We start from the raw sequence: 111,386 nt of genomic DNA on the forward strand, positions 1-111,386 counted from the left end.
GAACTGGATGGAGAGGTGTCCTCACAGGAGCCAGGGCCTTTGGTAGAGGAATAAAGCTATTCCTCAGCAAGCTGGTAGACAGGAGACAGAAACGCCTGCCCTCACACTCCTCCTCACCCCCACCTTCCATCCACCCGACCCCACCATCAACAGGAAGTCCCGGTTAGACCAAGGGAGCCTGACCTCCTCCAAATGCGGCAACAGAAAGAATCTGTTTCTGTCAACTTTTTATAGACTATTATATTTTAAATAAATTATTCTTCAGTTCAAAGTGAGTTAATGCTTTCCTCCTCTTCTCCATCTTTAGTCAAGGCCTCAGAGGGAGAGATTTGTACAGGCACTAAATTCTGGGTTGAAAATAACGCATCGTATTGGAGACAATGGAGTACAAATGTAAAGTGCCCCTAACTTAGAACAGATTTTTATTAGTTGTTGCAACTGTATTCAATCAACTGTACCCAAGCAACTGAACTAAACTATTCTAAGCAAAAGCCAAAAAAATGACAGGCCCATGAAAAAGTTATTTTGGAAGCTGGAACATTTGCCTTGGTTATCACACTCTTAAGTTACTTGAAAATTTTGTACACGGAGCAGACACAGGATACACAAACACACACATATACACCCTTATAACCAGCAAGCTAATTGGTACCCAGTAGCTACCCAGTTCATAATTAAGTGAAAAAGAAAGGAAAAAATACCATTGTCAGGCTCAGGAAAACAAATAATTGGGATGTCAGCTCTATGCCAACAACCTACAAGGAATAAAGCACTGAAATGAGATTCCAAGTTAAGTGGAAGGCAGGATGTATTTCTAGAGTTCTGTTTCTTATAACCACTAACAAATAAAGAAATATAATATAGAACCTCAAGGTCCTAAATACTAAAATTTATATCTTGCATAGGAAAGAATCACGGTTTCCAAGTTCCAAGTCTGAGGCTCACAACTTTTCCCATTACAATTCCAACATTTTCTATAAAACAAATGCATAAATTAGTTAACAGTAACCAAGAAATAGTGCTGTTTGGGGCTTGGGAATTTTGTTTATTGGGTTTTGCTGAATTTAGCAAATACTTTTTTCTTAAACCAATGAACTTGTAATAAAAAGAACAAAGTCAAGGCTGTGATAGATGTATGATTCTTTTTTTTTTTTTTTTTTTTTTCTTCAAAAAAAGCTTTGCTTTCATTCCTGGAAGAGAAGAAAGTGACTGTACAGTGAAATCAGCCCTTCAACAGTTCACAGAAATTTACTGCAAGCCCTCTCTTTGAAGCCAGTGCTGAAGGCACCAGAGGCTTTGTATTTACTATGTTTTGAGCACTGGCATTCTAACAATCTAGCATAGTTGATAATGAGTCTCTATCTGTATGTTTGCCTGGGCCTAAAGATAGCAAATCAAAGATAGGAACTTTTTAATCCACCGAATACTTACTATTTCCCCAAAGCCACTGTTCTTACTGAAGAATGACTGGATGTTAACTGAAGGCAAAGAAATCCACTTTTTAAAAAAATCTGATGATTTGGAAATTGCAAATTCCTACCTTTTCCACCGCTGATGATCATTTATAGCCAAGGTAGTATTGCTTCTACATGCACCAGGTGAGCGGAGGAGTTGTTACAACTTGTATCTGATCTGATTGGTATATTCTCATAACACACCAGTTTTGTAGCAAACAAAACCACCTAACATTGTGAATAGAATCTAAATGTAAAGCTTATAGAAGATGAGAAATGTAGCCAGCCCTCCTTTCATATCTCCTCCCACTCCGTACACACATTTTGTGGAAATGATCCAGTTTTTATGATCTTTATGATAACCTTTTTGTATATTATTTTTCTTTCAAGAATCATTTTTTCACATATGCTAGGTTTGATAAGTATGTTAATAATTATTTCGACAGTAAATATGTTTTCTGGTCCTGATATTACCCAGAATGTTTTAAATTCTTATTCTTCTCCTCTTTTAAAGTACCATTTTGTGTCTTCACATTGATTCATTTCTTGATTGGATAGAGAAATACAGGAAGGTTACTTGAGAGGTATACAAGGGAGGTATTTAGGTTTGGGAGGGGACTTGAAACATATAATTTGAGGAGTTCTTTTTTTTTTTTTTAAGGTTTTTATTTATTTATTCATGAGAGACAGAGACATAGGCAGAGGGAGAAGCAGGCTCCCCACAGGGAGCCCAATGAGGGACTCCGATCCTGAAACTCCAGGATCATGCCCTGAGACAAAGGCAGACGTTCAACCACTGAGCCACCTAGGCATCCCTGATTTTAGGAGTTCTATTCGAGAAAAAGAATACAGAGTTGTGATTGCTCATTTTACTGTATGTAAATTGTAGCTTAATAAAAAACTAGGTATGAAAACAAATTTTTATTCAGGATGAGTCTTAAATAACAAAGTACAAAAATCTTAAAATATGAGCAAATACTACAAATGTCACAAAATCCAGAAAATAATATAGCATTTATATTAATTAATAGCCGGTATACTTCTATAATGTACTCAATTTTCTCTCCATTTTTTCATTGCATCTTTTTTATTGACCTCTTCATGACAACTATATAACATTTTTCAAAAAAAAATTAACATTTTTCTATACAGAGAAGCATAAGAGAATCCCAATGGCGTAGTCGATCTAAATTTGTTTCCTATTACTGATAGCTTCAAAAGTACTTTTAATTTCACAACTTGTTATTGGTAAAGTGACATAATTCTTTTGGATCCTTGTTGTATCTGAGAAAATCATTAATTTTTTTCACATAGAGTGGCACAGTTGAAATATTCACAGACTCACTTCAGCTTTATACATTTCAAACTCTGCTTCACCTCCACCAACCACTCCCCTCGGGCATTGGGGTTTTTCCCATGGAGATAAAATCTCTGCCTCTGCATCTTGACATCAGATACCTTTAACTATGTGCTCAACGAATTTCCTTTGTCTTTGAAATTCAAAATTCTATGTTTCTGACTATATGAGAAGTTTGCTAATGTACTTGTACTTTTTTTCAGCCCTTCTATTACAAAAATCAATCCCTTATTGACTGAGGTTTGTGAGTTTCTATCATCAACTCTTGAAAGTCCTCGTGCATATCCTGAACTGCTCAAATCTCCTTTCCAAATCTATTACCTCTTCTCTCTTCATATTTATTTCTTTAATCTTCTTTCAGTAATGGGAGAATTCCTGAGTTGTCTTCCAATTCACTGGTTTTTATGTCCGCCATTTAAATCTGCCATTTACTGCTTCCTTCACCATCACGTCTCACCTCCAGGACATGATTCCTGACCTCATGTCTTGCTATATAAATCAAACGTCCTCAGAATTTCTAGTAAGAAAATTATTCACATATTTTCTAAAATTATCTTTTGTTTCTCGCAGTGTCTATTTTATAGGGGATTTTGTCAGAGGCTCTGGAAATCCCTGCATGAGTCTTTCAGAGTCAGGAGAAGGTACCAGGGTAAAACTTAGATTTTTGCAGTTATTGTTGCTTTATTTAGTTGTTTTAGGGGACTGATCTGAGGGAAATAGAAAGTATGCACAACATTTGAAGGCATCACCCTTGAGCTGGAGTCTCTTCTCATTGGTAGCGGTGGCAGCCGACCATTGCCCCATTGTCTGATTGGCAACACAATCCCTATTTGGGATTAGCTAAGACAGAGTCCTCCTCCCCCTCCTTTGAATGTATGTGGTATAACACAAAATAAATATTTGGTCTTTGTCCCAGTGATAAAAGTATCTTTTATATGCTAATGAGATGACTGGTGGCTGGGGAACCGTAGATGCCCTCATACTACCACAAAGGCCAAGGTGTGATTAAAGGGTTGGAACTTTCAGCCCCATCCTCTAACTTCCAGGAAGGGAAGTGGGTCTCTAGGTTGCATTAAATACCCAATGGCCAATGACTTAATCAATCATACCTATGTAATGAAACCTCCATGAGAACCCCTTAAACAATGGGTTTCTGGGAGCTTCCAGGTTGTCAAACACACTCACATACCTGTAAGGAGTTACATCCCACTGCAGTTCAGTGTTCAGGATTCTTCCAAATTTCATCCTGTGTACCTCTTCATCTAGCATTTATATCTCTTGTCTCTTTATATCCCTGTCCCTGTATAGCACCCCCCGCCACACACACACACCATTAAACTGGTAAACCTAAGTTAAACATTTCCCCATGTTTTATGAACTATTCTAGTAAATTATCAAACCTAAACAGGGCAGGAGGGGGACCTCCAATTTGTAACCACATCAGTCAGAAGTGGGAGCAGCTCTAGACCCAATACTTTTGACTGACATCTAAATTGAGGGCAATCTTGTGAGAGTGAGTCCTTAAGCCCATGGAATCTGATGCTAACTCAGGGTATTTAGTGTCAGAATTGAATCGAATTATAGGCCCCCCAGTGGGTGTCAGAGCTTGTTGATGCCAGAAGGAAAAAAAAAAAAAACCTAACAACATATCATGCCAGAAAAGTGCACAATTGGGACAAAAGCCATTTTCTACTCTATGTGTCACAAGATCATTCTTCTTCAGGGTCTTAGCTTAAACCTCCGCATGCATTTCTTTAAGCACATCAACACTTACCTTGGCTTCCAACTCCTGCCACTGCAGACTTGGGAAGGCCAATTACCTCAGTGTGATTTAGAAACCGAATAGGAAAAAAAGAAAAAGAAAAAGAAAAAGAAACCAAGTAGGAAGAAAGTTACTTGTCTAAGAGGAGTAACAAACAAACAATCATAAAGACTTAAGTATTGAAAATGTGTAAGTGGAGTCAAGTTTCTCTATTCATTCAGGTCCAACCTACTATTCTATCCAATCTTATAGTTTCTTTCTATATATTCTACTTTCTTACCAGCCAACTGCCTAAACCTTACTCGTGTAAATTTTTCAGTTCATATCTTTTGGCTTTTATATATTATCTCTACAAATAATGATAATTTATCTTAACAGGAATGTCTTTGCTATTTCATTGTTTTAAGGAATGTTGGGTATTTATAAGATAGTCTCTATCATGTTTAATAACTGTCCTTCTAGTCCAAGCTAAGAGTTTAGTATTTTTGGTTTTGTTTTTATTTGTCTTTAACGAATTGGACATTAAATGTCATCAGATGCATTTCAAACTCCACTGATATCTCAATGTCAAATAACTTATTTGTTCATTCAAAAATTTTATTAACAAACTTGCTGGTATTAAAACATGTTTGCATCTTTAGAATAAACCCCACTTGGCTATGGCATATTATTCTTCTAGCATACTACTGAAAACAAATTGCAATGATTATTTTAAATTTTTTAGCATTTTTGAAAGTTTGCTTCATATTCATAAGTTAAATTGGCCCACGGTTGATATTTTTCAGCAGTTTGTTCCATTTTGATATACAGGTATATGATAATTGCATAAAATGAATCATACACTTTTTATCTTTTCCTGCATTTGTATCTTTTCCTGTGTTGTAGAGTATTTTAAATAAAATGAATATTATTAATTTCTGTTAAGTGTTAAGAATTCATCTATAAAATTGTCCCAGTCCAACAATTTTTTTGGAAGTATGCTTTCCAAGGAACAGTATTTACTTTTTATAATTACACAGGAAAAATGTGACCATTTATGATTTTATCAAAAATTTAAAACTATCAATCATCAAAAAGAAGATTATAAAATCATCTTAATCACATTATAGCATATGTATTAATTTTTTGCCCATTAATTATTTTGGTTCATAATTTTCCAATATTTATCTGCTTATCATTGATAATGCCCACTCTTGCCTCCCAGCCTCGCACAAGGCTTTGACTGTACTGCCCTCATTAGGAGTCTGCTAAGGGAGCCCTGGCTTTTTGCCTAGAAATGGCCATCTACAGGGATCCCTGGGTGGCGCAGCGGTTTGGCGCCTGCCTTTGGCCCAGGGCGCGATCCTGGAGACCCAGGATCGAATCCCACATCAGGCTCCCGGTGCATGGAGCCTGCTTCTTCCTCTGCCTGTGTCTCTGCCTCTCTCTCTCTCTCTCTGTGACTATCATAAAAAAAAAAAAAAAAAAAAAAAAATTAAAGAAATGGCCATCTACAGCAAGTGTGAATTCAAACTATTTAAAAATTGTGGGGATCCCTGGGTGGCGCAGCGGTTTGGCGCCTGCCTTTGGCCCAGGGCGTGATCCTGGAGACTCAGGATCGAGTCCCACGTCGGGCTCCCGGTGCATGGAGCCTGCTTCTCCCTCTGCCTGTGTCTCTGACTCTCTCTCTCTCTCTGTGTGACTATCATAAATAAATAAAAATTAAAAAAAAATTAAAAATAAAAATAAAAAATAAAAAATAAAAATTGTGGAAGGTGGGTGCCTAGGTGGCTCGGTCTGTTAAGCATCTCCCTTTGGCTCAGGTCATGATTCCAGGATTCTGGGATCAAGCCCTACATCAGGCTCCCTGCTCAGTGGGGTGTCTGCTTCTCCCTCTCCCTGTGCTCCTCCCCCAGCACATGCTCTCTCTTTCTCTCTCTCAAATAAATATATAAAATCCTAAAAAAAAAAAAAAAAAAAAAAAAAGCAGTCATGGTAGGTATCATGCTCTGTGTGGTCTATGATCACTGTCACAGATATTTGTACTTCAAAGACCCCTCAAAGCACACACACCCTCACCTTACTGCCTTTCCTTTAGATCCTATTCCTCTGAGGTGGGAGATACTTCCACCTACTTGTACATCTGCCTTCTTATGCAGTAAACCAACCATTGGTTGTTTGGCCCATCACTCAACCCAATTCAACTGCATAATATCTCTCATAAATTCCATTCAATTTGAACAAGCAATGGTGTCCTTTCCTGGCCTCAGCAACGCTCCAGATTTTCCTCTGCACTTTCATGGGAATTGGGGGGAAAGGAGGATCCAAACATACGTGCTGATTGCCATCTTGAAGCAGATGCATTGTATACTGTTCTGTGAAACAGACCTAAATAATATGCTCAAAAATTATTACCTGAAAAATAAAGATTCCCTAGTAAGCAGTTGTTCTCTTTAGTTTTCTCCTACATTTCTCTCCTTGCCTGTTGGAATTCATTACACACCAACAAGCTCTGACACTTTGGTTCCTTGAAAACAGAGTGGAAGATATTCACTAGACCGAGAATTCAAGATGATCAGAGACTATGGTTTTTGTACTGCTAGCATCTCCCCTAAGAAAGGTGCTTAATAAATATTTTTAAATTGATGGAAGAAATAGCCATGCAGATAACTGCTTCTTTAACACAGGGTGGGTGGCATGCAGAGTCACTGAAAACTCAAGAAACATTGGAGCAGAATGATCACACACAGTGCTACTTATGTCCTTTCCAAAGGTAGAGGAAAAAGTAATTTTCTTCAATCGCAGAGGCAGGAAGTGCAATACCATTGACCCAACCTGAGACTCAGAGTCATAATGATAAAATACATGATGACAGATTTCATAAAAATCAGAACATAACACACTTTGTCATTTTCCTCTACCTGGAATGTATAAAAGCCTATGTAATAGTAAGGAGGGAGGGTGGGTGGGAAGTATTTCTTCTAAGATGACTTGCTTCCCCTAAATCCATGAGAAACATATTTTGGAATTCTCACTAGAAGACTGAGATCCTTAGATTTAAAGCTGTATGAGTTCAGGAAATTGATACTTGGCCAGGAATTTAAAGACTGCTTTCTTTATTAGGTAAGAACATAATTTCTGAATTTACTAATGCTTTTGGAACATGAGTTCCTTTTTAAAAGTCTAAGATGTAGGAAAAAAATTCTATTTCAAAACATTTAAAATGTAGGGGTAAACTTTATAAATGAAACTATTTTTTTTAAGATTTTTTAAAAATTTATTTATGAGAGAGAGCAAGAGAGAGAGAGAGAGAGAGAGAGCGCATAACCCAGGGGGAGGGGCAGAGGGAGTGGGAAAAGCAGACTCCCCACTGAGTGGGGGCCCGATATGGGGCTGGATCCCAGGATCCCAGTATCATGACCTGAGTTGAAGGCAGATGCTTAACCAACTGAGCCACCTAGGAGCCCTTGTAAATGAAACTAATAATATTCACCTAAAGTAACTGTAAAAATTAGTAGCAGAGTATTGCCAATTGTCTTACATTTGAAAGAGCTGAAAATGTGAAAAGGAATTCTTTACTATAAGAAGAAAATACAATTCTTACAAAAAACTTAAAAAAGTCAGAAAGCTGTTTTGAAAAAAAAAAAATAACCTAAGAATGATAAGATGTGATAAGATTTTTGAAGACAACTAATCCTTCCCTTTGGCAAATGATTAATGAGGATCTAGTATATGTCAGGTACTGTTCTAGATGTTGGGAATTAATAACAAATTCCCTACCCTCATGGAATAATATTCCAGTGGATAGAGACAGAAAATAAATAAAATAAGTTAGTATTTCCTGTTATACGGTGATAAGTACAGGTGAGGGAAAGAGTACAGAGGTGGGGGATTGTATAAGCTTTCTGTTGCTGCCATAACAAAGCCACAAAGGTGGCTGAAAATAACATAAATGTATTATCTTACAAGTCTGGAGGTCAGAAGTCCAAAAAGAGTTTCACCAGGCTAAAGTCAAGTTGTTGGCTGGATTGTGCTCCTTCTGAAGGCTCAAGGGGAGAATCTGTTTCCTGGCTTTTTCCAGCATCTGGAGGCCGCCCACATTCCTTAGCTCCTGGCCGTCTTCCAGCAACTGCATCGCTCCCACCTCTGCTTCTATCACTTAACCTTCTCAGACTCTCACCCGCCTGCCTCCCTCTTAGGAGAACCTTCGTGCCTACTTTGGGCTCACCCAGATAATCTAGGATCATCTATCTCTTCAATATAAAATTCTTCTCAGGCTGTGGACTCCAGGTACCCAGTATTGACTGCCTTGCATTTGACAGAGCTAAAACCAAGATTTTCATCTACTCGGTTTTCTTCAGACATCTCTAAGTCTCTGTAATGCTCTCTGGCAACACTAAATAGTTCTGGGTACATCATTTTGCTGGGGATGACTGCTTTAGGGGGTTGTGTATTATCTTGTTTCCTACAAGTGATAAATGTGAAGCCAGTGCTATGGAAATCTTGTGCATTCTATTAACTCTTCGGATTCCTCAGAAAATTAGAGATTTGACCATAAACTAATACAACTTCTGAGGGACCTAAAGAATCATACCCCTGCCTGAAAAAATAGCCCAGGCCTGTACATACATGCACATGTTCAGGGAACCTCACCTCTCCCAGGATACCCAGAGCTCCCCCTCCCCTCCAGAGTAATAAACTGAATAGTAATTTGGAGAGAATAGCTTTTGAGCTTTAATTTTAATGTTAAGAATTTTGAACTTCCTTTTAACTCACAAGGAAAAGGACATTTATTTATAGAATTTAATTTTGCTAGATCTTAGTATCTATGGATTTTAATTCATTTCTTTAAAGATTTATTTATTTATTTTCGAGAGAGAGAGAGAGAATCATGTAGCGAGAAAGGGGCAGAGGGAGAGGGAGAGAGAATCTCAAGCAGACTCCCCACTGAGCGGGAAGCATGTTGAGAAGCTCTATTTCAAGACCCTGAGATCAGGACCTGAGCCAAAATCAAGAGTCAGACACTTAACTGACTGAATCACACAGGCACCCTCTGCTGATTTTAATTTAAAAGGGAGATTGGGCAGCCCGGGTGGCTCAGCAGTTTAGCGCCACCTTCAGCCCAGGGCATGATCCTGGAGTCCCAGGATCAAGTCCCACGTCAGGCTCCCTACATGGAGCCTGCTTCTCCCTCTGCCTGTGTCTCTGCCTCTCTCTGTATGTCTCTCATGAATAAATACATAAAATCTCAAAAAAAAAAAAAAAAGAAGGGAAACTTTGTTTATGGATTTCATAATTTCTTCCTAGGACTGTGAACTTTGAAAGAATGTTATATTTGTGAAATCTCTAAATTGTTGAAACTGTATTAATGCAATTTCTATACATTTCATTATTGGAATGTCTTTATGATAGCATTTGATCTCTGAAGTGACCTGGGACATCATGTGGGCTGGAAAATAGAATAGGAAGTGAACACTAAGCCTTGGATACAAACCGGCTCTGGAGGTAGTTGAATTAATCTATTTCTCTGACCCACTACAAAGCTTTCTGGCATCAAAACTACCCTTGCCCACTGGAGGTCTCTGAGGAATCCTCAACAGAGGGGTGCTTAGTATTAGGAGTGGCCACATAAAGGAGGAAGCAGGACTGTCCCTGGAGGGGGACAGCCATCCTCTGGGCTGCCCGTGGGTTCGATGGTGAATTTACCTGTGCGTTGAGAGAACCAAGAACCAGGAAAGACCAGGAAGGAACATTCTCCATGTCCATGACATTTCCTTCCTGCTAGTGGAGCAGTGCTGGCCTTTCTTCCCCCCTCCCCAAGCCCTATCCAAGTTTTCAGAGAAAAGTTACTTACCTAATTGGTAAGCTTGAGAAGAATAAATTGTGTACCTTCATCAGATGAGCCTGTTTACCAAGGCCCCTTTGGGAGGCGCAGCCCAGTGCAGCACTGTTTGGACCCAGGACTGTGTAGGAACGTGTACCCAAATTTATGGTTCATATTAAGAAGTCCATGGGGCTTTAATGCCACCCGATAGCCTTTGCCAGTAATAAAGGGATATTTGGGTCACTTAGTGTTTGTCTTATTTCTCCATTAAGTCAGAACCTAGGCATGAAAGAACGATGCTATTTACTGAGCCCTCAAAAGATCCCATCAATGGGAAAGAGGCGTTCTTTCTGCTGGAGTTACTAAATTAGCAGATGAGAAAATTGGAGCTGCTAAAAGACAGCTCATCACTGTATTTGGAGATGAGGGAAGTCCTTCCCAAAAATAAGCCTCTTAGAAGAAGGCAGAATCAGGAATATTGGAGAGGGATCCTGATGCCACATATTAACTATCTGTATCCAGCTGGGTCTGATGTCTGTGCACTTTCCCAATACAGGAGCCAACACATTGTCTCTTTTGCTCAGGCTCTTTGGATTTTGGACCATTGCATCGCAAGAGACATGACCAATACTGTTTAAGGATGAGCTGTTTTTCTTGAATCGCAGTCATGAAAACATCTGCTTTTCAATTTGTCTCTGAATTAGATAAAATGTAAATTAAAAAGTTGCAAACCATTAGCACGAGCCTAAGAGGTTAATGGGAACCGGAAGAAATGTGATAGAAAAATTAAATATGCTTCATTCAAGAAGGTGTCAGAAGAAAAGGCACATTAATTAGAAATTAACAGCGCTAAGAGTGTAAAACTGATTTCGTGTTTGTCTCATTAACGTTTTAGGAGCACCACTATGCCTCTCATCAGAGAAAAGGTTCCTAATGACTGCCTTATCAAGACTCCATTGTAAAACTGAGACAGAATTTTGCTCTGAGCAAAAGAAAACCACGTGGAACCGCAGAGGATGGGGATTCTACTAGAAACGTTCTCCGCCAGCATCAGAGCCACTGGGTCATATCTCTGAAATGGCACACCCACCGCGGTACAGAACTGGTGATCCCAAGGGAAGAAGACAATAGGGCTTAAGAGACCAAGAGGAAATCTAAACACAGACAACTCACTTAACTGTGAAATTGGTTACTTAATGGTTGGTGTGTCTAGACTGAATCCACACGTCACCATGCATAGGAACGTCAAGAATAAATAAAAGGTGGGGGTGAGAAATAGGCTACCCTGATGCCCGAAATTGTAAAAAGAAATCATGTGTAAATCAGATAACCCCTAGAGTTCATAAATTTTTATGTGCTTTTGTGGGTTCTCTTGCTTTCCTTTTAAATGCAATGGATTCTTAAGGCTATTTACACATTGTTGATCTTACCTCTGAAAGTCACTGTCAAAATTGAATGACTCCACTTCATTACTTTTAGTCAAATCTCTTCATGAATCTGTGTAGTAAGAGATTTTTCTTAAAGGGGCTGCCATTTCAGTCATGAAGTGGATAAAACAGAAAATTAATCTTCTGAAGTAACACAAGTTGATAAGAAATTGATTTTTTTTTATTCCTCATCACAGAAACTGGAAAAAATTTAGGTAAGACATAAAGAAGCACGATATTGTGCGCCTGAAACTAATATAACATTGTATGTCCACTCTACTCCAATAATAAAAAGGTTTTAGTTAAAAATTGTTAAAAATAAAATCGTGTGGGATGCCTGGGTGGCTCAATGGTTAAGCATCTGCCTTTGGCTCAGGGCTTGATCCTGGGGTCCTGGGATCGAGGCCCACATCGGGCTCCCTGCATGGAAACTGCTTTTCCCTCTGCCTGTGTCTCTGCCTCTCTCTCTCTCTCTCTCTGTGTGTGTGTCTCTCATGAATAAATAAATAAAATCTTTTATAAAAAAATAAAATAAAATCGTGTAAGCCATAAAAGAAAAGAAAAGAAGCACAATAAAATGACATTATTTACCCTGGGAGAAAAATCTAGCTAATTTGGGTTCTATCCATACTTGTCAAATGTTAACTGATGGAGAGCTTTCAATATTGACTTTAAAAATTAGATTCCCAGATACTCAAGAAAAAAAAAAAAAAAAACCTTAATGACTATAAAAATGAGATAGCTTTTTAACTGTATGTCCAATGTATGTGACTTGATATGTCATGATAAATACTTCTTTTTTTTTTTTTTAGATTTTATTTATTTATTTGACAGAGGAAGAGAGAGAAGCAGACTCCCCTCAGAGCAGGGAACCCAATGCAGGGCTCGATCCCAGGATCCCGGGATCATGACCTAAGCTGAAGGCAGACGTTGTAACCAACTGAGCCACCCAGGCTAGATAGTTCTTTAATCAAGTTCATGCACGGTGTTAACACTGTCATTTTTGTTTACATAATCTGTATTTTTTGCAGCTATTATTCTTAATAACAGTGAATATGAATATGATCCATTTTATTTTATTTTTTAAGATTTTATTTATTTATTCCTGAGAGACACAGAGAGAGAGGCAGAGACACAGGCAGAGGGAGAAGCAGGCTCCATGCAGGGAGCCCGATGTGGGACTCGATCCCAGGACTCCGGGATCACATCCTGAGCTGAGCCCTCTCAGGTGTCCCATGAATATGATCCACTTTAAAGAGAATCTTTTATACTTCATTTTCTCCTGAAGAATAGCACATATAATCTTTCAATTGGTCACAAAAGCCTCTCAGGCCCAGGCGGCTCAACACACTTTCAATTGTAAACTTTGACCATTTTGCTGCATTTCTTTATTCAGTAAATAAAGTTGAATAACTATCTTGTGTGACTTGATACCATCTTCATTGTTACTTGTATATGATCACATTAGCTCGGGTTTTTCAATTTCAAGTAACAGAAACCAACTTGGGCTATTGTAAGCAAAAAAGGAATGTATTCACAGAATATCAGGGTTTTCTGGAATCAGCATGAAACTGAAGAACTGGGTTTGGGGTCAGATTCTTCTTTGAGCTCCAAACCTGTACCTCCTACAAGTGGATTTCTTAAAAGACATCTCTGGATAACTTCCTCCCCTTTCCAGACAAATTTCTCTCCTGCTTACAACCCTTCCATGGTTCTCCATTGCCCCCAGTAGAGTTGGATATCCTCCACAAGGCAGGGCTCTCTGACCTTAGTTGACCTTGAATGTGTTGCCTGCACTAACTTTCCCTTCTCACCTCCCATTCGCCACCCAGCCCTCTCCTGCCCGGCCCATCTCTACTTCATCAGCATCCTTTCATGCCAAGTCCTGTGTTGAATGCCCAGCTAAAACTTCCCATCTGATTTGCCAAAGCCCAAAGCACTTCTGCAAATGGATTGCAGATATGCCAAGATGTGAGCTTTTGGGCTGCCAGAGGCACGAACTTGGCCCATTTACACTTGCAATGGTGTAAAAAAATACCGGGGTAGCCCGGGTGGCTCAGCGGTTTAGCGCTGCCTTCAGCCCAGGGTGTGATCCTGGAGACCCAGGATCGAGTCCCACATCGGGCTCCCTGCATGGAGCCTGCTTCTCCCTCTGCCTGCCTCTCTCTCTCTCTCTCTCTCTCATGAATAAATAAATAAAATCTTAAAAAAAAAAAATACCGTCAACACTGCTGTACTCCAGCTATGCAGATCTTTCAATTCCACAAATGCACCAGCCTCTCCTCCACCTCAGGGCTTTTCCTATTCCCCAACTCTTCACTCAGCTTTTGCATCAGTTCTTCTAGGAGGCCTCGCCTGACTGCCCACATTTGGTTAGCACACCCTATCATTCAGTCCCGCAGAGCCTTTCCTCTGCCTTTTGAAATATTTGTGGCACTGAAAACAAGAAATTTCTTTCCTCGGTGTCTGACTTCCCCCTCTCTACCCAGTACAGCAGAGAGGCAATCCAGTTCACTACTAAATCCCCAGCAGCAAGAACGATTTATTGAATGGACAGCCAATAAATTTTGTGGCTGAATGATTGTTGGCAATCTTGATTTCCCAGATTTAGGTAAATTAAAAGAACAGCAATTCCCATCTACTGTGTGTGTGTGTGTGTGTGTGTGTGTGTGTGTGTGTGTGCTCTTTTAAAATTGTTTTTAGGATCAAAGTCCTAGCTTATTTGAAAAAAAAAAAAAAAAAAGACGAAGCATTGAAAACAAAAAAGGAGTGACTTGCCCAAGTGTAACCCACCAGGGGGTGATCAGGAGTGAGAATTTGGGTTTCCTGCCTTTCTTGGGCATTAATTAGAAGTTTGGGAACGTTTTGGGCACAGCTCTGACTTTTTAAGCCTGAAATCCTGAACAGCAACTAGAATTCCTTTTTCAGAAAACAAGCATGACTCCCACAGTCAAAGACAGACTTTTGGTAGCATGATATATTTATTGGCCTGCAAATTATACCAGTCACCACATGCTCATATCACTTCCTGCTGGTCTGTCTGAAATTTCAAGAGTTTAGGAGAGATTTGGTTATGAAAATTCTTGATTATCTGTCATCTATAAATCTTGGGTTTTGATTTAAAAATGCATCTAAAAAATGTGTTCCTTAACTAGATGGGGGAATCTTTTTGCCATGAATATGCATATCAAATTGCTATGATGTACACTTAAATATCTTATAATTTTATTTGCCACTTGTCCTTCAATAAAGCTGAAATTAAAAAATAAATGAATGTGATAGTCAAAATTCTTTTAAAATAATTAACTGATTGATTAAAAATGGGAAAAATATATTGAAAAAGATAAGAGTTTCAAAAATAAGCTGTGTGATAGTTAGAAAAAAAAATTTTTTTTTACACTTTTATGAAATTACTGGCTGTCCACCAGAGCCTTCCTCTAATGATTCCTCACAATTTATACAAGCAACCAGTACAGGAAAGCTTCCAGTAAGAAATATTGGGAGGTAAAGGTAGCAATCATGTGTAATTCTGATGTCTTTTCAATGGATCATGTGACATTTCTGATTATAAATATATGGCAGACGAGCACTGGTATGAAAAATGTGCTGTTATGTAATGCGTAACAATATGTCACATGGAAAATGTAAGCACTTTAACTGGAAAGTGAGTTATTTGGTCTTTCCATTTGTGTTTATCTTCAAAGGATAAATTAAAAGCAGAAGATGTACTGTATGGATTTAGGATCTAAGAGCCTCTACTGTACTCTGGAAATCATTCAGCAATTTGAAAGGACAGCTTACCCAGCTGGCCAGACAGACACTCTTATCTATTCTCTACTATTGTTGTTACATGTTGAGATGATGGGGTTAAAGAAAAATGTACCCTGAAATGAGAATTTCCAACTTCTAAATATTCAACACAAACCCTAGGGCCAGACAGTGTTTATTTTAGTTTCTGTTCACAATGACCTGTGAGGTGCTTCATGCTGAAAGTTTTCTCATTCAGAAAATATTTCAATCTTTCATGGTTTGGCAGTGTCTATATGAAAGAGGACTCAATACACAGAGAAATGATCTCTTATATGGCCATTTGAAATGTATTTATTTTATTTTCATATCACCTGAATAATTTATGTGATATATTTTGCTACTTATAGAGATGAGGAACTCAAAGGCAATTTTTTAGAGCTAAGAAAGCTTTTTTCTCCCATAAACATCAAGCCTGTACTCAGAATGTCCTTATGAGCAATATAATAAAATAAAAGATGAATATTTAATATATAAGTAGAAATAGAAAAATTCATCCTTACGTTATTGCTCTACACCTCAATGAATAAAAGAATTACAAACCATGAAACTGAAATGTCAAGATGACAAAACCTCCAAAAGGGAAATAGCTCCATTGGCCAAGAATGTATAAATTATTTCTACTTTCAATACCAGCATAGAAAACCATACCGCATATTTTAAGTTTGGAAAATAGGAACTAATTTTAAAGTAGCATGTGAAGATAGCAACAGGGAATATGAAGTGCTTACCATGCCCTGCTCCTTCCTAGCCCGCCCAATACATAAATTGCCAGAAGAACCTTTCTAAAAAGCACAGTTCTGAACATGTTGCTTCCCGGTTACAAATACTCAAGGGCTTCCTCCTACCTATAGAATAGCTAAAAACCTTTCTTTCGTTTGGAAATATATACTGAAATATTTATAGATAAATTGATGCTCTGGCTGAGATTTGCTTCAAAACAATCTGGGTTATTGGAAGAAGGGAGGAGGTGGAGACACAGATGAGTAAAATTAGTTAAGAGTTGATCATTATGGAAGATGTGTCATAACTACACAGGGTCTATTATTGGATTTTATTCACTTTTGCATGTTTTATAAAGTTTTTTATAGGGTAGCCTGGGTGGTTCAGCAGTTTAGCACTGCCTTCAGCCCAGGGTGTGATCCTGGAGACCCGGAATCGAATCCCATGTTGGGCTCCCAGCATGGAGCTCGCTTCTCCCTCTGCCTGTATATCTGCCACACTCTCTCTCTCTCTCTCTGTGTCTCTCATGATTAAATAAAATCTTAAAAAAAAAAAAAAGTTTTTTTTTTTTTTTTAAAGAAAGAAAAGGGCATGCCTGGGTGGCTCCATCAGTTAAGTGTCTGCCTTTGGCTCAGATCATGATTCCAGGGTCCTGGGATTGAGCCCCACATTAGGCTCCCTGCACTGAAGGGAACCTGCTTCGCCCTCTTCCTCTGCTTGCTGCTCCCCCTGCTTGTACTCTCTTGGTCTCTCTCTCTCTCTCTCTCTCTCTCTCTGTCAAGTAAATAAAATCTTAAAAAGGAAAGAAGAGAACGAACAAATGAGAAAGAAGAAAGAAAGAAAAAAGAAAGAAAGAAAGAAAGAAAGAAAGAAAGAAAGAAAGAAAGAAAGAAAGAAAGAAAGATTCTTTAGATTGACTTGCAAATTTCTCTGTGATTTGGACCTAATAATTTTACCTTTCCTCAGTTTACAGTCCACTTCTCACATCCAAATTCATTGTCAAAAGTGTTATCCCTGAGCATAAACTTTTCTCAGCGTGGTGCCTTTGTTCAAGTAATTTTTCCTTCCTGGAATGCTCTTCTCTCTTAGCTTCACTTATTAGACTTCATTTTCTGAGCCTGGGTCCCCTCTTCTGTAAAATGATGGTGTTAGAACAGATTAACTTCAAACAGCTCTTCCACTCTGTGATGAATGAGCTCGGTTGACCATTCACTACTAAAGAAAAAGGATTGACTTAGAAGTAAAGGACTGAGGACACAACCAGCCACAGTCTGCATTGGGACTGATAAGCACTGATAAGGTGGTTGGGGATTTTTGATCAAATTATGTCCCCCCCCTTCTTATATTTCATAATAAGTAACTTCTTAGAAACATAACCCAAATGAAAACTGTTTTAAATAGTCTCTAAAGTCTACTTAGCAGTAGGTCAGGTGATTTCATGGAATGAGTGTGCCTTAGAGAGATAAATAGTTAGAGATAGAATGGATCCTAGGGACTGGCTATAGGAATTTGGCTCAAGAGCATGAGACTATATGAAGCACAGAAAGGAAGAATGCCTCACCTGACTTCAGCTCCCCACGTATCATCTCAGGACTATTCCCCTTGTTTCAAATGACCTAGAGGAAACATTTTTGCTGCATGAATTTCCATCATCAAATGTTAACTACAATTATTTGGAGAATAAAAACTCTTACCAGGCACTGAATTTAGCAAAAGAACAAGATTTTTTTCCCTTTTTTAAATAAATGTTCTTATTCCCTGATTATAAAAGTCACACACATTTTACTTGTTATAGTTTTACAATAATTAGGGGAAAATTCACTTTAATGATTGGTCTTTTTCAAAATGTTCTTAGAAAATGAACCAAAGGACTTTTGGTATATATCTCTGTCCCTCTTTGATGAAAAGTACCTTTCCTTACCCACCCACTGGGGTAAGTACTAACAAAAGGCATATTTGTGCTCTGTGAGCTCGTCTGATACTAAACGCAATTGATTGGACCAGGAGATAGAGATTCTGTCCACCAGGATTCTATAATTGGGACTGAAATTAATCAATCTGGATGGGTAATGTAGCAATATTAAATCTGAATTAGAACATGTTTGGATGATAGTAACAGAAATGAAAATTCAGATGTACTTAAACAACATATAAATAACTTATTGGCTCATAAACTTAGAAATCCAGGGAGATGGGATCCCTGGGTGGCTCAGCGGTTTAGCACCTGCCTTTGGCCCAGGGCGTGATCCTGGACTCCCCAGGATCAAGTCCCACATTGGGCTTTCCACATGGAGCCTGCTTCTCCCTCTGCTTGTATCTCTCTCTCTCTCTCATAAATAAATACATAAGATCTTAAAAAAAAAAAAAAAAAAAAAAAGAAAGAAAGAAATCCAGGGAGATGATGTATACTGCATGGCTGGATGTAGGTGTTCAAATGACATCTTCAGGACTGAGTCTCTCCAGTTCTGAGTTTGTTTTCTTTGGGTTCTCTTCATTCTCAGGCAACCTCTTCCCCTATAAAGAAGTTACCCATCGGTAGCTTTACACCTATACTCTACCATTTTAGCACCCTAAAATAAAGCACAATTGTTAATTCTACAAAGATCCTCAGGGAAGATTTTAATGGCCTAATTTGAATTGTGAATCCATGAACCAAGAGCAAAGGCTAAGGCATTTCAATAAACTGAGAGACAACTCAAAAGCCTACACTTGAGGTCAGCCTACACTTTTTCTTGAGAAAAGTCAAGGTGTTTTATCTCATCATAGGATTATATATTGGAAAAGAGGTGATTATTAATTGGTTGATTGGATATTGGTTAATTGGTCTGTGGACTGGCCATCTAGGGCCAGTCTTGGATTAGCCAGTTCTTGAATAGGAAATGTATAAACAAAAAGGTCTTAGCAGAAGGGACGGACTGGATGGCTGAGCTAAATGGCTGTGATGCTTTCTCAATCTTCTGACAGGAAGTTGAGCCTTACTCATTGGTCATTGTTAATCTTGGCTTGGATTTTGTTGGAAGAGAATGACTAAGGCATTTGGACCAATCAAATGATGAAAAATATACACAGCACTCCTTCCTAGTCTAGATAAATATCAAAACTTGGTTTTCCAATTTCCTGGGTTAAGTCTCACGTATTGGGAACAAGCTGGCTTATCCAATATGACATGGTGGCCTATTGATCCAGTGGGCCTTATTGGTTTGTGTGCTTGTTACTATGGTCTGAATGTTTGTGTCCTTCCAAAATTCATATGCTTAACCCTAACACCCAATGTAATGGTAGTAGGAGATGGGACCTTTGGAAGGTGATTAGGCCCCACCCTCATGAATGAGACTAATTCCTTATAGGAGAACAGAGAGAGATCCTAGTCCTTTCCATCGTGTGAGGACACAGTAAGAAGTTGGCAGTCTGCAATGCAGCAGAGGATTTTCACCAAAATCCAACCACATTGGCACCCTGATCTTAGACTTCCAGCCTCCAAAACTGTGAGAAATAAATTCTTTTGTTTATGAGTCATCCAGTTGGTGGTATTTTATTATAGCCGCCTGAATGGAGTAGACACTTGTTTACTTATCTTTGAAGAAAATGAAGTTATACAGGCTTAGTATTTGCCAACAAGAAGAATGTGTGGGTTTCCTCTAGTATCATTCACTGTCCAAAGAAAAGGATATAATCAGTTTCTTATTTCTACAAAATAAAAACTCTTTTTGGTAAATTTTAAATTATTTAGAATTAATATAGACCCTTGAACAACATAGGAGTTAGGGGTAGCACCCACCACTAAGTTGAAAATCCACATACAATTTTGATTCCCCCAAAATTTTACTAATATCCTACTGTTGACCAGAAGGCTTACTGATAACATAGTCATTTACAAAATATGTTGTATGTCGGGCAGCCCCAGTGGCACAGCAGTTTGGCGCTGCCTGCAGCCCGGGGTATGATCCTGGAGCCCCAGGATCGAGTCCCACGTCGGGCTCCCTGCATGGAGCCTGCTTCTAACCTCTGCCTCTCTCTCTCTCTGTCTATGAATAAATAAATAAAATCTTTAAAAAAAATATGTTGTATGTTACATATATACTGTATTCTTACAATAAAGTAAGCTAGAGAAAAGAAAATCATAAGGAAGAGAAAATATATTTATATATCTTATATCTTATATATTTTATAACATATTATATACTTATATATAATATTTTATATATATTTATATTACATATATTTATATATTAAGATAATCATAAGGCAGAGAAAATATATTTATAGTACTATATTGTACTATATATTTTGGAGAAACAAATCCAAAAATCCACATATAAGTGGACCCACAGAGTTCAAACACATGTCGTTTGTGTTCAATGGTGAACTGTATAAAAATCCAGTTAAATTCCATTCAGGTCAAGCTTAATCTTGGTTATAAATCCTTTCCTGATCATTCTACCTGTATCAATTTCCTTCCATTTTTTTTCCCATCTTCTTTTCCTCCAATAATATTATTAAATATATGCTCATTGAGCTATTGTTATGTGCCAGGCACTGTGTTAAATATTTCTCATTGATAGATTATCTAATTAAATCCACTCAAATGAGTAGGTTATTGGTTATTGAAGATGGTGTTTATGTCCCAGTAACATAGAGGCTAAAAAGCTTTGTCCACCATCATATAATTAGTGATCAAGCATAGCTTTGAACCAAGACAGCCTGATTCCTGAGGCCACACCTTCAGCCAGTTCCCCACACAACCTCCCAAAGCACTTTAGTCTGTGCCACTTAACTATATATTACAGTGCCTGGCACATAGTAAGCACTCAATAAATGTTTTCATTGTTTTTTTAAATTACATTACAACATTAGGCTCTCAAAAAAAATCCTGTATTTTCTTCTCCCCGTAACATAGCCTCCTACAACTTGTGAAGCATGCATAACAGTTAATGTCTTATTGAATTTAATCTATCAAATAGACCAGAAGTGGAAATCTGCTAAAAATATCATTATGTCTACTAGCAGGATTAATGCACACTTTTTTCAAATTTAAAAAGCAAAGATCTCTTGTAATTTCTTCCAGTTTCATAAATGTACTAATTACTTCAACTCTTGGCTATTTTTTTTTTTACTGTAAGAATTGCTGTTATTAATTATTGCATACATATTACCTCCCATGCTCAACTCTTCCAGTTCTTTTTTTTAAAGGTTTTACTTAAATTCCAGTTAGTTAACATAGTGTAATATTAGTTTCACGTGCACAACATAGTGATTCAGCACTTCCATACAATACCTGGTGCTCATCACAAGTGCACTCCTTCATTCCCATCACCTATTTAACCCACGTCCCCACCCACCACCCTTCTGGTAACCATCAGTTTGTTCTTTATAGTTAAGAGTCTGTTTTTCGGTTTGTCTCTCTCACCCTTTCTTTTTTTCCCTTTGCTTGTTTGTTTTGTTTCTTAAATTCCACATATGAATGAAATCATATGGTACTGGTCTTTCTCGGACTTATTTTGCTTAGCATAATACTTTCTAGCTCTGTCCATGTCATTGCAAATGGTAAGATTTCATTCTTTATAGCTTGGTAATATTCTTGGCTATTGTTTTAAGGTGGTGCCAGTTAAAAAATACAGGATGGATTCTCTGGAACACATTCTCAGATTCCCATCAGATTTATTATTAATTAATTTTATTTTATTTCCAACTTTATTGAGGTATAATTGACATACAACAGTGTGTAAGTTTCAGGAGTACAATGTAATGACTTGATACATGTATATATTGCAAAATGAGATTTATTTTATTTTATTGAGCTTAATTTGATTTTTATCATAACATTTTCCAAATACATTTAATACTGATTCATGAAATAATGAGTATTATTTTATAATTTAGAATAGAGCTAAGATTAAAATTGAACTGTGTTAGGAAAATACTGATTACATTTAATGCACTAGAAAAATCCTTCAAAGTTTATCATTTTTGAAAATATACCCTATCCCCTTGTGGACATCTTATACATGGAGAAAGATCTCAGGTCACATATAACACAGTTATGGCAATTGAAGATTTTACCTCCAAGACATTTGGGGTCATGTTTAATATGCATGGTAGGCAAAATTCTAAAATGATCCCTGAAGATTTCCCATTCTATTATGATGAGCTATCAAGCCCCGATTAGTTATGTTACATGGCAAAAGGGATTTTGTGGGTATCGTCAAGATCACTAATCAATTGACTTTGGGTTAATCAAAATGATTATCTGGGTGGGTCTAATCAATCACATGAGTCCTTTAAAAAAGAGTGCTTTCTCAGGCTGGTGGCAGAAGTCAGAGATTCAAAGTACAAGGATTCAACACACCATTGCTGGCATGAAGATGGAGAGGTCCACATCTAGGACCAAACAGCAGCTTCTTGTTTCTGAGACCAGCACCTGGCAATAATCACAAGCACTGGATTCTACCAAAAATCTCACTGAGCTCGGGAGTAGAATCTTCTCTAGAGCCTCCAAAAAAGATCCCTGCCCCACCTTGATTTGGTGCTGGTAAAACCCTAATGGGAGAATCCAATCAAGTACACCCAAACTTCTGATCTACTCAGCTGTGAGATAATGAATGTAATTTTAAGTTGCTAAATTTGTGGCAGTTTGCATATAGCAATATAAAACTAAGGCAGGCTTTTTTATTATTATTATTATTGACTTAAAAATTGCCAATATTCACCTACATAAATAATTATATCATTTGGTTCTAACTAATATTATTTGGATGTGTTCAATCTGATATTATTTGGCTAATGGGTTCTTAGAGCCTTGACATCTTGGGAAGACAGCCCCCCACCCCATGCATATATATATCCATATATATGCACAGACTTTACCAACTCCCTATCCTCTACTCTCCAATATGCACACATCAAAACACATCTATGTTGATCATTTCATCATTCATACACCAGAGAAAATATCATCTACCTCTAATTATGTTGTTTGTAACTACTGCTATTACCAATTTTGAGCCATAGTATAGCTTTTGTCTGTTTTTAAATGTAATCTTCAAGTATTTGAGGTCAGAAACTGTGTTTATTTCCAATATATATATATTTTTACATAATGCTCTCTTAATAAGTGAACATTGCAATATTTAGGCTTCCAATGATGACCCTTTGAAATTCAAAGGGTATATGACTCAGTTACGTAGAGTGATATGGGGGATTTTGTTTTGGCATAACCTTGAGGGGAGGAGACCTTTTACAGTTTATTTATTTTTAAAGATTTTATTTATTTATTCATGAGAGACACATAAAAAGAGAGAGAGAGAAGCAAAGACACAGGCAGCAGGGAGTTGATCTCAGGACTCCAGGATCACAATCTGGGCCCAAGGCAGGTGCTAAACTACTGAGCCACCTAGGGATCCCCTATTTTACAGTTTAGAACATAGATTGAAACTTAAAATTCTTTTCTACAAAGTAAAAGAGGAGTTGAGGAATGTAGTAATTTCCTATGCACAGAAACAGGACTCCAAGAACTGATAATTGAGCTGAGAATTCAACAAGCCATCCTTTCAAAATAGCTCATGAAAGCTTTTAAGAACAGAAAGGGACAGAAGAATCTTCATTGGCAGAAGGAATACCAGCAATTATGTTTTCTTCACAAAACATGTATTTTTCTTTACTCTTTACATATGCAAACCAAAAGACTCAAAAGGTGAACTCAGTGCAAGTAGATAGAATGTCTTGATGCCACAGTGAGGATTTTGAGAAGAGTAAAGACCAAACAGCTCCTCCTAGTTGTCATTGAGGGTGTGGCATTTATTATCAAATCAGGAAATGTGTTTCTGGTGAAGCTTAACTCTGAGATGCAAAAAAGAAATTAGTCATGTGTTCTGACCGTTGTTGCCTCCATGACTCTAAATCAATGTTAGCTCCATCCAACTAGATAAAAAGAAGCTGTGGCTAATTTTAAAACTTATGGCCAATACAGTAGAATCCATCTACTTAGCAAATCCTCAGGACCATACTTCCAAATTAATAGTGTCCATTCTTTGGGCAGCTTTTGTTCATGAGTTTCCTCTTATATATTTTAGAATTTGCCAGGTAATTTTAACAACAAAATTTTCATCATTTGCAATATTATTTAAGGATTATACATAGAAACTATTTTCAGAACAAAGGAAAACTAATAGAATAAGATACTTCATACTCGCAAGAATCTTTTTTAATATCCTTAGAAAATTGATACGGTTCTCAATAGTTTAGTTTGTGAAAATTCATTTCCAGGGGTCCTCTTCTTCCCCTAGCTGATTTAAATGTTCCTGATTATTTTCTGTAAGCAGAGGCATGATGGGTAGTTTTTGTATATTCTATTAACTAATATAAAAGGGGGGGGAAGCTTTGAGTTAACATCATAACATATTCAGTAGCTCTTACAGAATATTAGAAGAGAATTTGAAAGTCACCCAACACAATACAAGCATGAATGTTTCTCCTTCAAGTGCCATCAGTGACTGATTGTACAGCCTTTTTGTGACTACGACAGTCCATTTCAGTCCTGGATAGCTCTTACCATTCAGGGTCATCATTATGTTGAAATAAAATTTCCACCTCCTTATAGTTTCTATCCATTGTCACAGAAGTCAAACTGTACTTAAGATTGTAGCTATTTTGTTCTTAACTTGCTAATTATTATTTCATTATAGGTCTTTATCTAGTCACTGAAAATTCTGGCCAACGTACTCATTCTATCAAACCACATTCTACATTGTACCCTGACACATGTTTCCACAGAAGCAATTCCCACAAGTAGGATTTTAATTTCCAAGTGGCATAGTCTTAAACAGTCTCTCCATAGCCATTTCATTCTTGAAATTCATGCAAAGCCATTTCTCACGTTCCTTCTGAGACACTCATGTGAACTGAGATTGTGAAAATGAGTTACAATGCCTTTAAAGTCAAGGGTGTTTTAATTCCTCCAAATAGAAATAGTAAAACTAAAATGTCAGAGTAAGCAATAGTAATGCTAACACAGTTAATATTGAAGATAAATGTTAAACATGTGCACACATTTCCTTGTAAAGAGCAATATTATTGGCAAATGTAGAACGAAGAGTAGTTTCATTATGGACAAATCTACCTGAAAAGTTCTATTAAATTGCTCTACATGCCATATCTTGAAATTCTCTAAGATTAAAAGAAAATCACAAAGGTTTATTTCTAGAGAAGGTAACTAGTAATGACTATGACTGTAGATTTAGAAAAGAAGCACCTTTACCCTATTCCTGATGATTTTCCATTAGCACAGTCCTGGTAGCTTTGGTTGACCTTTTTCTTGTTTTGTCTCTCCTCTGGAGAAGTGAAATGACTTACTGAAGTAAATTTGGAAAGAATAACCATGTGACACCTGGGTGGCTCAGCGGTTGAGCATCTGCCTTCAGCCCAGGGCCTGATCCTGGGCACCCAGGATCGAGTCCCGCATCAGGCTCCCTGTATGGGGCCTGCTTCTGCCTCTGCCTGTGTCTCTGTGTCTCTCTCTGTGTCTCTCATGAATAAATCAATAAAATCTTAAAAAAAAAAAAAAAAGGAATAATTAGACAAGCCAGCTGAACTCTGCACTCCTTCTACCCCTAGGTATGGAGCCTGGTCATTGAGATCTTTATTGCTTCACTGTTCCTCCATGCATCTGGCCTTGCTGGGACAGTCACATACCCTCGGTGGGTCAGTCCAGTGGGGCCTTCAGTGGGCAGATGAGCCTTCCTAATTCCAGGCACAGTTAGCAGGCCCATGTCACTCCCATTATGAATCATTTCCTCCATCCTAGCCCTCACTGGCCATCTCTGTAGGATGCAGGCAGGGAAGAGATGGCTGTTTTATGAGCTACACTGCCCACCTCCAGGGACCCCAAGAAAAGGAAATCATGAAGTAGAGTGAGAAAGATTTTTCTGATGATTTAAACAGAGGGGAGAAACAAAGTTTTTACTCTAGTTAGAGAGAGAGCTTTATCTCTTCACCTTTTCTCTTAGAAACAAAGCAAGTTGGGAATATAAGCCCATATTCCTTGCTAAAATATAAATTTCAATTTTCTAGGTATATGTAAAGTGTTACCTGAATACTTAGTGACTATAAATGTGTCCTTATTTTATATTCAGCCATCATTGAAAGTGAAGTTAAAAAATTGTAATTGATAAGAGCTGTTTTATAATGATGTAATTGTTTAACCCAGGAGTAAGAAATAATCTAATTCAACAGACTCATTCTACATATAAGGAAACAGGCACAGAAAGATTTTTTTTTCTAAAGTGTAATCAAGGGGACACAGATATATGTACTGATAAATCAAGGACCAGAGTGCCAACTGTATAAAACTAACTGATAAATATGAAACCAAAAGCTACCTTAAATGCCACGCCATAGACCACTCTTACAAATCTTTGCAATATACTAATGATGTAGACAGATATTATTTTATCCAGTTTTTACAAAAGAGGGTGATTAAGTAATAAAAATCAGCACTTCTGGGGCACGTGGGTGGCTCAGTGGTTGAGCATCTGCATTTGGCTCAGGTCGTGATCCCGGGGTCCTGGGATCGAGTCCCACATCAGGCTCCCCACGGGGAGCCTGCTTCTCCTTGTGCCAGTGTCTCTCTGCCTCTCTCTCTCTCTCTCTGCGTCTCTCATGAATAAATAAATAAAATCTTTTTTTAAATCTTTAAAAAGATTTTTAAAATTTATTTATTCATGAGAGAGGCAGAGACACAGGCAGAGGGAGAAGCAGGCTCCATGCAGGGTGCCTGATGTAGGACTCGATCCCGGGTCTCCGGGATCACAATCTGGGCCGAAGGCAGGCACTAAACCGCTGAGCCACCCGGACTGCCTGAATAAATAAAAAATCTTTTTTAAAAATCCGCACTTCTCCTGAACTCATAAGGCAAATGAAGAATAAAATAACTTAATTTTTATCAGTGCTTCCGACGCGAGATTACACATACTTAACATTTGACAGTTAATTATACATTCAGTAATTATAGGTTGAGATATATACCTTGTATATATACAAAGTGTTGGGTTAATTTTCAATAGAAAAGCATTTTCCTCTTAGGGTAATGAGGAGTTTTAGATGAGGCCGCACAACTATAGATTCTTAATCATATTCCCAAGTAAATAAAAATGAAAATATTTAAGGCAAGAATTATGCAAATTTTATATGACAACAGGCCTTCAAGACAGTTTTTTGCTGTTGTTGTCAATATTAATGACATCTTGCAACTTGTGTCTTAGGTAGCGGGCAAGAAGCTTTCCCTTCTCACCAAAACTGAGCAAGCTTTCCATTGCATCCCCATCTTGGTCAGGAACAATAAGTAATGTGCCCATTTTCACTCACATTGTTTTATGCACTATGAAGTCATTTGAACCTTATGGTCTTCTTTCACATCAGCAGTTCTGACAGGAGACTTTTCTTTGAATTTTGCTGCTTAGGCAAGAGTCCAATATTGAAGCGGTAGACGAGAAAGCATAAAAATGAATCAGGAAAGCTGAAGTGTCATTTGGGAGAATGGCAAAAAAGAAATACAGCATCGCAAATCAAAACAGATTGAGGGCTTAAAATCAGTGGTTGAGCAGACCTTTCCACGTGGCTGTGAGAACTGACTTACCCCAGGAATTGCCACCCTGCAGGAGCTTCACCTGTCACCTGCAGGCTTGCAGGAGCTTCATTAAATAACCTCCCATCAGGAGGCTCTGACTGTACCTTGGCCATGTGCTGTGTTCAGCTCTCCACGCTTGGGGAAAGGATACAAAGGAGTGTGAGAATAACCCTCTGCCCTTTGGGGGTTTATACTTTAAGTTGGGGTGAGGAAACTAAACAGCTGAAATAACCAGACCACAATTTCAATGTAAAATGTCTTAAACAACTCAAGCCATGCACCATGTTAACCTGCGCTCTGCTTTCTCTCCTTAGAACATAATGGCGATCCCAGGCATGCTCAAAGCCCATGGTCCTGTCCAACATGCCAATGCCCTTCTGCTCCAATCAGTTGGGTTGTATATTTACAGGGTCAGTTGTCAGGTACCAAACTGTTTATCCCATCTGTACTTGTCTTTACAATCATGCAATTTAATTATTTTTGAACCTTTGAAATAGAAGTGTGAAAAGCGCATTTTCCTTGAAAATTAATTTGAATTACTTTGGAAAGACGTGATCAAGTGGGGAATTTAAAATATTGGTTTTGACTTGGGTGTGGGCAAGACAATTGAGAAGATTAGAAGAAACAGGATAGTAATCTGGAAAGATACTTCACTCAGTTGGTCTACGTCAAGAGTCAGCAAACTTTTTTTCCTAAAGCGACAAATAGTAAATATTTTCAGTTTTGTGGTTCACATGGTCTCTCTTGCTGCATAACTCTGTCACTGTAGCTAGAAAGCAGCCATAGGCAATATGTCTAAAAAATGGGCATGGTGGTATTCCAGCAAAATTTTATTTATGAACACTGAAATTTGAATTTCATGTAATTGTCTTATACAATATTATTCTCTTGGTTTTCCCGACTGTTTGAAAATCTTTTTTTTTTTTGACTGTTTGAAAATCTAAAACCTGTTCTTAGCTCACAGGCTGCACAGAAACAAAAGATGGGCTAGATTTGGCCCCTAGATCTGGTGATCTGTGCATTGTTAGGTATCCTAAAAAAAAAAAAGATATGAATTCGAGATTGCTACATTGAAAGGCATATGCATTTTTATTTTCAGTTATTTAATTTCACTTCATACAGTATAGCTATGGTATAATTTTGACTATTTTTAATAGCTATACATTAGATCATCAGTACACCCTAGAAATAATCACAAGTCCTCCCCTAGGATTTCTGATCTAGTGTCTACTATCCCCTTGTTCTTCAAATGTCCCCTTGGTCAGGACATGTTGAAGTATCTGAGCTCTGGAATAAGACTTTTGATTCATCCCCAAGGAGCTGAAATAAATAAATAAATCTTGTTTGCCAAAGATAGCTTGTGGCTTGGGTAGTGGAAATCTCTCATTTGTCCTGGCCTCTCACTGTCCTTCCAACTTGGAAAGCTATTGAATTAGAGAAAACTGCAATATCTATCTCCAGTGCTAGAACAACTAAGAACATTCAGTTTAAATCAAGTGTCTTGACAGTTCTTTTTCCCTATTATTTTGCTTTTTTTATATAATTTGATTCTATTTTTATCAAGTGATAATTAGTATAAAGTTTTGGGGTTCTTTTTTAAGATTTTATTTATTCAGGAGAGAAACAGAGAGAGAGGCAGAGACATAGGCAGAAGGAGAAGCAGGCTCCCCATGGGAAGCCAGATGTGGGACTCGATCCCAGGACCCCGGGATCACTACCTGAGCCGAAGGTAGACACTCAACCACTGAGCCACCCAGCTGTCCCTAGTACAAAGTTGATAATGAAAAACAGCTGTTTTACCCCATCCCTCCCCATCTTTCCTTCCTCTGCCACCTTACTCACTCCCTGTACACACGTCCCTTTCTTTTATCTTCCCGATTCCGTCATAATTCCTCGTAAAATCAATACTTAGAGTTTCTGCTACCCTAGTTTTTTAATTTGATGGTAATTTCTTCCCTCTGAATGCCCATACATCCATAACTACTTTTTTAAAATTCATACAATAAGTATTTTCTCTCTCTACAGTCATGGAGTTTTGGGTTTCATTTATTTTGTTTTTTGTTTTCTTCCATTTCTTGCATTGTCACTCATCCAAATCTTTTTGTTCTGTCCATTGTGATCTTTTTTTCACATAAGAGGTTTTCTTTAAATGTTTGGTGACCTTTGGCTGTCTATTTAGATTTAGAATTGAGGCACCAAAGATCTGTTTGGAAACTCTGGGCACATGATGGAGCTGGCATCACTGGAGGTGACTGGGTTGGCATCTGGCCATTTCATTGTATCTACCCATCACTCTTTCCAAAGAGACTCAGTCCAGAGAGAAATTCTCTCATCTGCCGCATGAAGAGTAAACATGTAAACTCTTGGTCAACAATCCTCCCTCAGGACTGGGTTTTCAACTGGTGGGAAGAAATACAAGAATCTGAAGGAGGTAGGCTCATTGAATTAAGTCTCAGACTCCACAGTAGGGACACATCACTTCTCACATTCCACTGGTGAGAACTATTTCCATTGCAATTCCTAACTGCAGAGGAGGCTGTAAAATGGAGTCCAGTTGTGCACAAAGGGACTAACTGTGGAAGAAGAGAATATGGCCAGTCTCCATCATATTCCTTACAGAACCTCAACTAACAGAAATAAAAAGTCTTTTAGTAGGAGTGAATTCAATGCCTACCATCAAAGAGTTTACAGTGTTACTGGGGAGAAAAGAATCCATATAAAAAATTGTTCTAAGGAGCCATAACAATACGCCAGTCTATGTGGAAAGGAATATAAGTATAATCAATGCAAGAAGAAAAATATCATATTGGGCCAGAATAACCAGAGAAGGCCTATACTTATTATTATTTTTGCCACTAATAATCATCATTTTCTTATTAGTTTTCTCACTTGCACACAGAGACAACAATCATCAGGAACAACTTCACACAGAGCATAATTTTTATCACCTTATTTATACACTAATTATATTAAATGATAATAGATGCCAGGATTATCTACCAATTAGCTTAATAACCATTTCATTCAGCATCTAGAGTAGCCATGGTTACAGCATTTGTTTCCTGTGTTGTCTTTTCCATGGATTTGAGCTTACACTTTCTTCCAATTTCAGTCTTTGACATCATGTTCCAAGAGAAATAAAATTTGTTTTCAAAAAGCAAACTGGAAGAAAAGGAAATAATGTGTTATAAGCTGAAAGGAAATATTAAGACAGTAGTTAAAGAATCTATGTAATAAAAAATTCCTAAAAGTAATACTTCTATTGGGCACAAAATAAAAGAGACACAAACATATCTAAAAATGTATAATAGAACTCCAAGTTATATTGGAAGGAAGGCATAGCATTTTTTTCAACTTATTAATATATTCAAGATCTCTGAAAACTCAAGAGGACTCCCACTTTCAGCTAAGATAGGATTATAGGAAACAAATTTACAATCTCATTTGAAACAACTTAAAAAAATGTGGGGAGAGAGAGAGCTTGATCTCTCTCAAGAGAGAGGGAGAGAGAAAAAAAGTATATGAAACCATAGTCTTCAAGATGCAAGACATCAGGTAACAAGGGACAATAAACCATAAGAAACCCAAACAAATGAGGTAGGACAACAACTATGAACTGTACTTAATCAAATTAGAAAATTTTGCAATTCAAAACATACCACTGTAGAAAAAAAGACAAGCTATATACCACGAGACAATATTTTCAAAGCATGTATCTGATAACTTGTATCTTAGAATACATAGAAAGTTCTCAAAACTCAACAACAAAAATACAGCTTAAAAATGAGAAAAAATTTGGAGCAGCCATTTTACAAGATATATAAATGGCAGATAAGCACATTGAAAGATGCTTAACATCACTAGTCATTAAGAAAATGCAAGTTAAAATCATAAAGTCACTATATATTTATTAGAATGGTTAAAATGTAAAAGATGACCATTGTTTAGTGTTGACAAGAATGTTAAGAAACTGCAGTCTGCATACATTGCTGGTGGGAATGCAAAATGGTACAACTAGTTTGGAAAACCATTTGGGATTTTCTTAAGATGTTAAAAAATATACCTATGATATGATCCAGCCATTCCACTCTTAAACATTTACCCAAAAGAAGAACATTCACATGCAAATGTTTTTTATGGTTTCTATTTCTAGTGATCAAAAACCACTCAAATGTCCATCAGCAGATGAATAGGCAAATACATCAAAGTTTATTTAATTGAATACTATTTAGTAATAGAAAGAATGAATATATGTGTATATACTCATTTGTATGAATGTCCATACAGTGTGTGGATATATATCTCCACACAGTATGGCTCTGTTTATATAAGACTCTAGAATATGCAAACTCATCCATAGTGACAGAAAACAAATTAGTGGTCACCTGAGGATAGATGAGGCAGGAGGATGGGATTGCCCAAGGGAATAAGGGAACCTTTGAAGGTGATGGATATGTTCACTATCTTAATTGTGGTGATCATTTCTTGAGTGTACACACAGGCCAACATTTATCAAATTGTACTCTTAAGTATGTGCAGTTTATTATGTGTCAATTATACCATTAAACTGTTAAAAATCTTAAAGGAACATTTTAGAGAAAACAGTTTGTCCATGTTTTTTTAAATTTTTAAAAATTCTCTCATTATAGCTCTCTCTAAATAATGTTATTATTTGAGAATAACCAAAATCAGTTTGCTGGAATATTAGAATCAGTTGTCTAGGTCATAACTTCAGGTGATTTTAATTAGCCCACAATTAAAAAACAAATTTAATAACTAACCGAGAATGGGAGCGCCCGGGTGGCTCAGTCGGTTAAGCATCCAGACTCCTGGTTTTGCCCTGATCTCACGGGTTGTAGATGGAACACCACCGCCTGGGGCTCCATCCTCAGCGGCAGTCTGCTCAGATATTCTCTCTCCCTCTGCCTTGCCCCCCTCATTTGCACACTTGAGCTTCTTTCTCTCTCTTTCAAATAAATAAATCAGTCTTAAAAAAAAAAAAAAGAAACATATAATGAAAAAACAAAGATTTTCATAAGTCAAGGAGAATATCTTCTAATTTGATACATCATGTGCCTAAGTTGAAAAACTCACTTCCTCAGAGAGGAAGAGGTTAGAAAGTATCAGAACAAATGTGATGTTCTAACTAGAATTCATGGTTGGTATTGCTCCCTTCCAAACTGAAATGAATTTATAATTTGGGCCTGTATACATTTGGGTTATTCTGCTTCAGAATTGAATTGGACCAAGAAAATGGGAAAATCAATAGAATGTGTGAGTAAGCTATCAGGAATCCTTCAAGAATTTTGTACATATTGACAAAAATGTGACCCCTGTGCTGTAAAAACTAGAGGATAAATGAGCAAGTATCTTTAAGATGAGCTGTAATGAATCACACAGAGCTGACAAAGATACTACAATTGCTTTTAGTTTCCAAATTAACCTAAACGTAAATGGGTTCTTCAGTTTTTAAAAGATGAGTAAACTGAAACATCAGAACACGATATGACGATATGGGATGTTTCAAAACGTTTTATAAAAAATTGTGTTCCTAAATATCATGTTGTCTTTTAAGATGAAAAGTATAACAGACTATTGCGTGTTTTTGATGGAGAGTCTCTGAAAGGCTATGATTACTGATCCATAAGATCTGTCCAAGAAAGTTTTGCTCCTGCGTAAGGAATTAATCTACACTGATTATTGATAAGGCCTTGGAGTTCACTGCTTGCAAAAGTAGAGCAATCGAATAAACTTTCCTTGACTTTACAAGCTCTCAGCTAAATTATTTCAGAATCTAAATGCATTCAAAAGCCAAACTCATCTTTACATATATGGAAAACGTGTAAAAACTCTTAGCTTTTACATATATGACATTTGTAGATTCATGAGGGACTTTTAAAGATCAGTTTCTGTTTCTGGGGTGGTAAAGCTCTTGATCCCAACTTCTTTGTATGAACAAATTACTTGGTAGATAAGTCAAATAATTTCCAAGGGAGTCAAGAAGTTAAAACATACATACCTAAAAATAAAATCTTGTTTTCTTTTCTTTGTAATTGTATAGCCATTAGATCATTTGTTCCAGTCATCAGAGCATTTTGCTCTGGGAAAGATATAGTATTTGAGGGGCACGTATTCACCAGAGAGACAAACAGAGAAAAAAAAAAAAAAAAAGCCAAGACATGGGAAATACAAGGAGAAAGCACTGAGTCATATTATTTGCTAAGTTTGAAAAAGAATTCATGTTCCCTACATCTGTTTGGCTATAATTTACAACTTATATTAAAAAAAAAACCTTTTTTTAAAAAAAGATTTTATTAATTTATTCATGAAAGACACAGAGAGAGAGGCAGGGACACAGGCAGAGGAAGAAGCAGGCTCCCTGTGGGGAGCCCGATGCAGGACTCAATCCCAGGACCCCAGAATCACGCCCTGAGCCGAAGGGAGACGCTCACCACTGAGTAACCCAGGTGCCCCTAAACCATAGCTTATGTGAACTATTCTCGTCATTGTTAGAAACTGTTGGCATCTGTATTGTCAGAGTTCATCAGGAAACAGAATTCAAATAATTTCCCGTGAAACACATTGGTGAAGGCTCTGGTAAAAAGGCAAGGGAATAGCCAAGGGATGAAGGGATGTTTGAGACCCCGAGGGACCAGCAAGGTGTGAAGTCTTGTCACTACGAGGGCTGCCATCATAGGAGGGAGCCAGTGAGGGCTGGAGCTTCAGAGATCAGTCTGGCAGACAATGTGGTTCCAGACCAGTGTTCGCCATTTCTTTATAGTTCTTACATCTACCTCAACCTCCTCCCTCACTCCAAAAATTAAATCTAATCCAAATTCTACCTAATAAATTAGGTAGAAATTACCAATGAAGAAAAAAGATTTTATCAGGTAGGGTTGGGTTGTTTGTTTTTTTTAACCCCTACCCACACCTCAAGAACCAGTTTTCACCCTCCGAGAATGCATGTTCTAGAGAGAGGCAGGGGCCATCAGAACCGTGGCCCTGGAGAGGGAGCACGGAAGGCCTCCAGGAAGCAGAGGAGTCTTTCGTCTAGTCCAAGGGTCAGCCCCCAGGGCAGAACAAGGTCGTGAAGGAGATGGAGGGGGACCAGCATGGAGATCTGAAGCATGGGACCAGAAAAATAAGTAACCATCCAAGAACTTTTCCAGATTTCTTAAAACTTAAATGAGGTGAATGGTGAAGGGCATGGATTTTACATCAGGAAGCTCTTGACTGAAGTCCCAGCTTTGTCCCTCTCCTTACGGCACAAGCTTAAGGACCATCTTCAAAACTCTCTGAGCCTCAGAGAGAAAATTGGGGCTATTTATATCCATTTCTGGCAGTCACTTTGACAATAAATTAAAATAACACATGCAGAGCACTTAGTAATGGGATCAGCTGGATAAATAATCCCCAAATGTGAATAATTTGAGAGCGCTCATCATCTAGCCTGCCTTCCTTTCATTCATCATCCCAAGTGCTTACCCCATAGTGCCTTGTGCCCTGTGCTGGGCACACAGAGTAAACAGGACAGAGACTCTGCTCCAGCATGCTTGTAGGCTGGGGGGCCCGGGGTAATAGTCCTCCTTGTGCGATTCAGAACATCCATAGTTGGACGGTTTGAAGGAAACTGGTTCACAAAAAGAATGGCCCTGGATACCACAGGTGACAAACAGTAACGTATCAGGTTATAGAGTCCTGTGTGACATCTTCTGAATAAATTTGTCCCCTGCTGAAGCAATCAGCCTCTAAATTCTCCAGCCCATTGCTTTGCCCACACCTTCATTCCAGAGGAGGATCATTAGGTGGTATCATAATTCTAACAAGGCTGGTGATTCACAAAACATCATTCCAAGCTTCAGACCTTGTCGGTAAGAGCGACTGAGCAGAGGACAGTATTTATTTCAGATGGTTGTTGATGGTTGAATGAAAAAAAAAAAAAAAAAAAAAAAAGCACTTAGTATAGAGTCTGAGTCTGGCTCAGAGTAAGTACTTAATGAAATCTAAATGTATTTCTCTTCAGGTGCCCGGAATCTCCATGACCTGATGCTGGCACTTGAGCTTGCCTCGTTTTCCATGTTTGACCCAGGAATGATTTTTAAAATTTCTTTCCTTTTTTTTTTTTTTTTTTTTGAGATTTTATTTTTAAGGAATCTCTACACCCAGCATGAGTCTCGAACTCACAAGCCCGAGATCAAGAATCACCTACTCTTCTGACTGAGCCAGCCAGGCACCCCAATTTAGTAGTGATCTTAAGTATCTATCTGTTGCATCTCATGTTCAGAGTTAATAACAGAGTATTTTAAAATTATCTAGAAAATGGTCAGCATAGATTTAGAGATGTATTTACTTTCACTTTTATAATTCAGTTGAATCTCTTTATTATAACTAATTAATCAACTAAAAAGAGTCGATAGAATGATCACCTATTGACCACCTATTATCGCAATACTCTTGTTGGTTTGAAAGTTTATTTAAGAGATAATGGGTACAGTTATTTTTAAGCATCTGACACAACCTTCAGGATTAGCTGCATATGAGATACCAGAAGTACATGAATGTAAAAGGATGGAAAATAATTTAAGGAGTGGAAATCCTTGACGTGTTTTAAAAAATATTTTAAGTTTGTAAAAACAAAACAACAACAACAAAAATTCAGCCTTTCGAAACAAATCTTTAAAGCCACCAATATAAAATAAAAGTAAAACCGGAAAAAGGAGCAATGCACAAAAATAAAAATTCTCCCAGAAACTGTTACCTACCTTGGGAAGCTGAGCGTTCTCTGTCATAGTTTTGGTGAAGTGTTCCAGGATGAATTAGACTCCTTTGCAAAAAAAAAAAAAAAAAAAAAGCCTTTTGGGAGTTACTTTAATGAGAAAAGAGTGCTCCTGGTAAAAAACAAAGGGCACAGATGAAGGCTTTTAAAAGTGCTGATTAAATAATAAAGTAACTTAAAATATAAACAAAATGCTTATTAAGTGGAAACTGGCTAGCTTTCAAGGTATAATTTAAAGCCCTTATCACATATTTTTCCCCCTGGTTGTAGGCGCCCTGACAAACTGCTCAGACAGGCTGCCCATGAGGGCTGCCCATGGGGCAGTTTATTTTTCCTTCTCACACCTGTGTTTAACCAGTAGCAGTTTTGCAAGCTTGGCTGCTTTCAAGGGAAGAAGATGGGAAGGATCTCCTGCGGACAAAAATACAATCAAGATAAAGAAACAAAACTGTTGCAATTTATCTCCATCCAGCCTTCCTTCCTGTAGAAAGCCATGAAATAGAAAAAGACACTATGGGCTCTGAAGGCAGAAAGTTCCAAAGGTCACTAGTCAATGGCCTCCCTTCTAACCAGACCCAGAAAGATGAAGAACAAGATAAAAGCCAAAGGTTTTCAGAAAAAAAACAGCCTACCTTCCTTTAAAGTAAACTTTGGGTCAGAAGTTATTTCTTATCAGGGATAGTTTTTTTTTTTTTTTTTTTCAGTAGGCCAGGGTTTCAACTCGAAAGGGTATTGTCTGCAATGTGTGTATTACTCTTAAAGGAAACTCATTTTCACTTGGAAAAAAAAAAACCTGCCTTTTAAAATGTAGCCCTTAAAAAAATTAAAAAAATAAATAAATAAAAATAAATAAAAAATAAATTTAGCCCTTAAATTGTTTTAATTTCAATCCTCTTGAAATGACTGGATCTGATAAATTCTTTTTGTGCATAACCATGATCTTCAACTAATGAAGTCAATTCAGTTCAGATTTCATAATTGCTCATAATCCCCAATCACCGCCTGCCTAAGGAAACATCCAAATAACAACTTCACCACCTCCCCACACACAGACATGTGCATCTTTTCGTTCTTGACATTTTGAGTTGTTCTAAATTCTGGGAGAGCCCCATCGCCACGGCATTTCCACGGAGAAACAGGGCACTGTTCTAAGTGAGGATTTGTTCTGTCTCGAAACATATATGCCATCCCACAAATCCTGGGTTTCCTAAGGGGTTTCTGGGGTAGAGGGAAGAACCCGCTCCTTATTAAAGGGAGGCTTCCTCTCAGAAAAAAAACGAAGAAAGGAGGCTGCCTTGTGTATGCTGCAGCCTCTTGGGAGTGTGTCCTTGAAACAAAATCAGAAGAGGTGCAAGTAAAAAGACTTTTTGATCAATTTTTTAAAACACAACTTTGTCAAGGTGTAATTTATGTACCATAAAACTTCACCCATGTGAAGTGTACAACTCTATGATTTTTAGTCACTTTACCAATTTGTGCAGTTACCATCACAATCTAGTTTTAGAACATTTCTTTTCATCCCCCCCCCACCCCCCAGTAAGGTTTCTGCCCATTTACAGTCAATTCCTGGGCCCCGCTCCAGCCCCCTATGAATTTACTTTCTATCTCTTGTCACACTTCCCTCTCCAAACCTAGAGGAGAAAAAGAAACCCAAGGATCTAACTACTAAACCCAAGCGTATGGTAGGATGCTACTTACTACTGTGGAACCCACCCTGTCAAGAGTCCCCAGGATTCTTAAGAAATGCAAGGGCGTCTGGGATCCCAGGCATTATCAGTTGAGTTAGAACAGAGTCAGTGAGGTCTTCAATATTTAATGATCTCTCCAGTTGGAGATAATAGACTTACAGAGTTACCAGGGATTTTGATAATAAAAGAATACCAAAGCAAGCCTTGTTATCTTAACTGAGGAAATGTCTCTGTGTGCAAAGTAAAGAAAAATAACCAAAAATTTCAAGTAAAAGGGTAAACTTCCAAACAGTCCCACAAAATTCAGTTAAATGTTTTCATATTTTTGCTTATAATTTATAAGAGATACACGATTTCCTCAAACAAATTATTTTTCAGTAAGATTGAAGTACAAAAGTTTCTTCTAAAATGTAGGGCGGTCCTTTTTCCCCCAAGCTCTCATATGCATGTTATTCTAATGTATTTTGAGTACAGTAAATATATCAAACTATCATGCTTTTTGTTGACAAAATATTTGTCTAACCACTTATTTCCTTCCCCCAGAATCTATGTATTTTAAGAAAGCTTTAGCTTTGGGTTTATCTTGCTTACAGCCTGATTTCCAGGTATCCTTACCTCTGGCTTCCCAGAACTTTACTAGGAATTTTACAAGGGGCCTTTTTATAGTTGAAAGAGAAAACTCCTTTGTCAAATGATGATGAGAAAAATAAAAAAAAAAAAAGAAACCTCTAGCCCAGACAGGACTCTAAATTTGGGGAAATCCATGGCACTCTCTCAACTTGAAATGTTGGTCACCAAGATTACTCATGAAGTTATTTTACACTGTTTGTAAGAACTGATATTTGCTGTGGTTTTTTTTTTTTTTTTTTTTAATCTGTGCGTTAACAAAAACAAATGTTAGTTTTGTGTCTTTGATGTGTTGGGCATTTTATAGACCATAGAGTTCTTTACCCCGTGGCAGTTAGAGGAGGTGGAACTTTTGGAGAAAACAAGTACTTGCAGAAATAAACATTTTGCCAGTAGCTTTCATAGGTTCTCAAAGCAAACAAGAGGTCGGTACCACTAACACGACTGGAGGGCAGAGCTTTGAGTTGGGGTCTCTTGGGGCTTGGGGAAGAAAATTGTAGAGTCCTCTTTTTGAAGATCTTTTAAAGCAAGTGTGACTTGGTCTGAAAACAGTCTGACGTGATGAGTTGCTAAATGCTAGAGTCTTTCAGCTCTGCCTTTAGAGGGAAAGAGGGAGAAACCTTAAATGGGAACCTTCCACATTCTTGGAATACATAACAATTGAAATATAAGGTGGGGGGGGGGGGATTGGCAGCAGGGGCCAGGGGAAGGGCATTCATTCTGTGATGTAACTGATGTCTACCCCCCAAAATGCCAAATCAAAGCGAGTAAGGGACTCCGGGAAGGAAGGCTGTAAATGGCCTTAGCTTTGGGGGAGCCCAACGAGATCTGTCTCCAGGTGTGACGGGCCTGGTGAACGGGGGCAGCGACTGGAAGCCCTTTCTCCCCCGCAGCCCGTCCAACTTGGCAGCGCTGAGCCCGTCCACGACTGACTGCACTTCGAGTGGAAACAGGCGCCCCAGCCGCAGCCAAGACGGGCTTCCCTGCACATTTTGAAAAGCAAAGTGCTCCTTTGTCTTTTTCCAAAAAAAAAAAAAAAAAAAAAGAGCTTCTCCTGAATTTCTCCCAGACCGTCCCGGCCCCCCGGAGAACTTAGTAGAAACTCATGGAAGATGCTTAGTGGAAGCTCCTTGAACGCTGGCTTCTTCCCGCGCTCCCCAGCCGCGTGCAGGGGTGCAGGAGTCCAGGGGGTGCGGGGTGCAGGGGTGCAAGGGCGCAGGGGTGCAGGAGGTGCGGGGATGCAGGGGTGCAAGGGTGCAGGGGTGCAGGAGGTACGGGGATGCAGGGGTGCAGGGGTGCAGGAGGTGCGGGGATGCAGGGGTGCAGGGGTGCTGGGGGTCCTGGACCGGGCGCCGCGGCCGCGAGGAAAGGGAGTCCCAAGTCGCGCACTTTAGACCGAAGCGGGAACCGGAGGAGGGCCAGCCCCGTCCCTCCAGCTGCACGGCGGTGGCCCCTGGACGGCCTTGCGTCCCCGCGAAGTACGCTCCAGCGAGCACACCTTTTCCTTTCCAGAGGTGATGCGATTCCTCCTCATCCCCCCCCCACCCCGCTGCAGCCCCCAGGAAAAGAGGAGGGGAAAGCGGGGCCCCCGCGCGCCCCGGCCCCTCCCCTTCCTCGCCGTCTACCCGGTCCAGCCGCTTCCCATCCCTCCCCCTCCAGCCCCGAGAAAGTTTGACGACCGCAAAGGAAACCGAAAAAAAAGTTGTCCGGCCCGGGTCCTGGCGGGCGATCAGCATCTCTTTTGTTCGCGGCGAACCCACAGCCCCCCTGACGTCACCCGGGGCCCGGGCCAATGGGCGCGCGGTCGGCGGCGGCGGCGGCGGCGGCCGGGGGCGGGGGGGGGAGGGGGAAGGGGGGAAGGAGGGCGGGGGGGAGGGGGGAAGGGGGGCGGGGGCCGGGCGTCCCTCCTCCGCGGCGCCCCGGGCCTCGCGGGGGGCGGGAGGGGACCGTCCCATATAAGCCCGGGCGCCCCGGGCTCGGCCGCCCGCGCCGACTGCGCTCCGCAGGGGAGGAGGGCAGCGCCGCCGCCTCCCGTCCCGCCCTCCGCTCGCCCTCGTCTCGCCCTCCGCCCGCCCGGCCCCCGCGCTCCCCGCGGCCCCGCAGGGAGCCCCCCGCCCCCGCCCCCGCCGCTTGCACGGGAGCCGGCCCGGCGGCCTGTCGCCCGCTGCTGAGCGCGTGTCCGCGCGGCGCTCGAGATGCTCGGGGCTCCGGGGGCCCGGCTGCGGCTGCTGCTGCTGCTCGCCGTGCCCGCCCTGGGGGCCGCGCTGCGCTCGGCGGGGGCCGCCCGGGGCCGGAGGCAGGCGCAGCAGATCGTGCAGCCCCAGGGCCCCGCGGCCGGCGGCCCGAGCAAGCGTGAGTACCGAGAGCTGCCCGCGCCGCCCGCCGACTCGCGCCGAAGTTTGCAGCGCGCGGGGCGAGCGAGCGCCTGGGGGCCAGGGGGCCGCGGGGAGGGCGCCCCTGCAGCCCCGCGCCCCCCGCCCCCCGCGGAGGGAGCCGAGGCCGGCCTAAGCGTGCTCGCTGGGGGACCCCTGGGGGACCCCTGTGGGACCCCTGTGGTCCTTGCGCTCCTGACTCCCTTGGCTACCAGATACCTGAGTATTTTTGAACTGGGAATTGCGGGGAGAGGGGGCTGCTAGATAGCTGCGGGGCTGCTAACCAACTTGAGAGCGCTTTGGGGGCCCTTGAGGCCCCTTCTCCAAGAACACAGATGGGAACTCCTTTCCCAGCTTTTCAGAGACACACCCTCCCCTTGCCCGGGCTAACGGAAACTGCTTAAAGTCCTTCTTGACGTGCTCTCCACCCCACCCCACCCCACCCCACCCCAAAAGCATTGAAGGTCCTTGCAGGTATCTGCTGTCCAAAATGTTTCCATTCCTTTGATGTAGACCCCTGGCCAGATGGAAATGACCTCACTGTAGAACATTTAGCTAAGTTAAAAGATGAGGGAGGGTGCGGTGGGGGGAAGGAATACCTAAATATCTACGTGTGCAGATTGTGTGGTTAACTCTTCCGGGAGCTAATTTCTTATATTTTTGTGGAATATTGTTATCAGAATACTAATTCTGATGTTCTGATGAGTGAGTTATTTTTCTATGTTTGTTGCTCAGTGTCATCCATTTAGCTGTGCAAGAAAATTCCATACTTTGGAAGAAAGGGGGCATGCAGATGGAATAACTTTTTTTCTTCAATCCTTTATAGCTGGCTGTTACGACAATGGGAAACACTATCAGATAAACCAACAATGGGAGCGCACCTACCTGGGAAATGCCTTGGTTTGTACCTGTTACGGAGGGAGCCGAGGCTTTAACTGCGAGAGTAAACCTGAACGTAAGTGGGGGGGGGGGGGGGAGAGCCTGGCAGTTGGAATCCTTTAGTGTATGGGGAACTGGTACCTGTTAATTAAACTTAGCATTGGTAATAAAAATACATACACCTTTTCCCCAGTACAATTTTCTGTCTTTTCCTCTTTAAAAAGTGTTAAGAACCGCTTCCATTTGCCTTTCACGTGTTACTTCTACCTTTAAAACAAAAGAACCGGTGTATCCCAAAGTAGTCCCTAGAGTCTTCTTTTTGTTTTATTCTCCCAAAGTTGTTGATGAGAAAATGGAAGGTTTTGTGTTCCCCGTCCAAGAAAAAAAAAAAATGCTTATAAATTTTTAATTTATTAGAAAGGAATTTCAGATTTTCAACTGTAAGGTTATGGGCCAGGAAACTCTCTGGGCACTATATTATAAAGTGATTTGCCAGCTACCAAAAACCACTAATCACTTGCTTCAAAGTTCTCGTTCTTTTATGACCATTGTCCTGTTTCTTGTTAATCATGGCAACTCCTACAGAGGAGCACTGGTGAGGCTGACATGGAAATAGTAGGATTAAGAAATGACAGTGCCTGGTGGGAGGTGGGGCTCTTCACATTGTTTGCTTTTCCGTGGACCTTGGGTTGGCTGGCTGAGTCAGAGATCGGAATCTGAAGCCTTCCTTCACAATCCAGCAGCTTTTTCCTAAGGGCCTGAGAAGCCTCTACAATAGAAGTTAATTTACGGAAAATTGGGAGAACTGGTCAAAATTCAAACGCTGAGGCTTCATTAAAGCCTGGGGCACAATCTAGATCTCCCATTTAAATGTTTTCACATTCTTCGGTTGTACCATGCTACTCAGAATGGAGGAGTGAGTGTTTCTCTGGATGGGATTAGTGGAATAGAAATGCTTTTACATACGTGAGGCCCACGTGGACTTTCCTTCTCTCCTCAGCTGAAGAGACTTGCTTTGACAAGTACACGGGGAACACCTACCGCGTGGGTGACACTTATGAGCGCCCTAAGGACTCCATGATCTGGGACTGTACGTGCATCGGAGCTGGGCGTGGAAGAATTAGCTGCACCATTGCAAGTAAGAAGGACATTCCGTGAAATGATGCTAAAATATCATTTATGTCAAGTAAGAAAGACATTCCATAAAGACGCTCAAATATCATATATGTGAATTTCTCCAGTACCATCATTGTCGCTTTCTGTTACGCATGACTGGTTTATCACCCCCCTCCCCGTGACCAGTTGCTCTGATGTGGTCACCCGGCTGGTTCCAGGGCTTCTGGAAGGTGGCTCTGTGCCCAGGTGGAAATGGTGTTGAGCCTGTGTGGAGTTACGAGTACCAACGGGATCTCTTGAGTTCCATTTCAGTTAAGACATACTTAGAGGAATTGTCCATTTTATATATTACCTGGGCATCTTCAAGCCAGCCTGATGAAGTGATCATCCTCAGTGATTGGGAGATGGTCACAAAGAGTGAATTAGCCACCGTGGGGTGTGCTCTTCTTGCTTGTGAGGCAGAGACCTCTTGCATCTCACAGATGCAGTCTGGCGTCTTTGTGACCTATAGTTTTTACCCAGGAAGCAAATATCTCTATTCCCAAAGGTAGGATGGAGTGATTAGCCTACTAGTGTTTCCAAAGACCTTTGGGGACTTTGTTGACTCTCATCAATTCTAGTTTAGCCAAGGCAGTCTTTCCACTATGATTCCCCGGGTTACCAACAGGCTCCATTAAAGTATTTTGTTTGTTTAATCCATCCTTTAAGTATAAGTTGCTTGAAAGGCTTCTCTCCAAAAGAACAAAGCAGTCCCTTGTGAACGGACCCAATCAGCTTTTCCCATATTTAACGTTAGGGTTTATTCAAGTTTGTTGGGAGTCTTAAGACTCAGTGGTCCACAGCATTTGTAGTCGAGGGGACATTCAGCCTTTGGATGTGCCACTATGCCTAACAGCTTGGAAGAGTACCCAGATTGCCTTACTTGCGAGGTATATACGTCTATTTGATTTGTGCCAATATGACATATTTGTCTTCAGGTAAAATGGAGGCTCTCCCACTCTTGAAAGCTGGAAAGCTATGCCCAATGTGATGTGGCTTTGTCATTTAATCGGGCTCACCCTGCTGTGTGTGTGTGGAGGTCATGCCTGCCAGCCTTTCTTTTCTGCTCTAGGACCAATTTCCTGTGATCTCTCTGAGGAACCAGGATTTATGACCCCTTTTCTTGCCATTCAGTTTTCTGTGTGATTTCCCATCATGCTTAAATTAAGACATTTAATTGAATGACCCAAAGTGGCCAGATTTGTTAAGTTTTCCCCTACTTCTGATGGGCAAGGTGTTCTCTGTGTCCTTACTTTGGCCAACCTAAATACCTACCCAAATGGAACATGAGATCTCTTCTCTTCTCTTCTCTTCTCTTCTCTTCTCTTCTCTTCTCTTCTCTTCTCTTCTCTTCTCTTCTCTTCTCTTCTCTTCTCTTCTCTTCTCTTCTCTTTTCTCTTCCCCTCCCCTCCCCTCCCCTCCCCTCCCCTTCCCTCTCCTCTTTTTTCTCTCTTTCTTTTAATATTCTCTCTCTCTCTAACATTTGCCTTTTGTCTTGAACAGACCGGTGCCATGAAGGGGGTCAGTCCTACAAGATCGGTGACACCTGGAGGAGACCACATGAGACTGGTGGTTACATGTTAGAGTGTGTCTGTCTCGGTAATGGGAAAGGAGAATGGACCTGCAAGCCCATAGGTGTGTGACTCTGAGAGATGAATGAGAGGTGGGGAGGCAGAGTCAAAATGTTGGGTTAAATGAAAATCCACGGGGACCCGGGATCTGAATGTCAATTCAAAAAAGAATGAAATGGAAATTTCATTTCAAATACTGAAATATTTTATAATCTGTAGTTCTGAAGGAGTCAGATCAGAAAGTGCAAATCATTGATAAAAGTCTTAATTTTGTTTCAAAAGCACAAGATAGAATTGAAAGATTTAGGAAAAAGTCATTTCTTTGGTTTAATATTTGGTCTCAGATTTCTCCTTGGCCAAGATGTAAATTAGTTAAAAGGAAAAAGATGGCACTTTTGACACATTCCTATGTTGGAACATGCTGGGCTGAAACAATATTGTGTGTGCTCTATCACACCTTGGTAGTTTGTTTGTTTGTTTGTTTTTCAAAATAAACATTTTTGAGCTTCTTTTGGCCTCAATCTTTAATTGAACTCTATAAATACAAATCTAAGTTTCTGCCTATAAATTTCACTGTTTACTTCTTATTTATTAATTCAATAGCTTTTATTTTGCTTTGTGTTATAGTTGTTTTTGCAGGAATCAAATTTTAAACAACTTTCTCATCTTTTTTTTTTTAACCTATTCATAATTAAGATTGGAATTATGCATAGTTTCCCACAGATGAACACATATCTAGATCGTTTTCACTGAAATACTGGTGTGAACAGTGGTGCTAGCTGAGTATATGCAGTCCATGTACTTATTAGGACAACAGAATTTCTGTCTGCCAGCTGGGCTTGAGCTTTCTTTCGCTTTGGTTACTTACTATGTGCTTAGTTACAGGGCGTGCCCTTCTTTTTGAACAGAGTGCCACTTAAAAAAAATGTGGCTGGATTTTTGCTTACACAATATACTTTAAATTACAAGGAGACTGCACAATTCAAAATAACCCTTTTTTCCCCCTGTTTTTCATCCAAATTTCCCTACAGCGGAGAAATGTTTTGATCACGCTGCTGGGACTTCCTACGTTGTTGGAGAGACCTGGGAAAAGCCGTATCAAGGCTGGATGATGGTGGATTGTACTTGTCTGGGAGAAGGCAGTGGACGTATCACCTGTACTTCTAGAAGTATGTTTTAACTTTTTATGCTCAAGATGAGGCCAGGTATTGTTTTCTGGATTCCTAGAGAGAATTGTAATATGATGTCACTTGGAGCACACCCAGTATACCAGGATGCTTTGGTAACATTTGGATGTCCCCAGTCAACTTATTCTGCTTCTTCAAAGAAAAGAGTTTAATAAGGTCTTAGGCAATCAGCTACTAAGAAGGAAGGAACCCAAGTAGTCATTCAAATGCCAACTGTGCTATGGACTTGAAGATCAGTTGCAAGTGTTTAAATTATCACTGAGATATTTTCCAAGTATTAAGAGCAAAGAAATCGTTAAAATAACATGCAAACACCTCTTTGGGCATGTAGATACTATTGACCTAGACTGGAGGAAAATTCTAAAGTTTTAGGTTTCGTGCTATGTTTGAAGTTTATTTAAAGATTTTCTTTATTTATTCATGAGAGAAGAGAGAGAGGGAGAGAGGGAGGCAGAGACACGCCCTGGGCCAAAGGCAGGTGCTAAACCGCTGAACCACCCAAGGATCCCCTCTTTCTATGTTTGAAGTTTAAATAGGGCATATTCATCAGCAAAATTGAGGAAAATAAAAAGTACTTATAGGTTAAAATTATGTGTCTACCTGGGGTTAAGGACAGTGTTTCTTTCCCAAAGCTCCTAAATGGGCATCTTAGTGCCATAAAAAAGCTGGCCTCTGGCACACACGACTCCTCCTTCCGAGATTGCCTTGGGGATTCAAGACTCCTTTTTTTTATACCTTTCAAACAAATAGCAACCATAGAATTGATTGAAGCAAAACTGCCATTAACAGTTGGTGTTATTAATAAATCTTAAATCTAAAATATATTGAACCTATTTTCTTTCTTTATCTAGCTTAAAGTATTTAACCGTCTTCACATGCTCATCACCCAAATTTGAATTCTTTGCTAATAAAAAATAAGTCTTTGACGGAAAGTGATAATAATTCTGACAGTCTTTCCCAGAAACTTGCTGGTTCATTAGATCTTTTGCATTTAAAATGGTATTATGATCATCAGACTTTCAAGACCTTGGTGGCGATGACTCAAACCCTCATCTATTATTTAAAGCTCTTCTAATAACAAGTTTGGGATAAGTTCCTCAAAGAAAAGCCATTTATTCCATGAAGTTTTATAAGTCCTCCACTTTGTACAGAATGGTATAGGAACACAAAACTGAATTGGACAGTAGCCCAGCCTCCGAAGAGCACTTAGTAAGTAGGTCAGGGAGATGAGAAAGGCTTATACATATTCATCTTCTACAGAGCACAAAATTAAGGACTTCAAGACAAATACTGAGAATAGTGCTATGGGGGTTTTAGGGAAGACAGTCCTTTTAGCTGGGATTTGGGGAAAGGCTGTATGTAACCAGCCCGTCTTCATCCAGACCTCCATTCTGGTGGTAGATCCACGTGTCTGGGTATTTGTATGGACTTATATCAACCGTCTGATTGTTTTCTCTCACCCAGTGAGATGACTTTCTGATTCTGATGCAAATCAGATCCTCTCTTCTCTCTGGATAGCATATGGGCAAAACTGGATTATTACTGAAACAATCCACTTACCAGATGATTGAACACACAGGCTGATGGCAATTCAGTCACAAATTACAAGATGCCATTTTTTCCATGGAGGGTTAATGCCAAGCAATTCAAAAGAAACCATTTGATTGGTGATTTTAAATCCATGTGTGCTGGGGGAGGAGGGAAAGAGAACATTTTAGTCAAAGTTGGTAGTCCCCTGAATTTTCTTACATAACAAATGAAGAGGCAGATGCTGCTGTCTTTTTAGCTTCTTTGGGGCAAGTGGGGGAGACCTTTTGAACCTTACTCTCCACTCTATTGTTTATTAATCTCTGAAGAAAGTCCCCTCTTGGAAGGCCGGTCGGTCATATACAGTAATTACAGGGAGAAAGCAGAGAGAGCCTGGGAAGGAAAGAGAGGGAAGAACAGAAAGCCAGAGAATGAACTTGATCAGAGGACCAATGTGAAAACAATTTTTTAAAAAAATTAATGAGTGAGAGATTACGAAAAAGTATTTTGGCAAACAGGGAAGCAGAACAAGACTAAATCATGCAAAATCACACATCTCTCTGCTGTAACAAACCAAATCCCATCTTTCAGGAGGTCGATGCCAGTGGTCGCCAGAGCTGGGTATGAACATTTCATCACCAAAGATTGGCTCACTGAACTTTCAGTGACTGCGCTCTTTTTTGGGAGGTTGACTCTGGAGCTTTTTTTCAGGTTGACCTGATTTGCATATTTAAATACTTCCTTTCTGACACAGACAGATGCAATGATCAGGACACCAGGACATCCTACAGAATCGGAGATACCTGGAGCAAGAAGGATAACCGGGGGAACCTGCTTCAGTGCATTTGTACGGGCAATGGCAGAGGGGAGTGGAAGTGTGAAAGGCACGCGTCTCTGCAGACCACCTCCACCGGTGAGCATGGAACCAGCAGGGCCCGAATTGGGAAGGCATTCCAAAAAAATATTTCAGCAACTCTATCTTTCCTTTGACGTGCCATTTGAGGATGAGTTGCAGGGTTTCTGCTAATAATCTGAGTTCGTTTACAGATTGTTAGTCATTAAGACTTTGTCTAATGTCAGGTTTTATTTTTTTATTTTTTATTTTTTTTATTTTTTTTCAGGTTTTAAATATAAATAAAAATGAAATAACAATCTTAGTGGGGGGAGAAAAGCAGTGTTAGCCCCAAGAGATTAAACTGACCTTTAAGGAAATGCTAATATTATAAAAGCTACACAACTGATGTATAGATATATATACACATACGCATCCCCACGCCTGTGCATTTTTAATACCTGAAGTGCATTTTAATGGAAACGGAAGAGTTATGATGAGTTACATGACTATTTGATTCTTCTGCTAGGACAAGGGGAAAAGAAGTACAGTTGTTCTTTTTCAAAATGGAATATATTTCCTTGTCCTGACATTCAGCTTTCTTTGTAACAGAAACAATCCTTTATGTGTGGTTTCCATGCTCCAGCAAAACTTTGTTGCATTCCATAAAATAATGCACAATCATTTTCTTCATGTATTGGCATTCACAATTCCAGAAATTCAAAAGAGGCCTAGAGATGAGAATAAATGACACAATGTCTAAGGATTTAAAAAGAGAGAGAAGTTTTCATTATTTCTAGTATGAGAATGAGATCTGTGCATTGTAGCTTGCTTTGGAAGAGTCTGAAAGACAGAAATATGACGATTGAGGGTGTGTGCTTGTTACATTCTTAATAATTTCTCAAGTTTTCACTGAATAACGTACTAGCCATTGTTGCTTAGCCTTTTATCAATGAGTCATTAGGCTAAAAATATTTATGCTTTGTTTAGATTTTCCTCCTTTTGATGAGTTTTCATCTTGTTCTGAGCACTTCTGAAGGTGAACAAGATTAGATTCGGTGGTATCTTTGAGTTTATTATCAGTGATTATTATCAGTGAAATTACTGTTAACCAAAAAAAGAAAAAAAAAAGAAAAACCAATTACAAAGATCAATCTCCTGAAATAGTTTAAATTAAGCCTGTAGTTGGGATTTAATGGGGGTAAAGATTCAATAAATGTCTATTTCTATTAATATTATGAATATTATAGAGAAAATGTTCTGTTCAAAAAAGTTTGAGAAACATTGGGTTGAACAAAATGGAACCTCTTTCTGTAGGATCTTTACGTCCTTTTGCATTGTGGCTCTTTAGTGGAGTATATAAATACAGATGACGTCTCCCTAGCGTGTGTGACCATGGGACCCACTGTCTGACATGTCTTTGGGTTCTAGTGTTGAGCAGCACTTAGGGAGACGCTGATTTCAGTCTGCAGTTATTCTGGCATCAGTTCTCCCTGACCTTTGGGAGAACAGATTTCTAAAAGTTTTTTTTTTAAAAAAGAACAACATATTCTGTTGTTGTCTTACTCTGAAAGGAAAGCTGTGTTAAGAGGATGGATTGGTTTTAGAAACACACACACACACACACACACAAATCCCCAAATGACCCGGAGGAGAAACAAAATGTGGAAGGAGGGGCAACTTCTAGAGAATCCCAAGGTGTTCTCTGATGAGCTCAGAGGCACACAGATGACCATGGGGGGGACTTCTCAAAAACAACATCAGGAAGAGGAATGCCCAATGGTATTGAACTTACGAAAGCTGCCAAGAGAGCAAGGGTGAGGCAGACCATCTCAGGAGAAGGGAGAGGCATGAAGACAGCACAGGGTACGTGAGGGAATGAGGAGATGAGGCCATGGCAAGGGAGGAAGGGGACCGTGAGCTTCCTGGTGTGAGTAGGAATTGTTGAGGGCATCTGCTCTGTTGAGTGGCGGGATAGTGCCTGCGATGTAGAAATGCAATCCCAGTAGCTGCAGATAAGCTGGAAGATGGAGACCATCTGGAGGACTCTTACAGAGTATTTCCTAGGCTGCATGTAGAAGCTTCTGCAGAAAGGAAGGGGCATTTCCTTCCAGTTGCAGGTCAGTAACGCGGTGGATTTCAGAGCGATCTGTGTGGGACCCTGAAGATCCCTAGTCTGGAAGGTAGTTGTTGTCTCTTATCCAGCATTGTGACTGTCCCTTCTCATGCCCTCAGGATCAGGCCCCTTCACAGATGTCCGGACGGCCATTTACCAGCCCCAGCCTCACCCGCAGCCGGCTCCCTACGGTCACTGCGTCACGGACAGTGGCGTGGTTTACTCTGTGGGGATGCAGTGGCTGAAGACACAAGGAAATAAGCAAATGCTTTGCACTTGCCTGGGCAATGGAGTCAGCTGCCAAGAGACAGGTCTGTATTATCTTTTCAAAAAACAGTGCTGATAACTTTTTATTATTTAATTTTTGGAAGGCAATACATCCATTTACAGGAAAAAAAAAGTAAAACAATAAAACAAGCTTATAATCTATAGAAAAGCTTATAATCTTACCACCCTGTGATAACAACCAGGTTGGCATTTCATATATTTTCTTCCAATCTTTTTAATCTATGTATTTTCTTTCCCCTACTGGGGATTCAACTGCTGTGTATTATCTTTATTTGTCTAAAATGTTGTTACAAGAGAGTTGCTTTCTGAATAGCAAATCAGCCTTAGTTTAGACTCTAAATCTCACGTTTCTGGAGCTTCTCGATGGAAGCTTCTCTCAACAACCTGATGCGTTTTTCTCTGGGCTACCAAGTGGTAATAACGATAGCAGTAACAATCGATGCACTTAACTTTTCCCCTAGAATAACCTCGTGTATTAATGATGAAGGCACCCACAGAGTCGTATACACCCCTCCAGTATACTCTGAGCAGCATTCTTAGTCAACCTGTATTCATATACCTTTACAAATGGGGAAACTGAGGCATGGCAGCATAGATGGCGACAAAAGACATGGGCAGAACTCAAGCATCCCTCCATCTGCAAAAGACCGGTTTCCTGAGTAACACATATTTTTTAAAGATTTTATTTATTCATGAGAGACAGAGAGAGGCAGAGACATAGGCAGAGGGAGAAGCAGGCTCCATGCAGGGAGCCCAATGCGGGACTCGATCCCAGGACCGCGGGATCAACTCAACCACTGAGCCACTCAGGTGCCCCCCAAAGTGACACATTTTGACTGACATTAACTAGGTGATTATCTCTACTGGCAGCTTGAGGGCACAAGCTCAGTATCAAGCTAGAAATAAGCAGCTACTGGTAGGAGATAAGTGCAGCCTTATTTACCGAGATCCTTTTGGTTTTGCTTGTAGCCGTCACCCAAACTTACGGTGGCAATTCAAACGGGGAACCCTGTGTCTTACCATTCACCTACAACGGCAGGACTTTCTACTCCTGCACCACAGAAGGGCGGCAGGATGGACATCTGTGGTGCAGCACAACTTCCAATTACGAGCAAGACCAGAAGTACTCCTTCTGTACAGACCATACTGGTGAGTCTCCCAAGGGCAACACACAGCAGAGAAAAAAAGTCATTTCTCATCCCTACTTTGATTTGCCAGCCTTCTAGCCATTAATCTTGAGGCTGCAGAAGAAGTAGCACTTTGGTTTGACCTGGACCCAAGAGGCACGAAGCCGACTTGGCCGCCCAAGATCCTTCCATGTTCCCCAGGACCCTTGGGAAGTGACACCAAGGGGGAAGCCCTCCAGTTCAATTATTTTAGACGTGTTGGGATCACGATGTGATTAAAGATACGGGTATATTAAAGTCCGTAGGCAATCCCGCAGGGCTAAAGAACACACAGGGTGGATGCCTGAGTGCTTTTGCTTCTCTTCTGGTTAAAACTATGTTTTATTCAAAGCAACCATTTGATCTTTTCTTTCCTGGCTGGGAAAATGAGAGTGAGATTGGATTTAAATCTCTTTTGAAGGTGAAGGTGAATACGCCAAGGAAGCTTGCAACTCTATTATCAGGTCTCCTTTATTCTGAGGTAGACTCCCTGTGAATTAGCTTCAGAAACCTGGCTCACTTGGAACCTTCCTGTAGATATGCCCCGCTGTACACTGAGAGGCTCAGTTGTGTAATATTTTCCTTCCTATTTGTGTACTACCCTGGGCAGTTTTGGTTCAGACTCGAGGTGGAAATTCCAATGGTGCCTTGTGCCACTTCCCCTTCCTGTACAACAACCACAACTACACGGACTGTACTTCTGAGGGCAGGAGAGACAACATGAAGTGGTGCGGAACCACGCCGAACTACGATGCTGACCAGAAGTTTGGATTTTGCCCCATGGCCGGTAAGATGAAACCCCGTGGGCCATCCAATTATGGAGTTAGACAAAAGAATAGTGTCTAATTTACTCCCATTTCACCCATTAAGTGTTTAATTTTCAGACAGCACAAAACTTCATAAGATATATGCATAGAATTATATGTTGCATACAATTAATATATACTATACAATTATTTATATGATTGTAAAATCCTTTTGGTATAATTTAACACCCAAAAATATGTAAATACATTAAGAATACTTTTTAAAACATCTGGAAAGGCACACTTTTTGCAGGTTTGTCATTTGTAAGGAGCACACAACTGAGTAGCTTAAAATATTCCATGTGCAACTGCTGCAGACACGGACCTGCAATATTCACACACAACTGTGGTTCACTCAGAATCAGCTCTATCACTTAAGGAAATACCAAAATGGCCAAAACTATGTTTTCTGACAAGTATGGGATCTTTTCTCATTTAGAGAGATCAAGTTGGTACAAATGGGGTAAGGGGAGTCCATACCTTTTGTTTTCAAGTTTCAAGAACCCCGTAGATTACATTTGATCTTCGACCTGTAGAACCAAGAACCACGAACTATGCATCATCAGGTGTACGTATAAGGCAGTGAAACCCAAGAATACTACTTACACTCACTTTCATTTCTTTCAACATTTCATTCTCAAGAGAGAAGGTTGGATTTAGAAGAAAACCATGCTTTAGCTATGTGTTCTGTACCCGAACACAAAATTTCCCTCTGGGGTAGAATAACCTGGAACTAGAAAAAGTTATGGGGCAGTAGTCAACATCGGTCTTCTAGAACAATGCAGACCCGTTGTGTGAACCTGTAGGTATTATTGTGCTTTAACATCCCCCAACCTTTCCTGCAACAATTCCCTACCACGTACTTCCCCTTTGGATTGAGTTTGCTCTCTGGGACTCAAAGCTCTACACAGGCCCAGAATAGCACTGAGACTTCTTTGAGGCTCACCAGACTGCTTTCACAGTGAGAGTTCTTAGGATAATCACGCTGGACCGATGATACCGCGTATGTTTTTAGACCCTGTATCATTTTCCCATCCATTTCTATCCAGCCCATGAGGAAATCTGCACAACCAATGAAGGGGTCATGTATCGCATTGGAGATCAGTGGGACAAACAGCACGATATGGGCCACATGATGAGGTGCACATGCGTTGGGAATGGTCGTGGAGAATGGACTTGTGTTGCCTACTCCCAGCTCCGAGGTATGCTTGCTTATTAATGAGAACATTTGATAGAAACAGGAGCACAGAGAGGACCAAGTTTGTATGTGGAAACTTGTAGTTTACCAAGAGCAGGAGAGGAACTATGCGGGGCCACACCATCGGCCTCCTGTGCAGGATAAGCCTCTCATGTTAGGCAGCCAGTGGAGAAAAGCTGGCAGAGCAATTCTAAAATTCTGAAGCATCCCAGTATGTGAGTACTTACACTGAGCTGAGAAGATGACTCCAAAGACACAAGGATCTGATCCTTTTAGCTTCTAGATATGCCATTGGAGTCACGTCGAGGAAAGATTGGATAGTTTCTGTAAAGAAAAGAGACTTTGCTGGGTTTTTAAAAATATTTTATTTGAGAAAGTGAGAGAAGACTAGTAGGGGGAAGGGCAGAGGGAGAGGAAGAAACAGGCTCCCCGCTGAGCTGGATCCCAGGACCCTGAGATCATGATCTGAGCTGAAGGCAGACACTTAACCCATTGAGCCACCCAGGTGCCCTGACACTTTGCTGTTCTAAAATCAGATCCTTGCAGATCCAAACTGAAGGTGACAGAGAGACCTATTTCTTTTGCTCAACTCAAATGTTTTCCTTTGGATCCTGGTATATGATAGAGGGATGGCGATTTATTAAAACCATTTTAGTACTTCTGTTTCTTTGATTTGAAAACTAAGATTTAGGCAGAACTCTGAGCCAATAAATATTTCGTGTAACTGGTATGTTGACATGGGCCTGAACTCGTTCTCCTTTTGTGGGTAACACACTCCAGGAGTAATCATAATTCCGCATGATCTTGCAGAAGTGAAAGGAACCCTAGAAAGACATACAGACCAACTCTTCACTTTCCAGATGAAGGAACTGAGACCCAAACGGGGAAAGTAATTTCTCAGGATCTCTCAGAGAGTTAGGAGCAGAGTTGGCCTATTTTTCTTTTTAATTTCACAAATGCCATAGATGTTAAATTATTTCCCAAATCCACCCCACCTGTTACAGAGATCAGACCATGACACCGTGCTGGGTGCTTCCTAAGTATATTTGATCTTTCTCCCTATTTCTCAGAGCAAGCAGAGATCTGAAGGACGTTATCATCTATGCAAGAACTTTTCCAAAAGTAAAATGCGCATTTATTAAAAAATTACCTTTCCACGGGAAGGTATATCTTACCACATTCTGGTAGTTGTATATACCTTGGCCTCTGATATTTAAGTTTGTAAGAAAGAGCTTTTGTGATAAAGAATTATTTTTTCCAAAAATTGTATTCCTGACCAAACTTTGAAAAAGTGTTCATTCTATGCTGGTAGAAAAGTTATTCTAGTGGGAAGTGTTGATAATTTGGTGAAAAAAACTGTACACTTTGAGAAACTTGGTATTTTGGGGGTGCCTGGGTGGCTCAGTTGGTTAAGTGTCCACTCGGGTCATAATCTCAGGGTCCTGAGATCGAGCCCAGTTCCGCACTCAGTGTGGAGTCCACTTGAGATTCTCTCTCTCCCTCTGTCCCTCCCCCAGCTTGCACAAGCTCTCGCCCTCTCTCTCTCTAATAAATAAATAAATCTTTATTTGAGAAAGAGAGTACACACACCAGGTGGAGGAAGGTACGGAGGGAGAGGGAAGAGCAGACTCCATGCTAGGCAGGGAGCCCAATGTGAGGCTCAATCCCAGGTCTCCAAGATCATAACCTGAGCCAAAGGCAGATGCTTAATGGACTGAGCCACTCAGGCACCCTAAATAAATCTTAAAAAAAAAAAAAAAAAAAAAAAAAAAAAAAGCATGGCATTTTTAAATTTCATTGCAAAACTTAAGAAAGTTCTCCACCATCCCACTGTTTCCTAAACAGATCAGTGCATTGTTGATGACATCACTTACAATGTGAACGACACATTCCACAAGCGTCATGAAGAGGGACACATGCTGAATTGTACCTGCTTTGGTCAGGGCCGGGGCAGATGGAAGTGCGATCCCATTGGTAATTAACTCTCGTGTCTAGATGGTTTTGGTTGCTGGGACTCGTTAACAAGTTTCAGATAAGGAGAGCGATTTCATATCACATCACTGAAGTTGGCTTTGATCAGTGGCTTGCAGAGAGCTTGGTAAAATCTTTTCCCTAATCATGACCCAGTATATCAACTTGATGTTGTCACTGAGTTTGGTAACCCACGCAGGTTTATTTTAATGGAATAGAATTAGTTCTTTGGTTCTGAATCATAAAGAGAATCCGTGTTATGAAAGAGAACTTTCCTTTGCTGACTGTGCAGATGCTCATGCCAGTAAATACCTCCTTCCAAATACTTTATTTTTCTTGGCTGCCCTTTATAATAGGTCTAAGCAAATAGCGAAGGTTGAGCCTTGACAGAGCTGCATGGCCAGCTTTAAGGTAACCCATTAATATTCCTTTACCAAAGGAGGCCTGTTGCTCACTAAGAAAACAAACCCATCAGATGAGTTTGTTTGACCTGAGATGATCAAAGCTGATACAGAAGCCAGAGAGCTCTTTTCAGAAACTGCTCAGCAAGTATTCATAGTCAAAATCTAGTTCATCCATTTACATGTAAACTGGAGTCCTTCAAAATTTAAAGAGGTGTTTAAAGTGATATTTTGTTCTTACTATTCAAGCGGCGAGTTGCATTAATGTAGGCAAAATAATATCTAATTTAGTTTTCTCAAACTGCCATTCAGAATGTCAGTATGTACTGAAATCTAAATCATACAATTTTTATTTAGAAATAACTGTCTTTTTAGAAAACAGTATTTCTTCCACTGGGTGCTTTTTTTTTCTTTTGTATATTTTTTTATTGGAGTTCGATTTGCCAACGTATTTTTTTCTTCTTTACTAATTGTCTCGTAAGGTAAAAGATATGAACAAAATATTTAGTAACCACATATATTTGTAAGGACAAATAAGTCGTAAGTTTCCAATAAACTAAGAATATGCTAGCTCCGGCACACTGAAATTCAGTTTGTAGCTCTGAGTCTTCAATGCTGCTTCTTTTACTTTGTGTATATTTTAGACCAATGCCAGGATTCAGAAACTCGAACATTTTATCAAATTGGAGACTCATGGGAAAAGTATGTGCATGGTGTCCGGTACCAGTGCTACTGCTATGGCCGTGGCATTGGGGAGTGGCATTGCCAGCCTTTGCAGACCTATCCAGGTAAGTAGCTGTGTTGGTGCAAACTGAGAACTTCCAACTGAGTTGTGAAAACAGGGCAGCATCAGTGTTTTTAACACTCTGACACCTGTATCGGCTTCCTCTCTTTTTCCCATCTTTTGCTCTTATCACAATCTAAGAATCCGATATTTGACTAAAATGATTTTCCTTTCAAGTACAATATCTATAAGGTGGTGAAAATGTGCTGGTGTGTCAGTTTGTTTCTGAACACTGTAGAGCATTCCGTTAAGTTAAAACGCTCCAACTAATTTGATCTCCTGTCTGCACATGGAAATAGAAACCATGCTGGGAGCTACGCTGGGAGTGAAGGGTTGGGGTTTTATGTTATGACTCTCAATAGAAAGATTGCATAGGGGGATGATATGGAATACAGTATAGAGTATGTGGGTTCACTGTGTGTTCGCTCAACATTTCATCCAGGGCCTCTTTGTGTCAAAATTTTCATTTGTTTGATCAATTGGAGTCTAGAACAAAGTATTCTGGGTCAAGAGTTGAGTAATTTAGTCAATTTTCTGCCCACGCAGTTCAAATACGCCCAACTGTTTATTGCTGGGGATTTTTTAGGTCACAGGACATAATGAATGCCTAGCTGTAGGTGTGATTAACTCATTTTAGAAAAAGAAAACAAGTTTTTAAATTTAATTATAATAAGACATGGTGAATTGGGAAGCTCTCATCTTTAGTACCGGTTATTTGAGCAGCTACCGAGGTGCGGAGCCTCCTAGATTTCTGTTAACCTTAGGCTTGAAATAGGGCCCACATTCAGAAACCAAAAGAAGTTTTCAGAATATCAGAATCTGCCTATGACATAAATTAAGATTAAGTAAACTAAACCCCTCCATAGTGTAGTCAGAGATTCACTATCGTAGAGAATCAGATACGGAACAATTTAGCCAAAGGTAGAGTTTGCCAAGACGTGGGTCCGGGCTGTCCGTGTGCTGTGAAAGAGATCCACGTCAAGCTCCACTCATCGTGTTCCCATTTGTAAAATGAGGAGATGAAAGCCCATTGCCTTTAAAGGTCTTTCTAGCACTAACAATCTAACGATCTCTGATCCTAAATACTAACCACCCAGATATACCCTTTCAACAAACTTGGAAGAAACCTGGTTGTCCCCAACCCTCAGGTACTGTTAGGGCTGTCAGAGGTGACTTTGCCTTAACAGGCTCACAGCACAAATTCACCTGGCTCTTAAGTTGTATTTCATGGCAGATTTGGGTGGAGAAATCACTTAATATAATTTTTTTTGTTTAATAATTTTTTAAAAATCTGATTGCAGAAATACCTTCAGTTCAGAAATTACATCATTGTTATTTTTCTTTAGTGAGGCAACTACATGATAGAAACATCTAAAGAAATGCTCCCTAGTTTCTATGTTAATGATTGTTACTGGTGTGGCAACTTGTTGAAAATCATCCTCCATAACTTAGAGGGAAATTTTTTTTCTCACTCTTAACACGAGCCTGTTCACAAAGCGGCTCTCTGGAAGTGTTTAGGTGGACATGATGGGGTGAAATCTGGATGGGAAGGAAGCCTTCTGCTTTGGGGTTTTACAAGTCGACTTTGTTCCTACTATTTAAAAAGGGTAAGCGGAATGCCCAGTGAATCTAGAGGAGGAGATTTGGAGAGGGGGACGGTGTTTGCCCTCAGGACGCGGTTGGGTGCTTATCTCCATGCCTGGTTTGCTTAATGGTTCATGCCTAGCACATGGGGCTTTATGGGTGTGGAAAGAATGAAGGCGCCACAGATTACCGGTAGACTGCCTCTGAGCCTTGCCCTGTTTGCTCCTCCTGCAGAGGATTTGGTGGAGTTGTTCAAACTGAGAGTAGATAAGAGGCATTTGGTTTGTCAATAAACAGCTAGGAAAGCACAGATCTCAGCAAATAAAATAGAGAAAAAAAGGACTGAGTCGCAAACTCATAAATATTTAACTTCCCCAGGGTCATCGGTACTGGAAATGATTCATTTCAGCCTTATTTTAAACTGATTTTAAAAGTATACACATTGTGTCATGTTTCTACTTAGCTGTTTTATGGTTAGTCTGACCATACTGAATACGAGAGGGAGTCCGGTTTTTACAATGGTAATTGCTAGCGTAGACCAGTTGGGTTCATTTTCGTTTTATCACATCTAATTGATGTCAATGATGTCAGAATTTTCAGATTTCCTGTCTTCAGATCATATGTAGATGAAGGTAGAGTGGTAATCAGAATTTAGTTGACCTTACAAATGATGGACGCGGTCGCTTTACTTTCTGAACAAAAATATACTAAATGCATGAAATCCACACTACTGTTCTGTGCAGTTCCCTTAAGGAACTGGGCTATGGTTCAAGCGTGACTTTCAAAACCTACAATTTTGAACCAGTGCTTAACGTTTAAGAAAGAAAAGAAACTTCTGTAGTTTTGCTCCATCGTGGAGGTAAAAACCAATGAGTCGCCTTTTCCTGTTGCCACCCTCCTCTTCGTGGACCAAGGGAACATGATTATGGCTAAAGATGGGCAGTAGAGGACATTTGTATTGCCTTCCTGAAACTTGATAGATATTTTACCATCATAACCTTTTGCTTTTAATTACACGCTGGTTTTTTGTTTTTGGGGGGGGGGGGTTTAGAGCAGTTTTAGGTTCCCAGCAAAATTGAAAGGAAGGTACAGAGCTTTCCCATAGAGCTCCTGCTCCCACACATGCACAACCTCCCCGTTACCCACATTCCCCACCACACTGGTGCATGTGTCACCATTGATAAACCTGCATCGACACCGTCTTCACCCAATGTCTGTGGTTGACATTAAGGATCTCTCTCGTTGTTGTACATTCTATAGCATTGTAAACTTTTCCTTCCCTCAAAATTATGATTGCCAAACCAAGTAAAATACATATCAGGTGTCTCTTTCCTTAAGGAAAAAAAAATGAATTGGATTTCAATTTGCCAACATATGTCATATCACCCAGTGCTCATCCAGTCAAGTGCCCCCCTCAGTGCCCATCCCCCAGTCACCCCAACCCCCAGTCCACCTCCCTTTCCACCACCCCTTGTTCATTTTCCCAGAGTTAGGAGTCTCTCGTGTTCTGTCTCCCTCACTGATATTTCCCACTCATCTTCTCTCCTTTCCCCTTTATTCCCTTTCACTATTTTTTGTATTCCCTGAATGAATGAAACCATATATTTGTCCTTCTCTGATTGACTTACTTCACTCAGCATAATACCCTCCAGTTCCATCCATGTTGAAGCAAATGGTGGATATTTGTCGTTTCTAATGGCTGAGGAATATTCCATTGTATACACAGACCACAGCTTCTTTATCCATTCATCTTTCAATGGACACCGAGACTCCTTCCTTAAGGAAATTATAGTAGGACTTCTCTAGAGGATCAATATTTAAACAACTTTATGCCAGTAATCATAAATAATTTATTGATGTTCACAGAAGTCACATCTCCAACATTTTACTCCATTATTTGTCTTATTTATTTAAATTTATTAAAAAACTTATTTATCTTTGTAAGGATCTTCATGAACAAGAAGACTAAGTTAAAAAGTCACATGCAATTAACTTATGCCAATTGATTAAAACAAACATCCGAACATGTCCTGTGAAATGTACACTGCTTTAGAATGGAAAACTGAGAATTTTATTTGTGGATTTTGGTATTCACGTGGCTTTGAAATATGTACATTAAATGGAATTAAGATCCAGAGAATATTTGTTAGTCTTCAACCACTTTGAATTATTCCCAGTGTGGAAGCGAGTTTATTATTTTAAAACTTCTGAGTCTACAGAGACATGCAAGTTATGTATTTGTTCTACTATAGAAAGCCTTGTTTTTAAAGAGAATTTAACAGCAAAGATAATAGTTTGAAAATCCCCTTTTTTTTTCCTATGAGCTTTTAGAAAACTTAAATCTGTTAACAGTCTGGTGAAATGCCTTATGAAACTTGCAAAATGTGGCTTTTTTTGATAGAGTAGCAGTTAGAAATTCTTTGAAAGGTTATGACAGGGAACTTTATTTTATTTCTAATAAGTAGACCATTGATTGACATTGTAAAAAAGACAGTGTTTACGAAAAAGACGCTGTTCTATTCTGCAAGCTTAAATGCTATTTCATTATTATCTCTTTTTTCATTATTATCTTAAATGGCATCTACACTATTAAGAAATTAATTCTGCTTCCGTTATATGTTTTTTTTTAAAGAAGAACCGAAACCATATTTTAAATTTTGTTGGAAATAGTCATACGTATTGAGTTGTGGAAATACTGAATTTAGTATATACTTCAAAATGCCATTTCAGTTGGTAACTGCTTTTGAAAAGAAAAAAGTTGATCTCTTAATAATTTGAGCACTTGGTAGTAGGATTTTGGAATACAGTTATTTAGTAAAACTGGAACTAAAACTCTTCCTCTAATAGGATGCATAGGCTGATAAATAAAACTGAGTCTTGCGGCGTCTGGCTGGCTCAGTCAGAAGAGTGTGCAGCTCTTGATCTTGGCCAAGGTCATGAGTTCAAGCCCTATGTTGGGTGTAGAGAGCCCCACGTTGGTTAAATTTGAAAAAGGAAAGAAAGAAAAATGAGCCTATAATTATTCACCTAGGATTCCATCCCATTTAGAAATTGCGTTTTACATCATGTCGTATGGCCTTTGGAATGTTCCCTTTTTAGTGGGTAGATTTGTTCATGATGAAGACGTTCACAAATGAGAATTTGCTTTAAAGAAGCTTAGTATGCTAAATAAATAGAGTTTGGATTCTGTGTCCCTTTATTTGGGTTAGGGTAGTTTCACAATTTTCTCAAAATTCTTACTTTGAAAATGGAGAGTAAAAGCAAACTCAGAGGCATTTTTCAAATTTTATTTGCTATAAACAAGTTCTATTTGCATTTCTCATGTGAAGGACAACGATCTATTGACCAAGAAAGAATTTTGTTGCATTGATTTCCAAGGTCAGGATGTAGAAAAGTGATCCCAGAATTTTTTTTTTTTTTTTTTTTTTTACTCTACTCACATTTACTGATCAGCAAAACTGTCTTTTAATGATGGCCATCCATGTGCACTAACTTTTTAAGCCAAAGTAAGTGAATATCCAAGATCACCAAATCTCACATTTTCATTTTCAGGCACAACTGGCCCCGTCCAAGTAATCATCACTGAGACCCCCAGTCAACCCAATTCTCACCCCATCCAGTGGAATGCCCCAGAACCATCTCACATTTCCAAGTACATTCTCAGATGGAAGCCTGTGAGTATCCCACTCAGAAACTGGTCACACTGAGGCTGCCGAAATTAACACATTCTAAACATTTTTTTTTTTCCAGCTTTTGAGCCAGCAGGTCTGATTAACTGTCTGTGACTGGACATACAGATTTAGCTTTTTTGATATTTAGAAGGATTTAGAAAGATCTTCTTAACAAGGACTTAGAAATGATAATCCCTGAAACAATTCTTCCCCAATATGGGAAGAGAATCTAAAGGTGTTGTATGTCTTGCAACTCTATCAGAGGAAAACAATTACTGGCATCATTTCCATGATTTGAAAAATTAACATTTAGTGATTTGTGTTCACTTTTATAAGGGAGCACTTCTTAAAACATTACTTTTGATCCTCTGAAGTTATTTAGATTGAAGGGAAAAAGAGATGGTGCAAGGGAAGAACACATGAGGGATGATAGTTGGTTTAAAAAGTAAACCTTGTGATTTTTCTAATAAGGAGCATCTGGAAATTGAAAAAAAACATGCTGAGGAAGATACAGCTCCAGTAAGCTTTAGTTTTTCTTATCCTTTAAACTTGTCTGCTTTACCTCCGAAAGTTGTAATCACAACTTGAGAGACACTATTTTAAATACAGGCAGAAAATGCCCACTTTTAGTCACAGCTATTACATTCTAGCAATTAGCAACAAATCGAGGGGCACTTGGGTGGCTCAGTTGGTTGAGTGTCTGCCTTTGGTTGGAGTCCCGATCCCAGGTTCCTGTTCAGCGTCAGCTCCATGGTCATTGAGGAGCCTACTTTTCCCCTCTGTCCCTTCCTTTTTTTTTTTTTTTTTTTTAAGATTTTATTTATTTATTCATGAGAGACATAGAGAGAGAGAGAGGCAGAGAGAGAAGCAGGCTCCATGCAGGGAGCCCGACATGGGACTTGATCCGGAGTCTCCAGGATCATGCCCTGGGCTGAAGGCAGTGCTAAACCGCTGAGCCACCCGGGCTGCCCTGTCCCTTCCTTTCTGCTCCTGCTCTCTCTCTCGCTCTCTCTCACTCTGTCTTAAATAAATAAATAAATAAATAAATAAATAAATAAACAAATAAACAAATAAATAATTTGACTCATGCAGCTGTATTTAAACTCTCAAGGGAAAATTCAAGCTATGAAGTCATTTATTTTTTTGTAGTATACTCAGTGCTCTTGTCCACAGTGTGTGGAGCAGTCATTTCCAGAACTTTGTATCTAGTAGATGTTAGTCAATGGGATCACCATATTTTTCCCTCCAGCACTTCCTTGTCTTTCATCGTTTCATCTCATCACCAATTTTATTTACTTTAAATCTAACTCTGAAGTGTTATGTGAGATCTCTGTAATAAGGAACATTTACAGGTAGGTCTAAAATGTACATTGAATTGGAAAAATCTTCATTGAAACAGCAGTGATAAATTTCTTTGAGATTTTTAACAACTAAGAATTTTCAGGTTTTTCCTCAATGGATGTTACCTGAGAGTTTGTTCTTCAGTGTTTTTTTTGTTTTTTTTTTTTTTTTAAAGATTTTTTATTTATTTATTCATGATAGTCACAGAGAGAGAGAGAGAGGCAGAGACACAGGCAGAGGGAGAAGCAGGCTCCATGCACCGGGAGCCCGACGTGGGATTCGATCCCGGGTCTCCAGGATCGCGCCCTGGGCCAAAGGCAGGCGCCAAACCGCTGCGCCACCCAGGGATCCCTCTTCAGTGTTTTCTTCTGATTAGCTAACTGCCTAGAAAAGTTCACATTGAATGAAAGATTAATCATTAAATCTGAGCTAATTGTAATGACTAATTTCAGATTTTTTTTTCAGGGTATTTGAGTTAAATTTTAGATTTAAAATATACTAGGATCCATCTCATTGATTTCAAAAATATAAATGGACACTGGAGTATTTGAATTATTGAGGAGCTGGTTGATTGGATAATTTAAAAAACTCATTGGGCATTAAAAATGTATTTTGACTTAGTTTAGAATATTTACACTTAAAAGGATCTCATCTTGTTTGAAGTAAGGCTGTTTCTTTTCCACACATTTTATTGCAATGAGTTTTGTGATCCATGACATGTTAATGAAGTTGGACAGGATGTGAAAATGTAAACTGGAAGCAAAGATTAAATAAACCGAAATCACATTCTTCTGCAGTCTTGCCCAAAGTTGGGAACTGCTTTTGATGGGGTAATTCATATCCAAGAATGAGTCATACAGCCAGACCAGTCGAACCTTATATGCGATCGTCCCAGGAACTGAGTCACAAAGCAATATTTTACTTTTGACTATTTCTGCAGGGCAAGAAATTTCCATCCTACAAAGTAAAAGATAGAATATGTGGCCTTTTCCCACTTCAGAGAAGAATGTCTCTTTGTTCATTGTAGAAATTTTAAAAAATGGGAGAGGCAAAACTTGGATTCATCATATTTTCTTGCTGATCTGAAATAAATTATTCTGACAAAAAAGGAAGGTGCCCAGCACCTGCAACTGTGTGACCTTGGGCGTGTCACATAACTATGTTTCTTTACCATAAAATGAGGGCAATTATACTATTAAGTAAAACAACACAGAGCATGGCACACAGTGAGCTACCGGTAAATACTAGCTAAAATAATAATAAGTATTAAACTGCTGCAGGTCCCTGTTCTGATTCCAGTTTTCCGTGATTTTCCTCCACAATGGAGCTGCAGAGGTCTCCGTTTCTTTGACGATTCCTCAGTATCATCTATGAATGTTCATCCTTGTGAATACTTGGGTGATTTTTTTTTTTTTTTCCTTTGAAATCTTTAGAAAAACTCTCCAGGCCGTTGGAAGGAAGCCACCATTCCTGGCCACCTGAATTCGTACACCATCAAAGGCCTGACGCCGGGCGTGGTCTATGAGGGCCAGCTCATCAGCGTCCAGCACTACGGCCACAGAGAGGTGACACGCTTTGACTTCACCACCACCAGCACCAGCCCGCCGGTGACCAGTACGTACCCCACCCCCCCAGCCCCTACCCCCCTACCCGCCCCTCACCCCCGGTCCTCACGTCTGTACCTGTGTTCCTCAGAGAAGCGCTTCGCTTCCACAGCGGGCACCCACTTTTAAACGCTGTTCCGACAGCGGCGAGTGTTCCCCACGGCTGAAGCTCCCTCTCCCCTTTCTGTGACTCTCTCTAGGTAACACCGTGACGGGAGAGACGACGCCCCTTTCTCCCGTCGTGGCCACTTCTGAATCTGTGACTGAAATCACGGCCAGCAGCTTCGTGGTCTCGTGGGTCTCGGCTTCGGACACCGTGTCAGGGTTCCGTGTGGAATACGAGCTGAGTGAGGAGGGAGATGAACCACAGTATCTCGGTAAGCTCCGTGCGCCGTCATGACAGCCTTGGGACTGCTTCACGCCTCAGACTGAACACGCTTCCGGTGTGAGGAAGGGAAAGGGCTGACCTCTCTAGAACTGAGCGCGCTCTTTCCCGAGCCATATGCTCACATTTTTCCTGGTCCCCAGTATGAGCTGCATTACCCATTTGCCTCAGCACAAGTCTGTACAACCATAGTATTTTCTTTCTTATATGACTTTTTAAAAGGTTTTATATATTTATTTGGGGGTGGGGTAAGGGAGGAGCAGAGGAGACTCTGCACTGAGCGTGGAGCCCTACGTGGGGCTTGATCTCAGGACCCTGAGATTGTGACCTGAGCTGAAATCCAGTCAGATGCTCAACCGACTAAGCCACCTAGAAGCTCCTGGTGTTTTCTTTGGGGAAGGGGTTGCGGGTTTGAGGACCACGGCAGAAAATGTTAGCCTTTGTGGGTGCACGGTACCCTCATTCGTGCTTTTCGAATTCTCATGGTTAGGGCCCCTTAAAAAACTGCATTGTAGCATAATATATTCATGGGCACAGAGCTTGACGAATTTTTATAAAATGAACACACCCATGTGACCAGCACCCAGATTAAGAAAAAGAACATCTGTCCTATCCCATCATCCCTTGCCCATGACCACTACCCTGACTTCTAACTACAGAGAGCTATTTTTACAACATGGGGGTGGATTATAAAAATTATGTATCTATAGAGAAGAAATTTAGAAAAATGGCAAACAAAAGAAAAATGAGGCCATAATGGATTGATAATAATGGATTGATAATTATTGATTATCCATTAGTACATTTCCTTCTAGACTTGCCCCCTTCCCTTATGAACGTATAGTTTTAAAAATACCCCTCTTATGGGCTGTGGAGTGATTTGAGGGATTGATTTGCTCTGACTGGTAACCTTTCCTTTTTATCTTAAAGATCTTCCAAGCACGGCCACTTCTGTGAACATCCCTGACCTGCTTCCTGGCCGAAAGTACATTGTAAATGTCTATCAGATATCTGAAGAGGGAGAGCAGAGTCTGATCCTGTCTACTTCGCAGACAACAGGTACATGTGTACTACGCGCTGTGAAAAGAGTCTTTTTTCTGTAGAACAGGCCTCGAGCAATATTTCCTGTTTTTCTCATTTGCTCCTTTCTTTTTTTTTTTTTTTTTTTTAGCACCTGATGCTCCTCCTGACCCTGCTGTGGACAGAGTTGATGACACCTCGATTGTTGTTCGCTGGAGCAGACCCCAGGCGCCCATCACAGGTGAGGCTAGCCTCCTTCTCTTGGCTACCATGTTAATCCTGATGGCACTGGTGGTGAGGGAGCCAGTTCTGAGCTGTGGTCAGGGATCGTAATTCAGAATGTGATTTTTTTCAAGTCTGACAACTGGACTTTCTTACAGATCATTTCTAGTCATGTCCATTTTATTGACTGCCTACACACACACACCATGCACAACCTCTAAAGCCAGCCCACTGACTTTTTAAACCAGGCATTTCTGAGGTCGAAGAGGGGTAATTTTTCTGAAAACCTCACTCTAAGACGACTTCTTAAAGAGGTGGCTCAGTTGCCTTCTTAGCTCATTAAGTTACTCAGTTGCCTCTGAAGTTTCTAAAAGACACAGCGCTAGACAACCTGCACTCAAGGTGATTCATTAATTGCTTTCATTGCCCAGAGCTCAAAGACAAGAAATCGTTTTAACGTGAATATTTTCACCTCCTGGTGTCTCTAATAGACATTTATTAAGGATATCAGGTCTTCAAGGATGATATTTATTATTAAAAAGGTTTGCATGGCTGCTCTTACTCTATCTTTGTACCGAATAGCCCTTATAAGAAGTGGCAACATCTAAAGAGTCGGAAAGAATCACAAGTTCTTAACTAATCAAGCAAGACGCTAAGGGATTTTCTGAGAAGAGGGATTTATGACTCATCAAACCTCTGTTTCATGAAACAGCGTGGCTGACTTTTTCCCCTTGAATCTGCAGGATACAGAATAGTGTATTCGCCATCAGTAGAAGGGAGCAGCACAGAACTCAACCTTCCTGAAACTGCCAACTCCGTCACCCTCAGTGACTTGCAACCTGGCGTTCAGTATAACATCACTATCTATGCGGTGGAAGAAAACCAAGAAAGTACCCCTGTTTTCATCCAACAAGAAACCACTGGCGTCCCGCGTTCAGGTAACTTAAAGTCACTTCCTATGGTATCTATGTCTTAGAGCTTACCAGGGTAACACGTTTGACCTCACTTTTGTTGGAGGAATAAAACCGCCCTTGGACTGTGCTCATTTCACGGGCCTGCTGGGGAGAACCAGAAGTGTAAGATGAGAGAATAATTATTCCCATGGGAGGGTTGTTTGTGTCTGTCAACAGTTCCCATATGCAAGTAATCTTACAGATTAGTTTATCCCTAAACTTAAGAAAATTGGCTGAGATGTCCATACTATAAAGTAACTTATCAAAGCTGGCCGCTGCCCCTCCTGATTAAAAATTGTCACCATAAAGTCTTCATAGTCTTCCCCAGAAACTTGCGTGTCAGTTCATCTGTGACTCTCAAGTTCTACAAAATAGTTCAGTAAAATGCAAACCACATTTTTTCAGTGGTCGCAATTAGGGTTGTTTTTGTATTTTTTAAAAATTTTATTTTGTGTATGTTTATTTTAAATTCCTTGATGGGACACTTAACACATTGGAAACTCATCTGCTTTCCTACATATTTTAGGTAAAATAAAATAAAAAGCCTTATATGTCATATGTAAGCAGTACGACTGAACCATAGAAATATAAGCCAAAAATGCATATTTTCTGGTTAAGAGACAAAACTTAGCGTTGCTTTGGGATGAGAGGCACCATGAATTTCTCTACATGCCTCTGGGAAATTGGCTTTTAAAAAATCACCTTCAGCAGGAATTGTGAATGACCAGTTGGCTCTTGTCCATTAGATAAAGTTCCCCCTCCCCGGGACCTGCAGTTTGTAGAAGTGACAGACGTGAAGATCACCATCATGTGGACCCCCCCTGAGAGCACAGTGACTGGTTACCGCGTAGACGTGATCCCCGTCAACCTGCCCGGAGAACACGGGCAGAGGCTGCCCATCAACAGGAACACCTTCGCGGAAGTCACCGGACTGTCCCCTGGGGTCACCTATCACTTCAAAGTCTTCGCCGTGAACCAAGGGAGGGAGAGCAGGCCTCTGACGGCGGAACAAACGACCAGTACGTCCTGCTCCTGACCATCTTCACCCCCCAATTCTCCACCCTCACTTCCAGTCTATGGTGAATGTGCAGCAAACCAGGAACTCCTAGGTGTACAGTTAGAAATAGGAAAATGCCCAGTGGCTAAGGGGGAGGGGGAGGCAGAAATCACATTACACTTTGAAACCAAACGGAGACCAGCTCCATGGATGCTAAACAGTGACCATTTCCCAAATACACGTAGCCCTGTAATGAATGGCACCAAGAGAGGAGGGCTGGAAAAAACCTAATTTTCTTTGCTAACAGAGATGTGGATTGTAAATTTGAGTCTATTTTTTTGTAACTAAAAATATATAGATGAAACTGCAGATGTACACTCTTAACCCTTTCATAGCAGAATTATTTACGAATAGTAGTTGCTAGAACAGTAATTGCATGTGAAGAACCAGGGCCTCTGCTCCATTCCTTACAAGTATTGTCCTGACATTTAATACTCTTTTGACCTAATGAGAGAGGTCTTCTTATCCGCATTGGATTCATGAAGAAGTTGAAGCTCACAAAAATCTGCAACTTGTGAAATCCCAAAGCTAGGAAGCAATTGAGCGGAATCCATATAGATTTCTGCCATTTTGACTCCCAAGTCCTATTCTTTCAGCTTCTGTACTCGATTACCTCTTCAGCATTTCCTTCATCGGATAAAGGTTTTAAATTACTGCAGAGAAAGTGCTAGTTATCACACTCAAGGAAACTCACAATTTGTGTCATTTTTCTGATAGTGTGCACTTACCAGTGTCCTACCATGATTCTGACAGATGTTATAATTATTATCTAATAATTCGTATTATCTAATACGGACCATGGGAAAATTACTTTTATTTCTCTAGCAAAGGACTATCCATTCAATAAATGCAGACAATATTCTTTATGTTCCTTCTAGTGGAACATAAGGGGCAAGGATGATGCCCTTTCATCTTGCCCTCCCTTTATTGGGCTTATCTCTCCTTTCTTAACCTGTTTGATTCAGAGCACATTGTGGCATTCATGAGTGGGGTCTTTTTGTTATTGTTTTTGTTTTTATAGCACTATCTCTATAATGTTAGTATAATTTTAGAGGGTGATGGGAAAGTCATGCTGGAACATTCCACTTTCTCAGGATCAAAGTCAAAGCAAAAAAAAAAAAAAAAGTCTGCAGTTTCTCATGATTGACACAATTTTGCAAAGTTTCCAGTAGCACTCCATTTCATAATGGCTCAACATTTCCAAGGTTTTGAGTTTTACTTAGCTTCAACCTTAAGAAAACTTTAGAAAATGCAGTCAAGCTTTTTGAGTTTCAGTATGATCATTACTGAGGGTCAAATATTTCTTGATGTGTTTCCTCTTTTTTTCTAGAATTGGATGCTCCCACTAACCTCCGGTTTGCCAACGAAACTGACTCAACTGTCTTAGTGATCTGGACTCCACCTCGGGCCCGGATAGCTGGGTACCGACTGACCGTGGGCCCAACCCGGGGAGGCCACCCCAAGCAGTACAACGTGGGACCCTCTGCCTCGCAGTACCCCTTGAGGAATCTGCAGCCTGCAACTGAGTACACTGTCTCCCTTGTGGCTGTCAAAGGCAACCAGCAGAGCCCCAAAGCCACTGGAGTCTTCACCACTCGTAAGCCAAAGTTTGCATGTCTTTTATTAGTGATGTCTAGATTCTTACCTATATTTTCACTCTCCCTGCTTCATCCGATTTTTAAAAAGTTAACTAAGGAAGGCACTTGATGGGATGATCACTGGGTGTTATACTATATGTTGGAAAATTGAATATAAATTTTTAAAAAGCTAACTTAAAAGACCTTAATACAAGGTTAAAATAAAAAGGAAGATTTAAAATAGTGCTACTCAAAATGTGGTCACGGACCAGCCCCTTGATCCATTTATTATTGGACAGTAAGGAGCTTGTGGCTGCATATAAATCATGAAACACAGTATTCAGTTCAGTTGGTCGTTTTTTGAAGCAAGATTTTCTTGATGAAGGTAGCAGTGTGTTAAATTTCAAATGTTGCCAAGCTTCTTATCTCCTCCAGGACCACTTTGAGTAACACGGTTTAAAGCACCCAGTTATTTGAAAGTCGAATGCTATTGTATTAAATGAATATACCAAATACCAGTTGAGGTGAGGAAAAAAAAATCAGCACCTATGTCTACATCCTGCTACTATGGGTTTTGAGTGGTAGCAGTAAGTGTAGAATGAAAACATTGACCAACTGAATGGAAACCAATAGAACAAGAAGCTAAGGAAATGATTTCTTTATGAGACAGCAGCAGATTAAAGTATTTCTGCAGAACAGAATAGGTTTTTTTCTTTTCTTTTCATCTTTCTTAAATTACTCTTGAAGTTCCACAGAGGGAAGAATGCTGACAGTTTTTGGTCACGACACTTTATGGGAAGTGGCCTTAAATCTGCACATCTACATCACAATAAAGACCTATATTCATAAACTGATTTCTATTAAAAATATTCTCATTTACATTACAATGAATTATGAGACCCCTAATTTCTAGCTGAGCACCAGTTATTATTTTTAACTTGACATTTTGAATTGTAGAAGTGCCCAGTACTTTTCAACATATATTACAACTATGAACTAGTTTGCATTTTTCCAAAAGCCTTTAAAAATATGGAGGTTTAAGAAGCCTTCAAAAAGTGAATATAAATTTTGCTGTAAATAACTATGGGATTTACCTCCCAAAGAAAATTCTTTACAAACCTGTCCTGGTAAGAATTCATAATTTACCAGAAATGTATTTCTACTTAAATTTGGTGTATGATTTTGGGCTAGGGAAGTCTTTTTCTTAAGTAGTTGCTAACTATCAGCAAGGAAAATCTGCTTTTCATTTGTAAGTTAACCTTTGAATTTTGCTATATTATGTTATGTGTTACTCTAAAATCTATTAATATTAAATCAGTGTCTTTGTATTTCTTATAAATACCTATTTCTTAGAGATACGCTTCATGAGTTAGATTTAAATCGGTAGGTTTATCCTTCTACTGATCACATATAATTCTACGAATGAGCATTTTTACTTTTTCACTCATTAACATGAGACCTGTTTTATGTAGTTTCTGTTGTTGGATAAAAGCATTTTGGGGATCCCTGGGTAGCTCAGCGGTTTGGCGCCTGCCTTTGGCCCAGGGCGCGATCCTGGAGCCCCGGGATCGAGTCCCGTGTCAGGCTCCCGGCATGGAGCCTGCTTCTCCCTCCTCCTGTGTCTCTGCCTCTCTCTCTCTCTAGGTCTATCATAAATAAATAAATAAATCTTTTTTTTAAAAAAGCATTTTTAGTGATACTAACAATAATCTAATTTTTGAAAATTAAAAGCATTTTAATGATACTTAATAATTAAGTATTGTTAAGTAAATAATAAGTATGGTGGCTCAATTTCGACTATTTCAATTACTTTCGGAAACTGATATATTGGACATGTTATCTTTATGCTCTGCACAGTGTATTTATATAAAATATGATTAAATATGAGTTAAGGCACTGATTGTCAAAACTAATTTTATTGGCTAAAGGTTAACCTAGTGCCTTGCACACAGCATACCTTCCAAAAATATTCACTGACTAGGCGATTGAGGGAAGAATGAGAATGAAAGCAGTTCAACCAAGCTTCAATTTAAATAAACCTACTTAAGTAGGCAGTTCCACAACTTCATTTAAACTTGAAGTACTCTCCGAGGCTGTAAACATCAGTAGAGCTTGCATATTTTTGCAATTGCTGTTAAGTTTCTGTAGCTTTTTACTGTCTTAACCATGCTTAATTCTGGGAATAACTTTTCTGGATTTTATAACTTGTGCTAAATTCTTAAAAGCAAAAGTGAGGGTGGAATGGTGGTGGGGGCTGCTGTTTCTGGGGAAAATACAGCTTACTCTTTTATAAATAGGGCAAATTTTATTTCTTTAACAGCCAGGCTGTTCTTCACCTACCAAGACCTTCCAGAACTCATAACTCATACTTACAGTCACATCCTTTGTTTGACATCAGTTTGTGGGTTTGTGGTTTGGAGATTTTCCTGTAATGGTCTTCCCAGGCAGAGAGCATCATCAGAAACTTGGGAAGATTCTAGCTGGCTGGCTCGAGCAATAGAAAACACCCAGTCTTAAAGCCCAAGAGAGTTGGAGAGAATGTAATTGGTGAAAAGGTTGTGGCTTTTACAGACGTTCCACGCAAGAAGCTGCTCGTTCTCCGAATTGTTTCTTGTGGCCATTGACATGGTCCCATAGGGCAAAGCCATGGCATTTCGGCAAAGTCAGCAGCAGCCAAGTGGTGTGTGATTTCAGAAACTCTGGCAAGGCACCATGGGTCACCCATCCTGGTTCACCCTGAAGACACCATTGAAATAATAACGTAGTTAGGAAACAGCTCACTAAACCAGTAGAACTCTAGGTCAGTCGTTAGAGCAGTTATTACAGAGCAGCCCACACACATACTTGATTTTTCTCCACACAGTATTTTCAAATCAATTTTTTAAAAGCACACAGTAAAGTCTAGCCGGGAGACAAATAGGAGAATTGCAGTGGTGCCCAAATCCCCACATGGTCGAAGGGAAAACAAGTGACTGCAGCTGAGGCGTGAGCAGGGTCTCAAGACTTTTCATCTCCATGGGGTACCTCTGGAGGATAACTATCTCCCCAGTCATTCATAATTTAGCATGAGTGCATTTAATAGTTTCCACCCCCCAGCCCCAGTAGGCACAGAATTTGGTTGGGGCATAAAAAGGGAGGAATTTTGAAGGCACCAAACATGTGACCTGGGCTGGCAACACAACTCGAAACCCTTGAATTTGACTCACTCTGTTCAAATGTCTTGGCTTCTGAGACCTCATTTTTCCCATAGCAGCCAGTTATTGGAATGCTTATTCCCCTTTATTACAAGATAGAGTTGTTCAGCCGATTACATTTTAGAGACTCTAAGTCTGTAATAAGGTTTGTAGAACTGCTGCAAATGTCTGTCTTCACTTTGTGTACACATGCTCATTTTTCTTATTTTCTTGTTTTTTTTTTTAAAGTGATACTTTCACTGAAATAACAGCGAGGTCAGGATGCTAGGAGATGCAAAATTAACTTGTTATAATTCTTAATTCCAGTGGCAGAGTACTAAATTTTTGCAATGTGGTCTAGGATAGTCACATGTTTAAGGAATCTTTAGAAATTAGAAGTATGTCCACGTGGCAGGTTTTGTTTAAAATTTGTATGGTATTTCTCATTGCAGCCAAAAATAATTGACTATTGTTATGGAATAATTCAGCATAGAGTTCTTTAAAGATCACATCTATAATTTAACAATTGTTTATAAATTAATGATTGAAAAAGCAGAATGATAGTCCATTTGTGGTGACCAGTTTTACATTTCAAATGGGATTTTATACTGACTGCATAGGGAAATCTATCATCATTAAACTTAAATCCCAAACTTGATGAAAAGACACAAATCAAAGAATCCAAGGACTTGAAAGTGTCCTCTGAGGTCCTACTGAGACCTTGTTACTCAAGTTATTCATGGACTTGCATCACTGGCATCAGCATCACAGAAATGCAAACTTCTAGCCCCACGTCGGTCCTGCAGAATCAGAACCTACGTGTTAGCCAGGTGTCAGATACTTTGTGTGGCGCATCAAAGACTGGGAACCACGGACCTACTCCAGATTCCTACCCAGTGAGGGCTATTACATTCAGGAGCCCCTAGCTGGGTAAAAAGAGGCTCTCCATGAAAATACTTGCTCTGAATGTTCGGTAGCATCATCTGTGATTCCAAGGTTTGACCATGTGTATCGATTCTGGTTCACAGTGCAGCCTCTCAGCTCCATTCCACCTTACAACACGGAGGTCACCGAGACCACCATTGTGATCACATGGACCCCTGCTCCAAGGATTGGTTTTAAGGTAAGTTGCAGATGTTCCTCATCTCCTGTGATAACAGCCCCAAAGTACCCTCGTGTTTCTGGATGTGGTGGAAATAGGATGTTTGGGAGTCAGCAGACCTGGGTTTTGTTAGCTGCCTCCATCTGCGCCTCTCGGCCTGCACCGTCCAGGTATATAACGTGCCCGTTGCTTCAGTGAATGGCTGGAGGGCTGGACTGAGGCTGTGGAAGTGCTTTGCAAAGGATAGAACATTAGTATGGAACCGTTGCTGTGATGTGATTTTCTCCAGCCTTTCCCCCAGGGGACTGCATTTTAAAATACATAGGGAAATGCCATTTGTGGTGTTGTTCTAAATGGATGTCAACAAGTTCACGAAAACCAATTTAGGGAGACCAATTAAACTCAGAGTCACTTAAAAATCACATTTTAGTCCAATCGGTTTCATCTCCACTTGTTCAAAGCCCCTTGGGTGAATCTCTTAATAGAAGTTAAGATTAAGGTCTTCCCTGTAGATATCTGGATTCATGTTCTTTAAAGTCATGATATTAGGGAAGTGATGAATACAAATGAATATGCTTAAAAGAATTCCTTTCTTTGGCATTTAGAGTATGGGGAGAGAAATATTTATTATAATTGAAAATCAAGACTAAATCCCCATGATTGCATGTTTAAAAAAATACACCAAAGGTCACTTCTTTTTTGAAATATGCAAATAGCCATATTGATGATTATGCTACTTAAATATAGAGAGAGCCCTTTTGAAGATTGCCGTTTTAAATTTCCCTTAATCGTGTCATTCTGACTTTCAGAGAAGCCTTATAACCTACAAAGGACATCTCTACAGTTGAATACTGTTTGATGAGACAATATTACCTAGGTTTTGAAATAAAATACCAAAAAATTGAAAATTATGGGCACATTCATTTTAATTCTTCTTTTGTAATATATTGTCCTACAGTGTAAGCTGTGAACATACTTCTTCAAAAGGCATGTTTCTGAAGTACAAAATGTTAAAGGGGCTGCTACCTTTAAATTGAATGTTCATAACTCATTAAAGAGAGTGCTGGAGGATTTCTTCCAGCAGCAAAGAAAATAGAAGTGAACTGCCCTGTGGCCCAACGCCCCTATGTACTTCTGGTTTATATTGGGAGATTATTTATCAAGCAAAACAGCATGTAATGACATTTTTCTGGAACCTTCCATGACAAGCCAATGAAATGCGGTTTTGGAAGACACCTCTTCCACCTTGCCCCCCAGTCCGAGGAATTTCCAGCTAAAATCTCCAAAAGAGCTAAAGGCAGGCCCCAACTCATCCCCTACTAAAGTCGCAGTGTGCACAGGAGTTCACATTATACAAAGCATAACCACAACCTCTCAGCAGTAATCCAGCTATGGAAATACTTGTCCTTGGTGTTTATTTTGCTTTCCTTCTTCTAGCTGGGTGTACGACCAAGCCAGGGAGGGGAAGCACCACGAGAAGTGACTTCAGACTCGGGAAGCATTGTTGTGTCTGGCCTGACTCCCGGTGTGGAATACGTTTACACCATCTCAGTCCTGAGGGACGGACAAGAGAGAGATACTCCAATTGTAAAGAAAGTGGTGACACGTAAGAGGAGTTGTCTCTTTTAGTTTCTAAAACTGTTCTGATTTTTAACATAGCTAGATATTAATATCACTTTTTGCTTCTGATAATGGCACGAGGGAAAGATCCCATCCCTACTTAACTTATTGGCTATTTCTAAATTTGGAGTGGCAAGTTCAACTCATGTCGTATACTCATTGCCACCAGAACTGTTCTTTCCACGTCAGGAATATTTATGAACTGGCAAGGCGAAAGAATTTTGATAGTATTGCAAAATCATTAACTGTAAAAGGAAATGCTCTTGGAGGATTGCTGTTCACTATGGTTTCATAGTATAGCTTCTCTATTTTTACTGATTCTTGAAAAGAAGAAAGGGAGGGAGGAGAGAAGGAAGAAGAGAAAGAAAGAAAAAGGAAGGAGGGAGAGAAGATGGGAGGAAGAAAGAGAGAGAGAGAGAGAGAAAGGAAGGAAAAGAAGAAAGAAAAAAAAAAAAAAACCTTTCCATAGGTCAAGTGCTTGACTATGGAAGTTAGCTTTAACTTTTTTTTTTTTTTTTTTTTTCTGCATAGCATTGTCTCCACCAACAAACTTGCACCTGGAGGCAAACCCTGACACTGGAGTGCTCACCGTCTCCTGGGAGAGGAGCACTACTCCAGGTAAGCCTGGGATGTATCAGAGGGCAAGCCCTGGGTAATCACTCCCCTGTCCCAAGATTTTCTTTAAACTGAGGATATTACTATTTGCCTCAAAGGGCTGTTGTAGGACACCTGGGTGGCTCAGTGGTTGAGCGTTTGCCTTTGGCTCAGGTTGTGATCCCGGAATCCTGGGATCCAGTCCCACATCAGGCTCCCTGCAGAGAGCCTGCTTCTCCCTCTGCCTATGTCTCTGCCTCTCTTTCTCTGTGTCTCTCATGAATAAACAAATAAATCTTAAAAAAAAAAAAAAAAAAGGGCTGTCATAGCACTGAACAACAGGAGAACCCTCAATAAATGCCGAGTCTTCCTTCTTTCCCCCTTGTGGGTCCATCATTGGAGTCCAGCTTAATATGCCCTGAGTCACAAATGCTTGATGCAGTAACTTCCTCCTTTCTGTTTTCTCTAGACATTACTGGTTATAGAATTACCACCACCCCTACAAATGGCCAACAGGGATATTCTTTGGAAGAAGTGGTCCATGCAGATCAGAGCTCTTGCACTTTTGAAAACCTGAGTCCTGGCCTGGAGTACAATGTCAGTGTTTACACTGTTAAAGATGACAAGGAAAGTGTCCCTATCTCTGATACCATCATCCCAGGTAATGGAAAAATAAACTGTTATCCTACGAGTGGCAGTTTCGATGAGAGTGGGGATTAATGTCTTAATCCCCAGGTGGTTGAGTGTGTCAAGTACATTTGGGATTAGTTCTGACCTCCCAACCACACTCTCCAAAACCATGAAGTCAAAGCAACTGTTTGGACAAATGCTTGCTGTTAACACTGCTTTACTGTCTGTGCCTCACCAGGATGCTGTTTGTTGCGATGGGTATGTAATGGAGTGGCAACCATGGCATTAACTCTGTACTGTCCGCTCACGTGGAAATATTACTAAAATGATGTCATGTGTCGTCCTCGGTACTGACAGGCTAAAAGTAATATGGTAAATGCATCCCATCGGTACATTTGTCCCTGATTTTACAGTCTATATCAATCTTCAACAGCTGTCTATAAAATCGTACCTGTCTCCATATGTGAGCATTGAAAAATAGCACTTGGTTGACACGTCCAGTTCTTCGTCTTGCAGTTTCAAATCCTTTCTCTTTATAAAACTGAAAAAGACCAAGAAAGGCTACGCCTTCAGCTGTTCTTTCTTGTGGACTGAAAGGCAACCCTGAAAAGACCTATAGGGATAGGTTTGTTATTTGTCCAAAATTGGATTGTGACAGAATGAAAGCATTGGACAGATTGTGTTCACCTCTGCACTGTTTGCTAGAATGCTTTTATTAATGCTGATGAAATAACTTTGATTATGAGTGCAGCAAAATATTGGCAGTGGTCTTGGACTCAAGTCTATCTGTCTTGCTCCTGAATGTGCTTTTGAACAGCACATTTCACACGATGCATTCATAATGCGTATGGCCATAATGTTGTCATGAGTTTTTCTATGGGAAAACAAAGACAACTCACCGGCCGATTTTTTTTTTTTTTTTTTTTTTTTTTTTTTTTTTTTTTTAGCCTTCTTCATGCAAGCTCTGTTTTCTTACTAAAAAAGTTTTGGCTTTTTTTAAAAAAAAAAATTGCAGATGCTTATTACAGATATCATGTCTAGGTTCTAAGAATGGTTTTGACATCGTAAACAGGCCTGTAATTTTTAAGAACCTGAGAGGTTCACACTCTACTGTTTAGAGACACTTTTCAAATGTAAGAAAATCCCTTAAGAATACTGTAACCTGTTTTATCCTCCCAGGGAAGCAAACTATATTCATGATGCTTAGAACGTCTTTTCAGAAAATTTGGCAAAGATCGCATATTACCATCATTGCTTTAACATTCTGTCAAGTTTGCCACTAGTAACCTGATGTACACTGCTTTATTTTTTCCTTTTTTGCCTCTATCTTCCTTTTGCCCCCCCCCTTTACTTTGTAACTCAATAGAGGTGCCCCAACTCACTGACCTAAGCTTTGTTGATATAACCGATTCAAGCATCGGCCTGAGGTGGACCCCGCTAAACTCTTCCACCATTATTGGGTACCGCATCACAGTAGTTGCGGCAGGAGAAGGTATCCCTATTTTTGAAGATTTTGTGGACTCCTCGGTAGGATACTACACAGTTACAGGGCTGGAACCGGGCATTGACTATGACATCAGCGTTATCACTCTCATTAATGGCGGAGAGAGTGCCCCTACTACACTGACACAGCAAACGGGTGAATTTTGAAAACTTCTGTGTTTGAGACATGGATGGGGTGTTGCATGCTGCCACCAGTCACTCTGGTTAAATATGGATGTTTCACTGGAAAAGCCAGCAATTTGCCAGCGATCAAGAGAGGAGGGTGGGTTGGGGTTGGGGGTAAGGAATTGGATGTATCTGCTCAACTCAGTGGTCAGAGGCATGTGCAAGATACACTTTCATTTAAACCACAAGTGTGCAGAAAGCTAGAGAGATTGAATCTGCTCAATCCAAAATGGCAAAGGTTAAATGAATTTGCAGACCTGGAGCTTTTTCTAAACATATCTTACACGAATACCAAATTGGGTCATGAGCACCAGTTCATAAGAAATGTAGTTCCAAATTGTACCATTATGCTCTTACTTCTCCTCTTTGGTAAACCCTCCCATGTTCCTGCTTCGTAGTTGACTAAAAACCCGATCAAATTTAGGGTGGATTGGAAGGGGGTTGGTTTGACATAGGAGAAACAGAAACTTTGGAGCACAGTGGACTGCCTTGCCACGGCCAGGTAAAGAAACTCCTGTTTAACCAGTCTGGGGCCGAGCATGCAACATCACCAAGGTTCTCTGCCCTGCATGGTAAGAAACATGCTGAGAACCAATTTGCATGAAACTTTTCACTTGTAGGTAGAATTCACGGAGTGGGATTGTAGCGATGCCAGTAGCTGTAGTCACCTCGTGTCAGGGGAAATTTAGGACCCTCTTGTCTTTTTGTCTGTGTGCATGTTTCTTTGGAAAGTACTGCTGTGTTTCTGCTGTGTGGCAACTTAAGCCTCTTCAGCCTGGGATAAAATAACTGTCGGTGGTATTAATAATGTACTTAAAATTCCACATATTTGAACGTAGATTAAAATTATTCTTTGATATGTACTGATGGCAGAAAGGTTAAAGGGGCCTAACAGTACTGTGAGTAGTGTTTTATTTTTAACAGTAGTTCACTGTGATTTAGATTAGACTTAGACTATTTGCATGATAATGACTCATTTCCTTTATGCATGAAATATTGTGTTTACCTTTCCAGCTATTTTTATTAGCTTTAGTTTTAAAATTACTTTAACCCGGTCTTCCTTCTTATTTGAAACCAGCTGTCCCGCCTCCTACTGACCTGCGATTCACCAATATTGGTCCAGACACTATGCGTGTCACCTGGGCCCCACCTCCATCCATTGAATTGACCAACTTCCTGGTGCGCTATTCACCTGTGAAAAACGAGGAAGATGTTGCGGAGTTGTCAATCTCTCCTTCAGACAACGTAGTGGTCTTAACAAGTAAGCAGTCACCTGTATCTGTTCAATAAATGCTAAGTGAGAGCCTGAGAAAAGAATTCCGAGTTCTCAGGTATGAGCAGCTAAAAAAATCAAGACAGCTACAAGATGGTGAGCTAAACTCCCAATCTGCTGTGCAGCTCTGTACGTTTTGAAAGATGTCATGTTTATTGCTATTTTCACGTATGTATTTTTGAGATCTATAACTTTTTAAAGATCATAGTAGAAAAACACCAGCAGTGAATTTCGAAGCCTTCAAACAAGTTTTGCTTCCAGATGAGCACATAAAAATAAACGAATGTCAAGAGAAAAATGTCTGACTAAATCTAAATGTTTGGAGAGAGAAACAATGAGGATTGAAAATAGTGTCACCATATCTGTTTAATTCTCTTTTTTTAAAAAAGCATCAAGCAGGTAATCTCTAGCGTTTGAAAGCCTGGAAACAGTGGCTTGTTACTCAGGATAGATCAGGACACTTTTTTGAAGAAGGAACCAGAAGTGTAACTGGTACTTCAGAAAGAATCTGTAGGCAGGATTTCTCTGAAGGCTGAGGACCTAGGAAAACAGCAACCATTTATGGAAGCTGTGTCTTTCTAGATCCTACCTTTTTGAAATAGACATCGTTGATTAAAGAAAAGAGGAGGCTGAGACACGATGCTGTGTTGCCTGTCAATGTCCCTTCTCGTTCTTCTCACTGAAACAGTAAAATAAACACATGAGAGCAGCATAGGTTTCTCCATGAGGAAAGAAGGAGCTCACAGTTAGGTACATTAGCAAAGGATGGTCTGGAAACATCCTCTATGTTGCAGACATTTTAGAGCAGAAAAGGCAGCTCAATATGACCATAGTCTTATAGTCTTGGCTTCTCATTTCATGACTTAGGATGAGGACATCCTTATATCCGCATATCATCGGGGCTATTGTTTCTGTTCTGGAGCACTCTGGAGTCAGTAGTCAAAGCATCACTCAGTACACAGCCCCTGCTGCAGGACCACTGTCCGCCTCAGCTGACTGGTCACATGTTCGTCATGTGTTCTAAGATTTTATTCTAGATCCTGCTCTAGATTGCAAAGTAGCCATTTCCTGCCGCCCCCCTCCCCTCCCTGAGAAGCCATTATTACCCAGTTTTATAGATGAAGCAACTAAGGTCTCTAGTGGTTCCAGTAAATCACCCCTGGGCAAGCAGGAGAATAAGGAAAGTAGAGTCCAAGCATCCAAACCTTGAGGGGCGACCTCTACAGAAATGGTATGGAGGGGAACGGGGTCTATGGAGGAAGAATTCAAAGGTTAAAAACCTTACTCTGTACTTTTTGGGGAACTTGAAAACAAGAGAAAAGGATACTCAGGAAAGCATAGGTAATGTTTTAAAGTATCCTGTTCTTCAGTGTGGCAGAAGCAAACGTGGACTATGACTCTTTTTCAGTCAAGGTTAATTATTGAGACCGCTCGTCTTGGCCTGGGTCAAATCCTTTATGATCTCAGGCAAGTATGTCAAAGAAGATAACTTCTCTGTGCCTCTGTCCTCTCGTATGTAAAACGAGACTTTTGGAGGTGAGGACACATTCATTGTCGTGCATGTGGCGATAGTTTCACAATTCACACATATGCCAAAACCTGTCAAAACTGTACACTTTAAATATTTGCAGTTTCTTGTATGGCCACAAGTCTGCTTCAAATAGTAGCAAACTGCTTCCTATGGCTGTTGGTGCCGGGTCAATGATAATCCACAGAGCCTGGGTCACTATCATCACGTGCCCTCAACAGATGTACTATTAAGTGGATGACAGAGCTAATACTGTGTGGCAGCAACCATCTTATTGCAGACCAGCTGAATCGTCCTCTCAGGGGTGCATCTGAGGGCAGGGCTCAGAGATGTCAGAGGGCAAGGTGACCTTTCCATATCACCTCATTGCAGCCCACCTCCAGGGAGCAACATTCACATCAGTATAAGTAGGTTACAGGACCAAACGGTGGTGTATTTTATTTTATCAGTTGAAATAGTCCTAAAGGTGCTTTGGTTTTTCATGCTTTTGAGCACGATTTAAAAATAAGTCCCCTTTGCCTCTTCAGATCTCCTGCCTGGCACGGAATATTTGGTCAGTGTCTCCAGTGTGTACGAACAGCACGAGAGCACACCCCTTAGAGGAAGACAGAAAACAGGTGGGTCATGTTAGCAGGATGCTGATCAAACAGCTTCACCTACCAATTTTCAAGAGCAAAACGGAATGCTGCTTCTGAAAATACATCTCCATTTTTGGGGTGGCAGTGTGCTTATAGCCTTATCATTACTTTCTGATCACTGGTCTTAAAAATGAAATGACCCTTCTGCAAGTATTACCCTGACTTTTAGTCACTAAGATTATACTCTGTTTCCAAAGAGGACCCCAAATAGTCCAGAAACTTTGTTGTCTATCCTTGTAAAACATCTCCCAAGAACAATATAATCTTTATCATTTAGAGATGGTGAACATTCCTTCTTATTAGGCGGCTCTGTTCAAGCCTGACCCAACACTGTCATTGTCATGGAAGTCTTGTCCCTTCTTTGCTAAGCCAACAAGTTTATCTACTTTTTTCTGCTTGATGAAATATCCATTTGCTATATAAGGAAGTTGAATCGAATCCCGTAATATTACATTTCTTCTTTAACATGAGGGATTCTATTAATTTTTCCCTTTTAAAAAAATGCTATGTGGTATATCCATTAATTTATTTGTCATTGTTCACTTGGTTCCAAAAAGGAGTTGTGATATTTCAATTTATTAATACTACAATAAAAATTTTCTGGATGGCCCAGAGAAATTAAGTGATTTGAATTTGAGATAAACTCTCAATTCTTATTACTTTTTCTGCAGTACGCTACATTTTCGACTCATGAGGGCTTACCTGCATTGTGATTTGTCTAGGATGATGTCTTTTTTTAGTTTTTGAGAGTTTTATGTTTGGCATTATTACTACCCTGTTGACCTGTCAATTCCCTCTTGAATGCAAAAGGCTTCTTTGAGAACCAAACACTTAACTTGAGAGTGAGCATATCTTGCCTTATTTTGAGAGACACATTTACAGGATAGAAACAGAATACTTGAACACTGAAGCATTTGAAAGTAATTCCCAGAATATCTTAGACACCTGTCTTCAAAAGGGATGCAGAAACCTTGGGTAACAACACATATAAATCACTTGTATTACTTAGCAAAAGAAAAGAGAAAGCTTGAGTTGGCCATTTTAACTGGGTCAGTTTATGATTTTGAAATTTATGTGTGGTTTAGAATCAGTGCGTCATGACCTGAGGTTTACGGCAATCTGTCGTGCTAATGAGAAAGGACAGAAACTCTTCCTGTGTGTTACCTTCCCTACGTTCTTCCTCAGCTCCTAACCTGGTGATGTCTTTTTCTTCCCTCGGGTGGGAAAAACAGGTCTTGATTCCCCCTCTGGCATTGACTTTTCTGATATCACTGCCAACTCTTTCACTGTCCATTGGATTGCTCCTCGAGCCACGATCACTGGCTATCGTATTCGCCATCATCCAGAGCATACCAGTGGAAGACCTCGGGAGGATCGAGTGCCTCCCTCTCGGAATTCCATCACCCTCACCAACCTCAATCCGGGCACAGAATATGTGGTCAGCATCATTGCTCTTAATGGCAGAGAAGAGAGTCCTCCCTTGATTGGCCAACAGTCAACAGGTAACTTGTTTTCTGGTCTGCCAAGAAACTCAGAGGACTTTCTGTGCAGGTGGGATCTTCTGTGAAACGGCTTTTTGTTGTCTGAGTCATCATCTCTTAAAAAAATAAGATTGTAGTTAGGAGGCATGGAGAGAGAAGTGAGAGAATATGTGGAGAAAATCTTCTAATATCTAATATCTAATATCTAAGAAAATCTTCTTAGACTATATTGCAGATAATTTATCACCAAAAATGTCTCACCAGATTTAGGTAGTTATACAATTCTAATACCCAAAGTTTTATTATTCAAGATATTAAATAAGACAATCCCTATTTCAAAGTTCCCTTACAAACAAGCATTATTTTAATGAAATGGTGTCAGTATTTTTGGGAGACAGATGCTGAAGTCTTTAGGGGAGAAGGAGCATCATGATACCTATACCTCGGTCTCAAATTGATTAACAGAAAAACACAGGAAGAGAATCAAGCAAATGTGGCAAATGTTGCCAATTAGCCAGTGCCCAAAAGGGGATATATTCTTTTTGTAACTTCTGTGTTGTTTTAATTTTTTTTTACGTGTTCTCCATGCTCAGCATGGAGCTCAGACTCACAACCCTGAGATCAAAACCTGAGCTGAGATCAAGGGTTGGATGTTTAACCGACTGAGCCACCCCAGGTGCCCGTTTTAAAAAATTTCAAAATAAAAAGTAGAAGGAAAAAGGTGCTTCAATAAATTCGCAATAACCATTTTATCACAATTTGAATTGCCTCCTTAACCCTTTACCTTTAAATTCTTCATGATTTTTCATTCTGCTAATTTTGTATAATATTTACATTTTTATATGCAGGAATTATAAAGGCAGTTATTTGAAAAAAAGAGCAAAGAGTGAATCTGGGTGTCGTTTGAAAGTTACAGATGTGGAAACTTGCTTTTTTTTTCTAGTTTCTGATGTTCCAAGGGACCTAGAGGTCATCGCTGCAACCCCCACCAGCCTATTGATTAGCTGGGATGCTCCTGCTGTCACAGTGAGATATTACAGGATCACCTATGGAGAAACAGGTGTGTTAGTAAAATGCTCTGTCACTCTGATCAAGTCAGATTCTGCGTGGGTAACCTGATAGCTCAAGGGCGGATACATATTTAAAGAGACTTTGGCAAGCCCATTCAGTGGAGCCTTGTCTCTTTCAAGAATATGTGAAAAAAATGTGTATGCTGTAATTGGTGGCAAAATCAAGGTATAAAGTTGTTTGTATAATAATCAAGGAGGAACAATGGAGCTGAGAAAGAGTTACAAATTCACAAACAGTATCAGTGGTGCAATGATAAGCGATTTGTATTTTTTTTTAGTTTCCTGTATTTTCGAAATTTTATCTAAACTGAATATATTTCATTACTATTTTGAAAAAGGAATACAATATATGCCATCTTGGGTTGAGGCCTTACCTTCTTTCTCCCTCTAATATTAATGTCACGACTCAGTGACATTTGAAATCTGGAATGTTAAAATAGCATTAAACTGCAATTTTCTCCCAATTTTTACACACTTACTAAGGTTCACTACATGCATAAATCAGTATGTTTCCATGAAGGCCCTGTTAATAGTACTGTTTTAAAGGGAATAATCAAAGGTGTGGCTAAATGCTGTCTCAATATGTCAACGTCATCACTCCGCAATCCCCCACTATTCCTCAGCCCCTCACACTTGGAAATGACCCCTTTTCACACAGGAGGAAACAGCCCTGTCCAGGAGTTCACTGTGCCTGGGAGCAAGTCCACAGCTACCATCAGCGGCCTCAAACCTGGAGCAGACTACACTATCACCGTGTATGCTGTCACTGGCCGTGGAGACAGCCCGGCAAGCAGCAAGCCAGTTTCCATTGATTACCGAACAGGTACCGACTCCTCTGCTGGGTAGACAGACGAGTATTTACTCAGATAGTCTTGCAGTGTTCTCCCAATATATTTTTCTCATGGTGGATGGAGTCGCTTTCCTTTGTTAAAAAAGATGAAGCCGCACAGGCAGCTTGTAGAGTTTTGAGCCAGATATACAAAGAAGCACCACAAAGGGCTGAGATGTCGTCTGTTTTGTAACTGGATATAGTCTGTGCCTACAATAGAGATAGGCATAGAGGCCTAAAGGGTGTTCAATAACATTTGCTAGTGAATGAATGAATGAGTTGATAAGGTAAGAAGACAAATGCCTATTTGGAATATAGTTTCTTTGTGAATGAAACAGGCACCTGGAAAGTAGGTAATGGTATCTAAATGCACGCCCCACCTCCCCAAGGCAATCTCCCTGCTTCTGCAAAAAACAAAACAAAAACACCGGGGAGTCATTCATGGTAATTAATGGTAATAAGAGATCTCCCTGTGCCTACCAGGACTAGAAACAAGCTTTGTCCGCTCTTGCCTCCTGGACTGGGGCTTCACTGGTTTCTCCTTGTTTTTCTTTGTAGAAATTGACAAGCCATCCCAGATGCAAGTGACTGATGTTCAGGACAACAGTATTAGTGTCAGGTGGCTGCCTTCCAGTTCTCCCGTCACTGGTTATAGAGTGACCACTACTCCCAAAAATGGCCCCGGACCATCAAAAACTAAGACTGCAGGTCCAGGTAAGAATAGCCAGTGTCTCACATACATCAAGATAAACAGAAGAGGGCCACGCAGAATGCTTTTTAAAATGAATGGCCACCTAGGTCTGAGCGCTGTCCATTTTCATATCATATGCCCAAGTTTTCCCGATTGTAAATTCAGGGCTCGAGATTGTTACAGACTCCCGCCACAGTAGAATTTTTAGGGTAAGTGCTTTTCTGATTTTACACGCAGAGTTCTGTTGGATGGTATGGACATCTTGCATTATTAGCTCTCTCTTTGTGGTTTTGTTGAGTCGTGCACACAAAGGAGAGAGGTGGCCTTTTTAAGATCCTTTTAGCTCTTGTTTGTTTTTTTTTTAAATTTTTTTTTATTTATTTATGATAGTCACACAGAGAGAGAGAGAGAGAGGCAGAGACACAGGCAGAGGGAGAAGCAGGCTCCATGCACCAGGAGCCCGACGTGGGATTCGATCCCGAGTCTCCAGGATCGCGCCCTGGGCCAAAGGCAGGCGCCAAACCGCTGCGCCACCCAGGGATCCCTTGTTTTTGTTTTTATAGAAAATCCTGGTAAAGTTAGGATCCTAAGGCAGTATCTTTAAAGTCCAACTAATTTTCTTTTTTTTCCCCCAAGAGCGGCCTCATTCGTTGTTGGAAACATCATATTAAATTTTAGAGTGTATCCTTTGGGTGGACTTTACTCCAGTAAGGCAGTTTGTATTAGCAATGAACATATTTGTCCAAGAGAAATCCATATCTGACTCTTCCATGTTTTCATGATAATTCTACACATGAAAATTCCAGGCCACCAGGCATTTCTTACTGAACTCGGGAAGTCACTTAGCTGGCCTTCCAGTGGATGACACAGACGCTGCATTTACTTTTCACTCCCTTTGCAGATCAAACAGAAATGACCATTGAAGGTTTGCAGCCCACAGTGGAGTATGTGGTCAGTGTCTATGCTCAGAATCGAAACGGAGAGAGTCAGCCTCTGGTCCAAACTGCAGTAACCAGTACGTAACCAATGCTTATTTCTCATTTTCAAAGTCAGTTTTGTTCTTAGGCATCTGAATGCCCTCTGCATGTCTTTTGCAAGTACACCTAGAGAAAACCCAGCTTGGTTAGTTTATCATCTTGAGCTGAGCCCTTTACAAACATTTTTCCTTCTTGGTGCCAAGCAATGAACATACAGGGAAAGAAGCTGAGCTATCATGGTTGCTGTGCTTGGAATTTCTTTTGCTCATATGGCCTCAGCAGAATCTTATTTGCCTATAGCAAATCCACAAAATATTTTGCCTGGACCTTCTTTTCTACGACTGGATGGTAAAGTTGATTGCAGCATGCTTCATGAAGCTATTATGATTGGAGCATTTGGAAAACTGTCCGGAGCAGCGTTTAATGTAAATAATAGAGGGGGGAGAGAAGAGTTCAAGAAAGATTATGATGATCAGAATCTAACATTGAAAATCAACCTTACCACTTCCAAGGTATAGAAAATCCAGGTCTATGAGACTAACATCACACTGCCAAAACAAATCTTGGTAGAATATCGTAAAATTGATACAAATAAATTGTGGGGACATTTTGCAGGGTGTCTGTGTGGCTCACATACACCTACTTTTTAATAAGTGATGTAACATTAAATCTTCTCTAAACCAAAAGAAACTTAATCAGGTGTCAAGTAATTTTCCATTTGAGAGTGGGTTAATCGGAATTTAATTCATCAAAGAAAATGATATCTGCAGAACTGCTTTGCACGTTATAAAAATGCTTATTTCACAACTTGCTTTTCACATAACCTCTTACCATTAATTTGCCTAACAGACATTGATCGCCCTAAAGGACTGGCATTCACTGATGTGGATGTCGATTCCATCAAAATTGCTTGGGAAAGCCCACAGGGGCAAGTTTCCAGGTACAGGGTGACCTACTCAAGCCCTGAGGATGGAATCCATGAGCTATTCCCTGCACCTGATGGTGAAGAAGACACTGCAGAGCTGCAAGGCCTCAGGCCGGGTTCTGAGTACACAGTCAGTGTGGTTGCCTTGCACGATGATATGGAGAGCCAGCCCCTGATTGGAACCCAGTCCACAGGTATATCGTTCACTGCCACCGCTGGGTATTCACGGGCGCCGTGGCTTTATGCCCTGCTGAATGAGTTAATTATATCGGGCTATTGAGTCCCTGTAAGGGGGTTAAAAAAAAAAAAAAAAAAAAGAAAGAACGGTCCTTCTGTTAGGAAAGACCCTCTTTAGAAAGGAATAGTCATGCACAATAAAGTTTAGGTGATACTCAGATACAGTCTAATAAAGGGAAGTTTTAGAGTGGTTTGGTTTAAGGCCATAAAGCAAGATATTCAAAGATGATCCTAAAATTGTGGATTGTTTCCTGAACCCTGACTCCCTGTGGTTACACCCACTGTGCATAAAGGAAAGAAGTTTGGCATCCTAGAGCTTACTCTAAAAAAGGAATCCAAACTGGGCCATTTCTTAGCAGCATGATTCTGAGAACACGTAGGTAAGACCTTCCTTCTCTGGTTAGATATCACGTGCTGGTGTGTGGTTTGCTTAAAGGACTGAGAATCGGACGCATAGGAAAGAGTTTAGGGCAAATGCTTTCCACAATACTTTATCCGCTTGTGCTTTGTTTCTGAAGCAGAGTGGAATGCTAAATTTGTGTCCTTGTGACAGCATAAACCCTGGAGGTGACTATCCGTATTATTGCTCTTTGCTTCTCTTTTCTGCTTCTGTTGTGAGCCAATTTTCTTCTCATGCTGCACCACAGAGAATACTTCAGATTTAGCAGCACTGTCTGCTGTGGGGTTCAAATAAAGAGGATAAAAACATAATTCTATCTTTTGGGGGTTGGAATACTGTGAAATGGTTTTCCATACAAAGATCATTTATCTAGGAAAAGGGCTATTGCTCATCTTTCCATACAAATGGAAGATCAGTCCTAATGCCAATAAGTCATTTTGATTTTTTTTTGTTTTTATTTTTTAAGGGAAGGCAAAAAAAAAAAAAACCCAAAATAAAACAAAAACAAAAAATTACTTTTAAACCCTAAAGTCTCTTACTTAGACTTCTGGCATTTACCCAAGTGCTTCCAGTGATTCTGAGAATTGGTGGAAATAAAACCCAGTTTTTCAGCAAACATTTTCTTTATTTTGTATCCCCTCTTGTACTTTCTCATGCTGAATCTTCGCTTGACCAGGGAACCCACCTAACCAAACAAGCACAGTTTATTCTACTCCTTGGAATTCACTTTTATTTTCCCTTTCCTCAGTTCCTATAAGATAACCTCTAACCAATGACCATCCCGACAGCCATTCCTGCGCCAGCTGACTTGAAGTTCACTCAGGTTACACCAACAAGCCTGACCGCCCAGTGGACAGCACCCAATGTTCAGCTCACTGGGTATCGAGTGCGGGTGACCCCCAAGGAGAAGACAGGACCGATGAAAGAAATCAACCTTGCTCCTGACAGCTCCTCTGTGGTTGTGTCAGGACTCATGGTAAGAAGTGCCCTTTTCCATGGGAATCAAGTACAGTTGACCCTTGAACAACGTGATTTTGAATGGGTGGATCCACGTATATACACTGATTTTTTTTTTTTTATACTACAGGACTATAAATGTATTTTTTCTTTTTTAGATTTTATTAATAACATTTTCCTTCTCTAGCTTGCTTTATTGTTAGAATACAGTATATAATAGAAATAATATACAAAGTATGTGGTAATCAACTATATTTATCAGTAAGGCTTGTGGTCAACAGTACTAGTTGACCACATCTAGTAAAAGTACAACTTTTACTAGTTGAGTTTGCGGGGAGTCAATAGTGATAAGCAGATTTTCAGCTGTGCAGGGGGTCAGCACTCCTTACTCCCACATTGTGCAAGGATCAACTGTAGTGCCTCTCTTTCACAGTGTGAAAGTCACAGAGACAAAATATAGTAAATCTAATTGTGTTCTTTGCCTCTGCCATCAAATAATCAAGTAGAATTCTCTGTATTGACCTAAGCTCTTCCAGATGACTGTCTGGGTGGGACTTTTATAAATCGCGTTGGATTTTACACAGCTCTTTAAGTGTATATGCATGTTATATATTTTAAAATGGTTTTATGAGTGTATGTGGGGGTGGGAGGCAATTCATATGTCCATAGGCTGGATGCATAAATCCACTTTGGTTATGCATTTTCTGAGCTTTGTTACCTTGGCAAGGAGTATTCTCCAGTTTATACCAACCTACCTGACCCTCCCTCCAGTGAAACGTTTTTAATCCTTTTAGACACGCATGTGGAAAACTAGCCCGGAATCTAGGAAATTGATGTACTTCTTAACATAAGGCCAACCCCAGAAGAAATGACAGAAAGAGTATTCAGAGATAGGATATTCTCTCTGCCTCTCCATGGTCAGACAGATTCATGATTGGCACTTGTCAGATCATAAAGGAGAAAAACAGGCTAATACCTATTTTCCCCATTTTAAATCAGCTCGGTGTAACTATGTAAGTTATAGCTTACTTGGTATTAACCCCTAAGCACATTTTTTTTTTTTCCCTAAGCACATTTTTAAATTCCTAGAATTTACATGTGTTGTTGATCATCTGCAGTGTAGGAATGAAATTCATCTAGGAATTTATAATGCTGTGCCAGTTTATTTTTTTCTTTTATAACCATTGTGTTTTTCTGGTGCTATAGTGAAAACACCTGGGCTTCCGAAGATCATGTTGCTAAAGCTTACCGTGTCCTTCTTTCTAGGTGGCCACCAAATATGAAGTGAGCGTCTATGCCCTTAAGGACACGTTGACAAGCAGACCGGCTCAGGGAGTTGTCACTACTCTGGAGAGTGAGTAATCAACAAACATTCTCCATAAACAAAAATTAAAGAATGGTAGATGATTTTCTAGATCACCAAATTAATAGGATTCCCAGTGTGGAAACCGCTTTGCCTGCCCATCTTTTTACCACTGTCACCTTTTACGCCCCTCCAGAAGCTGGCATACTGGCACGTAAATGGAATCACTTCAAAACGTTACCATGTTAGTGTTAGGAACTAGGACTGACACCTAGTTTATGCTCTACATGTTGGAACTTGTTTTCATGATGTTTGGGAAAGACACACTGGCTTCTGCTGTACCTTAATAGTGCAGTAAGTATTGGACGAAACTGGGCCTGCAATCTAGTTTTGTGCCGTATACTATGCTCTTTCAGAAATCACATAAAATATCAAAGTTTCCTCATCTATAATATATGGATGCCATTGCATACATTGAGAGAGAAAAAATGAAGCCCTATAAAAAAGACCACTTTACCAACAAAACGTATACATACATATATTATTGCTGGCCGGACATATCATTGTAACTCCTGCTACACATATTTTATATCCTAACAAATTAATAACTTTAACACACTTATTGAGGTATTTGTAGATCCCATAAAGCCAGACTTGGGAACCACTGGTAGTATCTGTAAAGGTTTTTAGTTAAAAAAAAAAAAAAGTTTTAAAAAAAGGTACGTGAGGTGAATCTTTTCATATTTTCTAATTCCCATCAAGCTCTCTCTCTGAATGCAGCAGGAGAAAAATCTATACATGGTTAGTTATGTGTAGAAATGGATATATTTGGTCTATAGTAAAGAAATGCTTAGAATATCAAAACCTTATCAAAGTGAGTTAGCCAGGCACTCATCTCTAGTTTTGATCTGTGCAGATGTCAGCCCTCCAAGAAGGGCCCGGGTGACAGATGCTACCGAGACCACCATCACCATTAGCTGGAGAACCAAGACCGAGACAATCACCGGCTTCCAAGTTGATGCCATCCCAGCAAATGGCCAGAATCCAATTCAAAGAACCATCAGGCCAGATGTCAGAAGCTACACCATCACAGGTCAGGGAACTCAACTTACTCATCCTGTTCATTGATTGCTACTCACAACATACATTAGCTTATCAGTTACTCCACCACTTACACAGATTAAATTTATTGTCAGTGTTTTAAATAATCTAGCTATAATTTTTAAAAACTTATTTTCATGTTATGATTAGAAATAGCTGTTCTGTGAATGCTTGATTTTATCTAATGTTTGTCAGAGAAAAGGCATAAGTTCCATTTATGAAATTTAAGCTTTCATCAATGCACCCTTACTAGAAAAAAATGTAACACAATGCTTAAAACCAAGAGAAACTTAATAGTTGCCTATAGTTCTTAGATTATAAAACATAATTCAATTTTAAAAAGCAAAAATACTACTTCATAAAGATCCAAGTTGTAGTCAGAGAATGTTCAATATCTTGCTCAGTTTAGGTCTTTATGAAATTTAAAATTCTGATTCCAGTTACCAATCAGTGACTCATTCATTACAACAAAGAGAAAACACACTTAGTAGGTGCTTGCCCCTCATTCTCTAAGACAGCCACTAATTTTTTTTTCTTAAGATTTATTTATTTGAGGGATCCCTGGGTGGCTCAGCAGTTTGGCACCTGCCTGTGGCCCAGGGTGTGATCCTGGAGACCCGGGATCGAATCCCACATCAGGCTCCCAGCATGGAGCCTGCTTCTCCCTCTGCCTGTGTCTCCTCTGCCTCTCTTTCTCTCTCTCTCTCTCTCTCTCATAAATAAATTAATTTTTCAAAAAAAGATTCTTTAAAAAAAAAAAGATTTATTTATTTGAGAGAGAGAGAGCAAGAGATTGAGAGCATAAGTGGGACAGGCAGAGAGAGAGGGAGAGAGAATCTCAGGTAGACTCCATGCTGAGCACAGAGCCCCACATGGGGCTCAATCTCATGACCCTGAAATCACGACCTGAGCCAAAACCAAAAACCAGACGTTCAACTGACTGGCCTCCTATGCACCCCTCTCCAAGACGGCCACTTCTAACATAGCATTTTTTAATTTTAAAAATTTACTTTAGCCAGTATCTCTGTAGGCACCGGTGATTTTCTTTTGAGATAATGTTTTTCATTAACAGCACCCATGCCAGGCTCTAATTTATTGCTCAAATGTGGACCACTTCTGTGGTCCATATACATAGGGGATGATAGAGGAACCATGAAAATTACAGATGAGTGTGAAAATTTTCCTAATGAATTAAGATCAGATAAAAGGCATCTATCTCTTCACAAATCGCAGGTTTACAACCCGGCACTGACTACAAGATCTACTTGTACACCCTGAATGACAATGCCCGGAGCTCCCCTGTGGTCATTGACGCCTCCACTGGTAACTACTTTTTTCTGAAGAAATGCCACCGACTTATGTGTGATCAGTCACGTGAACTTAAGAAACAAAAATGAGGCTGACAGTGAACCATTTTTATAGTTATGGAACTCTTAGATTCTCTAAAGTCTGTTTCTAAGGGTGGGGAAAGAGTGTGGAGATAAGTTCCCTGGTTATTCATTTTCTTAGAGACTTACTTTTGTTTTCTTTCAGCCATTGATGCACCATCCAACCTGCGTTTCCTGGCCACCACACCTAACTCCTTGCTGGTATCATGGCAGCCACCCCGTGCCAGGATTACTGGTTACATCATCAAGTATGAGAAGCCCGGGTCCCCTCCCAGAGAAGTGGTCCCTCGTCCCCGCCCTGGCGTCACAGAGGCTACTATCACTGGTATTGCTGCTTCCATGTTGCCTTTTTTCCTGCGGACTCCCTAGGACGCACGAAGTGCTTAGCAGATTCCAATTGTGTCTTTGATGCTGTATCATGAAAACAAGAAGCCCCATTTCTGTTAACTTCAAAAAGCACCCTCTATGGAGGAGCTGTAGGTCTCAATACATCTCAAAAGGCATGAATTCATGAAAACACAATAATGCTAATACTGTCATAATGGCATAGCTAGAATATTTTTATTGGCTGTACGTTTACCAAATATTTGTCAGTCCTGTCCTAGGAAAAGACATTTCTCAAAATAAACTAGCAAATTGTGATCCTGCCCTCCCACCAGCTCCCTAAAGGTCTGATGATCTTATAGGACTTGTCAGAGTACCACCTGCCACCACCCTCATTGCCCAGTTTCACAGAATGGGCTTTGAGGCAGTGATTCCCAACCACCCACACTGGACAGCACGCCTGGAATGGGGAATAACACTGTCTATTTCAATGAGAAAGATCACAAGCCTCTGGTATTATTTTTGGCCAGGAGATTAAAATTTTAAACTCTGTATAGGATAGCATCTGGACTTAAAAATCCAGTAGAACATGGAGATACCAGAAGGAGACACTGCTTTTTTAGAAACTTTGGGGAGAGGAAAATAGAATGAGATATGGAAGGAAGTAGCATTGGATACTTCCTACAGGGACCACACAAAGATTGGCCACTCTCTCCTACAGAGTACTTTGCCATAGTCTAAGTTTTCATTGATCCCGCCACTGAGGACCATCTGGTTATTAGGCCCTAAATAGATTCATGTATACAATCTGCAATGATCTCTCCCAAATGTATATCCTGCCAGTGGTGTATGATGCTGAGAGATTTCCTTGAATTCAAAAGGGCAAATAAGAACACACGTTAAAAGAATACCCATAAAAAGTTAGCATAGAAGCACTTAGCTGTTAGATTTGGGAGGAAAGTTATTAATTTACCAAGTGGCCATGATATGCAGAGTACTGGGGTTTTGTGGAAAAAAAAGTGAAGTCGATTTTACCTGTCAAGAGGCCAAAGGCTAACTAGAGAGAGGATGCTTGCTTCCCAGTAGCATCTCCTGGTCAGATCAACTCCCACTTGACTAGCTGAGCCCATGGACATAACGTGATGATCTGTCCTTCCATCAGGTCTGGAACCAGGCACCGAGTACACCATCCAAGTCATTGCCCTCAAGAACAACCAGAAGAGTGAGCCTCTGATTGGAAGGAAAAAGACAGGTAAAGGGCGCCTTCTGGGTAATAGGAAGGTAATCAAGATAAAACTAATTCGAAGTCAAAAAAAAAATAATAATAATTCGAAGTCCTCAATTTTGCGGTGAAAAGTTTCTTCAGATTTTGATACTTTTCTCGCGGAAATTTTTTCTTAGCTTAGCATGTATGCTGTGCTCTTTGATAGCACAAATAACCTGACATAATCTGCAGCATTTGGTTTTATTTTTTCTTAGCCAGTTAATATAAAGCTTTTTATTCACCTTTAAAAAAAAAAATCTAAGCCAGATAGTAAAATGTAGAAATCAGGCTGCTATTATTGCTATTCTTCTATACCTTCTGTTGAAGTTAATGTTAAAAAAAAAAAAAAATAGGGAAAAGAATCCTTCCTATTACCTTTATTTATTATTTGGTTTCTGAAACTTGAACTAAATAAATAATCTTACTTTTTCATCTAATTTCAGTTTAATTTGAAGAAAATTCTCTATTTATACCAATAGGAGAGTTTTAGAAATAAACATGTATGTGGTTTTATCTATTTTTACCATTTCAATTCATGAAAAACTGTTGAGTAAAACCTCTGGAATTCAAATAATTAGTGTGGATTCTAGTCCCTGTAATATGATTCTCGAGTGAAGAAAAGAAGAAAAAAGGTCTGCACATTTCAGCTCCATTAGGCTTAATTTGAGCAGAAGTAGCTTCTATGGGGCTTAGCGGTTCAAAGCTTTGTGGGTATGATAAATTCATACTAACGCTTTTTTCGTTCTAAACTATAAAGAAACCTTTGAGAAAAATCATAAAGATTTCTTTTTTGGAAAAAGTGTCTTGTGATCTAAGAACTGCTAATGTTCTCGGGGCTTTGATCAGATTGATAAACAGTCATTGTTGCCTGAATTGGTAATGACTACTGCTGCTACTTTTGGGAGCTTAACACGCTTTGCTTTTTTGGCTCTAACCTCTCTTGGCTAGATGAGCTTCCCCAACTGGTAACCCTTCCACACCCCAATCTTCACGGACCAGAGATCTTGGATGTTCCCTCCACAGTTCAAAAGACCCCTTTCATCACCAACCCTGGGTATGACACTGGAAACGGTATTCAGCTTCCTGGCACTTCTGGTCAGCAGCCCAGTGTTGGGCAACAAATGATCTTTGAGGAGCATGGTTTTAGGCGCACCACACCGCCCACAACGGCCACCCCTGTAAGGCATAGGCCAAGACCATATCCGCCGAATGTAAATGAGGAGATCCAAGTTGGTCATGTCCCCAGGGGAGACGTAGACCATCACCTCTACCCTCACGTTATGGGACTCAATCCAAATGCCTCTACAGGACAAGAAGCTCTCTCTCAGACAACCATCTCTTGGACTCCATTCCAAGAAAGCTCTGAGTATATCATTTCATGTCATCCAGTTGGCATTGATGAAGAACCTTTACAGGTAATTCATTTTCTCTCTACTTCTGGGCAGCCTAGAAATAAGTAAGCTAGGTAACTAAAGTGACCAGAGCTCTGACATAAGGTGGCTACATTTTTAGGGCCTCTTAGAAAGGTAGCATGCCTAAGCCCTGATATTTCTTTTTTTTTAATCTCGGTATGGCTGTACTTTGGGGGATGTACTGTACCAAAGAATAGCATCAGCTTTTGTTTAGTAGAAAAAATAAAACCATTTCTATTATTCTCGCACATTTGAGGCTCCTTAGTAATATGGACAAAGAAATGATCTGAGGAAAGGGAGATAAATATTCGGCCTGAAGTTACGTTTGCCCAGGAGGGGCTACAACACCATCCTCGGGGCGCCTGGCTGGCTCAGTTGGAAAAGCACGTGACTCTTGATCTCAGGGTCGTGAGTTCAGAGCTTCACGCTGGGTGTAGAGATTGCTTGAAAATGACATCTTTAAAAATAAATTAAAAAAATAAAATGCCATCCTTATGGTTCGTCCTTGAAGAATCCCATTATCTACAATACGTCCGAGGAAAAAGAACTTAAATGAAGCTGTGCACATCAGCTGTTAGAAGTGACTGATTCTCTAAAAGCACTTTTTAGTTTAGCCTGCTGGTATCAATTTTTAGTGCGTTCTTGTTTTTGGAAAGTGGCAGAACTTTAAAAACTGACTGCACTGTGAAAGATCTATGGGCTCAGAAACATGAGTTTGAGGATTTGCCCAAATGCTCTAAGGGCCCCCATGTGAGGGTCACATGCCACCGTGCAGATGATGAATGTATCTCCCCCACAGCACCATGTCCCCGTGTGATGTGCCAAGGGCATGGCCGGGGGACCCCAGTGGGCTGGCGCAGACCTACAGGCAGGGCAGGATGAACAGGCGGCCCTCTGTTGGATTACTGAGGGCTCCAGGTGCAGGTGATGGATGGGAGATTTTTGGCAGATTGAGAAGATGGCCCCCCAGCCAAGTTCCGTTTCTGCCCATGGCTGGTTTGGGACCTTCACACCCTCCTTCTTTGTCTCCCTTCGTTTTATGAACACAGTACAGGCTATTGATAAGAGAATAGGGTGAGTCGTGTCAATTCCTCACGATAACACTTTCTCCCTCACTTTGGATGTGCCAATGATTGCAGTTCCGAGTTCCTGGCACTTCTGCTAGTGCCACCCTGACAGGCCTTACCAGAGGGGCCACCTACAACATCATAGTCGAGGCACTGAAAGACCAGAAGAGGCACAAGGTTCGGGAGGAGGTTGTTACCGTGGGCAACTCTGGTATGTGAATGCCTGGTTCCTCAGGCGCGGGCTCCCCTCTGGACTACCCCAGGGACACTTCTTCTCTCGACTGTTCCTTTGTGGCTCTTGTCATTTAACTTTGGCACGTGGTGCCGTGAAGTAAAGGAGCAACTTAAAATTCGGTGATTTTCTTTTCCCTCATAGGATGCTAGTTTCATTGTAAAATCTTTATTTATCTCAATAGATAGAACCTCACAGAGTGACATGAGGATAGACCTGGAAGGGACCTCAAACCTGGCTCAGGCCAACACTCTGACGCCCTGCTAGCGAGTGTCTTGAGTTGTTACAGGGCACAAGTCTCCCGATGGCTGTTCCCAGACCCTCTGCTCCTCACCGTGTTGCTGTCCTCTTGAGTGATTGCTGAGTACAGAAACCGATTACCTGTAAAGGAAATTCTCGATCTGCAGACACTAGTAACTGCTGGTTTTTATTCCTGCTATCAAATGCTACTAACATAGCCCCTTTCTGTTCAAAGGGCTACCCTTCTTCCAATGTTACTTCAATTTCTTTTTCTGATTATATAAGCCCAGAGCCGAAATAGAGGTTAAATGATCGCTGACTCCTCTTTGTAGCACCTGCAAAGTCCTTTTAAACCAGTCGTTGTAGCACCTGGCTTTTCAACCTGCATCAGCTGAAGAGTCACCAAGAAACATGAGATAGGGAATCATCAAAACCACGAGTCTTCATTTTTCCCACCAGAGGGTTCTCTATTCCTCAGCAGCAGGGAGTGCTAAATTCTGTCTCCGTCAAGTGATGGGCTCTAATCCTAGGGCCAGTTACTGAATCCAGGGTTGCAGATGATGGTGCTATTTCACCTGCATAAATACATGTGAATTTAAGCAGTTGACATTTTGGTGGGGGATCATTTTGTGCTTGTTGGGTTATGTATCCATGGTCATGCATGCCTTCTGCTTTGCGTGGTTTTGCTAGTAGAAAGCCACATGAAAGGAATTTTCAAAGACATTTGTGCTTTTTCCACATCATTTTCTTTTATAGGTTCCATCTCCATAACTTAAGTCAGGTGGAATTTTAACTGGTGGCTATTTTTAGGAGGGTTCCTGAAACCCCTCGTAACACTTTAGGTTCCTTTCATTTTCCTTTCCAAACCCGTATCCCTGGCAGCCGTATTTTGCATTCTAGCCAGGTGCTCCTGGCTTTCAGACATGTCAGACGTTAGTTTTTCCCACTCTTATTTTCTTCCAGGGCGATGCCTTTTACACTATTACACATTTCAAATATCTATTGCTTTGGAGTTTTTGATTTTTGCACCGTAAAAAGGAACATACACAGTGGGATTCAAAGTCACAGAAGTTAGTTTATGTAATTTTTAGGGAATCATTGGAAGTATGCTTTGTTTACACAGATTACTTTAAGCTTTCTCAAAACATAAAAACCAGTATCTTAGGCAACATGAAGAAACTCCATTATTTATTCTTAGTCATTCGTATTCCTTGCTTTCTCATACTTGGAACAATTGATTTTATTGACAAAGTAAAGCTGTCCTACTACTATCATACTGATGTACAAAATCTAGGATCTTTGCACTATGGTGCAAAAAATACAGTAATAAAAGTGAATATTGCATTTTCATGGTGTATAAAAATGGCCAAGACTTTTGCATTTAAAAGCAAAGGATGCTTTTGTGTGTGTGTTGGCAATGGACCGGTGCTTTGAATTCATAATATCCTGTAATCTTTACAAGATCCTGAGCAGGTAGATATATTTTTATTATTAATCCCATGTTACAGATGAGGGAAGGAAGGCAGAGAAATGAGAAATAACTAGCTTAAGGTCGCTCAGGTACTTATGATGCAACATTCTAGTCTTTGCCTACTTGAGTTCTTAACTAGCTTAAAATGCCTTAAGATATGTTCCATGTGCTATAGACTAGTTTTACCAGAAATGATGACTTTTTCTTAATATTGGTGGCAAAAAATATAAGATGGGCTCCTTTTGAGGTGTTTGTGGCAGGTGTCCGTGGGCAACATCTAAGCATTGTTTATTAAGCAACTAATGCATTGGTGAATCTTAATGCTGCTGGGATTTCTGTTTTAGACTAAATCATTAGAATAACAATTCCGTTTTCTTCCTCTGGTCCAAAACCACCAATAAGATGTCTTTTTTTTTTTTTTCTTTTTCTTCCTTTTCTTCATGTAGTGGACCAAGGCCTAAACCAGCCTACAGATGACTCGTGCTTCGACCCCTACACGGTTTCCCATTATGCCATTGGAGAGGAGTGGGAGCGGTTGTCTGAATCTGGCTTTAAGCTCTCGTGCCAGTGCTTAGGCTTTGGCAGTGGTCATTTCAGATGTGACTCATCTAGTGAGTAGCTTGCTTTGTCCATCCCCTCTAGTTCCATGCATTTGCACAAGGTGCCGAGGAAGCATGTTTGGCAGATACGGGCTCTTCCAAACATGAAGCAGACGAGGGGAGATTGCTTAACTCAAAGTAACATTTTGCATCATGAAAAATGATGGGAAATTTTACTTGTTGAATATTGCTTCACTTCAGGGGTTCTGTGTCAGTACAACTATTAATTAAAAATAAATTTGTGATGGTAATAGGATTTTTAAAAATTTTCTGTTAAGATGATAAAGTCAAACTCTCTGGAGCCGAGTCTAATGAAGAGTATCAGAGACAAAGGAATTCCAAATCTCTTTTAATCTTTAATGTTGAATGAGCTCGGAGGTGAGAATTTATACTTACACTCTCTTTCAAAACAAACCAAACATACACATATCATTGTACACATACTTTCATATATACACACACTCATATCACACATACACATAGGCACATCAGATAGCTTGAATCTTGCCAGATAGAGAGTACTGATAATCATCTGTAGATAATTGAGAATCAAATGAATATTTGATTTTCAAACTATAAAAAGATTTTAATATTTTAAATTATATTTTCAGTTAAAATGATCCAGGGCTAACTTACTCTGCTTTGAGATTTAACATTAGAATTTATAAAACTTTCATTTATGCTTTGTTTTTAGGGGGTGTGATTATTATTATTATTTTAAGATTTTATTTATTCATTTATTCGTGAGAGGCACAGAGAGAGATTGGCAGAGACACAGGCAGAGAGAGAAGCAGGCTCCATGCAGGGAGCCCGACGTGGGACTCGATCCCAGGTCTCCAGGATCATGCCCTGGGCTGAAGGCGGCACTGAACCACTGGGCCACCGAGGCTGCCCTGGGATGTGATTATTATTAACAGTTGCTTTATTTTTATAGGCATTAACCATTATAGCTTATAAAAAAGCCTCCACAGACATATCCAGAAATTATATTTGGAGAAATCCAACATAATAGATTTTTTAAAGATTTCACACTAAAGTATGAAATGGTTTAGTTCAGACTAAAATATGAAGATGAGTAATTTTTTCAATGCAGACTACTGTGCTCAACCATCTGAACATGGAAATATCGAGCAGGTGTGTCCTATGCCATTTAGGAGTTGGAAGTTTTAACATTTGTCATCAGTTGGGTGGTTTTTCATTTCTGAAACTGAACTATTTTAAGTTTGTGTATTTATTACCTAGGTAAGTACTTAGGCACAATTGTGGGAACAGAGAAAGTGATTTCTGTGATTCTTGGGCTCAACTTATATATTCTTTGCTTAGATTTCATAATTGTTGAATAATTTTTCAAGTTTAGGAATGAAAAAAGTTTAAGGGATGGCTGACTTCTACAAACTTCTCAAGTGCATTTTGTTTCAGTTAAAACCTTGGAGATTAAAAGTCATCCTTTATGGATAGATAGCAGTTAAAAATATGTAACTGTGAGTTTTAGAGATTCCTCAGAACCTATCTTACCTAATAACCAGTGATTTATAATTTTGTTTTTGTTTTGTTTTGGGTACACAGGTTAATTCTTTTACTCTTTCCATTTACAAGAAACAGATTGTGGCATGTAGAAACCAGCTGAGCTTTGTTTCTTGGTTAATGGAACTACTTTGTATCCAGGTTCTCTGCAAATCTGAAAAGTGACTTTTCATTTATGATCCATTCCCAAAAGACTATTTAAATCCTACTTTGGTTTTCAATAGTCTTAATCCTTAAGAGTGAGAATGCAAACGAAGGTCACTGACAATTGACGATTCTTGTGACATGATTGTGGTGGAATGAATTGCATCTTAAAATATCCTAGAGAATGTTAAATGGTAAAGATAATATTTTTAAAGCGAACCAAAAAGTGGTCTGTCATGGAGATCATGACCCTCAACTTTTCTTGCCACTCCTTCCAGGTACCTGCCTTTTAAAAATCCCGTGACATGTTCCAGCATGTGGTCTTGTTGAGTCAGAACACACCAATCACTCTTTGCCTCTGCTTTTCCCCACCCCACAGAATGGTGCCATGATAATGGTGTGAACTACAAGATTGGCGAGAAGTGGGATCGTCAGGGGGAGAATGGCCAGATGATGAGCTGCACATGTCTTGGAAATGGAAAAGGAGAATTCAAGTGTGATCCTCGTACGTGCATTGCCACAGATCATTTTTAGTGCCTTATTAAGCACTCCCCCTTTTATTACGGAGCTGTAACTCTCATTCACAGAAATGATTGGAGACTTTAGGTCTCCTTGAGGAGTGAACACTGGGTTTGTTAATCTTTTGATTTGGGAAAGTGGAGACAAGCTTCAAAAATGAGCCGTGATTTAATGTTATTACAGGACACAGTAGCATTTTCCCGACCTGAGTGTTTTGACCATAATCTGCAGTGAAATATTGCAAGAAAGCTTTATGGGTCTTTAGATTCAACTTTTAAAATATGAACGTTTTCCACTTGATCAGATTTAGTTTTTGGAAGTGCTGCCCTGAGATCTGTCCAGCAGTACCTCTGTTACCAATGTATCCCATAAACATGTGGGATTTTGGCTGTGGTGATACGCATTTTGGAGAGAGACAGAACCCACCCCTATATAAAGGTGAAGTCTGTATTATTCTCAGCCTTACATGAGCTTCTGATTTGTGTCTCCGTGTAGATGAGGCAACGTGTTACGACGATGGGAAGACATACCATGTGGGAGAACAGTGGCAGAAGGAATATCTCGGTGCTATTTGCTCCTGCACATGCTTTGGAGGCCAGCGGGTAAGGCCAGCCTCCCTGCACAATTTAGATACTATAAAAGGAGGCTTCTGCACTGGTGATTAAGGGGTCAGCTTCCTGTCTGTATGCTGTACACAAAGGTATGGTGGTGTCCCTTAGGAAAGTTGAAATGCTTCATTTCCTGTGGGCACGTAGCTGCTAACATGAGGCTACTGTATACCCCTTCCCAGTTCTTCCATCTCCTTGGACGTCTCAGCTGCTCTCACATCTACTATTCTGAGGCTGTCTCTATTTTTCAGCAACTGAAGTGTTAAATGCTGGGTGGCGTTGGGCCTCTAGATCCATGATGGTGGATAAGGTGTCCCTGTGGCGTTGTTGTTAAATATTTTGAATAGCATCCTGGATCTAAGAAAATACCACTTCCTTATACCTTCTGTCAATCCAGTAATAGGTTCCAGCTACAGGTCTAGCACTGTGCTTGAGGAATATGGGACAGACAGAGGGATTGAGAAATGGTCCTGGCTGTTAATGATACAACTGAAGACATTAAATTAGCATACATTGGAAGTCAAGCTTAATTAAGTGAGTTTCTTAGTGGGTCTGACAAAGAGTTTTCAGGTAGGCTGGAATCAGCAAGAAACATTTCATGGAACAGCATACACTGGCTGGGGTTTCGGATGTTTAAAATAGGCTAAGACCAGAGTTAACGCATACCACCTGGGATGGGAAGGAGCGGGCATATGTGGGTTCTAGTGAGCCAGCCCTCTGCTCAGTGCTTGTGGTAACAAATCAGATGGGAAGAAGTGTGGGCCACTTATGAAAAGGCCTGGAAGCCTACTGTTTAAGCCAGAAGTTCTCAACCATTTCTAATCTGTGCCCTCCTTCACTATAATAAAAAAAATGCTGTGCTTTCCTCTAATGTTATTTGAAATTTCAAAATTAAATGACTCTTGTAACTCAAAAGAATGGAACATAACATGCTTTTTGTTTTCAGTGAAAACATATCCCCTCTGATAGCTCCTCACATTCTGATACATGAAGACCATGCTCCTTACCCCAGGGTAGGATTCACTGGTTGATGCCTTTGGCATTAGCCAATTGTAAGTGTCCAAGAAGAAAGGGAGGGAGTATGATGGAAAATGATTTTTAGGAAAAGTAATCTTGCAGCAGGGAAGGGTCTTCAAGGGTCTGGGTCTGCCCCCACCTGAGGACTGGGACAGCCCGAGGAAACTACTCTGATCTCGTTCCACCTCTAGTGGTTAGGTGGGGAGGGAGAGGCCCCCTATTCTGATAGAGAGAAGCTATGGAGGTGCTCTCTGTCTCTCATTAACACTTATAAAAGAGTGTGATGGTGGAACACTTCTGGTAAGTGACTGGTATAGAAATGTGTGATGAGAAGTGAGTTTGTAGGCTATGGTCTCGCTTTAGCACCTCCTCATTATTTATGCACATGAAACCTTTCATTTGTGACACCTGTTCTAAGAAAGTACCAAATGAGACACTTAAGACAGCAGTGGAAACTGTTACATTTTTATATGAAAGCAAGATTCAGTGATTCTATAAGTAGGTTTTTACCTGTATCATATTAGGTATCGTGAGGAATATGCTTTTATTTTATTTTTATTTTTTTATTTTTATTTTTTTAATTTTTTTTTTATGATAGTCACAGAGAGAGAGAGAGAGAGGCGCAGAGACACAGGCAGAGGGAGAAGCAGGCTCCATGCACCGGGAGCCCAATGTGGGATTTGATTCCGGGTCTCTAGGATCATGCCCTGGGCCAAAGGCAGGCGCCAAACCGCTGCGCCACCCAGGGATCCCGGAATATGCTTTTAAATGAGAAAGATGTCTGAAATATTTAAGTGACAGTATAAGACAGAAAGTGATTGTATTATTTAAGGTTCTTTTGGTTGTAAGAGGAAAGCTGGATTCAGGTTGGTTTAGGCTTTTAAAAGAAGACTCACATGACTGAAGAGTCCAGGATCTGCCCGCTGCAGGGCTGCCCCAGCAGTGGCCTTCAGAGTCTCTCACTCTCTCATGTGCTTTCTTCCTTTGTATTGGCTTTGTTTTCCAAAGGCTCCTGCTGATAGAAAGATGAATCTGTCAGCCCCATGTTTATCCCCTATAGGCCTTGGAGCAACAGTGAAAGAGAACATGTTTCCTCGCACTTTGAACAAAAATCTCAGAGAGAAGTCTTAGTGGTCCAGCTGGGTCCTGGTCCCCTCTTTCATCCCATGTCAAGCGATGGGAGTTTAAGAAGGAAGTGACGACAGAAGGAGCATGGCCAGGAGTTGCTCAGCTGTGGGACAGTCCCAAATCCACCAGCAGTTCAGTGTGGCTCTCCCGCTCTCTCTGAGCAAGTCACTCTTTGGGTCTGAGTTTCCTCCTATAAAATGAGGGTGTTTGGCCCTCTGCTCTCAACTCCCATTTAAAAAGCTCTAGGATTCTCAGAAAACTTCTCTGTGACTTCTAGTACAGAAAGCTTCTTAGGACATTGGGACTGGAACGAGACTTAGCCGGTGGGTGGGGTTTGAATAGGAAGAGAAAGGAGGACATTGCAGGAAAAGCATAAGTGGACAGGGGCAATTATAAGATATGAATAATACCCAAAATGTATTCTATAAGTTATAAATGCATAAAATCATCCTCAGAGCTTCCTTAGTGGTCAACTGCTCATACTTTGCCAGTTGGGTAAGACCTGAAACTCTTGGTTAACTCAAGCCCTAACTGTGATGTTCTCAGGTTACTGTAAACCCCATCTGACTTCATGCCTGTGTTCCCTCAGGGCTGGCGCTGTGACAACTGCCGCAGACCGGGGGCCGAACCCGGTCACGAAGGCTCCACCGGCCACTACAATCAGTACTCGCAAAGATACCATCAGAGAACAAACACTGTATGTGCACCTGCACCTTGAGTGTTTCTACCCTAAACGCGGTTAGATACCTAGTAGGGAGTCTCTTTCTGTAGGCAGCTCTCTTCTGAATGAACCCAATATTCTTTTTTTCTAAAAAAAAGTCTTAAATGCCTTGAGGAGGAGACTGTACCCTGTGACATAATGAAAGTTCAAATGTATGAAACTCTTGATTGAATATCTCCTCTTGCCTAGTTCATTGCTAAGTTCTTGAAGCTAGAGATACTCTCCTCTCTGTAAATAGTTGTCATAAAAACCTCCCCGCTTTTGTTCTGTACACTTTACGGGATTTTTTTTGGTAAATTTTGCTTCTATTTTAACAGTGCTGTTTTTTTTTTTCCTTTTTCTGTTTTAACAGAATGTCAACTGCCCAATTGAGTGCTTCATGCCTTTAGATGTACAGGCTGACAGAGAAGATTCCCGGGAGTAATATTTTCAACCCAGAGAAACAAGCATGGATCTCCGCCAAGGTCCATCCAAACTGGAGTGATGTTAGCAGACCCCATCTTAGAGTGTTTCTTTCTTAAGCCCTTTGCTCTGGAGTAACTTCTCCAGCTTCAGCTCAACTCACAGCTTCTCCAAGCATCACCCTGGGAGTGTTTTGAGACTTTTCTCATAAATGAGGGCAGTACATTCCTGTTTTGCTCCGAAGTATTCAGTACCGCTCAGTATTTTAAATGAAATGATTCTCACTTGTGATTTGGTTTGGGATCAATAGGGAAGCACAGGCACCAACCAACATATACAATGTATTGAAATGATTTTCTCAGAATTTGAAGTAGGAAAGTTACCCAAACACTTCTGCTTCCACTTAACTGGCCTGCAATATTGTAAGAATGGCATATCCTTGTTACTGTGATATTTAAAATATCCACAGTGTCCACCTTTTCCAAAAGATTCTAGTAATGATCTAGAAATATCTTTCTCTTATCTGTTATTTATCAATTTTTCCCAGTATTTTTATATGGAAAAAATTGTATTGAAGACATTTAGTATGCAGTTGATAAGAGGAATTTGGTATAATTATGGTTGGTGATTATTTTTTATACTGTATGTGCCAAAGCTTTACTACTGTGGAAAGACAACTGTTTAATAAAAGATTTACATTCCACAACTTGAACGTCGTGGCTTCTTTTTTTGCATAAAGAAATTTGGGGGAAAAGGAGAATCCCCATGAAGGTTTCTTTTCAGTTCAGCAAGCATTTGAAAACCTAAGATCTTGTACAGCTCTCTCCTTCTTGGAGATTTAAGTACAAAATTCTCCAAGTATCTCATACAAAAATGGATTCATTCTTGTCACTTCATCTTTTCAGTAATGGAACTGGTTTCCTATTCCTGCTTTCCTAGATTTTAGTGGACTCAAATATTTGTTGAACTTGCTAGCCAGGTCTTCAGAAGTGGGATTGAAAGAAACTTTCTTTCCCTATTCTTTTCCAAACATCATTCTTCTCTCCCTCCCTCTCCTTTTTTCCCTTCACTGAATAAACACCTATTCAAAGAGGCTACCTACAAGGAAGATAAAAAGAGGACAGAGATGTTAAGCTACTTGAATAGTACATCCTAGAGGATTTTCCTTGTAGGGAAATGGTGTGGTACAAGAACCCGAACCCCACTCATCTTGATTCCTGCCAGCTGACACTTTCTGGGTGCCCCAGCAGAATAGAGTTTGCAAACTCCTGATCGACAAAGGATATCTCCTTTTCGATTTAACTTTGGGGAAACAACAAAACTTTGAGATTAACTCTGGCATCTAGAATAGTAAATATTGTCACTGGAAATAGTTAATTTTTAGTTAGCAAATATTCGTAATTCATACTATACAAGATGTGGAAAATATTTCTTATTCACTGTTGTGTAATCAAAGAAAATATTTCCATAAGTATCTGTCGATGAGGGATGCCTGGCTGGCTCAGTGGTTGACCATTTGCCTTCAGCTCAGGGCGTGATCCCAGGGTCCTGGGATCAAGTCCCTCGTTGAGCTCCCCATGGGGACCCTGCTTCTCCCTCTGCCTATGTCCCTGTGTCTCTCATGAATAAATAAACAAAATCTTTAAAAAAAAAATGTCAGTGAATATTAAGACTAAATATAGAAAGAGATTTCCTCAGGGTTCATTTGTTATAAAAAAAAAATCTCACATTTGAATTGATTTAGTTTATAAAATGCCCTGACATTTAATATCTCACTGGGAGGAGGTTTTGCAGTCTAATTTTATAAAGAATGCAACTCAGATTAGTTTCCCTTAGCAAGACACAGACCCAAACCCTAGATTTCTGTTTAATATTCTTAATCATTGTTTTATTAGGGCAGTAATGACCAAGGTAGCAGCAGCTCTATGTTAAAAAAAAAAAAAAAAAAAAAAAGAAAGATACAGGAAGAGATTGTGGCACTGTTACATGACTGTCTCACATAAAGTGTCATCATTGGTCACTCAAGAGAAAATGTGCTTCAATATAAATCTACACACCATTTAAGATGCAGGCCTGAGGGAAAACAGGCTGGTCCTTCTGTCTTCATATATGAAGAGGGGGCCCCGGGGTACCATGCGGGTGAAGGTCTATACCTCGACTCCATCTTGCTTAAAAGCTTAAAAGTTTTGTATCTTAAAACATAAAAAGCAGCTATCAGTTGAGAATGTGTTTTGCACCACTTGCCTATCTGCAAACCTAGAACTATCTTTCCCAAATGTGAGTTTAAGTAAATCCGCTTGGACTATATTAATCAAATGAATAGCAATCCCTTTTGACAATTTATACTCTGAAATGGAAAAGACACGAGCTCTACATTTAAGATTTAAAAATACCACTTTTTCCAGAATGTCTGCTAGAGTCTCAAAAGAAATATATTCATCTTAAAATAAACTTTCAGTAGTGAATCAGTAACTGTATTTCAATAATAAGAACAAATTAAGCACATTTTATGTTTTGGCATCATAATGCAAGAATGGTAAAATTTTCTTTTTTACTATTTCTCAGCAAAATTGTTCAAACATGGGAACTAAGAGGATTTCCAAAGTTCTTTCACAGTTTTTACTGACTCGTGATACTTCTCCTGAGAATTCTTAAACAGGCCAGATTGAAAAGGCATAATTAAATGACCAATCTGTTTTCAGGCAAGAAATTGCCAAGTCAAGAAAAAAATCAGGTAAAATCAGATTTTAAAAAGAAAATTTGTAGATTTGAAGCTTTACTTTGCCTTGCTGCATTTGATTTGTAACAAAATTTGTGTATTTATATTGTTTTCAGCTGTAATGACCTAAGTGAATGATGCAAATTAATATGTATAATAATATCACTGTAAGTCTGTGGGGCACACTTTCCAAGGTAGTGAATAAAGAAATGATCACGTGGAAATTACAAGTATAGGAAATGACTTTTCTACTTAATTATATTTCCATTGAAAATTCTATTCCATTTCTAGTTGCATGAAACTCATTAAAGTGATTAAGGAACATCAAATGAGCACATTTAAATACTGAAATTGCTTCCTATTCAGTAAATTCCCATTACTGTGGTAGGGAAACTGGTAGGCTACAATTAAAAAATCCCATTTTCAGGAGATACATTTCAACCACTAAAAAAAAAAAAAAAAAAAATAAGAAGACCACTCCTGGGATTTCTCATATTTGGGAACATTTAAAGATAACCATAAAGGCTGATAAAGCAGAAGCCGTGCAAAGATGACCTTGCACTGCCGTGGATTTTTCTAAGAAAACTCTTTTTAAAGAGTATATGGTGCTCATATTTGAAATAAGAGCTGTTGTCATTGCTACATTGTCTCACTCCATATCTTCATTAAAATAAAAGAGATTAATTTGAATTCCAAACAAAAATCTATATATTAAAAAGGAAGGAAAGAAAATAGTACAATAAAGGAGCAGAGAAATGGTGCTTCCGCTGAAAGCCAAAAACAGAAATTCCTTTTTTAACATTTCTTAGTAGTAGGTATGATATTAAAGCATATTAATGATATTCTACATTTCCTTGAATTCCTTTTCACTTACTCTTTAGAGACATGTGGGTTTCAACAATATTAGCCAAATTTATCTCTGAAATAGCTCCTGTGTGGAGCCCCCAACGGCCCACAATTAGCACAGCTTGGAGGCTGTGGGAGGCAGCCAGCAGGTGATTGTTGGCAACCTGTACTCACGGGGGCCGGAATCCCATGTCCTGCACACTGCCCACCACGACAGACTCCTCTTAGATAAAATACAACGAAGGCTAAAGATTCTCCCTTGGTCTTTTCTTTTCTATCTTTGCATTAAGATACTTTGGAAACTACCATTTTGTTCCAGAAACAAACATTGCCTCTGCCAGCAAACCACTGGACAGGACTTTACAATGAAATCTACTGATCTGTGTAATTTAGCATTAGTTGTAAGATGCTGAGCCAAGTGCTGAAAAGCTATATTTGACTCAAAGACATGCTGCCTTGGTGGAGAAATGGAAACCCTCATACATTGCTAGTGGAGCAGTAAAATGGCCCAGCTGCTGTGGAAAACAGTTTGGTGGTTCTCCAAAAAGTTAACCCCAGAATTGCCATAGGATCGAGCAACTCCACTCCAAGGTATATACCCTGGAGAACTGAAAACATATGTTCACATAAAAACTTGGGATGCGGGATCCCTGGGTGGCGCAGTGGTTTAGCGCCTGCCTTTGGCCCAGGGCGTGATCCTGGAGACCCAGGATCGAATCCCACGTCAGGCTCCCGGTGCATGGAGCCTGCTTCTCCCTCTGCCTGTGTCTCTGCCTCTCTCTCTCTCTCTGTGACTATCATAAATAAATAAAAATTAAAAAAAAAGAAAAAAAAAAAACAAAAAACTTGGGAT

General features: G+C 40.0%; 1 protein-coding gene and 1 long non-coding RNA gene across 17 annotated transcripts; one reads left to right on the plus strand and one right to left on the minus strand.

Annotated features, from left to right (window-relative positions):
• Positions 1-28,846: 28,846 nt before the first annotated feature.
• On the minus strand, positions 28,847-36,814 carry LOC140625419 (uncharacterized). 2 transcript variants are annotated; one of them, XR_012024759.1, is made up of 5 exons: positions 36,716-36,814; positions 35,734-35,834; positions 35,439-35,605; positions 32,735-32,940; positions 28,847-31,115 (listed from the first exon to the last, which is right to left on the minus strand). It is a non-coding gene; the product is annotated as an uncharacterized lncRNA (long non-coding RNA). The 2 variants fall into 2 exon arrangements; XR_012024760.1 differs by lacking the exon at positions 35,734-35,834 and having other exon boundaries at positions 36,716-36,792.
• Positions 36,815-41,224: 4,410 nt separating this feature from the next.
• Positions 41,225-107,674, plus strand: FN1 (fibronectin 1). Of its 15 annotated transcripts, none has more exons than XM_072813077.1 (46): positions 41,225-41,396; positions 42,243-42,371; positions 43,296-43,433; positions 44,954-45,085; positions 46,053-46,190; positions 48,490-48,648; positions 50,803-50,994; positions 51,941-52,120; positions 52,748-52,924; positions 53,993-54,145; positions 55,987-56,115; positions 57,158-57,301; positions 62,434-62,555; positions 65,327-65,507; positions 65,698-65,874; positions 66,813-66,941; positions 67,054-67,143; positions 67,868-68,062; positions 68,824-69,096; positions 70,465-70,731; positions 74,913-75,007; positions 76,424-76,592; positions 77,138-77,224; positions 77,670-77,861; positions 79,197-79,469; positions 80,577-80,759; positions 82,827-82,916; positions 84,170-84,439; positions 85,362-85,478; positions 86,147-86,311; positions 86,876-87,031; positions 87,910-88,023; positions 88,835-89,104; positions 90,336-90,523; positions 91,771-91,858; positions 92,724-92,900; positions 94,142-94,231; positions 94,442-94,621; positions 95,783-95,872; positions 96,833-97,299; positions 98,436-98,574; positions 100,753-100,917; positions 102,953-103,078; positions 103,588-103,694; positions 106,435-106,542; positions 106,919-107,674. In XM_072813077.1, exons 1-46 carry the CDS (start codon positions 41,240-41,242, stop codon positions 106,988-106,990), a joined length of 7,440 nt encoding a protein of 2,479 aa, XP_072669178.1. In that variant the 5' UTR covers positions 41,225-41,239; the 3' UTR covers positions 106,991-107,674. The 15 variants fall into 15 exon arrangements, with proteins under 15 accessions (XP_072669178.1, XP_072669179.1, XP_072669184.1 ...); XM_072813078.1 differs by having other exon boundaries at positions 96,908-97,299; XM_072813083.1 differs by having other exon boundaries at positions 97,193-97,299.
• Positions 107,675-111,386: the final 3,712 nt, after the last annotated feature.

This window comes from Canis lupus, chromosome 36, assembly GCF_048164855.1.
Source record: "Canis lupus baileyi chromosome 36, mCanLup2.hap1, whole genome shotgun sequence".
Taxonomy (NCBI): domain Eukaryota; kingdom Metazoa; phylum Chordata; class Mammalia; order Carnivora; family Canidae; genus Canis; species Canis lupus.

Bases quoted from the DNA above. Each gene is read 5' to 3' on its own strand.
- FN1 (XM_072813077.1), top strand. From the start codon at position 41,240: ATGCTCGGGGCTCCGGGGGCCCGGCTGCGGCTGCTGCTGCTGCTCGCC. The intron at 80,760-82,826 runs GTAAGCAGTCAC...TTGCCTCTTCAG, and splicing joins CAACGTAGTGGTCTTAACAA to ATCTCCTGCCTGGCACGGAA. The intron at 92,901-94,141 runs GTCAGGGAACTC...CACAAATCGCAG, and splicing joins CAGAAGCTACACCATCACAG to GTTTACAACCCGGCACTGAC.